We start from the raw sequence: 121896 nt of genomic DNA, 5'->3' as shown, positions 1-121896 counted from the left end.
TGTATTGTGAAGGGATCCTTTGTTTTTGTGTATAACTTAGATGCTGTTTTCACATTCCTAGTTGTAATTTTTAAGCCATTAAAATTTTTAAAAATGCCAGTATTTCTTAAGCTTACACTCTGTAAACTTGTTGCACAGTGTGTACCAACTAGGCAGAGGCAGAATAAGGAGAGATTCCTCATGCTTCTCTTTTCTTACGAATGCGTGCTCACTTAGTCTTTTGTACAGAAGGCAAAAAAGTCTTAAGCTATATTTAATAAATGAATAGTCGCTTTGTCAATAAAAGTTGTATCTTATGGTAGAAATGATCGATTGGTTAATTGAAGTATAACAAAAATATATTTAATACGCCTTAAGAAAGAATAACGTTTGCAGTGTATTTTATTGATTTTGTCTACCATAATTTCAATAACAATTCTAATAAACATAAGTGAAAAAAATCGTGATCCATAGTCGTTCCATCATTGTCAGGCATGTCATTGTAACCAAAGAGTAAATTCTTCTATTGTACCATTAGGTTCTTCAGCATTGTGTAGTAAGAAAATGATGACTGCACAATCTGAAACAAAATTTTGTTAGGTACTGATATTTGAGCTATTAATAAGTTAAGTGTCAGGTGTTTTTTTCCATTAATTAAAAATATTCTGTATGGCTACCCAAATGGATGGAAAACAAAACTAAAATTATTACTTGTGTACACCCCATTGATTGTACAATTGTAATTTATTTATTAAATTAGTAAAGGTTTACATCTGTTGTTGAAATCGAAAAATATTACCTCTAATTTTATTACAGATTTCCATACCACGTTTTGGCCTAATGCGAAGGTAGTATCTGCTGCTTTAACTCCAGTAAAAATGGTCGGGTTCTGTCACCCATACCATAACCAAAAACTTTTTAATGTGTTTTTTGTTACGTCCAGTGTACAGTTACAAAAGATTTTTTTCATTATTTAAAGAATGAAAAGAAAAAATAAAAAATAGAACCTGCAATTTTCTTCTTATTACATGATCTCTAGTAGTAGGATACTTAATATTTGACCATAGCTCCGAAGATGGCTTTGTAAGCCGAAAGCGATCAGCTAGGAATTAAAATATTTTATACATTTCAAAAATACTTCCCTTTTGATTTAGAATATTTAGAGTTTTAATTTGAAGTGATAGTTACTACTACAAAAACGATGGTAATTTTGGATGGCGAAATGGTTTTAAAAAGTATTAGTTAGTTATGTACCTAAGGCCAGTATTGCAGCCAAATGTTTTGAAATATGTAACAACTTGTACAGGTCTAGTGGGTGACTATACGTTTTTGAAATATACTTATTTTTCTACAACTAGTATTTTCCACCTGAAGGTAGTGCCTCTAAGTAATGCAAAATATTTCAAGTTTTCTGCTATAACCTTTTCAGATCAGGTCTTCATAAAACAACTCCGTTGTATAAATGTCTGGCGTATATCCTCTAAGGAAGGGTGTTAGGATTCTGGACTGGCCTCTGCTTATTTCCCGCATTACTTCAGTCCTGTTGTCACATGTCTGTTCAATATACATTTTGCTAATTGCTTAACTAGGTATACTTAATTAGTTTTAGATCCATCTCTATATCCGTTATAACCCTGCAGGACACCAGATTGTGTGTACTATGTCTCAACCTTCTTGTGGGCAGATGTTTACCAATAAGGAAACTATCGACCTGTATCTAAGTACCAGATGGTTAGAAGTTATTCATCCATACCGTACCCCAACTTTCATTTATATTGATACTGTGTACTGTTCTAACCATTACGTTACTCAGGTTTTTTGCAGTCTAAAATATCCCATTCCCGTCTCCCCTTATAACTTTGTATAAAGAAGGTATGTTCAGCAAGAGCATAGCTGCTATTGGTATGCCACACTATTGGAGCCGCTGTAATTTTACGGCAAGTAATTGCGCTTTGCTTATTTAAGGATGACACTTCTTTGCTGCACATTTGGCCACTGTACCATCTATGAACATATTATTCTTTGTTTTACTACTATGTTTTAAATCCAATACAAAATGTATGCTTTAACACCCCACATTTCTTCATAAATGCGCCTTACGCTTATTAAAATAATCGCCTACCTCTTAGTTATTCCTCCTATTTACTGCTTTTAAGTAATTTACGAGTCTAGTATTACCACGGGGTTCAAAGAAGTAGTGATGCCCAATACACGCCGTTGCTTCCTGATAACACCTCCAGCTACTCCTACTTAATTCCTATCATCAGCTGAAATGCCAACCTCAGTGGAAGGCAGGGTCAGGGCCGACGAGGAAGGGAGAAATAACTACTTATCCCTGAACAAAGAATATAGTTATGAAACCAACAGGTAAGCTTCGGAGTTTCGAAAGCTTATCTGTTGGTCGGAGGATAAAGAATTCGAGATAAGATCGTGGAATGTCGGGACTTTGAATAAACCTGTTGCGCAGAGAAACCTACTAAATGAACTATCTAAATACAAAATCAAAATATCTGCAATTTGAAACAAAATGTCTAGGTAATGAGATCAGAGACACAAGAACACACTTTATTTTACAAAGTGGTAAACCAACTGGTAGTAAAGAGCTGGGAGTGGTGTTCATAGTGGACAAAAAAAATAAAATGTAATATACCAGACTTCCAGCACTTAAGTGAAATAATGTGTAAATTACGAATTAAAGCTAAGGTGAGGTCTTTAGTATTACAATTATCAACATTCGCTGCCCTACTGAAGAAATGGACCTAGAAGAAAAAGAAATGTTTTATTAATATCTAGAGACCGCGTACAATCAGTCACCAAAAATGACATACAAATAATAATCGGAGACATGAATGCTAAGATTGGAAAAGAAACCGAATACATAGGAAAAATAGGTAAGCATTGCCTTCATGATACAACTAAAGGAAATCGAAGCCTACTAATAGACTTCGCAGCTAGCAAGGTAATGATCCTAAGCTCAACCTTTTCCCCCGAATCGTTCACATGGCTCTCACCGAATGGGCAAACAACCAATCACATAGATGATATGTTAATAGTCAGAAGAGCGGCATCAAGCGTAATAGATGCGAGAGCTAGGAGGGGAGCGGTATGCGGCTCGGATCACTATCCATTAAAAATAAAGTTTAGATACCGTATAAACAGACAGAAGAAGAACAAACACACAAAGACCGAAAAATTATTCACTACTTGAAAAATTCAGAAAGAGAAAAACGATTTCAAGAAGAATTAAATAGAGAACTCCTAGAATACAGGGCGAAGGAATATAGAAAGAATAGAATAGTAAATGGGAAACAGCTGAAAGAGTAATAGGAATTAAAAAACATCAAAGAAAAGAGCTTTGGCTTGATGAAGAATGTAAACAAACAACAGAGAAAAGAAATAAACTATATGTGCAGTATACTCAAAAAAGATCACGAGAAAGGTGCGTAAAATATAAAAAAGAACGAAGAAAGGCAGACAAAATATGCAAAAGAAAGAAGAGGAGATATTAAAACGACCAAATACTAAAAATGGAATAAGATTTTAATCAGAGTGAGACTAGAGGTGCATATAAATTTCTGAAACAACTTCTTTCTTCAGAGATGGATATAAACCGTGCACTAATCTTTTTTGAGTGCATATTTAGAACAGAGCAATTTCGACATAACATAAAAGAATTAACATACCCTCCCACAAGATACAAAATAATGGATGCCATTAAAGGCCTGACAAATAATAAATCTCCAGGTGTTGACTATATACCAGCTAAAATTCTCAAAATTGAAGGACACACACACCGATAGATTGATTTTATAAACTAATAACGGACGTGCGAAACACAGAAGAAATTACAGGATACTGAAAAAAGCAATTAAATTACCAATTAACATGGAGGGAGACAAACTCAGCTACAAAAACTATAGAGGCATATCCCTATTCTGTGTGAGCTGTTTACGTGGATCATAAACAGGAGATTAAGTCACTTCACAGAGCAAATTATAGGATAATACCAGGCTGGATTCAGACCAGGACGGCCTACTATTGATTTATAGCTATTTAACGTAAAATATATAATATCGGAAGCCTGGCAACACGATATAGAAATCTACCAAATTTTTGTAGATTTTCGTAACTAAATAGAGCCAGTAGTCAACGCAGATAAAACTAACGTCCTAATTCAAGCAAGGTAAAGACAAAACTTGCAAAATTTGACAATGGACGACAAATATCTCCTGGGCGAAAAATATCTCACATACCTGGGCGTATAAATAACTGAGGTCGGCAGTCGAGGAAGAAATACAGAAAAGAAGGATGCTTTGTAATAAAGCATACTTCTCCCTTTCGCAGGTGTCTGGATCCAAAGACATCCATAGGGAAGTTAAGTTCAAGATATATAAAACGGTCATACGACCAATAGCAACACATAATGTAGAAACAAGAATCATGTCAGAACCGACAATAAACCTTATTAAAACTTTTAAAAGAAAGATGTTGAGAAGGGTATTGGGATTCATTAGCGAAAATGGCCACAATGTACTTTATTTTAGTCAACAGCAGCTTTGTACTATTTGGGTTTAGACGACTTCTATTTATTCCTACTGCAAATTTTACAATTTTGGACTACCGGAGGCTTATGTTGGGACATTTATATTTCATTTTGTAACTAATTGTGCCACTAAATTTGCTGTGGGTAAAAATGATTAGATCATCCACATAGCCAAGTATCTGATATCTATCCTTGGCGAGTCTAGCTATCTAGCTAGCAACCCATCCATGACCAGATTCCCTAAAAGAGTATATAAGACTGTCCATAGACTTTAGCTACCTGCGCTCCCACACAGGTTGTGTATCCCGCAGTGGCAGTATAAATGAATGTCACACTACTCTTAGGGCGCTATTAGACAAGGCAACTGGTGCCGCCACCAAGTTGCTCCACTAGTGACTCAGTACGTCATGGGCATTTATTTAAATGTGACCTATTAGACTACGGCAACTGGTTGCGCAACCAGAAATTGTAGAATGGTCATGATCTGGTACCGAGTTGGGGCATTATGTTATATGTTTCCTAAGGCATTGTGTTATATGTCGTTCTGGTGACCGAACCCGGCCACCACAATGGTCATGATCTGGTACCGAGTTGGGGCATTATGTTATATGTTCACATACACACACATTAACATACTAGGTGATCAACCCTACCCCTAGGAACATGTGTATACCAATATAATAATGGGATCCACATGTTCGAAGATCAAACCGGTCACACCTCGCTAATCGAGGTGGTACCTATCTGCCCCTCAGGCTTTTCCTCCACCCCTCCTCACCGTATGACTAACGTGAGGAGGCTAATGATCTTAGAGTTTACTTAAGGTACTTTGGGTAATGAAGTGCCTTCCGTTTTTAGTAGTTGTGGTTATGCCACCTGACTGTAGGGGTAGCCTAAATGTCGGCTTTTCTTCCTATTTACTTTACTGATTCTATTTATTTGTCTTAACGTCGGGACTGAAGTCCCTAAAAAATTTCGTGTGTTCCGAGCGGAGAGTCCCCAGTCGTGACTAGCGGCTCTCCGATCGGAAGTGTTTGTGTGTGCTTGTTCGCTCAGCGGCTCAGCCGACGATTTGACAAAACGGATTTTGTTTTCCTCGTCGGCTGGGCGCTCGAAAGATCATGTTTGCCGCACATGGTCCTGATGCTCAGAGTTCGCGTTTTTTATGCCTGGAGGGCCTTTGCCTTATGGCATTGACTATATTATTATTCTTAACTTGTTTTTATAAATTCGTAACTGTATGTATTCGACATATAGTTTTTTTAACATTTTTCACTCGGTATATTAATTATCTCTGTTCTTTATGGCGATTAGCCACGGAACCAGATGATATATAAGAAAGATGAGTTTTTTTAATTTTGTTAGTGGCGTGGTTTTATTAGCTAGTGAGCATTTTTGTTATTTTTTTCCCTATCTACTTATGCTAACTTAACTATGTTATATGTTCCCTAAGGCATTCAGTTATATATTATGTTCTCTATTAGGCTAAAGCAACTGGTTGAGTTACCAATAGTTCATTTGTATATAATCAAATAATATTTTTCTATTTCCAAGCAAGAAATCAAAAATAATGTATTTTAATTTGTGTCTTGATAATAATTTTCATCTTGGAAATTAAACCTTTAAATACAAGATATTTTAAACTAAAATTGTGGTTTATTGCCATTTAATATAGTAATTAATATAATAATATAAGTAATATAGTTATATCATCAAAGCAATATTATAAAGAGTTTTTCAAAAAATAAATAAAAACGAACTATTAGACTTAATTTTCTATTATGACTTTTGTTCATATCATTTAAATTAATTTATCATTTTCTTACCCCAACTCGTGCGCTTATCCCAGGAACATTATCCCAGGATAAATTTCTTGATAATAAAAAGAATAAAACAAACTTAATAGACCTTCTCAAAACTGCTTTATCAGAATTGGGTTTTAGTGTCGACCAAGCTAAATCTAATATAGATACAGTCATTATCCGTTCTGCGCTTGCTGCATTCCAATTCTATGATTCTGTGACGGTCGAAGCAGAGGAAACTGACATTTTTATCTTGCTAATGACATTAGAAAGGAAGCAATCCAATGTTGTGTACCTAAAGTGTCCAATTTTTTTCAACTTTCAAACGAGTGTAAGTCACATCAATTATACTGTCCTTCAAGTTTTATATATGACGACGAACATCAGCCGCTTACAAGATCGACAAACTTATATTTATTAAAATTTTACAGAAACATTATCAGTTAGCTAGCGAAACAGCTTTATTTCTCAGTAGAGAAAGCAGAGCGATGTTTGCGTATTGTATATGGCAAATGTTTGTTCGTCTCTTTATATGGTGGAAATACAGATGACTCTCTGACAGCATGAGATACAAACGATTCGCCAAGACAGTGACCAAAAATACATTTAGCTTATCATCTGTTTCGCCAATCCAAGATACAGCTCATTTCCACGGTCTTAGAGTTTATCCCTAGGAAACAGTACGATCCTGAAGATGCTGAATTTCCATATTTTGCATGCTGAAAGAAGCATGGAAAAAATTTGTTTACTTTGGTCAAAACTGGTCTCAAAACGAAATTCTTCGTATTGGGTGATTAACGTCTCTACATTGAACATGACCTAACCATCTTAACCTATTCTTTTTCATCTTGGCAATAATTTTGGCCCTAGACTTTTCCTAATCTACTCATTCCTAATGTTATCCTTTTTTGTCACTCCACCCAACATCTAAGCATTCTCATTTCTGTCACATGCATTCGTTGTTCAGCTTTCTTTTTAACTGCCCAACATTCAGTTTCGTACATCACAGCTGGTCTTATGGCTGTTTAATAGAATTTTTCCTTCAACTTTATTGGGATTTTTCTATGACACAACACACCACTTGCTTCCTTCCACTTCGTCCATCCAACCCTAATTATACGGCATGTATTTCTCCATTACTCTGTAACACCGACCCTAGGTACTATTACTTTTCACAATCATTTCACCATCCAAATATATCATTCTATGTGTACTAACTCCATCTTTAAATGAGCATTCCAAATACTCTGTTATCGTCCTACTTAAGTTAAGGAAAAAGTTTTAAACCTTTTTCCTCAACAGCATGTCTCCACTGTTCCAGTTTTTGTTGGAAGTCGCTTGCACTATTTCCTACTAACACTACATCATCAGAGTACATTAAGCACCACGAAATATTACCCTGTAGTTTCACTGTTATTTGATCCAGAACTAATGAGAATAAATAAGGACTAAGCACCGAGCCTTTGTGCAATCCTATTTTCACATAAAATTTATCAGTCTCTCTTCTGCAGATGCAAGGGAAACTATGGAAGTATGTGTGGTTGTCGAAAAGCAGGCCTCAAATGTCCTGCAGTGTGTCTTAATTGTTCTGGTAAAACCTGCAGCAATATCTTGGAAATATCAAAATTAATCGAAAAATTCAAAGAATTCAAAGATAATCCACAATGATGCCAATTCTAACTCCCATTCTTCCGCAAGCATTCACCTTCGATACTCAGTTAGATCCGGAACCACAGCCTCGACACTCAAAGAAAATGAAAAAACAATAGATGGAAAACAACTTTTTAAATATATAATTATGCTCCATATTATCTCGCCTGGAAATTGTCAGTGAATTTGGCCTAATGGGGAAACCACTTAAAAAACACGCCTCAAGACTACCTCATAGGTGGTCGGGAAAAAGGTCGATAATAAATTCATAATAACATAGAATGTTAAAAATATTATAAATTATATGAATAAAAAAATATATAATAGAAAACCAAGCCTAAAAATATATAATAGAAACCACTTAAAAAACACGCCTCAAGACTACCTCATAGGTGGTCGGGAAAAAGGTCGATAATAAATTCATAATAACATAGAATGTTAAAAATATTATAAATTATATGAATAAAAAAATATATAATAGAAAACCAAGCCTAATGGTTCGTTTTTATCGTATTCTTATCAGTATTAAAGAACCCGGTCAACTTCGGATAAGCTGTAAAACCCAGAGAAATTAATGAAATTAAATAAATTTGACCAAAAAAATTTATAAGGCCCAAAAAATTTAATCAAAAATTTTTATTATTTTTGTTTATTATTTATTTTTTGTTTTACGATAAAAAGTAGTAGAAATAAAGTTGTAGACAATTTAATTTGCTACAAATATTGTCTGAAAAAAATTCTGCCGAGTTGATAGTTTATGAGATACATCGTGAAAAACCTTTGCACCTTTTTTCAAGATGGCTGCCTGGAGAGAAGGGTGGCGACCCCACAAACTTCTTACCCCCAACATATTAAACAAATAAAATTGCGTCCTCTCAAAAATGCAACTGTAATGTAACTTTTCAATAAACTATTGGTTTATTATAATATAGAAATCACAGTGTATTAAAAGTTCTATTGGTTTTTTAGAAACCAATCTTTTCCGTTGTATTTAAGTCATGACTTATAACTCATGATTTATTCATTCACTTTGAATTTCCAATTGAAAATTAAAACAGATGCAAAGAAAATAAAACTCTAGTAAAAAACATTGAATATAGAAATATTTACATAAAAATATGTTATACTTCATAAAATTCCAAAACCTAAAACTTGTCGCAAATTTTCTTAATTTTCTTTCATTTATTTATTTATGTTAAATGGTGCGGAGTAACCTCTAGATACGCCACTGGTGCAAAAGTACAAAACTACGCCAATAAAGTTTAATATTATTTACCTTTAAAAAGACTTCCAAGGATAAATTGAAGAATCCAAGAACTTGGAATTGTATTGGAGTTTGAGTTCTGTGAATAAAAAATATTAGATCTCTTTTCAAGCTCTTGGGAGCATCCACCCAAGGATATGAGTAGACTGCCATGGGAATATTCTCACTCTACAAAAATTGAAAGGATTTATTTTTTATTTTTATTTAGAAAAGCATATTTGTCACGATGATAGCTTAGGGATTTCGAGGGAAAATATCGTGATAATGCAATTGCTTTTAACTGTAGATTATATTACGGTTTGATATGGTTAGTTTAAAGTTGTATTTCACTCATTTCCTACGCTTTGTTTGTTATATGTAGACTTCGGCAAATATGCAAATAAAAATGTAGAAAATATGCGCATAAATATGCACGTGTTTACCCGAAAGTATGCAAATATTTTACAAAATATGCATACAAATAAATAAAAAAATCGTAAAATAGTAACAATTTTATTTAAAAAAAAAAGTGTACATAACTAAATATTTTCTACTATTCATTAAGATTTACATTTATTTTAAGTAACTACATCATTTTTAAGTATGAATAAACTTATTTAGAATTATGGTAACAATAAATGACCAAGTGGTGTTCAAAATTTTCTAACAAAAACTTGTGGCTTCTGTCTGAGTACATATATTTATATATGGAAAAACTTCGTTCAACATCAACTGATGTAACGGGAGCATTTTTCAAACTAACCAAAACATTTGGTTCTAAATTAATTGTTTCCGAAATATTTCCAGCTAGAACACTGACTACTTCAGAAAGAATATGGTAACCTTTATTTTTTTCCATAGTAGCTTCAAATTTTTTTAAAATATCTTTTCCAATATTACCTCTAACGTTCCGATAACATGACGCAAATTCTTTTATTAATGCTGTACTTTCGAACAATGACAGTTTTGGTGATTCTAACTGAGTAATTGTTTTTTGAACAAAACTAAAATTTGATTTTATAAATGAAAGTTCTTGTTGAAGCAAGTTACTCTGAAAAGTTTGTTTAGAATCCAAAAGAGATTGGAAACTTTCATCTGTTAACGTATCAATTATGTTCTTTATTTTAACAAAATGATCTGCATAAAAATTAGCTGCTTCTAACCATGTTCCCCATCGCGTTAAAATAGGTTGTGGTGGAAGAGGAATGTTAGGTAGCATTTCTTTATAAAGTTGAATTCTTATAGGAGATTTAAGAAATACTTTTTTGAACACTGGATATCATGGTATTTACAAGAGGAAACTTTTTTCGTATTTCCTCTGCAACTCTGTTTAATCCATGCGCTACACAAGTAACATGTATTAAATCTGGGAAAAATATTTTTAAATTGTGTCCTGCTTTCACCATATAAGGAGCAGCATCCGATAAAATAAGCAGTAATTTATTAGAAGGAATAGTTGTCGGAAGAAAAAAAGTTGCTAATGTTTCTTGTATAAAACGCGAAATTGTTAAACCATTTGTTTTCTCAAGTTGCTGGCATGAAATAAGATGAGATTTTGGTAAGGTATCTTCTTTAAGAACACCAATCAATAAATGAGCAATATACTTTCCTGAGGAATCAGTGGTTTCGTCTACAGATATGTAAAAATAATTATCTGCAATTTCTTCCTTAATATTAATTAACACCGACGAGTATAGCCCGTTCACATTATTTCTTCTTAGAGACCGATCACTTGGAACATTAAGTTTGCAATATTTTTTTAGAAACGAACTAAAATTTACATTTGCTAATTTTGAAAGCGGTATGTTTGCACACACTAATGCGCGACACAAGTCTTCATTAAAAGTTTCTTGCTCATCTAATTTTTTTGAAGTAGATTGGAAACATTTAGCCATTGAAGTTTGATGTTTTCCTCCTATTTTTCCTTTTTTTGCAATGTGAGAAGCAGTTCTCACATGTTGATCTATCTGAAATTTCTTCTCACATGCTATCTATAAATAAAAATAAAAACCTTTATTTTAACCCAACCTTTAAAATATAAAAATATACAAGGTGTTTTTGGTTAATCAAATAACTGGTTTGAAAAAAAAAACACTCGCTAAGTGTTTTAAATGCAGTATTAATCCACAAATTAGTTTTTGTTACTAACCATTAGTACATCATATAACTTATTTTGAAATTCAACAAAAGTAAAAAAAAGTAAAGGTGAAAAATTTTTCTAAATACACACCATTGTATTGTACCATGGACAATTTTTTCTCACTAAAGGAAGATATTTTTCATTTAAAAACAACCTACGAGTACTAAATTTCAAGTAAATACGTTTATTGGTTTTAAAGTTATTAATTTTTTTTAATTTTAACACCCTGTATCTCGAAAAGTAAATAAGTTTGACCCCTCATTAACTATATCGTTTTGTTCAATTTTTCGAGAAGTATCTACAGTCAAACGTTGTAAGTGTCATTTGGAAACACCCTGTATGTATGAAATATTAGATATTTAATAGAAAATATTAGATACTTACAATTTTGCCACAGACTGAACAGTAGATTTTTCCCATATCCATAGACAGCTCTTTATAAGGTTTAATCCAAGTTGAAGCACTGGTTGTTTTAGGCATTATAAAATCACAATCTTCCTTTTTGTTACGCACAACGAGTGTTTACGCTTTGAATATCAAAACAAAAATGATTTACAAATCTGAGCATCAAATTAGAAATGTTTAGGTACCTAATTCAATAAACTGGGAGATTTTGGAAAATCCCTAAATTAGGAACAAAACTATTAGCCGTTTACCTGCTGTTAAGATACAATAAATTGTAGATAGATTTGGGGATTAGATCATAAAATGCAAATGAGCGAACCCTTAGCGATTATCCAATAACTGAATGCCTCAGTGACCGAGACTTTCTAAGAATGTTGAGGGCTACTTAAATTGATCTTCTTTGAAATTGTAAATGTTTTGTACCTGTAGAGATTACGTACTTAGATCATTTCTTGATTAAAATGACTACAAAATTTTATACAAGAATTGAAATAAATTGGTATGTTTAAAAATTTTCAAATACAGTATAAAAATCTGAACTTTTATGCACTTTATGCAAACTTTTATACAAATATGCCAAAATATGAAATATTTGCATAAAATATGCACAATATGCAAAATATGCAATATGCATATTTGCCGAAGTCTAGTTATATGTAATATCTTTTGTACGACCCAATTTATATTATTTACGAAATAAAAAGATTACTCTGCTATGTAGCCTAACCCATAAAACTCAAATTTTTTTGACAAAAAGTTTTAGTGTTAATGACTAGTTAAGCACGTAGTCAGTACCGACAATTTTATAAGTTCGTAGCTATGGTCACCATTATCATGGTGTTCACGGGACATAATATGAAGAAATAAATACATGGCCACATATAAGTCGCGAATTTATGAGACCTGCTTTGGGCCCATATTGATGTGCGCTGTTGACACAAGAATCAAAACAGCAACAAAAAGGATAATGAAAACAACAGACATGAAACTTTTAAGAACAATAAAGGGGACTACAATAACAATAAAATAAGTAACGAGGGCAGTTTAATAGTCTATGACAGGTCAGATATCACAAAAACGCATATGAAATAAATGACAGGACCTCAGGACTATTACAGGAAAGATAAGAAGAAGGAAGAAGAAAAAAGATTACTGAGAGAGCTGCGCAGAATTGAAAAGCCCCAGAGATAAGATCCGAAACAAGGAAGCAAGGATAACCGTAAATACACTGAAGCCTTACCTTACAGAAAAACGACGACTGCGAGAAAATTAGAAGAATAAATCTGTCTGGACATAGAGCATTGAGTTAGATCCTAACTCGATGACATAGAGCGATGTAAAAGTGACGTAAACTTGTAGAAGTTTAGAGAACGGACGAAGATGGACGCTATGAAACTGTTTTATATATATATATATATATATATATATATATATATATATATATATATATATATAAAATATATAAATATATATTTTTGAAAGTCACTACAGATCCCAATATTTTTGTTTATATGACCTGAAAGGAGCAGATTCCAATAGCAGTGTCCAGTTCTGCTTTGGTTTCAGTGTTACTGTTTACATAAGTGATGGATTCGACCTTTACTTGAAGGAAATTCATTTTATATAACAATAAAACACTGAAATCTTTTGTTTTAAACACTTCCACAAAATTTATTTTTTATTTAATTTATACTATCTTATCACTACAGCTGTTTCGGCAGAATGCCTTTATCAAGTAAACAGCTGTAATGATAAGATATAATAAATTTTGTGGAAGTGTTGAAAACAAAAGTTTTCAGCGTTTTATTGTTAAAGTTTACGTTTACTGAATCACACGAGACGTACACTTTAGCACAATGTCCAAAAAATATTTCTCGGAACATTTATATTTAACCCAAAAATAATGATTGTAAAGTAGAATAAAAATTTTTCTCCGAATTATCGCCATGTCGCTTTTATCGTCGATTCCAAACAATCCTTCACGTATAAACTACAAAAAATAAACATCAAAAATTAGGTTTAAATCAAAACCTCTTAAAAATTCTAAACCGTTGACAGAAATAACTTTTTTATTTTAGGGTCAAATAAGTACCTGAGTCTATTCTGTGAGATTTTGAACCTTTTTAAATTTATGACCACCCACTTAAACAAAAAATACGAGTATAATGTGGCAAGCACCATTCGCATTCATTCAGTACAAAACGATGCTATTCAAAGAGATCGTATTTCTTTTAATGTATCTGAAAAAGGAAACTAATTGGTTGGCCCAATAGTCACCTACTATATATACAGGGTGCTCCAAGAAGTTTTCTATAAATAGAGGAAAGCTTATGTTGAATGTAAAAAATATTTAAAAATACTCTGAATGACTGACAAATTCAAAATTGTATCGCTTTCAATTGTATCGATGTTGGACACTAACATGGCTATTTTGACTTTATTGACTGCTGCCCTAAAAAGTTAAGTAGTGGTTAAGTTAAACCATTTTCGTGAGTTATGAAGTCATGATATTCTTCTTCTTCAAGGACATCTTTTTTATACACCTGTCCTTGAAGTATGGTCCAAAATATGTCGTATCATTGTTCATAATATAGGCCAGGTGTTTCAGTTTGCGACGTTTTATGTTTATAACTAGTTCGCACTATCTACGTATTCTGTGCGTAATATCTTTGTTGGTAAATTTTTCTATCCAGTAAATCGTCAACATGCGTGAATAGCACCACATTTTAAATGCTTTGTGCCTGTTCAGTGATGTTCTATTCAAGGTCCATGACTTCACTCCATATAGAAGAACGAATAATATGCAACATTTTATTTACAATTTTATATCGTGACTGTTAAAGATTTTTTTTATGTACGATAATAGGCCTCAAATGTAGGGCTTAACATAACAGAAAATTGGCTTACTTTGGCCACATTATGCGTAATAATAGATACTGATTTCTACAGTTGATTCTACAATGTAAGATTGAGGGTAAGAGAGGCCCTTGACGCAGACGTATATCTGGCCAATATTAATAAAATTTACTAATATTGGCTGGCCAATATTAGTAAATGGACTGGTCTAACGTCAATTGATCTATTTCGAGCTGCTGAGAATAGAATAGACCACAGAAGCGCCAATGGAAAAATGTTAAGTTTAAAACCAGTTATGTTATATTATATTTATAATATATTGGTAAAGTTAACTAACTGTATATGCATCAGTGGTATGGTGGAAAAAAGTTGCAGTTGCAATAACTTGCTTGCAGTGATGGGCATGCCAACGGCAGCTATGGAAGCCTTACTAAACTTATACGTAGGTATAAGAGGAGAGGCGAGAATGGAAATTATAGAATGCGAGAAAATATAAACCACATACCGGTTCCCAAGTACCTTTCCAAGTGAACATTGCCCACAGGAGAGCCAGAGGAAACACTCGAACCAGACTGCAGGTTTATACCTGATACACAGACGGGTACTAAAAGGAATATTTAGTAGTGGTGGAGATTTAAACATTTCTATTCCACTAGAAGAATAGCTGCTAAGAAGAATAACACTGATAAAGGTGATATACCTATTAGCTTAAAAAGAAGAGCCTTTAATCAGTGTGTCCTGCCTGTACTTACATATGGCGCAGAGACACTTACCCTACCAAGGACATCTACACGAAAACTACAAGTGACGCAACGTAGAATGGAAAGATCATTGTTAGGCATAACGTTGCGAGATAGGGTAAGAAACGAAGAAATCCGTAGAAAAAGTGGTGTACAAAACATTATAAAACACATAGCCAAAATTAAATGGAGATGGGCAGGACACGTCGCTAGAATGAAGGATAATAGGTGGACCAAAAAAATCTTGGAATGGAGACCGAGAGCTGATAGACGAAACCCGGAAAGACCACCCACAAGATGGACTGACGACATAAAGAGGATTTGTACCAACTGGATTGCAACAGCGCAAGATAGATCTGAATGGAGGTTTTTCGAGGAGGCCTATGTTCAGCAGTGGACGACTATGGGCTTATGATGATGATGATTCCACTAGAGAAACATGCTCTGTATTTCAGGTAGAGATTTTTGTAATATTGCAGAGTGGAAGAGAAATTAACACAAGAATTTTTAAACTAAAGAGGATTAATATATACAGGGTGTCTAAAAACTCTCCTGACAAACGAAGACCGGAGATTCCTCAGATAAAATTTTAAGCTAATTTAATCCAATTCACCTAGTGTGATAATGCTCCCTAAGGGAGCTAGAGCTATTTGAAGATGGCGCCTTGTAATTAGCTTTTAGTAACTCCAGAACGCATCTGGTTAGAAAAACGAAAACTGGTACGATTATTTATCATTCAGAGTTAAACGGATTCCATTAATTGCGAATTTATAGTACCGGCTTATTTAAAGGGTTTTAAAAACAAACTATTTATTACGATGGAACGAAACTAACACAAAAGAACAAGTATCAAAAGTAGATAGTTACAAAAGATGCTCGATATTGATGACCATTAGTCTCTATGCATAAATTTACTATCTTGCTTATAACAATCTTATAGACAACGCTGAATTCTTGCAAAAATTACAAAGTTATTTAGAAATTCGTTGCAAGCATCTTGTATTCACGGTTTGTTAAGGTGGGTACACATATGCGAGCCGAACGGTATACGTACAGTACGCGTACAGATCCTTGAAAAATATTCTACATCGTACTAATCGCATACTTATCTCGATCCATGGAAAGCGACAAACCAACAACGAACACACATGTGCGAAATGATTCATTTTATTTATAATTTGGGTACTGATTTATGTTCCTGTTTTTGGTTGTTTAACAAAAATAAAATTATCTACAGTAATCATCGACGTATAAATAAAGATTTTATCTTTATTTATACGTCCATGACAATAATCAGTTTACTGTTTTCTCACGTCTCTCTAGGAAGGAACACGTCATTCACACAATGTCGATTTGATGACACAATAAAAATGTTCGCTGCGTCTAGTAAGCGCCGTCCAAACTGAAAGCCGAACTTCCTTTGAAGTCGTGAAATAAACCGCAACAATTTGGTTCGCGACGAGTCACGATGAAACAGTACGCAAGCGGTTTTTACTGCCGTACACATTAACGAATATATATCTGCTCGCAAATGTGTACCCGCCTTGCGAGCAGAACTGTTCGCGAACCGTTTGTGAACGCTATATTCGTTAATGTGTACGGCAGTAAAAACCGCTTGCGTACTGTTTCATCGTGACTCGTCGCGAACCAAATTGTTGCGGTTTATTTCACGACTTCAAAGGAAGCTCGGCTTTCAGTTTGGACGGCGCTTACTAGACGCAGCGAACATTTTTATTGTGTCATCAAATCGACATTGTGTGAATGACGTGTTCCTTCCTAGAGAGACGTGAGAAAACAGTAAACTGATTATTGTCATGGACGTATAAATAAAGATAAAATCTTTATTTATACGTCGATGATTACTGTAGATAATTTTATTTTTGTTAAACAAGCAAAAACAGGAACATAAATCAGTACCCAAATTATAAATAAAATGAATCATTTCGCACATGTGTGTTCGTTGTTGGTTTGTCGCTTTCCATGGATCGAGATAAGTATGCGATTAGTACGATGTAGAATATTTTTCAAGGATCTGTACGCGTACTGTACGTATACCGTTCGGCTCGCATATGTGTACCCACCTTTAGAACAGTGCGCAGCGCACAGCATACATGTACAGCAGAATGTGTTGTACTCGACTCACGGCAGTTTTGGGTGAGTCGGTTTGTTAGATTAATTCGCATAAATATTCTGTCGCTCTGAAAACAAGTTTAGAAATTAGTTTCACGCTTATTCTCTCAAGGCTGTACGTTTATAAAAATGAATCTCGCAAACTTAACGCAATAATTTTATTACTCCAAGAAGAGGAGGAAGAAGAAGAGTTAATAACGTTACATCTAAATAAAAGAAATAAAATGTAAACGAAATTTTTTTGTCTTAATTACCAGTGGCGCACCCAGGAAGGGGGGTTTTGGGGGGTTAAACCCCCCCGGAACCTATTCCGACACTGTTACTCACACATTTTAAGGACTCAAAATGGAGGTAACATCATAAAAAAAATTTTGGTGACCAATCAAAACCCCTCCCCCAGAGGCAAATTCTAGATGCGCTACTGCTTAATACAGAAGGTGCTTTTAAATAATTAACAGACGAAGAAAAATTGTTTCAAAACGAGGAAAAATTTCGAGAATATTTTAGACTTTCCAGGGATTTATTTGGAACTGTCTTACAATTTGTACTAGATCCACTAGTCTTTCATCTTCCTCGGGAGAAACATCACTTAATTATTACAATAATAATAACTACATAAAAATACAATTATAATTTAGGTATAGATGTATACGCTGTGAGCTCAGCTGAACGTTTGCGTCCAAATCAAATCGCGGTTGATTCCAGCTTCCAGCGCACACCGTCGACATAGGTCGACGTACACACGTATTTTTTTTTTTTCTAATGTCTAGAGCCCGACCCACTATTCTGAGCCGCGTAATGTAGGTTGCCTATTATGAATTCGAATCGGGGAAATTACTGACAGACTTACGCATGACGTCCGACATCGGATAACCATTTTTGACTAAAATAGATGTTAATAATTATTTTTCTTCCAAAAGGAATTGTCATTAAGACAGGCAATTTTAGTTTTATCATATAATGATTTAACGACTCCCTTTTTAACATTTATGTTGTGATTTGATTTATAATTTAGATATATGTTCATATGTGTTGGTTTTTTGTATACATGAGTCCCATATCCACTATTTTCCTTTGAGATTAAAACATCCAGAAAAGGCAACGATTTATTTTCTTTCTTTTCCATTGTAAGTTTTATTGACTCCTCCTTTTTACCTTTTATTTATATTAATCAGAAGTGTTTCCAACAGATCATCTACATATTTCCAACGTATTGTGAGCTTTAAATTTTGATTAGGAATATTTGTTTTGAAGTCTTCCATCAATATATTAGCTAATTATGGATTTAAAGCACAGCCCAAAAATTTTGTTTATAAAAATCATTGTTTAGATGAAAATAAGTGTTGTCAGTAGATAATGTCAACAGTTCCGTTATAGCTGACACCTTTAATTTGGTTTCATTTTGCAATTTGGTCCTATTTGTTTTCAAAGTTTCATCTAATGGTACATTTATATATAGACTATTTATTTATATAAAAACTTACTTAGAAAATATTAAATATAAAAATCAATGTACCAAATTATATTAACATTTAAAAAATATAGATAATTTTAATATTTGTGATTTTTTTTTCTATCTAATCGTTGTTTTATTTAAGTCAAGCATAGCCACAGCTATACAGATCCCTGTTTGGGGATCTACAAATCAAAAAGGTGCTACAAATGATTCATTCTTTCCTTGTAATGTGATTTGTTTGGCTTGCTTAAAAACGTTTTAGAGACCTTTTCTTTGTAATATCTATAAATGAATAATTTCCCCGTTTCGAAATACATTATTCAGCACAGTTATATAAAAATTATTTATTAAATGATGGTTAGTTCCTCGAAAAGCTCTGGCTTTTAATATTTTTTGTTGCGCATATGAACATATATCCAAATTATAAATCAAATCATATATCACATCACAATCACATAAATGTTAAAAAAGGAGTTATTAAATCATTATATGATAGAACTAAAATTGCCTGTTCTAATGACAATTCGTTTTTGGAAGAAAAATAATTATTATATCATCTATTTTAGTAAAAAATGATTATCCGATGTCGGACGTCATGCGAGAGTCTATCAGTAATTTCCCCGATTCAAATTCATAATAGACAACCTACATTACGCGGCTCAGAGTAGTGGGTCAGGCTCTAGACCATCGAGCAAAAAGACAAAAGAGGGAATGTAAAGGTAGTGAGGGCAAAAATATTGTTAGACAGGAAGTGCCATCTTGAGAGGCCAAATTAAACAAGGAAAGAGAGTCTTTCCTTGTTTAAGAAATCAAATTTAGTTGTGTTATGTTATTATTTGTCCCAACTGTCACATGAAATCTTATTTATATTGAAGTTTTTTAACAATTGTTTCACATTTTAGACTGTTATCGTTAATATTTAATTAAAATTTTCTCGTCTAAGACACATTCTGAAAACTATTTTATAGCTACTGTTAATGAGTGTCGGAAAATTTAAATTTGGCGCATTCGCATTTCCGGATATGTCCGCCATCAGAGGCCACTTTTTTGGTCGCCTTTTCATAACGATTAGATTCCCTCTTTTGTCTTTTTGCTCGATGCTCTAGACATTAGTGACGTACACGGCTATCGCTCTGCAGTGCGCGTAGCGCGTAGCTCAGCAGAACCTAACAAACCGTTATAGTATAGTTTAAATAGGATCCTATTGTGCTATCCCGTGGGACTTTGTTGCTAAAATGTAAAACCCATTTCTTTTTGTTTCTAATATTTTTGTAAGACAAAATCACTTGGTCGTCCAAAAATCGTAGTGGGAGGGGAGAGGTGGGAAGCCTTACAAAAAAAATTTTTTTTTTTCATCGTTTTTTAAATGTACAATATCCGAAAATTCATTCGTCAAATTTGCATACCCATCAGGACATTAGAAATATTTTTTTTTTATTTTTAAAAATACGTCATACCATTATTGTATATGGAGCGCCTTCATACAAAATCACTTGCCCTGAAAACCCATATTTTTAAAATCGTTTACCTCGCTCTACCTCGAAAAATATTGGGTTTAGCAAAAAATTGCTTTTTATAAACGTTATAGGCCAAAAATCAGAGAACATGCTGGTTTTTTTAGAATTTTGATTGGATAATTAGTTTAAGAAAAAATTAAATAAATCGAACGGCATGTCACAACGGACAGTGCTGAACGCAGAGATGCGAGGAAGGGCGAGATTCCTTTGTCATAGTCAACCGCAAATCGACTCTACTGATGGCGATGTTGTTATGGTCGTTTTTTCATTGTGATGCTGATTTTAAGGAGGATGAATACTCTTCTAGCATAAATAGTGACTTTTTGGCTCGTTTTGTTGTCAGATTATTAACAGTTTTAAAATACTCTATTTGTTAAGTAATAGTAGTATTTATATTATCATAATAGGTATTGTTGTATATCTTTAAGGTTGTATACTTATTATTATTAAATTATTAATATTATCCAGATTTAGCCATACGGCTCGCACTCCCCCAAAGGGGAAAATTCACTCATCTCAGATACTTACGATATTAAAAGGATTGAGCTCTGGTGGGACTCTTTCCGTGTTATCGAGACCTAGGTGACTTGGTATGTAGGAGTATCCCGTATCCCCAAAAATGTTCTTACAGATTATTATTATTATAAAACTTACTAAGGACGTAGTAAAGTGGTTAAATTTCAAAAGCTTGGGATATACATATCTAAAATGGCAAATTCTAATAGAATATCTACCATTTCCAATTATGCATTCCAGTATTTGCCTGTGGCAGTTTGAGCTGCAATGAATTCTGGAAACTCTGTCAAAAGTTCACGAGTTAAAGTTGAGATTTTATCGGAGAGTTGCATAACGTCTTCTTTTCTCCTGAAAGTATCGATGATTTCCGATGTACAAAGATGAATTAAGTTAATATAATGTACAGAAGAAGTGCCACACTCTAAAAGCCACTTCTTATAAAGATTTATTAATAATTTTGACAGAGCTTCGTACGTCAACTTATGGGCTCGTATAGCGTTATTGTATTTTTTGCCAGATAAAATACCATCAATTGTGGACTGAGCATAGAGATCACTGTCCAACCATACATCAGCAAGTCCAGAATCTGTCATGAACTGACCAATTATTTTGAGGAAGTTCATAACCATGTTAAATCCACCTAGACGAATGACTACGTTTTTTGTGTCTTCTGACTGGGACCACTGGAGCTCTTTAGCTTTATAATAGATCGCTTGATCAAACGTCAGTACGGTGTATCTATTATTTAGCTTCTTAGCAATTTCATTGCACTTTATGATAACAGTCCAAACGGTATCATATTCTGACGAGACATGGAGTAGCACAGGTAAGTAGCCATAGGTCGTTACATGTGATTTATCCTCTACAGTCCGTTTATGAAATCCTGAGCACTGTGGATAACGGTTTCATCCCTAACAGAGTCCCTCATTTTGCAAATTCACCATGCCATGTTACGATCTCTTATGTTATTATTAAGATTCTGACCCTTTTCTATGAAGCTCAGTTTATTTTCCTCAGATTGTACTTTTCTTTTTGATTTGTCAAAATAAATTTTGTAAAGGGAATGAAAATCATTCGGTATTACCAGCTTCTGATTATACGGGAAAAATTTAAATTGTCCAGGTATATTTTCATTAAATGGTTCTCTCTGGAAGGCAGCAATTTGGGTTCCGTGAAAAGTAGGTGTTTTGTCCAAAGTCTCTTCCAAAATGTCAATATTGTCAGCAGCAAATTGAACGAATCGATTGGGTACCAATTCTCTCGGTATGGTCACATGATTATTCTACAAGTAAAGTTGAATTTCTTCTTTGGCGATGCTGTTACGGACTCTAAGAGTACCGATGTATGAAATTGAATGACCGCAACCGTGTATTGCTTCAATGAGTTTTTTCGACCCTGTTTCCTGGTGAACTAAAAGTCCTAGCCCAATATGCTTTGGAGTTTTTATTTTTCCATTCGAACAGGCAAAAATAATGTCTTGGAAAATGCTTACAGTTTCAATTTTCTTTTCATTATCGCTTTCATTGCGGACAATAAGATTAACAAGAGCTTATACAAGCTTTCAGGAATAGACTTTTTGTAGTCTCTAACAATCATTCTTTTTTAAATCGGACTCAGTTGACATCTTGTTTATCTCGCTTCGGATAGTTTGGCACATTTTGACTAGAATGTGTTGCTCCGATGCCCCGAAACTAAAATTGTCAGATTCGTCGTGGTTATTTTTTCTTGCATATTATTAGTCATAACTTGGCATAGTTTTTGATTCGGTGAGTGCTTTTGACAAAAGATGCACTTTTGTAAATTAAAGGGCTGTTCAAGGGCCGTTTTTGAAAAATATCGTCTCTAGGAAAATCAAATGGCAGTTTAGTATTTTTTGACTTGTACGAGGCAATGTTCTTTGAGCTCGTATAAGATTTATAACAGTTTTTGTGCAATTTTAAAAAATCTTGATTTTTTAGATCATCAAACTTTGAGAATATATGCCGCATGTATTTATTCCCATGACAATTTTTCATACGTTCGCTCGTGCATTCAATAAAAGTTTTTTTTGATCTTTCTTGAGAGTTAACCAGCCTTCCTCCTTCCAAACAAATAAGACACACATTTTGAATAAAAACGTCTTGTTCGGCATCAGATTTATGGAAAGAAACATGCCTTAATCTGATTTTTGACTCAAGTTCGCTGTCAGAGCTGCTGCTGTTCGTTAAATCCATTTCTAGATGGATACAAAAAAAATACTAACTGTAATAATAAGTAAGTACTAAAATATTGTTAACTTACCAATAAGTTTAATTAATCACTGTTAATAATATAATTAACACATAAGAACTTTATTATGTCTCAAAGCTTATGAAAAAGAATGCACATATGCAAAACAATACTACACTTGTTGCGCTAGAATATATACAACCATATAACACAACAGCGTCTCGAGGTAAAAACGACCGTAACAACATCACCATCAGTAGAGTCGATTTGCGGTTGACTGTGGCTGTGGCATAGGAATAGGAATCTCGCCCTCTCTCGCATCTCTGCGTTCGCCACTGTCCGTCGTGACATGACATTCGATTTATTTAATTTTTTTTTAAACTAATTATCCAATCAACATTTTAAAAAAACCCACATGTTCTCTGATGTTTGGTCTATAACGTTTATAAAAAGCCATTTTTTGCTTTTTTTAGCAAAGCGATTTTAAAAATATGGGTTTTCAGGGCAAGTGATTTTGTATGAAGGCGCTCCGTATACAACAATGGTTTAACGTATTTTTATAAATAAAAAAACAATATTTCTAATGTCCGGATAGGTATGCAAATTTGAGGAATGAATTTTCGGATATTGTTCATCCGAAAAATGATGAAAAAAAATGAATTTTTTTTTTGTAAGGCTCCCCACCACTCTCCTCCCACTACGATTTTTGGACGACCAAGTGATTTTGCATTACAAAAATATTAGAAACCAAAAAAAATGGGTTTTACATTTTAGCAACAAAGTGCCCACGAAAATCTATTCTAGAAGCCTTTTGCCAGTCTATTTACTCTACTATTATCATAGAGAACCATTTCTTTAATTTTGACGAACGTGCGCGGCGTTCGACTGACTGTGAGTTATGCGTCGCTCACTGTTCTAACAAACCATAGCTTTAGCTAGAGTTATGCACGATTTTGTATCAGAATGGAATAAACAAATGGTTATTTTCAAGAAAAAGTGTCGTACATTTCTGCTTAAGTGCGCCGGACAGCCGTCATCTAAAAACCATTAGTTTTGCCGAATATCAAAAAGCACATCATCTAACGAATCAAGTAAAACATTTTGCAGGAAATGTAAGTAATCAGAACCATTTAAACGAGCAGTCACAGGCCCAAGTAGATAATCGTTAACTACTTAACTAACTTTCAATAAAATAACATCTTCATGTGATGCTGTTACATTTTAATTATTGCAGTTACGTCAATGTTCTTCTGGAACGGCGATATAGTAAATAAACTTCTTAACTTTGTGTGCAAGGCAACTGATAACAACAAATTAAGCGAAATCTTACCTATTTAGAGAGTATCAAATAATTTTCGCTACGTATATTATTAACTACCTCTTTTTCTACATACCTTTCGTCTTAGCTCTGAAGAAAACAAGGTTGGAATTAACAATAAATTGAAAATAGCTGCTAGATATATCACCAAGAACAAAAATTCAACTGTATTAGGCTCGACCTAAAAAACTCATTATTATTAATTTTTAAATAACTTCAAATCAAGGTATCTTACCAAGGTTATTAAAAATAGGGTCATACATAATCCAGTTGTTGTTGCAAAGAACTGAAAGAAATATATTCTACTAAAGATTTGTTCCGATTTTTGAGCTAACCTAAAAATTTAAGAATAATGAAGTATTTTAAAATTAAACGTAAACTTAGTTAAATATTATTTATTGTGATATTAATAATGTTGGTGCTCTAATTTTAGTTAACAAATAGATTTAATTCAAAATAAAATTAACAAATATACGCAAATATGCACAACAAATAATTAATATACCCAAATAGGCCAAAACAAAATGGGAATAAGTGAAGTAAGATGTATAAGTAAGAGTGCTATCACCACCGAATTTATTTTACTTCTACTACTATTATGTATGTTAAAGGCTTTCTTCCACTAAGTAAGAGTTATGTTGATTAAACTTAACTATGTATATGCACCAACATCTAAAAATATAGAATATCTTGAAGAATGTTACTCGAATGTTAAAAAAGTCAGAAAGTTTATTGAACACATGAAGTTAAAATTTTCATAGTATAGCTAAAATATTAGAGACCGAAGGCCTATGTAAATCCAGAAACCTCTTGCAATAGAAAACAAGAAAAACCTAATCGAATTGGATTCCGACAAACAAAAGCAAATTAAGAAAAAGTATTTATACCTCGATAAAACGGGAGTAAATCGTCTATCGTCATTCATTGTAATTGAATAATGCACATCAGTTCATTAGCACGACAAGCAGCGACTCTTATAGGCCTAACTTTCATATCAGTGCGCGTGTTAACTTTTTTATGGATCTTCTCGATGTGAGAATTTAGTGACTTGACGTAAGAATAATAAACACACGTTTTGCATGTTCGACTTAATAGCTTTAATTTTACTGTCGCACAAAAATAATCGTAGGGAATTTGCAGGAAATCTTTGTGTGAAGCATTTAATCGTAGAGACAAAATTGACTGGTACATTGAGAAATTGCCCGCCATCATCCAAAACCAAGTCATTAACTGTTTGTTCTACTTTTACTGGTGGTGGAAGAAACCTGTTGTCTACAATAGGACACTTCTTGGACGACAGCATTCTGTTTATAAATTTTAAATTTTGAAGCAAGTATTGGCTTCGACTTGCATGTTCTGAATACCATTTAATGTCTAATAAATCAGTAGATCTTGTTTGCCCGGCCAAACATATTTTGCGGAGCCATTAATTTACATTGAACTCCATAAACACATTTCCTGCATCCTGCATACTCGAAATTGGATCTTTCTAAATATTCACGTTCAAATATAATATATATATATATATATATATATATATATATATATATATACTCAGTGACATTAGAAGTGTTACACCCAGAAGGAATAATTTCTTGAACTAAATTTTTTCGCAACATGGTAGATTTACATCAAGGATGAAACAATAACGTTGTCAAGAATTTTTATTAACAAGTAATTAAAAAAAATTAATAATGTGTTTAACGACCTCGTAGCTGAATACACTTCTGTATACGTCTATGTATTGACAAAATAAGATGATCGATGTTTGCTTGTGGCACCTCTTTCCAAGCAACTAAGTAACTTAAACTTAATGTATTAACTGTGTCAGAGTCTGTGGAGGATGGTGCAAAGTGGACAGTCTCCTTCCCATCATATCTCATCATACATGTTCGATAGGATTTAAATCCTGAGCACGGGGCGGTCATGACAAAACATTAACGCGAGCTTCTTGGAGATAGTTCATAGTTTAACGAGCAATATGGGGACGCACGTTGTCTTGCTGAAAAAGGACGTCTTGACGGCCGTCGAGATAAGGCAGTTAAGTGATTTGTAAGATGTCATCAATATAACGCACAGCTGTCATATTACCACGAATAAACATAAATGGTGATCGGCTACCATAGACAATAGCCCCTTAAACAATTACTCTAACTGCCCTGTGTACATACCTCTCAACAGTAAATCCGATATCTAGTCGCTCTCCACGGCGGCATCTTACCATCCTACGACTATCATGCATTCCATTCAGCGATGAATCCCGATTCATCGCTAAATGGAATGCTACATTATGCGACTCTGCCACCCAATGCTGCCATTCTCTGCACCAATTCAAACGTTGATGACAATGGTCGGCAGTCAAAGGAAGCCCTAGTCGTGGGTGGAATAAAACCAGTCCAAAATCTTGAATGCGACGGTATACTGTACGCATACTAACAAGTCTACCCACTACTCCAAACCATTGGTCAGCAATTTGACGCGTAGTATTAAAACGGTCTTGCAGAGCCAGTAATATAAAGCGCCTATCTTGACGCTCTGTAGTACGCCTCGGTTGACCAGTTGGTCACCTTCGTGTTCCTCTATCTTCGTTTGTCTACACACGACAGACACTCATAACCGTCATTGCTGTACAATTAACACGACCGCCAATTACGCGATACGACAAAAGTAGAAAAGATTAATCCATTGATATTGTTATCATGGCATGTTTTAAATATAGTCATTCTGTTGCCAAAAAATTAAGTTTATGAAATTATTCCTTCTGGGTGTAACACTCCTAATGTCACGCTCTATATATATATATATATATATATATATATATATATATATATATATATATATATATATATATATATATATATATATATATATATATATATGTGAGTGGCCCAAAAGTCTGGAAACGGCCAAGTATCTAGTAAATGGCTAGTCATAATTGTACAAAATTTGAGGTACACTTATTTTAGGATACCCAGATTCCATTATTTGATATTTGCATTGTTGCCAGACTTGCAGTTTCTATTATATTATTAGTAACTTTTGTTTTTCAAATTCATCACCGTGTATATTCAGTCATTATTAGAATCTCCTATTCAATACATGTTCAACCATATGTAAAACTTACGATTTTATGTAGTCTGGAAGGTCTTAAATAGATAAAACAGAAGTCTGGCAACGCCTAATTGTCTCAAAAATTTTTTAATACTAACTATTTTCAACTACATTAAAACGTAACAATTGATAGATTATACATTTTTTAGTAATGGCTACTTTATCAAGTGTTCAAAATGTGCTCCATTTGTGAGTTAACAGTACCCTAATCAATGGTAGAATGCGTTTACCATAGTTCTCCATGATTGTCGAGAAATTATTCGAGATTTTAGACAGTAGACAGACAGTAAACTGAATTTTTCAAGTATCCCAAATAAAAATAATCTTTAGGATTGAAATCTGGTGAACGTGGAGGCCATTCAATTCTACCTCGTCTACCAATCCATCTTCAGGGAAATATCTCATCTAAATAACGCCGAACATTTAAACCAAAATGAGCTGGAGCTCCATCTTGCTGAAACCATACTGAAACCATATCTGATTAAAATTAGCCACAAACAAGTTTCTCAGTGTAGGTACAATTTCATTTCTAAGTAACATTTCGTGTCTATCTGACGTTAAATTTCCTTCGATAAAAAATGGCCCAATTAACTGAGTACCTAGTATACCTGACCATATATTTAATTTTTGTGGTCTTTGAGTATGGTTTTCAAGCATCCAGTGTTTATTTACGTCACTTCAGTACCTTAAATTGTGTCGATTTACACTTCCACATAGTGGTAATAACGTAAATTGCGAACAAATGCTTCAGTGTAAAAACATATTCTGTTAACGAAATTTTCATCATTTTCAATTTTATCCTTCATTACCTCAGTAAACTCTAATCTACGATCGAAGTCATCTTCACTTAATTCTTGCAATAAGTTAATTTTGTATGGTTTTAATTTATTCTTACGTAATACACGTAAGACTAAAGAACGATCTACATCATGTACTTGTGCAACCTTGCGTGAGGATGTATGTGGATCTTCAACAAAACTTTGCATTATATCTAAAGTTTTGTTGTCATTCATAATTCTTTTCGGTCTACCTGATCGGTATCTATCTTTTACTTCTCCAGATTCCTCAAATCGCTTTACAGTTTTTTGTACCGTCGCCTTGTGAATAGGAGAACGGTTTGGGAAAGTATCATTGAACAAGTTGGCTACTTCACAATAAGATATTTTTCGATAAGAGCCATTTTAGAGAAGCAATTTATCTTGCAGAACTTTTCGAAACACAACTACTGTCAGTTTTAGTTAATAATGTAAATGACGAACAAATTTCAAAATCACAGCATTCTAGATTTAAATATATGTATATTTAAATTTATTAAAATATACATATTTTGCACTGTTTTATGTATTTAAGATCTTCCACACTACATAAAATCATAAGTGTTACATATGATTGAACTCGTATTGAATAGGACATTCCAATAATGACTGAATATACAGAGTGATGAACTTGAAAAACCAAAGTTACTAATAATATAAGAGAAACTGCAAATCTGACAACATTGCAAATATCAAATATTGAATCTCCGTATTCCAAAATAGGTGTACCTCAAATGTAAAATTATGACGAGCAATTTACGAGATAATTGGTCGTTTCCAGACTTTTGGGCCTCTCTCTCTCTCTGTCTCTCTCTCTCTCTCTCTATATATATATTTATATATATACATATATATATATATATATATATATATATATATATATATATATATATATATATATATATATATATATTGTTATGATATGTAAAATCGAGAAAAATATTGGGTTGATTAAAATATTTCAAAGTTCAAAAACATTAAAATAATTCAGATAAGTAGGATAATAACCAACAAACATTTCGAAGAAGGAAAGTTTTTAAATTCTTGGATTACCTGTATTAAACAAAATGTAAGCTATGCATAAATTATTTCTTTGTTATACTTGAGTGACCCGCATAATTTTAAGTGAAATCCAAAGACAATTGAACCGGGTTTTCCAAATACATTAATGCAGTGATTAAAGACAATAGAAGAGATTTTAGAAAGAGGTTTTTGTTAGTTTTTAAGAATTATAGAAAAATATTATTTGTAAATAAGTTTTAGGAAATTTTATAATTATAGGTAAAAATTTGTTTGTTATCGAAATAAAAAAATGGGGGAATTGTGACGAGTTTTGATTGGCGGAGATTGAAAAAGGTGGGATAGGTATGTAGGAATGAAAGTTTAGCTAGATTTAGGAGAGAGAAAAGATAATCAGTTGGTTTTCCAAGTCTGTAAGACGAACAGTGATTGTTCTCTGGCGGTTCCCGAAATGTAGCAAGCAGTAGTGTTGAATGTTAGTGAGTTTTTGTGGAGTTAGTGTATCTGACAGAAGCTGAAGCAGCAAAATATTGTAAGTCATATTTCTCTACTTATATTCCAAGAGTCACTGTTCAGGCCAACGAGAGATTCAGTTTATCGTAAAGAGAAGATATTCCAAGAGTCATTTTTCACTCGGGCCAACGAGAGATTCAGTTTATCGAGAGGAGAAAGGCTATCATAATTTGAATGATTTGTGCTTTTGAAGGAGATCATTAAGGACGATATACTTGCAACAATCTGTTGTAAGATTGCTGATTACATAGGGAGCGGTTGAGAGGAGATAATATAGTCTACAAGGAATAAGGATTTGGACCACTCATCATCAGAGAGAGATATTTTTGTTTTCTGCAGTTTTTTTTCTTTTATTGATAACACAATTTTTACACTTAATTTAGAAAGGATATAAATATTTTGATTAGGAGAGTTAGAATAGTTTGGGATTTTGAGATTTCAATTAATATTGTTTGTACCATTAATTTTGATTGTTCACGTACGTAGAACAAAATTTTGAGAATCATTATATGAGACTTGTTTATTGAAAACTTTTGAGTGTGAATTATTTCATTATTTTTATTTCAATATATCGATACCTTTTTGCCATAACATCGTAAGTGACAAAATTAGGGAAAACATTTTTATTGAAGAATCGGATCTATCAAGCCGCCAGGCACCTCCCAGCAAAATTATCGTAAGGTATAATAGCATAGTCTTGGAGAAAAAAACCGAATTTGCTGTAACGTAAGTCACATAAAAATGTGAACAAATCTATTTTGTAGTTGTGAAAACATCGCATGGTCACCAAAACATCGTAAGGTGCAAGTCACGTGGTACAAAAATTGCTACTTACGATGCAGCGAAGTGCGTTACGATCTATTAGTGCACTGTGTATAGCCGCAGAATCAGAACGTAAGTACCACAAAATAATTTTTTCGATAATTATTTATGGTTTTTACTTTTGCTTTAGGCATAAAAGATAATATAACGTCGAAAACAAGAGGCTGAAAGAAGCAGAAGACAATGTTCGTACAAGTATATAATTATGTGGAATGATGTGGAACACGAGGTGTGCCAACAATTTTTATTAAAAACCTCGGATATTTCACAAATGACTTTGAGATATACGAAAGAAAACTCTACGTCAGCCTCATTTTCCAAAATAGATCCGAGAGGTAAGCATGTTCCACATAACAAGACTGGGAAAGAGCAGAAGCAGAATGTTTTAGATTTTATCACGTTGCTACCCGCTGTTCCACCTCATTATTGCAGAAATAAAACATCGAGAAGACACTTACCCACTGAATTTCGTAATGTATCATTCTTATACGAACTTTTTAAGAAGAAACAGTTAGAAAATGGCATAACTAAGAACGATATCGTTTCCCTGTAAGTGTTCTGAAAGATTTTTAAGGCAGAATTTATTATCGGATTTCACTTGCCGAAAAAAGATAAGTGCAAAGTATGTGAAGTGAGAAAAGACAAAGATTTTGAGGAAACAGAAGAAACAAAGCAATTGTATGAAAAACATTTGGAAAACAAATAAAAATGCAAAGACTCATTTCTAGTTGATCAAAAAAAAAACTATCTTAAATTCAAAATTTTTATGTGCTAATTTCGACGTACAGAAGGTGTTAAACACACCACATGGAGACAATTTGCTCTTGTACTACACCAGAAAGTATGCTTATTACAATCTTATAGTTTACGAAAGTGGAACCCAAAATGAGTTTTGTTATTTGTGGGGAGAATGTGACGGAGGACGTGGCAGTAACGAAATATCTACCATAATCTACAAATATTTGCAAGAAGTTGCATCTAATGATCCCGACTTTTCTTAGGGATTCTGTTAATATAACATCAATCAGTGTGCGATACTTACTACCAGGCCATACTTATATGCCTGTCGACTCAGTTCCGCAACAATTGAGCGGTTTATCAAAAAACGCGTAGTATGGGCTCCATCAGAATGGTGTACATTGATATCCAACTTTCGTACCAAACCTAAACCATTTGAAACAATAAAAATTGATTTCTGCGACTTCTTAGAATGGAAAAAAATATCTAATGATGTACTAAAACCGAGTAAATTCAAATGTAAAAACGGAAAACCTATAAAAATCAGTGAAATTAAAAATGTAAAATTTGAGAAAGGTACCCAGATATTATTATAGAGGTTGAATATTTAAATAATGGCCAGAACTGCATCAATTTCACGATGGAATTAAAAGGAAAAAAAAAACCAAAACGGCTTTAGTCTCAAAAATTGTCTATTTCCGTTGCAAAGAAAAAAGACCTAATTGATCTCTGCGACTACAATATAATTCCTCTCAGGTTTCAAAAGAATAAAGAATATAGGCTAATGAAAACGTCAGCTACGCCAGATAAGCTAGCAGAATCCGATGAGGAAGACGAAAGCGATGAAGGGCCCCAAGATTAGATTTCTGCTGACTAGCTATGATTCACATTTATTATATCACATGCAACAACATTAGATATTATGACTATTTGTAAGTTTATGAGTAAAGCGATTTGTTGTTCAGTTAAATGCCTATTGTACTTTTTACTTTTCACAAATAAATTACCTTACATAAATGATTTTTGGTATTTTTTTATATATATTTATGTTACTTTATGAGGCTGTGTCTAAACATACTTTTTATCGTAAGTGCTGAGCTTACGATAACAATCATAATGTGAAATTATTTCTGAATTTACCAAAATTATCGTAAGTGTTGGACTTGTATAAAACTGCAGTAGCAAAATTATTTTTAATGCTTCCAAAGTAACGTAAGTCCAAATACAAAAAAACTGAAACTATTTTGAAGAAAAATCATTACTTTACTTCAAACACTCATCATAATACGTCCGGATGCCAATTTTCACTTCAATTGGACATTTCTAAACACGTTTATTGAAAAAACTGCCGTACTGTAAAATTTACTAAACGAGACTTACGATGTTATGGCAAAAAGGTATCGATATAGTGTTAGATCATATGTGTTTTTTATTATTCCGGTATTCTTTGGACCTTACCTTTCACATGTAATAGCATAGATATGGAAGCACGAATTTAACCCTGAGATAAAAGAATTAAAAATTGTGATAGAGTCATAATCATATCATTTAAATAATTTTAATTAATCAAAAAATTAATTAGCTAATTATTGCTTGGCGCACCAAGACTTTGAATATCACAATAACTGGCTTCCAAAACGTGGGGCTTGAAAATATCGCAGCTTTACATTTGAAGGAAGGGAAAGACATCTGGAATAAGTACAGGTGATCCAGAGATAAAAACATATAACATTGAGGGAATTTGAATTTGAAAGTATTTTGACAATTTTTCCAGGGAATATAAATTTGATTTATTGATTGATCGTAGTTAGTGGATATTTACTGCTATTGAATTATTTGATTTTATTTTCTTTGCCAATCGTACATTTGATATTTATTTTGAATTATTTGAATTTTACTGATTGCATATTTGATATTTGTCGTGAAAATTTAATACATTTGGGGAGAAATATTGTCGTGTTCTGAAACATATAGAGTGTTGTAAAATTTCACATTTGGCGGGGACAAAAACAGTAACGAAAAGAAACAACATGTCGACCACAAGGAGTCAAAGCAAAATGCAAGAAAGGAAGGAGGATAACAGAGAAGAGGAAACAATTGTTGAAGAAGGATCGGATAATGAAGGAAATGTTACAATAGTTGAGGAGAAAAAAGAATTATCAGGAATAGAGAAAATATTACAACTAATGCAATTACAGACACAACAAATACAAGAGAATCAAAGGGAAACAAAACAAACAATGAATGAAACAGCAAAGAAAATTGATAGAAACCAACAAGAAACATCACTAAAAATGGATAGAAATCAACAAGAAACAAAACAAACAATGAGCAATATAGAGCAGCGTTTGGAAAACTATGAACAGGAAATTAAAGGATGTGTTGAGGGGATAAAGAAAGAACTGATACAACAAATAGAAGAGATTAATGAAATTAAAAAGAAAATGGGAGAACAAGAAAAGAAAGTAGAAAATAAGATGAAGGAAATCAAGATTGGCCAGAAAAAGGAATTAGAACAGTTAGAAGAAAAATTTGAAATGGCGCTACAAGACGACAGGAAGGAAGTAGAAAGAAGATTAAAGCAAAATGAAAAACAAATGGCAGAAATTGAACTAAGAGGGGTAGAGAGAAAAGAAGTTATCATCCATGGAACAAGCGAGGCGAAAATACAATTTGGCGGGGATATTCAGAAAACACACCCAGTACCGTTTGTTAAAAATTTGAAAACCAAATTACAACATATTAGATATTTTGACGATTGCAAAGAAACAATTAGAAACCATTTGAAAGAAGGAGCAGCGTTATGGTATGAAAGCAAGGAAGATGAGTTTGAAAATTGGACAGATTTTGAAAATAAATTTCTCAACTATTTCTGGGGGAAAAATAAACAGAGAAAAATCAACCAAGAGCTACAGAATGGAAAATATCACGAAAAAATGGGAATATCTGAAGAAAGATATGCTTTGCAGATATATAACAATTCAAAATATCTAGAATATAAATATTCTACCGAACAGCTGGTAGAAATGATCAGCAGACATTTTGAGGAAACGTTGGAAGATCACGTGATTTTGAGAAACTATCAAGATATTGATAGTTTGTGCCAATTCCTTCAATTAAAAGAAGCGAAAAGAAAAGAAATGAGAAATAGAAGACAACATGACCAATATAATGGACCGGAAAGAAGGTATTCCTCAAATTATGACCAGAGAAACCGACATCCCAGATCAACAAACGAATATAGGCCGAGAAATTACAATAATTACAATAGACAACAAAATTACGATAACCGGAATGATACACAAAATAGAACAAATGAAAATCACAACAGGAATAGAGATGCACAAAATCCTCCGAATAGGAATACAAACGAACAAAGGGACGATAGAAATAACCAGAGCTTCCAACAACAAAATAGAAGGGAGATGAATCATGTAGCAATAGGAAACGAAAGACAAATTTCTAATTCTAATCTAATATTTTTAGATGCATTTATAAAACATAAAGCGATTAAAATTGTGATTGATTCTGGCTCGGAGATATCGCTAATCAATAAAAAACTAGTAAAAGAATTAAATTTGGACAGATTTGTGTATAAGATTCCTAGGGTTGATTTAGTGGGTGCAAACAATAAAAATTTGACGACAGTAAACGAAGGTTTGGGAGTACAGATAAGAGTGGGAAACAAATTCCATATTATGAAATGTGTGGTGATTGAAGATTTAAATCATGATATGATAGCGGGAATTGATGAATTGAGGAAAAAAGATATCACCATAAATTTTTCGGAAAATAAACTGGAAATCAGAGCAGAACCAGACAACACAGGAGAAGAAAAGCAAACAGATAGGAAAACAAATTCTGGAAGGATCAATGCACAGGAAAAACGCAAAGAAATCGATATGACTGTAGAGGATAAACCGAAAGTACAAGAACAAGATCTAACAGAAGAGAAAAAGAGAAGGAAGAAAAAGAAGAAGAGTTCGAAAAGAAAGCAGGAAAATAAGATGGAGACCAGAGAAAAACAGGAAATAGAAGGTACAGAAGAATTGTTGGCAACCGACGATAAAACAGAATGGAAGCAGGAAGAAAAAGAAGGTATCATCAGAGAAATGAAAGGAATAGAAACATGGTGCTCGGAATACCAAAGGGAATTAGAGGATAAAAAGAAAACAGAAGAAAAAATGGCACTGATGGACGAGAATCCAGAATTTTGTGAAGAAGTATTATGGACAGTGAACAGATGTGAACAAAAGGAGGATGAAAGAAAAATAAAGTGTGGAGAAAACATGGGAAAGAAAATAGAGAAGATTTTAGGAAACCATGGAGATCTTGTTAATGAAGTAAACCGAGTGGCTAAAAATTATGAACTTTCTTTTAAGGGAAAATACTTGGAAAAATTTAAAACGAAAATATATCCAATCCCGTATAGAGACAGGAAATATACGGGGTATTTTTAACATTCACGACATCTATCAATATCATGAATAGATTTTAATAACATAGTGAAATAATTTGATCCTGGAAAACTTTTGTCATTTTTAAAATTTAACAAAGAGTTTTCGGCAGATCAAATGGCGGGGATTTGTTATGATATGTAAAATCGAGAAAAATATTGGGTTGATTAAAATATTTCAAAGTTCAAAAACATTAAAATAATTCAGATAAGTAGGATAATAACCAACAAACATTTCGAAGAAGGAAAGTTTTTAAATTCTTGGATTACCTGTATTAAACAAAATGTAAGCTATGCATAAATTATTTCTTTGTTATACTTGAGTGACCCGCATAATTTTAAGTGAAATCCAAAGACAATTGAACCGGGTTTTCCAAATACATTAATGCAGTGATTAAAGACAATAGAAGAGATTTTAGAAAGAGGTTTTTGTTAGTTTTTAAGAATTATAGAAAAATATTATTTGTAAATAAGTTTTAGGAAATTTTATAATTATAGGTAAAAATTTGTTTGTTATCGAAATAAAAAAATGGGGGAATTGTGACGAGTTTTGATTGGCGGAGATTGAAAAAGGTGGGATAGGTATGTAGGAATGAAAGTTTAGCTAGATTTAGGAGAGAGAAAAGATAATCAGTTGGTTTTCCAAGTCTGTAAGACGAACAGTGATTGTTCTCTGGCGGTTCCCGAAATGTAGCAAGCAGTAGTGTTGAATGTTAGTGAGTTTTTGTGGAGTTAGTGTATCTGACAGAAGCTGAAGCAGCAAAATATTGTAAGTCATATTTCTCTACTTATATTCCAAGAGTCACTGTTCAGGCCAACGAGAGATTCAGTTTATCGTAAAGAGAAGATATTCCAAGAGTCATTTTTTACTCGGGCCAACGAGAGATTCAGTTTATCGAGAGGAGAAAGGCTATCATAATTTGAATGATTTGTGCTTTTGAAGGAGATCATTAAGGACGATATACTTGCAACAATCTGTTGTAAGATTGCTGATTACATAGGGAGCGGTTGAGAGGAGATAATATAGTCTACAAGGAACAAGGATTTGGACCACTCATCATCAGAGAGAGATATTTTTGTTTTCTGTAGTTTTTTCTTTTATTGATAACACAATTTTTACACTTAATTTAGAAAGGATATAAATATTTTGATTAGGAGAGTTAGAATAGTTTGGGATTTTGAGATTTCAATTAATATTGTTTGTACCATTAATTTTGATTGTTCACGTACGTAGAACAAAATTTTGAGAATCATTATATGAGATTTGTTTATTGAAAACTTTTGAGTGTGAATTATTTCATTATTTTTATTTCAATATATAGTGTTAGATCATATGTGTTTTTTATTATTCCGGTATTCTTTGGACCTTACCTTTCACATGTAATAGCATAGATATTGAAGCACGAATTTAACCCTGAGATAAAAGAATTAAAAATTGTGATAGAGTCATAATCATATCATTTAAATAATTTTAATTAATCAAAAAAATTAATTAGCGAATTATTGCTTGGCGCACCAAGACTTTAAATATCACAATAATATATATAAATATATGTATATATATATATGTATATATATATATATATATCTATATATATATATATATATATATATATATATATATATATATATATATATATATGTCTTTACAAACAATCTCTTATTATATCTGAATGCCTTCAGTGACTCGAGCGTATACTGACCCGATGAACGTGACTATAATAATACACTTACCTTACAATTTCCTGATGATACTTGATATATTCAACCAAGGAGTCACTTCGACCCTCTATTAGTTCGTAGCAAAGCAAGTCGCATTGAACACCGATAAAAGTACTCAAACCAGCCACCAGCAAATCGCCACTGACGTTGATTAGAGTATCATAGTACACTGCTATTGACTGGTGAAGGTAGACAATTTGGTGTATAGGTGTTGTTGACACATTGAAGGGATACCATGTAGCAAACGGAAGGCCGCCATTTTTAGGATAAAAGATTGGAGTTGTCACTGAAAACGTGCAAGCCACTATCGATATGGCAGTAAGGAACACGTTTGCCTACGAAAATCTTTATTGAGTATTATGACATTAAACTTTCGATAAAATAATCGCTAGGAAAAAATCACAATTTCCCATTTGGTTAACAAATTTTAATTATACAACGTATTATTACATTTGACTTAGAATCTCCATTCTTATTATTTTTTGTTTTATAGGGCAATAAAACTAGTTTCAACTTTCGTTAAAATTTCAAAAATTTATTATTAAGATAGTATGCAAATAAATAACACTTTTACTATACATATTCACTAATTAATGGATTCCGTATGTATTATTTTTAGTTGTTTATTCTAGTAAGGGAGGAGAATTTATCGGCAGTAACTGAGCTTTTTATGTTGTATATTATTAGTGTAATATCACCACCCCGTTTCTTCAGCAAGCTACAAGTCATCCTCAATTTTAAATTTTAAGTTGGATTTCAGCTTAAATTTTTGTTCCTTTTTTTATAGGAAATCGATAAGAATTCATCATTTATTTATTTGTTCTTGTAATTGGGTTTCTAATACTTCTGCATCATCGTCGTATTCTGGTATATATTATTTCCTAAATCCCCTTAAAATGACTTTTTTTGTGGCAACGCAGTTGCTAACTTTCATTCACTTTCGTTAGTTTTGTGAAAGTTCAATCATAGAGGTCGGTGTAAGTCGCGAAACTTTTTATGGATTGTTCTACACGGATAATCTCATGATTATTTACATATACTGCGGATTTCTCGAAGAAGCTGACCTAAACCCGTCTTTGCGGATTTTATCAAAAATTCACTAGAGAATGAGCCCAGTCATACAGGCAGTTACCTGCGTTACCTTAGTGGCATCTTTACGTGGTGGCAGAAATCTTTCATACAGGTAGTTACCTGGGTTATCCTTAGTGGCATCTTTACGTGGAGGTAGAAATCTTCCAAGTGTACAGCAGGTGTGCAGCCAGTGCAGCTACGGTGGGAGATTACGAAATGCGCTCAAGATTCGCCGGGTAATTTAAAGATATTAATAATTTTTAGACCCTCTATTTTACTTGTGATCATATGAACTATATATATATATATATATATATATATATATATATATATATACAGTGATGAGTGCCTTAAGAACCGGCAAAATAACGCAAAAGATAGAAAATATAATACGTTGTGAAAGAAAAAGAGATGAAAGTAGTAGAGGTGGGAAATAATCGGTAGAAACCTATAATTAACATTATAAATCGATAGTCTCACACCTTTAGACGTTAGCTTCGAGCTAAATCACCTCGGTCATAATTATTATGTGTAACGTATGTGTGACGTATTTCCATTTTTTAATTTCACATAAAGTAAAAACGGATTGACCACAATAAAGCAAAAATGTGAATAAAATAATTTAAGTAATAGTAATTATTTAAACTAAAGTTTTAAATTATTAATTAAGAATAATTTCTACTATGATGTGAGGATTTCATATACTCTTGTCACGGAATAATCACTATCCTTCGTGGATTAGTGGTAAGAACTCGACACAGACGTCGCAGACAATTAGAGTTCAAAACCCACATGTAGTTTTTTTTTATGCAGAAATTATGCAGAGATCGTTTTGCTTAAGTAAAACTTCTACAAAATTAAAAAAAAATATTGTAAATAAACGTATTTACAATATGTTCAAATAAGCCTTCATTAGCAGCAGAACAATAACCCAAACTGTCACTAAAGAAATATAAAAGTTTGATGGATCAGAGTTCAAGTCACGATGTTCTCATGCAGGCGCTCAGTGTTCAAATCCCACATGAAGGTTTTACTTTTTTAAAAATTTGAAAAATTATGCAGATATTATATCGTTTTGCTTTAAATCACTAGACATTTATTTCAGTTTTTATTAGAAGTGTTTATAGTAAAACATGAAAAGCTTATTGAAAAAACAATGTCGTACTTTCGAAAATAAAGTAATAATTCTTCAAACATAAAAGAACGTTCTAAATAAATGTACTTCCAAAAATATTTAAATAGGTAGAAATTCTATAAAAATAAAAAAAATTATTCTTATGAAATGTATTTACAGTAAATGTTCGAATAAGCCTCCATTAGCAGCAGAACAATAACCCAATCTATTATAAAAGTTTCGTCTAACATTAGTTAATGTTTCTGGACTAATACCTCTCATTGAATCAGAGATCTTTTCTCTTAATTCTTGGAGAGAATTAGGCCTATCGTCTTCAATTCCATATAGCTTGGACTTGATATATCCCCACATAAAAAAATCACAAGGTGCAAGATCAGGTGATCTTGCAGGCCAAAAAATATCTCCGTGGCCACTAATCAATCGATTAGGAAAAGTCGAACTGAGATATTCACTGACGATGCGAGAATTATGTGCGGGACAACCATCGTGTTGAAACCATATGGAATCGAAAGGTATTGGTAAATTACGAAGGGCTGGGACAATTTGATTTTGCAGAAGTTCCAAGTATTTCCGCCCAGTCAACATACCGTCTATAAAAAATGGACCAATGACATGATTCCCTATTATGCCTCCCCAAACATTTACTTTTCGAGGACGCTGGGTACGAGCGACATAAATCTGACGAGGATTTCCTCGAGACCAACACCGAGCATTCATTGAATTGTGACGGCCCTGCAATGAAAACGTACATTCATCGGTGAACAAAACGTTCTCTAAAAAATGTTCATCTTGATGTGACATTTCCATTGCAGTTTGACAAAATTCTAAACGTCTATATTGATCCCCAGGGAATTGTTCGTTGGATTTATGAAGTTTATAGGGACGGTATCCATGTCTTTTCAAAATTTTACCTACTCTAAATCTTGAAACTCCATATTGTTCTCCGAGACGAGATGTTGATTGGGTAGGATTTTGCTCAATACTTGCACAAATTAAAGTGTCCCTTAGTTCCAAATCTGGATTTACCTCCCTTCGTCTACGAACTCCTCTTGGAGTGAACACGGATCCATAAGTAAAAAAATTACGTATAATAGACTGAATTGTTGATCGTGCTGCAGCCGGCCTATTTGGAAACATATTTACAAATTGTTGTCTAATCATGTTGTCTGATAATCCATTCACATGCCAGACAACAATTTGCACTTTTTCCTCGACCGTTAAAACCATTTTCACGAATTGTTTTTTCAATAAAAAGTTTCTGTTTACCGTGCAAAAACACTTCTCGGTATGTTATTATTTTTGATGGCTTGATGATTTGGTTAGCTGTAAAGCAGGCAGCTGTTTGCGCGCATCCATTACAATGTTGTTAATTGTTTTGAAAATTATTACCTGTACAGAGGAATTTCTATTAACACTGAGAATTTAGTGATGGATTTGGCATTAAACAGTCTTAACCGGATTATTTTGCAATCACAACTGAAGACTGTAAAACTAAAATTGAATTATTTTGTATTTCTATTTTTTAACATTGGAATAAGAATAAATTGTAAATAATGAGTTTTTCGAAAACTTTTTACCTAATATGTATCATATTTTCTATTATTTTTTGATTGAATAAAACAAAAACTTTATCCTTGGTGTGAATTGAACCTCCAATCTTCTTGTTGCTAGACCACGTCTCTAACTATTACGCCAATTCTACACACAATAATTATTTTCGGATTGAACATACCTACCTTTAGTTTAATAAAATATTTCAGTTAAGTTATTTTTATTATTAAATAAACTTAAAGATTTATACTTAATTTAAAATCGTTAATAATTAATGTTTTTTACTATAATATATCTTAATTTATTCAATCATTTATTCTAACATCAGAAATTATTGAAATAAAATATTTTCGAGGTCATCCGTATAATTATGACTGAAGTGAAATAGCCACGTCAAGAACTAGCTTTATCTCATACTATCTCACAACTTAATCTGTCTTCTATCCTTCCCGCTATTTTGCCGGGTGGTAAGGCACTCATCACTGTATATATATATATATATATATATATATATATATATATATATATATATATATATATATATATATATATATATATATATATATATTGTTATGATGTGTTTTTTGTTTGAATGATGAGCAATGAGTATTTTTAATAATATAGGGTTTTTATCGCGGTTCTCAAAGAATTAGCTTGTAAGTACTTTTTTAAATTATCTTTATTATAACTATTATGAAACACACATATATATCTAACCTAGTCAATGTAAATTTAAAATAAACTATCTTTAAACTGATATTCTTATAAAACTAATTAAATTCTATAGACAATCTAAAATTTAAACAAACTATCTTCAAAATTGAAATTGTTATGACACTAACTAAATTATATTAACAAAATTTTGTACCTTTCTTTCACTGAATGCCTAAATGAACTATTTTCCACTAAGTATATAGATTCTAATCACCACTGAATGTCTTCGTACTTCAGTTATCCTTGTTTTTTTGTGAAATTACTTTTTTCAATTATCAGCTTCTACCAATTTAAGATATATTTTTCTTCACCAGCATCTATACACCACCAACCAAACCAGCAAACAGCATTTATATTTATTCTTCTTTTCAATATACCAATATCCAATTATTATAAGTTGATTTATACTAATCTCCAACCATAATATAATTTAATTTCTTCCAATATACCTTTTTTTATCTTCAATAATTATTTGTGTATAATTATAAATGTGCATTAAATTATATGCATAATTTTTAATCTTCATTTAACTCACTATATTAAACTATTGGACTATTTGTACTTGATTCACTGACTCTAACTAACTTTCATAATAAACTGCTTGACTTCTGACTAAAAAACTTAAAAACTGCCATCTTGAATCCAAATCACGGGTATTTATATATTTTTGGATTTCTAGAACCATCTCGTAAGATATCATGTTCCAATTTGTTCTATTTAATACTTGTCTGAATTTTCTGGAACAAACCATTTCGCAAACATGGCCATCTCCGGAGATCCAGAGAATTCCATTCTTTTCTATTAATAATTTTGTTTACATTTAGGCTTTTCAGATCAGAATATATAATTAAATTAGTAACTAACACTCTAATTTAATAAAATACACATTTCAAACAATATATTATATAACCCCACTTTATATTCGTATTTATTTCCTAAAATGTCACTTAGGAATGGAGGGTATAGTGTGTTGCCTAGTCACATGGCTCACTTAAAAATATCTACAAAATCATAACTACTAAAATACAACTTTTTACAATTATTATATGCTAATTTATTAAAAATGCCCTCACATAAATATATTTTTATTAAATTCTCTAGTATATAACTTATAAATTATTTTCTATAAACCCTAATCGTATCAATACCCCAAAATAATATTTAAAATAAATAATTTACTTATTATTTTTTTAAATATTAATTTTCTCATACCTTATTAAATTTAATAATTCAAATTTTTTTTTTTTTTTTAAATGTGTTAAATACATCCCTGTTCGCTGTCTATGTCAAAACAGAGAACAACGGAGCACAGTTCGGCTATTCTATGGTCAAACTGTCATGTCAAATGGAGCAATGGATGCGATATCAGAGAATAAAATATAACCTTAATTAAAAATATAATAGATATGGTGTTCTGTTTATTTATAGACAAAATCTAGGAATTATTTCTATTCAAAATAACTTCATCAATATAAATTGGTAAGTTTTTTTTTTTTACTTTATTATATTAGAAAGACATTTTTATAGCAATTATAGTATCTAACCCCAAATTATGATTTTTAGGGTATCAAACAATTTCCATATGTACAAAATTCAACAAGTATGATGTCAAATTTATTCACAACAAAGAAATCTACCATCTATCTATGAAATGGATCTATCAGTAAGTTATTAGTGTTATTATATTTGTGTTAAAGGTATAGAAATCATTATTCAATCTCTTCATGATATTGAAAAATGTCGTTGATATGAAATATGCCTCTTAGTCTGTTCTCTGCATCTATTAACACATAACTATTTAGTCCATTCTGATTTTCAATTATGTATGGACCTTCAAACATTGGTTGTAATTTCTTACAACGGTTTTCTTTAACATTACTTTTTCTAAGTGAACGAATTAACACTAGGTCTCCTTTTTGAAATGTGATTGGTTTTTTTATATTTCGATTTTGTCTTCTGATATATTTTTCAGCTTTTCTCCTAATTCGGTTATTCACTTTCTGCATTACTTGTTCTAACATATCCTGATTATATTCACTAATCCACTTTCTGTTTCCTATATGGCCAAACATTAAATATTCTGGTACTTCTTCTGTATTCAAATTATGTGTATTATTTAAAAAATACTCTACTTGTGGTATATGTTGCTGCCAAGTTTCGTGTTGATTTTGGCACAGTATCCTTAAATATTTTATAACTTCTTTAATATATCTTTCTGCAGGATTTGCCTGAGGATGTCTGATACTTGTAAAATGAATGTTGATTCCCTTTCTCTCACAAAATGCCCGAAATTTTTGGTTGTTAAAATATGTAGCATTATCTATTATGCAATTTCTAAATGGTCCTATTTCTTCGAAAAATTGATTAATATATAATTTTAATGTTTTAACATTTGTTCTAGAGCAGGGATATAGTTTAATAAATTTTGTATATAAATCGACTATCACTAGTATATGCTTTTTTCCTGTTGGACTGAGAACTAAATTTGAAATAAAATCCATGGAAACTGTATTTAGTTTTTCATATATAACATTAGATTTATATGTGTTCTGGTTTTTGAAATTCTTTTCTTTGTTTAGTTGACATATTGGGCATTGGGTAGTAATTTCTTTTGCTATACTTATGTCATTCTTTGCAAAATAATTGTCCCTAAATAGCATCCATAGCTTTCTTGAACCAATATGCATATAATTGTTATGTAAATTTTTCAATATTTTCTTTGCTAAAGTTCTAGTTATTACATATACTTCTATGCCATTTATTATTTTATAATATACTCCATCTTTCCTAAGGACTTTTTGTTTTTCACTCAAATTGATCTGATCTCTTATAATTTCTTCTTTAGAATATAATCCAGTATTTTCTACTAATTGATTTAATCCAATTTTTATTGTTCGCTGCCCTTTTTGTGGTGTATTTTCTAACCTTGATAAAGCATCTGCCACTATATTGGATTTTCCAGAAGTGTATTTCATTTCAAAGCAGTATTCACTAAGTATTAGACTCCACCGATGTATTCTACTGTTTCCATATTTGTTATTTAATATAGACGTTAAAGCTTGGTGATCTGTTTCTATTGTAAATTCATTACCCAACAAATAAAATCTTAATTTTGTGACACAGTGTATTATACTTGCTAGTTCTAATTCTGAAACTGAGTAACCCTTTTCATGTGGCTTTGTAATTCTTGAAATGAATTGTATTGGGTATTCGACCCCATCATGTATTTGTAATAATACCCCTGATAATCTCTCTATTGATGCATCTGTTCTTAATATGAATGGCTGTGTATAGTCAGGATAGTATATTTTCAAATTTGACAGAAAAATGTTTTTAATTTCTTGGAATGCTAGTTCTCTTCTCTGATCCCATCTCCATTTTACACCTTTTCTCAGTAGTTCAAGTAATGGAATTTCTTTTATACTTAGATCTGGTATCATCCTTTTATAATAATTAATTATTCCAATAAATCCTCTTAAAGTTCTTAAATTGTGTGGTGTTTTATATTCCTGAATGACTTGTGTCCGTTCTGGATCCATTTCGATTCCCTTAGTATTAAGTTTATAACCTAGATATATGACTTCTTTTTGAAAAAATGTACATTTTTCTTGATTTATTTTTAGTCCAACTTTGTCTAATCTATTTATTATAATTTTTAGGTGTTTCTCATGATCTTCAGCCGTTTTAGAAAAAATTAATATATCATCAATGTAGTGAATTACAAAATGTTCATATTGATCCAAAATATCATGAAGACATCTACATAGAGCACTGCAAGATGATTGAAGTCCAAATGGTACTACTTTGAATTGATATACTACTCCATCTATCTGAAATCCTGTATACTGTCTACTTTTTCTTTCTAGAGGTATTAACCAAAAGCTATGCTGTAAATCAATTTTAGTGAAAAATGACATTCCTGTAATTCTTCCTAATATTCCATCTATACTCATTGGTGCTTCAAATTGCTTTTCAGTAATCTTGTTAATATTCCTTGCATCCAAACATAACCTGATTTCACCTGATCTTTTTCGTACTACTACTATGGGGTTAATAAAACGTGTGTCTGCCTTCTCAATGATCCCATCTTCTAACATATTATTAATTGTTTTGTTTACTTCTTCTCTGTATTTATATGGTATTGGGTATGATTTTGTTTTAAAATCTTTTTCTTCTTTAACTTTTATACTATGGATATAATTTTGTGCAATTCTATTTTCTTTATTTACAAGTCCCTTGTGTTGCTGCAATATGGAAATGACTATTGATTTATATTCTTCAGGGCAATTTAAAACTTTCATTATATCTTCTTCTTTACAAATAAAATTATTCTTCATTATGTACTCATTATTCCTTGCTTCCAATTTTACGCACTCCGCCTCGTAGGCATCCATCTGCTTAAAATTTCCATTCCTTAAATATTCACTACAATAATTATTCTTTACATTCTTTTGGGACATTTCCCTATCATCAAAATACATTTCTTCTTCATAAACATCATTATTTTCTTTTAATAATATCCTATCAACTCTTATTCCTTCTTCTACCTCATCTTTCTGCATAAATTTAATTATTTGCCCTTCCAAAGTTACCATTTTTTTTTCAAAATCTATCTTTACTTTCTTCTTTTCCAATTCATCATTTCCCATTAATATATCAACACATAAATCCTTGACAATAAATCCTTGCATATTAATTTCTTTATTAAGAATATTAATTTTAAAATTGGCTAGTTTATCAATTTCACCCAACTTCTTATTATTTGCACCAACAATTTTAATTTTTGGAATCTTTATTATATCTGATAATTTTAATGTATTAAAAATAAAATTCTCCGAGACTAAAGTACTTTCTGAACCAGTATCTATCATAATCTTAATCATTTTATTTTTGGCCAAAGCATTTATATAAATTAAATTAATAGATTCAATAATTTTCTCTTCATCTAAAGAAATAAATTCAGAAGGTTTTTCATAATAGCAATGGCCTAACTTGTAATTCAGAAAGTTTACTGCACAAAATTTTGATTATTAGAATTGTCAGATTGTATCTGACCACTTGGATCTGATGTCCTATGTCTTTCCCTACTATGACTTCTACTCACATTCTCCTGCCTTGTACTACTTCGTTCCCTGCCTTCGCAGCTTCTATTCCTTCGAACACAATTTACCTGTCTGTTATAGTTAGGTCGTTCTGTATTTCTTCTATTGTTAAAATCTTGTCTATTATTATTAGTACTGTTATTAAAATGTTGTCTATTATAATTAGTATTATTATTAAAATTTTGTCTATTATAACTAGTATTATTATTAAAGTTCTGTCTATTTGGATTAGTGTTAGTATTATTAAAATTTTGTAAATTATCACCATACCTAGTATTATTGTTATATGATTGTCTATATTGTTGATTATCATTTTTTTTATATTGAAAGTTATTATTGTTTTTTCTGTTGTTAGTATTACTTGTCATATTGCCTCTTTGTATTCTTTGAATAAAATTAATAAAACTATCTATTGTTTGAATATTTTGTACAGTTACGGTTTGCACAACATCAGCATCAAAATGTCTAGATACATTTAAGACTGTTTCATCCTCTCTAAGTGGTGGTTCTAAATATTTTGCAACTGTTATCAATTTCAATGCATAATCTACCATATTTGATTTTAAATTTTGATTATACTTTCCAAAATATAGAATTTCTCTAAACTTGGCTTGCTCTAATTCACCCCAATAATAATTTAAAAATTTATTTTCAAATGTTTGAAAGTTATCTAAATCATTTTCAATACTAGCAAACCAAGTTGCTGCATTGTCATTTAATGTCACTCTAATATAATCTTTAATATCATTAATATTATTCACAAATCTTAATTTATGTTTTAAACTATTTATGTATACTCTAGGATGCAAATTTTTTATATTACCAGAGAATTTAATCCCAGTCTCATTTGTTAAATTTAAGTAAGGTCTCCCTATGTCTCTCATTTGTGAAATATCATCTATTCTCTGTTCCACATTTCTTATTTGATTACAATTTATTTGGATATTTTGTTGTATATCGTCTAATTTTTCTTCTGTGTTTCTCCTGTCTTCGTTAATTTTTACTTCTAAGTTACATTTCTGTAACTCTATTTTCTGTTCTATATCTATCTTATTATCTTGAATAATCCTCTTTACTTCTGTCCTCTCATTGTCTATCCTTTTCTTGTAGTCATTCCGTATACTTTTTATTTCATTTGCTACTTTTTTCTCTGCAGCTTCAAGTTTTTTATCCATTTGTTTTACAATTTTATTATTATTATCTTCTATTTTCTTTTCTAATTTTCTATAATTCTCTTCCAATTTCTGTTCCATTTTTTTCATGTCTTCTTTGACTTCTTTTGAATTCTATTCCAATTTTTTTATGTCTTCTTTGATTTCTTTTGAATTCTCTTCCATTTTTTTCGTATTCTCTTCCATTTTCTGTTCCATTTTTTTCATGTCTTCTTTGATTTCTTTTGAATTCTCTTCCATTGTCTTGTTCATCTGCATCATTAATGACATCAAAGCTGCCATATTGACATTTTCCTCTCTTTCTGGATTCATTTCTGCAGTATCTTGTGGAACTTGAACTAAACTCTCCTCTTGTATAGGTTGTGTTTCTACTTCCACATCTTCTTCATTCTTTTTGCTTCTTGTACCTTTCTTTCCTTGAGACATTTTGAGACTTTACTTGTTCAAATATAATTAAAAATAAAACCTATAATTTTTCCTTTCTACTGATAATTAATTTAATTATATAAGAGCACTTATCTTTCCAAACTAATTCTTTTAAATAGAGAGCCACCGCGTTGGGTGCCAAATTGTTATGATGTGTTTTTTGTTTGAATGATGAGCAATGAGTATTTTTAATAATATAGGGTTTTTATCGCGGTTCTCAAAGAATTAGCTTGTAAGTACTTTTTTAAATTATCTTTATTATAACTATTATGAAACACACATATATATCTAACCTAGTCAATGTAAATTTAAAATAAACTATCTTTAAACTGATATTCTTATAAAACTAATTAAATTCTATAGACAATCTAAAATTTAAACAAACTATCTTCAAAATTGAAATTGTTATGACACTAACTAAATTATATTAACAAAATTTTGTACCTTTCTTTCACTGAATGCCTAAATGAACTATTTTCCACTAAGTATATAGATTCTAATCACCACTGAATGTCTTCGTACTTCAGTTATCCTTGTTTTTTTGTGAAATTACTTTTTTCAATTATCAGCTTCTACCAATTTAAGATATATTTTTCTTCACCAGCATCTATACACCACCAACCAAACCAGCAAACAGCATTTATATTTATTCTTCTTTTCAATATACCAATATCCAATTATTATAAGTTGATTTATACTAATCTCCAACCATAATATAATTTAATTTCTTCCAATATACCTTTTTTTATCTTCAATAATTATTTGTGTATAATTATAAATGTGCATTAAATTATATGCATAATTTTTAATCTTCATTTAACTCACTATATTAAACTATTGGACTATTTGTACTTGATTCACTGACTCTAACTAACTTTCATAATAAACTGCTTGACTTCTGACTAAAAAACTTAAAAACTGCCATCTTGAATCCAAATCACGGGTATTTATATATTTTTGGATTTCTAGAACCATCTCGTAAGATATCATGTTCCAATTTGTTCTATTTAATACTTGTCTGAATTTTCTGGAACAAACCATTTCGCAAACATGGCCATCTCCGGAGATCCAGAGAATTCCATTCTTTTCTATTAATAATTTTGTTTACATTTAGGCTTTTCAGATCAGAATATATAATTAAATTAGTAACTAACACTCTAATTTAATAAAATACACATTTCAAACAATATATTATATAACCCCACTTTATATTCGTATTTATTTCCTAAAATGTCACTTAGGAATGGAGGGTATAGTGTGTTGCCTAGTCACATGGCTCACTTAAAAATATCTACAAAATCATAACTACTAAAATACAACTTTTTACAATTATTATATGCTAATTTATTAAAAATGCCCTCACATAAATATATTTTTATTAAATTCTCTAGTATATAACTTATTTAAAATAATCAAATACTTTTTTATATCTAATATTATGTAGTATATAACTTATAAATTATTTTCTATAAACCCTAATCGTATCAATATATATATATATATATATATATATATATATATATATATATATATACATATATACAAACAACACAGTTTATTAGGGTTGCAGTCAGAAAATTGGCCGGGTTGTTAATAAAACACTCTTATGACTTTTTGTCTAGCTTTCGGAATGGTTTTATTCCTTTTTCAAGACACTGTAATAAGAAAAAAATTTAAGTATTTATAAAATATTACAATTCTTCAGTGCAACTTACTAGTCGTTGAGATTATTTATAAAAGCATAGATACTCAACATTAATAACACACATATAAAATATAAAATAATGGACAAAATACATTCTAAAATTTTTTAAAATTTAGGTACAGATAGTAAAACTTAGTTTGTCATCTTTTACTGATGTGTTTTAACTCTGACACATAGAGAACAAAAAGAAAAAACCCCATGATTAAAACGTAATTAGGTGTACTTAATATTATATTTCTTTTTAAGAAATACTAGAGGCCCATCTTAGGTGATTTTAATTTTTAAACCTGTCTTAATGGTATGCAACATGTTATGCATATAAGTGTAATTTGTGTGGGTACATTTAAATATTAATTTTATTTTGGATGTTTTTCCAGTAAGTAACAATAAATGTTGCTCAGTTTATCTATGTCTGACTTTTTATTGATGCAAGATGTACTACATTTTATGGAACACATTTCCAAGAAAACACGTTTTGAATGGTTCTTTTCCTTTGCCAAAATACAGGAATCCTCGAAATTAAATTCATGTTTCAACGTTAATGCATGTTCTGTCAATGCACATGCATTTATTTTTTTGGTTTTTATATCGTTACGATGTGAGATCACCCTACTGTGAAAATTACGAGAATTACAATAAATGAGCAACACTTATTGTTATTGTTACTTACTGGAAAAACATCCAAAATAAAATTAATATTTAAATGTACCCACACAAATTACACTTATATGCATAACAAGTTTTACTATCTGTACCTAAATTGTAAAGAATTTTAGAATGTATTTTGTCGATTATTTTATATTTTATATGTGTATTATTAATGTTGAGTGTCTATGCTTTTATAAATAATCTCAACGACTAGTAAGTTGCACTGAAGAATTGTAATATTTTATAAATACTTAAATTTTTTTCTTATTACAGTGTCTTGAAAAAGGAATAAAACCATTCCGAAAGCTAGACAAAAAGTCATAAGAGTGTTTTATTAACATCCCGGCCAATTTTCTGACTGCAACCCTAATAAACTGTGTTGTTTGTTTATATCGACAGTCACTAATATCCAGTATTTCTTGTATATACATATAATATATATATATATATATATATATATATATATATATATATATATATATATATATATATATCGTATACCAGTACCGGACACTTCCCATTACCAGACAGAGTGTGTTTCCTATTCTTCTTCGTTAAGTTCCATCTTCTATCGAAGGTTTGAAATCATCATGGCTATGCGGACCCTGTTGACTGCCGTGCTAATGTTTCCGATAAAGTCCGCTAGTAAGCAGGGGTCTAGCGGTAAAATCTTTATACCACTTAAATTCACTGAGCAGGCAGTGGTCATTTTTACCTAAGTTTTAAGGTTCTAAACTGTGATGCCTAGTAAGTAAATTTTATTTTTGTATTGTTTGTGTTAATACTACTCATATGGCCAATGCATATAAGTAATTGACATTTAATTATAAACATTAGTTTGTAAGCTCCCCACCACGGACTCCCCATTGGATAATCATGAATTGCCCAGTACCAGACACTACATATTGTGTGCTAGCTCACAAATTCTTTTTTTTTTTGTTTCAGCTACATTAAACACGATGCCGAAGGAGAAAAAAAGGGTGTTTGGTTAGAAAACTCGATGAAAATGGCAAGCAACTATTGGAAAATAAAATGACTATTAGTCAAGTATATTTTCATTTTTCTGTATCAAAGAGCACACTGGCAGACAGAATCAAATAGCTAAGATGAGTGGGGACGTGGATACGAAGCCACTTATGGGTCATTTTATAAAGACATTTTCTGAATAGCTAGAAACCAAATTGGTTGAGCATTTAATAGATTTAGTCAAAATGATGCCTATGAACAAAAATGAGTTTTTAACATTTGCTTTTGAGTTAGCTAAACACTTAAAACTTCTGCACTAATTTAATAAAGAAAAAAATATTGTAGTAGAAAGGTTTTATTTTGAATTTTTGGGCCACCATTCCCATTTTTCGTTGTAAAAACCATAGTCCACAAGTATGCAAAGAGCTGTCTGTTTCAACAAACCACAAGTGGACCTTTTCTTCAACAAATATGAAGCACTGCTATACAAAATTTAACTTTATTCTCTCAAAGTTATTTAACTGGAATGAGACGGGAGTTTATGACACGGAAGGGAAAAAGCAGGTTAGTAAAATCACGTCGGGAGAGAGAGACAGAGCGAGAGTTTTTTTTTAGTTTTTTGTGAAATTGATAAAGACATAATTCATTATTTCGTTATAATTTGTAATCATTTAAGCTGGAATAAAACCATATAAGACCATTTTCTATTTAATTTTTATTAATAATGACAAAGGCTAAAATATTGTAACATAACTTATTTTTCAAGATTTTCTGACAGCAGAACATAATTTCTTACAAAAGAAATATAAAAAATAAAGTCACTATTTCTTTCTTGATTTTTTCGTTTCATATAAAGAACAAGGAACTAAAATATATAACCTTTCTAATTAAAATATATTATTATGTTACAACTAAATGCATTTCTTGCAAAAATATGCCCTGCAGTCGCCGCACATGGGTCGGGAACATTTACTGGACGACATTTTTGTTTTTTGTCAGTCTTAGGATCACAGATACCACATCTCTTTCGTTTCTGAATTGTCAATTGTCTTGAAAGAATTTTGTAAAAGACTTTTCTCTCTATATGGCTTGGTTGTTTTTATAACATCCATGCAAAAAGTGTGCATGGACACCTGCAATATTAAATATTGTGAAAAAAATAGTTATTGGTCATCGCCTAGTTCGCCGGTTAGTAAAATATGTGGTAAATTTTTGATCTAGTGCATCCACACCGCCTTTTGTTTGATTATAGAAGCAAATGATTTCGGGTTTACCAGATTCTATGTCCTCATATTCGGTATGGTGTATTGATGATATTAATAGAGCTGCTTTCCCTTTTTTAACGTAGGAAATTATAGTGTAGTCATTTGTAAAACCATAAATAAAAGATCCTTCAGCTCTGTTCCGACTTAGATGGAACTGCATAGTTATATCCTTTTTGTTTCGCTAGAGCGTGCCAATATAGGTCAGTTCTTATTTTTTTAATGCATCCATGACTTCTATGGATGAAAACCAATTGTCTGCTGTGACATGTCGGTGTAAATTGGCAATTGGATGGCACAGTCTCAACACCGCTTGTGTTGGTTTCATGAAATATCTCTCCTCATTTGTTAGAGAAAAACTATTACTATCCTTACCACCGTAAATATTGCCATTATAGAAATAGTGGTACTTGCGTCTGTCAGGGCCATAATTTTCAGTCCATATTTCCGAGGTTTATTAGGTATGTACATGCGTAACCTACATCTACCGCGAAATCCTATCAGCATTTCGTCGATACAACACAATTCTCCCATAGAATAACAGTCTTGGTAATTTTTTACAAAACGCTCAAATAACCAAGACACTGCTGCAGTTTGATCATTAGTTCTTCTTGATTATTTGTATTATCAAACCTAAAACAAAAGCAAGAACATATTTACACTAACTATTCAGTCAACAAATCTTAGACATTCGAGCAACACATATACTCTTTTCAAAGACATAATGGATCTGATGGTCTCGTCCCATTTCATCTGTTGAAAATATTTCTTATAAGTCTTCATTATTTGACTTGAAAACTGTAGAGTAATACAAAATAGTAAGGAACGCTCTAAATTATTCCTTTGTTAGTTTTCTCAGTTCTGTTCAGAATTGCTAAATTTATCTTGAAATAACAATATCCTTTTATTTATCCGTAGAATTAGTTCGATTTATATATCCTCTGTGAAAAAAAGGCTCCGTATTTTCAAGATATCAGAGACATCACCACATTTTGCAGGTTCTTTCAAACCCGGAAGAACTTTTACCAGATTGTGTTTTTTATTCTAATATTCAAATTTGGATTGGCCGGAACACCAAACCACTTGTATCGATTTTTATCAAAATAAAACTTTCCATTTGTTGTTTCTGGTCCTTCTTCTTTTTCACCTATAGCCTGACTTTCTTGTGTTTCACTATTGTTCCCCTAATCTTCCATCTCAGAATTAGAGTTACGGTCACTTTCTGGAGAAAAATCTTTGTCGTTGTAGTCCTCGAATTCAAATTCATCATACCACCATCTTACACTTTCATCAAAATTAGGCTCTCCGAAATACACTCTTTTGGAAGAACCTGCCATTTCAGAAATAAAATACTATTAGCGTCGTGATACCACAGACCCCAAATAAACTTTACCGCTAGCTATTCAGAGCAATACTGAACCACAGTTGACGTGCGTATCGCGTATCACGTATCGGAATTGCTTATGAGTACACCAACTTAAAGGTACATAACGCAGCCAGGCATAAATGGAGGCATACTTTTAAAAATTAAAAATTAAATAATATTTAAAAAATTTAAAATCAGAACAATATTAAATTCAATTAACAATTAGTAAACCTAAAGCTATCGAGTACAAAAACGGACATACCTTATAGTAGAAGTCTAAGCCTTTTTGTGCTAGCTTCTTGGCTTTCTCTGTTGTTGGCTGAAATCTTTGGCAGTTTAGATCATCGAAAATTTTTATAACTTGTTTTCTCTGAGTAAAGATATAGTAAGACTTTACATTGGCCATCGAACAAATGTTTGCCACATATCCAGTACCTAAGAAAACATATTTATTACAATAGAGGTCACAAAATATGATAAGAAAGAATAGCCCGAGGAGATGAAATCATAGTATAAACACGAACGAACATCTACTTTTATACATTATTCTAGGCTATTTGTACAGATATTAGTACAGCATGTTATTTTTATAATCTAATTTGGGGTCTTTCTCTTTGTTTTGTAATTTCATGTTTTTTTTTTGGTAATTGTCAATCTATAATTATTTTATTTCATGGCCAAAAAACTTACATTTAAGATTCGCTATGTGATTGAAAGAAAGTAAAAATAATTGACATATAGGCAAGAAAATGAAGCACTAAAGAACATTAAACCTACCAATTTTCCGCAGCAAACTGAATTGCTTTGTAACTTTTTGCATTCAATTCGGTCTCGAGCTACCTGGTGCCAAAAATGGACCTCGTCTCCTAGAGTATATTAATTTCATTCTAAATCAGTCGAAAGTCATTACTTAGAGGTTTTTGAGGTCAATTAACACGAGTATGATAACGACGATAAGTCTCGAGCTATCTGGTGTCCAGGGTGGACCTCGTTACCTGGAGTTTTATGTCAATAATAATCATAAATAAAAATAACAAAAAACTTTAGGAGATGAGCACCTTCAGCCTTACCGAAAACCCCGAGTAATGACTTTTGACTTATTTAAAAAAAAAATAACATAAAATTCCAGCACATGAGGTCCACTCTGAGCTCTAGGTAGCCGGAGGATCTCGAAAACCCCCCGAGTAATGACTTTTGACTGATTTCGAATGAAAATAACATAAGACTTCAGAAGACGAGGTTCACCCTGGGATCGCCGTCATAATATTCGTATTTAGGAATGTTTGGGTAAGTATGTGGTATTTATTTTCATGTTTTACATTTAATATTTTTCTTTTGCTGTACTAGAATGTGATCTAACTGAATGTTGTATTCTAACGACTTTTTTAAAATATATTGCTTCCTGTTATTTCGTAAAATCGAATTGTTAAACTGGCTATCTCATTTATTATGTTTTAAGTACGGAGAATTTGACTTCTTTTGTTATTACACAAGAGTATTTATTGGTATACCCTCTTGGTATAAGGACCACCACGTAACGGTTAGAGTGTTTTTTCTGACCATCTTAAGTCTCCAGACGACACTTCGACTTCAACACCGGAACAGCGAACAGTAACAAGGGGGGTTTAATTTGTTCACAGTTGTATTTGCTATTTTTCACTAATTTATTTACAGTCAAAATATTGCATTATTTCTTCATTATTATCTCAAAATTCATTAAACCAGCGACCTAAGTTTTATACAAGGAACCTCGAAAACCTTCCAAGCAATGACTTTCGACTGATTTCGAAAAAAAAAATAACATAAAACTCCAAGAGAGCAGGACCATTCTGGGAACTAAGCAACTGACCATCGTCGTTATCATATTTGTATTCAGAGACCTCGAAAACCTCCAAGTAACAACAGTAAACTCATTCCTGTCAATAGTTTCTTAGTTGCAATTTTTTTATTTTCTATGCATTTTAGAAATGCATTTTTCATATGCACAAAATGAAATTTTTATTTTACGACCATGAATTTTGTTCACAAACTTTCCTGGCACTTTGTTGAATCGAATGCAAAAGTTTCACACCGATTCATCGTGCTGCGGAAAATTGGTAAGTTCAGCGCTTCGTTTTCTCGCCTAATCGAATCCAGGCAGGTAGATACCAAGAAGACTATGTTTCGAAAAATTAAGTTTTTATCAAGATAACATATTAAAAAATATCCAGTATAATATACAATAGAATCCAGGCAGGTAGATACAGAGCATGAAACGAAGATGAGCATGAGCAACAGTAATAACTACAGTGATTGCATGTCTTCAAGTGAAAAGGGGTGGATCATTTGTAATTCTTCAAATCGCCAGTTTTCGACTCATCCTATAAATAAAAAAATCAGTATCTAGGAGAATACCATCACCTATTTAAAGAGCTTATGAAACACCACTAAGGCAGATTTTATGCTTATATGAGAATGAGTCTGTATACATTTCACTATATTTCTGACAAAATAGAAACGAAAATTGAAGATTACAATTATAATAACTATCATACAAACCCAAATTTAGCTGAAGAAAAACTGGCAGTAACAGTAAGGCCAGTACCTACATTTTAGTTTATAGTTTAATTTGAATACCTAAATCAATAAATAAAATAATTATACAGTAAAAATTGTTTATTAAAAAAAAACAAAAACGGTTTTATAAACGAATAAAGTCTGCCGATTTATTAGTTGATATGGCGAAGTAGGAAATTGAAAAACCCTATATCATCATCACTAGGGTTTTGCAACAAATTGTTTGCCCTTAAAGCTAGTTTTTCTTTTACGATCTCAACTAGCTGCTTCACAATTTCTATTTGTGGCGGTATTCGACGTTTGTAGCCCGTTCGCTGGTTCAGAATTAGTGCTTATCCCACTTGCTACTAACTTAGAGGTAGATCCTTCATTATCACTATCAGATTATTCTGAATAATTTGGTTCCTCCGAATGACTGTCCATAGAGTCCTGTGTTTCATCAATTCAATTCGTAGATGATTTACGAGGCGTAAACTGATCACGCAGAAAATGTAATTTTTCAAAATAGGGCCACTTCGACAGTTGCAAAAATTATTAAGGAAATATGCGCAGCTAGCTCTATGGGCTACCCATAACGGCCGACTTTTTAAGGATATCTGGAGAACATTATTAATAGACTTTGGGATTTTCCAAACTGCATTGGGGCATTGGATGGAAAACATGTTCGAATAAAGTATCCTTCTCAATTCCCTCTCAATTCTCAATCATCAATTAGGTTCTATGTTTTTTAACTACAAACACTACTTCTCCATAAGTTTTTCAAAGGTTAGTTAATGACCGCTCTAGATTTATTTCTATTTCTATTGTCGGTTACTATGGAAAGCAGACTAACGGAGGAACATTCCAGGCTTCAAAACTTTCTAAATTGATAGAAAATAATAAATTAGAAATTCCAAAAGAGAAAAAAGTACCTAATTTTTATTATAAACTACCTCACGTTTTTATTGCTGATGAAGCTTATCCGCTAAAAGAGAACTTAATGAAGCTTTATTCAGGAAAAACTTTAAACCCATCCCAAGACAATTTTAATAAGCGATTATCTTGAGCTCGGAAAACTGTAAAATGTGCATTTGGAATATTATTTGCAAAATTGAGGATTGTTAGTTGTGATATAAAAACAGGCGAAAAACCTGCGGATATTGTCATTAAGAGGCTACATCAGCGCGTCATCAAGATGGAAAACGCGTTCCAAGATTACAGCTTTAATTTTGAATATTTTGTCGAGATATTTGGCACACATATACGTGATATAGTAAAGAATGGCGGTACGGAGCCCAATTTGAGAAATATGTTAGTTTGTGTAAATTACTCTATAACTAAATAAAATATTACAAAAACGAGTCCGTACCGCCATTAAGAAAAACAAAAAAATACACTTTCTTCAAATAAACTTTTTTATCCCATGCCTAGATTTTGTGTCACATTGGAATTACTAAAATCACCTAAAATCAATGATCTATAACAAGAAATCGAACTTAACTGAGTGAGTTGGCAACATAGAGAATTAGTCAGCGCTATCACATTTGCACACCTGCGTCTGTTTTCTGTGTAAGTGATAGCACGATTCTGCTCTGTTATCTGTATCGATATCTGTTCAGCCAGATATTGGAATATTATTTTGGATCTGCATTATGGATATTATTTTCTAAGATATTGAAATTCGTTATTGTTGATTCATAGTGAAGTAGTGTTTGTTTAAAATGAATTTATTATATTTGTGTAATAGAACTAGGTTGTTGGACTATTTGAAAAAATAGATTATTATTAATTGTGAGATTTATAGTTATATTTTAAGTAAAAATATTTCAAATTCTAATGCGAGTATACAGGGTGTTTCAAAAAGGTATTTCATAAATTAAATCACGCATCCCGGGGACAAAAATAAATTGATTGAATCCAACTTACCTTAGTACAAAAGTGTACACAAAAAAGTTACAGCCCTTTGAAGTTACAAAATAAAAATTGTTTTTTTGCATTATCTCCTAAACTACTTGACATTTTGTAATAAAAATGGACACGTTACTTTCTTGTTCTGAAAGCATTTTTCATAAAAAAGAAACAACAAAATCTAAGTGCACAAAAACATTTTAAGGGGGGTGTGCAGCCATAAATCTCCCCAAACTTTTGAGTACTTTCAAATCATCTGAATTTTGTGGCATCATGTGTTCAAAAAACACATTATTTTTAAAACTTATTTGCCTCTTATCATTTTTTCGAAAAACTAGTTTTTTCCTAGTTGGTCATAACATTACAATTAGTTTCTACGGATACAATAATTACAAACAGTTCCATCAATAATAGTCAATAATTTGATAGTCTTTTTGATAGTCTCACGTACTGCCGACGCACTGTTGCCAAAGGTTCGCAGAACTTTCAAAAGACGGTGCGGCTTCTATTTCTCGAATTAATAGTGATGACGCGCTGATGTATCCTCTTAAAGCAATCTGCATACTACACAACATCATCACTGAGAACTGAATGTTTTATAACTTCCACAAATCACAGAAACATGTAATTTACATAGATCATAATCCTTTAACTAATAAAGAAAAATTAATTCGATAAAAATATACACAGTTTTTGCTGCCAATCCTTTGAATGTTTAACAGTAACATTAACAAAAATTATATTATTGTCGAGTACCGTCAGAATTATTATTATTATTTTTATTTATTACAGTTAGTTGCTCTTCCTCTTAATAACTCACTGGTAAATAACTGAGTAAATTTTAAGTTATGAGGCACAGAAGTACCATTTTTATTTAACCCGTTAAGGCGCAGAACTCATTTGTTCTTTTTAAGACGAATATTTTTTAATATTATGAAATCAAATAGAAGTTACCTGATAGAAAAAAACCGAAATTATTTTCAATTTTTTCTTTTATGGGGTGGTAAATATTGCTACCAGAGATCATTTGGGTATTTGCCATCACCTGCAAATCACTGGTAAATATTGCTACCGCTACATCTATTACACACTAAAACAACAGTTGTAGAAGAGAAAAATATTTATTTTAAATTTCTGATGACATTCATTTCTGATGATATATGGAAAAACATTCTTTACATAATGCTACATCACATTTTTGGCAAATTATATTGGTCCTCTTCTGTTTCTTACTTGAGCTGCAGTTAGCACATCTACGGTAAGTGCCTTTGATTGGTAGATGACAACCAACATCAACAAGATTTGCCCTTTTTGCCTTGCCAACTTGACCAGGATTCGGTCCAGACCGCTTTCTGCATGTGAACAAGCCGATAAGTTGGTCAGCTAACTGGCTTCTATATTGGAGCTGTGTGATATTTGTCTCGCGAGGATGATTTTGATGATGCAGATGCTTGTACAGAATATAGCTGTTTACTATTGATGCATCAAGGAAGTAATAAAAAACTTTAATCCACCATTTTCTTGATTTCCATTGGATTGAATAGGTGGACGTCATTTGATCAAAATGATCAACTCCTCCCATATACATATTGTAATCAGCAATAGCTCTTGGACAAGATACTTCTTCACGTGTTCCATCCTTTGTTGTTCTGAGAACAGTGGTTTTTTCTTTCAAATTGTGCATATTGCTAACAACTGTGACACATTTTGTCCCACGGTCTTTCCATTTGTATACGGAAATGTTCTCACTAGCTACAGAATCAGACTCACTCATTTTAATTTTTTTGTCATCAGCTAAATGTTGCTTTGGGAAGTATTTTCTAGTTGTTCGGAATGTGCCACAAGCAAACAGATTTTTTTCTAACAGAGTACTGAAAATTGGCAGTGTGGAAAAAAAATTGTCAAAATAAATACAATATCCACGATTTTGAAACTGCTAACTTAATTCTAATATAACTCGTTCGCCAAGCGTTTCTTGAACAACTTTGTTAGTTTTGCCTTGATAGATCTTGAAGTCGATGAGATAACCAGATTTTGCACAGGCAATTGACCATATTTTTATTCCTCTCTTCACTGGTTTCATTGGCATATACTGCTTAAAACTAGTTCTGCCTTTGAACGGGATCATACTTTCGTCGATTGACAAATTTCGTGATGGTGTGTAAGCCTCAGAAAATTTTGTTTTGAAATACGTTATGAGAGGTCGAATTTTATATAATTTATCAAACATAGAGTCTCCTTTGAGGGACATTTCTGAATTATTGTTGATATGTAACAGCGTCAACACTTTTAAGAACCTTTTCACAGTAAAGACATCTGCGACTCTTTGTACAAAAAAGTTTCTGTCAGTTGACCAGTAGGATTTTATCGTAGGTAACGTATGAAAGCCCATAATTATCATGATTCCAAAAAAAGCCTTTAGTTCTTCCACAGTGAGATCTAAAGATTTTGCTAGCTGCACTGCATAAATATTTGATTCCTACACAATTTTTTTACATATTTCATCATTGAAAAGAGCACTGAAGAAATCTAAGGGGGTGGCACCTTCTGAAAAGTTAATGTTAAGTTTTGAATTCTCACTAAAATGAAATAGATCATAGTCTAATATTGGATCTATCTTTTTGGACCACTTGTATTCCGAGTATATAAATGTTTTTGTCTTGTTAGTAGACATCTTTTCCGGAGGATAATCTGGATCCAAAACTGAATCGTCAGAATTTTCATCATCGCTATCTGGAAAACCCAAAGTTGAATAAGGTTGTTGATACTCCTCAGGATTGTTTGATATTGAAGCCATATTTGAAATTAAACTGGACGAAATATTTATGTTTGAATTGGATCGAGTGCTGCACTTAGCTGAAGATGGTACAAATGAAATATTGTCTTCTGCATCAAAATTACCTCCATAGTCCGACATGCCATCATCGCTATCATTCGGACCTTTATTTAGAAGCTCTTCCAGTTGTCTTGCAGTAATAGCTGGTTGCCATCGCCTCTTCGTATTTTCGCTCATTGAAAAAAAAAAAGGTTTATCTCAGTATTTACCCAGAACATCTTTTTGCAAAAACTTACAAAAGAAAACTAATTTTCATATGAAAGACTAGCAGGTACACTAACATTCTCACAACATGCAATTCCTCAATTTATTTTTTTATTCATGGAAAATAATTGTCAAGTTTGTAAAAAAATTTGGTTAGGTTTGTTGGCAATGTTAAATGGTTTGTAATAACTTCTAAAAATTAACAATACTTACTATTTATTACGAACAGGCAGGATTCCGAAAAAGTTACGGAACAAATGACCATCTACAAAGTATAAAAACCCTAATAGAGAAAGCAGTGGAATACAATAAACCTATAGTTCTAATATTTATCGATTTTCACAAAGCCTTTGACACAGTTGAGCTAAGCAAAATATTACAGGCGCTTAAAGAATGCAGGCTAGATTATAGATATACTAAATTATTATACAAAATATACCTGCAGGCAACAACCACTGTCAGATTACATACTAACAGTAATCGCATAAAAATAGAACGGGGGGTTAGACAAGGAGACCCAATGTCACCTAAACTTTTTAATACGGTGCTAGAACATGCTTTTAAGAATTTGGATTGGATGACAAAGGGAATAAAAATAGATGGAGAATATCTAAACAACTTACGTTTTGCCGATGATATACTTATAATAGCTGAAGATCTAGGTATGGCGAGAGAGATGGTACAGGAACTCGTTGTGGCTACAGAAAGTGTAGGTTTAAATATAAATATCTCGAAAACAAAAAATCATGACCAATTTGGTACCCAACCAGAACATCAGTATTGGTGGGAAAGAAATAGAACTCGTAGATAGATATAAATACCTGAGACATGAAATTATGATTGGCAGGGACAACCAGAACTTCATGAACTGAAGAGAAGAATCGGCCTTGGGTGGGCAGCATTTGGAAAACTGAGAGAAACTTTTAAAAGTGAGCTGCCCACATGCCTAAAGAGAAAGGTATTTGATCAGTGCGTCCTCCCAGTCTTGACGTACGGAGCAGAAACACTTACCTTAACAAAAGCAGCAGCTACCAAACTGAGAGTCACGCAGAGAAGAATGGAGCGGTCCATGTTAGGAATAACTCTGCGAGACAGAATAACCAACGAAGACATCAGGAGAAGAACCGGAGTGACTGACATCATCGAGAAGATAGCCAGACTAAAATGGAGATGGGCAGGACACGTAGCCAGAATGACAGATGGGCGATGGACATACAGGTTATTGGAATGGAGGCCAAGGGAACACAAGAGAAGCGTCGGTCAACCACCTACAAGATGGACTGACGATTTAAGAAGACTCAATAAAAATTGGATGAGAGCGGCGCAAGATAGACGGGGTTGGAAACATGAGGAAGAGGTCTATGTTCAGCAGTGGACTCTTGAGGCTGGATGATGATGATGTCAACGTTATACAAACAAATTGATAATGCGTTGCATACAAATAATGAATAAATTTATTAATACAAAACACGCGTGAAATAAAATCGGTGTTAACAAAATACAAATATAGAAAACAGTAAATAAAACAAAACAAATGCAAAATGTTCAATTGCCAATGTTCAACCGCGATCGCGACACAGCTGAGATAAAGTTCTAAACAAATATGAAGTCTTCATACCAAGTAAACATACTTAATGTATGCAGCAACAAGATAAGTGGTGTATTGTACCTTACCCAATAAAATGATAGCACCAACCGCTATCGCAAAAGATGTCTTCAGCGACGTACAGGAACCACAAAAATTTGATAATGGACATTCCACCCTAACTGCATTTAACGACTCTCCCGGTCACAGGAATGATGCGAAGTCTCTCAGGTACTCTCAACCCAAACGCATACACACATCCGTGTGGTTTGAGAGATAAAACTCGACTCTTGTCTCAAACTTACGTCTTTGTTATCTCGCAGATGGCTCTTCTTGCAATGTTAAGCCTTTAAAACCGCTGTGCCCTTGTATACGCAATCTCGTTTAAATATACTACAAGCAGAATCAAAACTAACAAAAAGTATGGTAATATTTTATAAATGTTTATATATCGTTGCGAAACAGCAACAATCTTGTGGCGCTGGATTTCTTAAAGCTCGACCCATTTTACTATATAGAAAAAAGTAATACAACACTAGTATACAAGCTTTTCTTTAAAAAAATAATTTTATAGCTTCTATAGATTTTACGTTACTTTACTGTTTAAAAAAAAAACAAAATATACGAAGTAGGCTACCTATTTATTTATATCATGTACATATAAAATATATATACACTTTATTATATAGGAATAACTCTGCTCCATGTTAGGAATAACTCTGCGAGACAGAATAACCAACGAAGACATCAGGAGAAGAACCGGAGTGACTGACATCATCGAGAAGATAGCCAGACTAAAATGGAGATGGGCAGGACACATAGCCAGAATGACAGATGGGCGATGGACAAAGAGGTTATTGGAATGGAGGCCAAGGGAAGACAAGAGAAGCGTCGGTCGACCACCTACAAGATGGACTGACGATTTAAGAAGACTCAATAAAAACTGGATAAGAGCGGCGCAAGATAGACGGGGTTGGAAACATGAGGAAGAGGCCTATGTTCAGCAGTGGACTCTTGAGGCTGGATGATGATGATGATGATGACTATTTATTATGCCAAAACGTTCTTCACACTATATTTTACACTAACACACTTGTTATTATCCAATATTTCAAAGAATAAACTAATGAAAAACGAGAATAAATTACTATGATATTAACACCGGTAAAGTACCCTGCACAAATGATCACTGGTATAAACGATTATAGCTATGTTTACCGCCCAACGACCTTCACGTCGGTGTAGGCTTTACGCTAGTCGGGTTTTGTTTAATTCCACCAAAAATCCTTTAAAACAGTATTGTTTGTGCTTACGGTCTAATACTCATTGCTTATAAGTTTGAAAAATATCATCTAGCAACACTGGTAAATATAGCTACCCACTGATCCTTAAAGGGTTAAAAAATGAAACAATGTTTAATACTTAAAACTTAAATGAAATACTTTGTATACCTAATGTTAAATATACATACCTGTCGCTCTAATTTTTTTCTTCCACTCCCTTTTCAGAACATTCCTATTATGATGTTGTTTATGGAGTTTATTCCATAAAGCGGGAACATTAAACACCAAATCTATCAGCTCATTCTTCATTTTTGTGTATAAAATTACCAAACATTAACAAAACAACTAAAATTCGTCGCAACCTGATTACAACAAGAAATGAATAAAAAGATACATACCATCAGTATCCCCGGCAATTTTCACGTGGTTTGGAAATCACCAATAAACTTTTAATTTACCACGCTATCAACAGCTCCATCGCGAGGTAAAACAAACTACTTGGTTCTGGCATCGACATCGCTGTAAAGCTCGATGATAGGTTGCGAAGGTGAACGGGTGAAACATCGTTGATATGTGCGATCTCATAAGAAAATAAAGGCTTGTTTTGACATCGATATAGCTACCACGACCACGACAGTTACCCCGCACATCCATGTGGTATGTCCGTAGTCCGAAGTATAGAGTATTTAAAAAAATAGCAACACATAAACTACTATCAGGTAGGAGATCTATGGGAAGACCAAGTAACCGATGCAAAACAATTTTATCTGTCAATGAAAGATTATCTTCCATTTTGTTCTTTAGCCGGGTTTAAGAAAACGGTCTTTCCGCGGAACTAGCAGGAATAGACTAAACTTCACAACAGGGATAACTCTGGGTAAACCGACTCATATCGATACCTTTATAAATGACTAAGTTTACTTTTTAAACTATCAGTGCTTAATAAACGCAGAAGGAAGAATTGTGAGGAGGATGGTTTAAGTATGGAATAAAAATCGTAACTTTAAAATTTTTGTGAAATTTTTCTTAGCAATAGTGATAAATAGTGACTTGGTTCATTCCTGACCACGAAATGTCAATATAACAGCCAAAGCAGATATTACATATTCTGTGGAAATAATAGCACATATAAACTGGAACTAAGCAAGATAAGTGGTGAGAATACATGGAATAAATACATGATATAAAGAGGGTTACAACAAACCAATGGAGAGTTCTACAAAGCAATATTCGGGCAAGCTTTTGGCATGCAGGTCTGATCTAAAAACTACACCAAGCCTTAGTGCCAATTTTTTTCCTGAGAATAATCTACTGTTACCTCTCTCCTCGGTCTATCCGTGTCAAAATCACTGATAAATACTTCACACCCTTCACTCCGTAAACTAGAGTCCCACAAGGCTGAATACTAGCGTCTATTCGATATACAGTCTGTAACAGCAACCTCCTCATCCCCAACAACAGATTCGAAAGCACCCTCATCTATGCGATGACACAACCCTACACTCCGCATACGGAAACGGGATAACGCTTTGTATACAAGGTACAAGCATAGCTTGACTCCATAGTGAGGTAGTGCAATAAATAAAGGTAACTCTAAATCCAACAAAAACCAAATTATTTATATTCAGATATCCCAAATATACTGGTTCAAACTTGAACCAGGTCATTTACATTATGCTCAATGGAAAGAAGCGCTATTCAGACCATCAGTATCCTACTTCGGTGTTGAATTTTAAAGACACTTAACTGAAACATTGACATCAAGAACACTCTAAACAGGGTAAGAAATGGAGTCAACCTCATAAAACAATTAAGTGGTAAATTTGTAATCACTAACCATGCAAACTAACATGTAAAAGTATTTGAGTTGCACTGCTATCGTGGAATTCTAAAGCTATCGTGGACAACACACACTGTCAATGAGGGAGTTCTTAGAATGAGGAATACAGCGAAGGAATTACTTAATTAAAAGAAAAAAAAAACAAAATATTTGGTCAGATCATCAGAGGATGGAAATGACAAATATTCCGACTCGTTAGTCAAAGAAAAGTCGAAAGAACACAATGGATTGAACGTAAGAATATGTCCTTATTATTTATCATAAGACTGGTGTGAACTGGTCCTCAGATCGAAGGTCTGTTAGCGGTTGCTGGTAGAGAAAGGTTTCATGATGTTACTCTCCATGAAAAGAGGTAAGAGCTATATTATCTTATTTAATTGTCTGACATGTTAATAATTTTATTAGGTTTTTTACCTATCGTTAATCATGCACGAAAATAACCTAAATAAGTCTTCTATAAGTACGCCCCAGAGTCTATATGAAGTTGTCTATTTTCTAATAGTTCACAGATGTGCTTGAATGAGCCTTATCTTTAAAAGGGAAGAATTACAAAATATGATAAATGAAATAGCGAATCAACAAAAATAGGTCTACAAATGAATTATAATAAATCGAAAATTATGACCAACCAATCAGAAGAATTAATAATTACAATTGCACAAATAACTATAGAACAAGTAAAATAATATGTATATTTGGGACAACTAGTTAAATTAAATAAAGAAAATCAGACCGGAGAAATAAAGAGAAGGATACGGTTGGCTTGGGTATCCTTCGGAAAACTTTCCTATATACTAAAAAATGGAAAATACCCCCAATATTTCACAACAAGAGTCTTTAACCAATGTATACTTTCTGTTCTCATCTACGGTTCTCAAACTTGCACGTTTACAAAGAAAAACATGAAAAAAATAGCAAAGACCCAAAGAGCCATGGAAAGGCAAATGCTTAACATCAGGCTATCTGACAAGTAAAGAAATACTTGGATCCGCTACAAAACAAAAGTGACCGATGTAAACGCAGATAGCAAAACTTAAGTGGAAGTTCGCTGTACATACCATAAGACAGAAAGACGACAGATGGAATAAGATGATTATACACTGGAGACCGTATAAACACGCAGGCCCGAAGTGGATACAAGCTGTCTACAATAGAGAGACGTGGAAGAAAAAAGAGGAGGCCTATGTCCAAAATTGGACAGCAAGGGCTGTATAGATAGAATGAGCCATTTACTAAAGATATTTCTAAAAGTCATCAACAACCGAGTTTATCAAAAGTTGGATTCAGATATTAGTGATACACAGATGGGGTTCAGAAAGAGACTAGGTACTCGAGAAGCTCTCTCCGGTTTAAATGTTTTTACATAAAGTTGCCTAGACGTTAATCAGGAAGTACAAGCATGCTTAATCAATTTTGAAAAAGCGTTTGACAGAGTACGCCATGATAAGCTAAAAGACATTCTTGAAAGAAAGGATATAGATAATAAAGATCTGCGAATAATTCTCAATCTCTATTGGAATCAGAAAGCTAACATCAAAATAGAAAATGAGACATCACAAGCAATAGAAATACGTCGAGGAGTACGACAGTTTATACTGAAAGCATCTGCCAGGAAACCCTTTTGCAAGCAAACGACACTGTACTAGTTGCAAGAACAGTAGAAGAATTACAACGATTACTTACAAATACAGGGTGAATCATAACTATTGGGACATAGACTAAGGACAGGTTATTTGGACCAAAATATGGCTATTGGGCCAAATATGCCTTAGTAAAATGTTGCTGAGAAAAAAGATACAGGGTGTTAAAGTTAATTTTTGTTTTTCGTTTTTTGCTAATAGTTTCCCTGTATATTTATAAATTACTATCAAAATTTGCACAGAGGCAATATCTTAGACAAGAAATAGTATTTTATTTACAATTTTACGTTTTGTCATAGAGGGCGCCACGTGCATCATTCCTAATGATCAAATTGAGTCTAAACTTTTTCTGATGAAACTTTTTAGTAATTTTTATTAGAAAATATGACGTAAACATCATTTTTACGTAAAATTGGTACTCTTGTTTAAACATGATAATTTCAACCGTTTTCGATAAAAACGCAATCGAACTGCTTAGAGTCTTAAAAAAGGATTTCAAATATTATTTCATTTATGAAAAGTATGCTTTGGACTGTCAGATAATTGTTTTTGGTAAATGTCATTTGTTCAGAGTAAATTATTTTTGATGTAACAGTGTAGTATAATGTTGCATTTTTTAAAAGTAATCATTACTTTATGAATGTTATACGCAAACAGAAGGCAACCAAATTACAAAACTTTTGCAAGATTATATCGTAGTTTAGGTGAAACTGGGTTATTTCACACTAAAAATCGGGGTGGTCGACCGAAACAAATCACACCTAATCAAGAAGATGAACTTTTGGTTCAAGTAGATGAAAATCCTGAAATAAGTTCACATCTATTGGCAGCAACAGGAGTAAGTAAGTCGTCTATTGTTAAAATTCTAAAAAAAGAGAACCTCCATCCTTATCACTTCACTCCTGTTCAAAATTTACTTCCAACAGATCTTCCACGACGGTTACAGTTTTGCTGACGTATTCTGAATAAACATCGCAATGACAGACACTTTATTAAGAATATTATGTTCACTGACGAAGCAACTTTTACCAGACGAGGAGTTTTTAATTGGCGAAATAGTCATTATTGGGAAGAAGAAAACCCGCATCCTATTAAAGCTAGACATTTTCAGCATGAGTTTAAATTGAATATTTGGTGTGGCATTATAGGCGACCAACTACTAGGGCCTTATGTTCTTCCTTCTTCTTCTTATGGTGCCGTGCACCTATAGTGCGTTGGCGAATTATCTTAAGGTCAGACGTCTGTCTCTTGCGGCATGCAAAAGTTCGTCAGTGTTAGTTACGCCTGTCCAGTTCTTTATATTTCGCAGCCACGACATTTGTTTGCGACCTACTCCTCTCTTGCCCTCAATCTTTCCTTGGATAATTAGTTGAGGGATTGCGTATTTTTCCCCTCTCAGGATGTGGCCCAGGTATCCAATCTTTCGTGCCTTGATCAAGCTGAGCAATTCTCTCTCAGTATTTGCTCTTCTTAGGACTACCTCGTTTCTCACCCTATCTGTCCATGGTATGCGGAACATTCTTCGCAAGGTCCACATTTCGAAGGCTTCCAACTTGTTAATGGAAGATATTTTCAACGTCCATGTCTTCAACTTTATGTTCTTCCTCCGAATTTAAATGGAGATTCTTATTTATTATTTTTGAAAAATACTCTTAGTGATATTTTAGATGATCTGTCACTGGATGTAAGAAGAAAAATGTGGTTTATGCAGGATGGAGCGCAACCCCATTTTTCATTAGCTGTTAGAAATCATCTTAATAACTCAACGATGGATTGGCAGAGGCAGTGATTTTCAATGGCCACCAAGAAGTCCTGAGTACAACCCGCTAGATTTTTATTTTTGGGGACATATGAAGTCCTTGATTTATGCCAATGAAATTAATACACGAGACGAACTTTGGAGATACATTCAAAATACAGCTAATCTTATAAGGGGACAGAATAATATTTTTTTAACGTCCGAAAATCCTTTATAAAAAGAATTAGAAAAGGCATAGAAATCGAAGGAGACCATGTAGAACATTTAGTTTGAGTTTTTGTGACTTCTTTTTGAGTTAAAGTGTGTTCAGTTTTGATTTATCGTCAAAACGGAAACCTTACATTAGTTGCAACTTTGTTTATTTGTTTGGTATTTGATAGTGGAATTGTAAATAAAATATTATTTCTTGTCTAAGATTATGCCTCTGTGCCAATTTCCTACCAATTTATAAATATACAGGGAAACTATTAGCAAAAAACGAAAAACAAAAATTAACTTTAACACCCTGTATCTTTTTTCTCAGCAACATTTTATTAGGGCATATTTGGCCCAATAGCCATATTTTGGTCCAAATAACCTGTCCTTAGTATATGTCCCAATAGTTATGACTCACCCTGTATAAATATTGCCTGCAACAATTATGGCATAAATATCAATATCAAAAAAATCAAGTATATGCTCTTCAGTAAGGAGATGGCACAACTAGCACACATTAGTATAAACGGCATTCAAATTGAAAAAGTATCAAGTTACAAATACTTGGGGACTTCAATAAATGAAACTGGAGACCAAAACAATGAAATAAAAAGAAGTCTCGAAATTGCCAGGGTCACCTTCATAAAGATGAAGAAATTCTTCTGCAACAGAGATATAAGCATCCCTCTACGATTAAAAATGCTAAGGGGCTACGTATTTAACACGCTATTATACGGTGTAGATGTCTTGACTCTCAAACACAACAACATAAAAAAATATTGAAAGTTTCGAGATGTGGTGCTACCCTCGAATGCTGAAGATAAGTTGGGTTGAAAGAGTCACAAACTTTGAAGTAATCCGAAGGATAGGAAAAGACCCAGAAATTCTGTCAACAAGCAAACGAAGAAAACTCGAATATTTGGGTCACCTGATGAGAGGACATAAATATGAATTATTTCAAAATATAATGCAAGGAAAAATAGAAGGAAAACGAAATCCAGGCCGTAGAAAAATGTCATGGTTGCGTAATTTGAGATAGTGGTTTGGCTGTACCACTAATGAACTCTTTAGGTCAGCTGTAAACAAGGTCAGGATAGCCTTGATGATTTCCAATCTCCGATAGGAGTGGCACAAGAAGAAGAAGAAGAAGTGCTTTAATTCTTTTAATGTATGTATTCTGCTTCCTCATTAGCGATTGGTGTCTTTGTCTAAATGAAACAAGTGTATAAATGACTCTTTCAGGCTTTTGAAATAGCCCTATTAAATTCATTCTATTTAATCCCTTACAAGTAAGTATGGGGTGTGATGAATAATCTTACCTGTGAGATCATATATTACATTTAGTATCTAGGTGTGACGAATGATTTAATATATTAACACCTGTGTCACTTTGTCGTACAAACCAATTTCAGTAAATAATAAACCAATAACCTCTTTAAAAATTTCTCAGGATCATCTAATTACCCGATTTTAATATTTCAAAGTTGGTTTGAAATCTGATTGATTGTCTTTACTCTTGTTTGCACAATAATTATGCAAAAATAACAAAAAGATCACATTTTTATGCTTAAATTTTGTATAACAAATTTTGGGACATTTTTGATAGGAAATTTAATTGCAAAATAATTTTACCTATATCCATTTGTCGTAGATATGATACTTTCCGAGATATTGGGGATAAAATATTGAAAAATAGGGTTTGTCCATTTTTTGCTCTTAAATTTTTCCTAATATTTCAACAACTTTTCCAACTTAAAAGTAATTAAATGTTAGTTATAAACAACTTTCTGGTCTCTACAACCAACTCCAACCCGATCGGAGCTGGTCTAATAAGCTTCTTGTACAATAATACTCGTTCGTATATTTAATGAGTGAAAAAAAAAACGTAAAACAAGTTACAGTAAAAAATGAAGCTTTAATTTTTATCCAGGAGTTTATTTTATTTAAAACACTACTTTTATCTAGTTCCAAGTTTTTAAAATAAAAAAATAAAATTAAAAAAATAATATCTTACCTGCAAAATCGCGAATACTTTGTGCGTTGATAAAAGTGTACAAGTACTGAGCTCCATTAAGTAAACCCATAAAAAAGAAAAATACCATGAAGCAATAAAATGCAAAAAGCTTAGGATATTTACTTTTTTCTACTGGTACATACACGCCAAGATTATTCAGCAATCTCATATCTCTTAAATAAAATTTCTTAAAATCCAACAGCACATTTTTAGTAGCCATTGTGGAAATATTTTTAGGACAGTGAAAATAAAATACTAAATTTTGTTGTTTTATACGCAAAATAATAGTCCAATTTTCTAAATTTAGTGTTATTAGAAGTATTTTTCACCAAATTTTATTATTAAGTCATTACGTGTTATTAGGCTTATTACCAATAACACAAAACTTTACAGAAGTTTTATATTCCAAATAATTGTTAAGGAATAATATAAAATATGTAATTGCACTAAAAAAATTGAAAGAGTAATTTGTGAAATAATTGATTTTTAAACATGGATAACGTGAATTTTGGAGGAGAATATTAGAATAGTAAATATTATACAAAAATACCATTTTGAACTTTATATAACTTCTCACATTTACTCTTTCAAAATAAGTTTCTTCTTAGACTTCCAAAAGATTGACGATGGGTTAGAGTCATTAAATACTAAGTGACAGAAATCCGAACACAAATTATAAATTATTTTTATTAAAATCATGAATATGTTGCCTGTGTTAGTTCATGTCAAATAGGTAAAAAGAAATAAAGACTTACTCACAATCAATTTAATTATACCACCAACGACTGGTTTCGCATACTACAATTTGCTATGCATCTTCAGGTCTAACGGTACCTGGTATATTAAATGCTGAAATTACAAAAAAACCCACATTAGGGTGTTGTCTTATAAAGAGAAAAATTACAGCAATTATGCCAATATTATATGTCAGTGATTATTAATGTGAATAAAAATTGATTAAAGCAGACCAAGTAAAACCAATAAAATGGCATGAGATAATCTAATGAATTGAAATAAAATAGTAAATAACTAAAAATACTACTTACATGCCGGTACAAGAATTATAAATTAGTGATTTGTATAACATAGTTCAAACTATCCTGGATTGATGGTGAAAGTTAGCTACAATGGCTTTTCAAATTTATCTCTTAAAAATATAGTACACAACAAAAAAACTAACTTTTTTGCCAGTTACTCTCCTAACAAGTGATGTAGTAACATTAAGTGCACCCATTTTTAAATAAATGTCTGTTTTGTCTTTTTGATTGTGTTCTGTTTGTCCCTAAGTATCTTTGATTGTCTTTATTTTTTTTATTTTAATATATTTGACATCACAATTTTCTGCAAAAACAGAGACCAAATCAATCTATCGTAATCTGATAATTACAATTTAGAGTTATTGCACACCCACCTTCATTTATTGTCATAAAGCTATCATTTTATTAAACAATTTAATAAATTAACACACATTTCTAAAATATACCTATTGAATAAATGTAAATAACTTTAAATAATATAAAACTCACTTTTTTTATAACAAACAATTACGCAATACCTTCATCCTATTTCACTTATTAATATCTCTCCCCTAAAGAACTTCCCATCTAATTATCAGACAGTTACAATAGAACCGATGATTACCCATCACCATCAATCCAGGATAGTTTGAACTCTGTTATACAAATCACTAATTAATAATTCTTGTACCGGCATGTAAGTAGTATTTTTAGTTATTTACTATTTTATTTCAATTCATTAGATTATCTCATGCCATTTTATTGGTTTTACTTTGTCTGTGTTACGTCCCTCCACATTCTCTCCCTCCATATTCTCAGTTTTTATTAATAATTTTTATTATTTTATTTTTATATTTTAATTCTTTACTTAACGTGTGTGTATGTCTTGTCATCGTAAATCAATACGGACCTGTACAGTCCCCCCCTAGTCTTAAGGGAGCAAGCTACGGGACGACACGCATTTTCAATCTTAGTTTAGATATAGTCCTGTATAAATCGGCGCGCTAAACACTCCAGTATTTTGTGTAACCGTGACCACGCGACCCTTTTGAGAAGATTTCTGTTCCCGAATCAGCCCAGTGCACTGAGGAAGAAGAAGAAGTATACATCAACATCACAGGTACCGTAATTTGATTGCATACACACATAGTATTTATATTAATTGATAAATTTACATATAACTTATTTTCATATTAAAATTAAGCCAGCACCTAAATAAACAATTATGAGTGAGTGTCTCTTATAGAACTTAACACAGTCTGCTTTAATCAATTCTTAGTCATATTAATAATCACAGACATATAATATTGGCATAATTGCTGTAATTGTTCTCTTTATAAGAAAACACCCTAATGTGGGTTTTTTTGTAATTTTACCTATTTTTATTAATTTTTTTTTGTAAATTTGCTAACCACTAAACATTTTTTAATACTGATCAAAACTTGTTTTTATCAAAACTTGTTTTGATCAGTATTACAGAGCGGTGTTTTAAAAGCCGTTTACGGTGCCTAGAGTACGAAGATGCGTAAATTTTCATCAACTCGGCGAGCTAGATACGGGGTGGATAATTGGCCCAAGAGAAGCAGGACTTTCTTTTTAAGAAATTGCGAATACGGTTCACAGAAGTGTAGGTACTGTGTTAATATTATGGAAGTACCGGAATTCCGGAGATTCCAGAGAGAAAAATTTTAATTTAACAAAATTAAATTCATTTTACAAAACAAAAATTTTTTTTAATAAAATGAATATATTTTCTAAAAATAAACGGTAAAATTAAGTAACATTGAAAAAACAAACATAAGGAACAAGAGAATTAAGACTAGTAAGATATATATGTTTATATATCTTAAAAATATATCATAAAAAATATAAAATAAAAACTAAAATTCTTAATTTATTTTATTAGGATTGTTATTAATGAATGAATAAGAACTTTTTTGTATTTTCAGAAGTTAACCTACTCCTATTATCAACACATATCTTATTAATTTCTGAAAATATTCTATCTGAACAAACACTAGTTGATTGAAACCCTAATACTCTGGGGTATTGTAATTTAGGAATAAGAATTTACAAGAAGAAGAATTGAGAGTAAAGTTATTGAATGTACTAATAAAGAATGCCTTAGCTCAGAGGAATCAATTTACAGTGCATTTTTTTACATGTGTGTACATTCAGCTGCCTATATCATAGTGGTGTTAAATATATTTTTTTGTTTTACCAATGAATTTTATTTCTCGACTCCTAACATAACAATATAACATTCCTTTTCCTGATATAACAATATCTTTGAATGTTTGTTTATATTAAATTATTATTTTAACTTCGACCAGAAGAAAGATCAGGCTGATTAAGTTTTGTAGGTAAGTAGGTGGACGGAGTCCACCTAATATATTTATTATTTGTTTATATAGTGTGTCGACCGAATTTATTTAATAATTAACTGTCGATATCTTTCCTTGGATTTGGTCTCAGAACCTAAATATTTTTCCTTACCTCTTTTCTTTTCCAAGGTTTTTTAATTTTCTCCTTGAACCCCAAAAGTTAAGTGGCGCCCTGTTTCTATCTTATCTTATTTTTGGTAATTTTACCCGTCTATCTTTTTGTTTATTTCTATATCTATTCTAATATCTATTATCTTGTTCTACCTTTACTTATTTCGTCCGTTGGACCCATTTCCGGTTCCAAAAGCTAGTTTCGAACCCACGACTCGCTCTCCACCAACTATCTGGCTGCCGTCCGCAGTGTCTCCATTGGTGACCTTTCTAGCAGCATCCAAAAAAGTTTTCCGAGGTTACAATATGTGTCTGAATAGCAATTAAATACCAATTAATATATTACCATATTATAAATACCAATTATTGTATATAGGTCGGATCAGAGACTCCTTATAAAAACCTATTTAAAAAAAACGGCATTAAATCTTCCCCTGCCTTAATGAACAATCTAAATAAACTTTAAAAACCCCTTCCCTATTTATAAAAAAAAAAACTAGTAAGTTTACTTGGTTATATGCATATAAACAGTTTACACTGATTGTAAATCAAACCAAGTATCGATAATTTAGAGATTTAAAACGACTTACAGGGATTTACATGAATGTAAAATTGATAAAAGCTTATCTGTTTCAACAGCTAGTTCCACAGATAATAGATCCACATAGGGTTTGACCCTCTTGGCTCTACAAAAACCCACGACGATGAAAGGCTGATTGGAATAAGACTGATTTCTCCAAATGAGTGGATGGATAAATGTAAATATACTCTGGATGGTTGGCTGGTGACGAATCTACAAAATAACATCAAGAAAATTCCAATTGTTTCTAAGAATGGTTATAACAGTACATATTTCACATAATATCGTACGACAAATGGTCTACGCAACTATGACTTTTTACCGTATTGGAAAAAAACGAATAAAAACCTAATGAGGAATGACGCATGTTACAATACAAATGAAGGCCATAATTATGAAATTATGACATAAAAAATTTGATTCTATTTTGTTTCTTACAAAATGAGTAACGATATATATATATATATATATATATATATATATATATATATATATATATATATATATATATATATATATATATATAAGTAGTCCAAAGTTTTTTGACTAGTTTGGAAAAAATATATGTAAATACTTTTTTCTTTTTGGGTGTGGTAGTCAATAAAAAATAGAGCTTTGCTAAGGCGTACTATTTATTCTGAATCCAAGCTTTCGGTGGTTTTTTGCCACCTTTATCAAGGTCTACAAAGAAAATTACTATGTTGTAACAAACTGAATGGTGCCAAAAAAGGCTGTAAAAAACTATAAAAAACTTACCCGAATGTAAGATTCGTGGCATAAACAACAACGTTAAATAACATGATAAAACTGAGGTTGCAACTAAACTTAAAAATGTTACTGTTAAAAAACACTTTAAAAATTACTAAAAACGTTAAAAGTTAAAAACAAAATGAAGGACGACATGTTGAAACAGTCGTCGTTGCAGGCTTGATTTCAGTCACATTTCACGAGCAGAAAGAGAAAGTGAGTGGATAATTATTGTTTAAATAGTTTGGAGAAAATACAAAAAACAACTTTGAAAATAACGTCTAACAGAATACTGTTAGTGAATTTTTAGTACTGCCAACTGTATTACCAACTTGAAATTAAGCGGGAAATTAAAAATGTAAATTATAACATAAGCAATCGAAAGAAAATAGTATTTAGTAAATAGGTTTAGAAAAAACAACTCAAAACAAAACAAAACTGAATTAGTAATTGCAGTTTGATCGTAAATATTCAATTAATAATGAAATTTCAAAAAAAGGAAAGAACCAAAGAAAACTCTGAGATGCAAAATAGCTCAGTCAAAAGTCAATATAAAATTGTAAATTTTGCTAAGATTCTGGATCTCAGATCTCTTATTAAGATTGTTATTATCACTCTTGCTGATATGTACCATCTCTAAGAAAGTTCTCTTGAATTTATTTTTCTCTCTGGCTAATATTTTTACATTGTTGAAATCTATCTTATGGTCTAGATCGATAGTATGCTCTGCCAAAGCACAAGTAGGTTTGTTTAATCTACAATCACTCTTATGAGAAATAATACGGCTAGACAGATTCCTTCCAGTTTCACGTACATTGAATGCAATAAACAACATCTGTAGTCTCTAGAGTGGTTAGGGGTTGTTTTATTTTGCTATACAGCTGACGTATGGTTTTGATGTTCTTGTTAGCTATTTTGATATTCTTAAAGTCTTTAAAAATCTTAGTGAGTTCAACGGTTAGTTTCGGAATATATGGAAGGGCATAAAAATACACACTTGTTGGAGCAGAAATATTTTGTGCTGAGGGCACTGATTGTGACATAGTAAGTATGTTGTTTCTATTAACAAAGGGGACATTAAAAATTAATTTATTTATCAGTCTTAGAGGATATGAATTTTCAACAAAAATATTGCGTAAGAGGTTGAGATCATGTTGGAGATAATCCGGATGAGACAACCTTTTGACACGTTCTTTCATCGCTAGGACTAAATTAGTTTTCATCCTCGGGGGGTGGTAGGAGTGGTAGCTTATGAATCTATTGCTACATATGGGTTTTCTATACCATTGTGTTTTCACAACATTATCCTCACATCTATGCAAACTCATGTCAAGGAAAGGCAAAGATCCTACCCACACTTGCAATTCACATGCGAGGAGGAGCTTACATTCGGGTAAGTTTTTTATAGTTTCTTACAGCCTTTTTTGGCACCATTCAGTTTGTTACAACATAGTAATTTTCTTTGTAGACCTTGATAAAGGTGGCAAAAAACCACCGAAAGCTTGGATTCAGAATAAATAGTACGCCTTAGCAAAGCTCTATTTTTTATTGACTACCACACCCAAAAAGAAAAAAGTATTTACATATATATATATATATATATATATATATATATATATATATATATATATATATATATGGATACTAAAAGAACCAATTTTATAAAATAAATAATTAAGATTGCTTACCTGAGACGGGGTGCGTAGCGTTAGAACTTTAAAGCGATTGTCATTATGACGTGGTTTGATATATAATTTATTGTTATTTAAGTTTCTTGCTTGTTTCGAATTGCTTTAATATTTAATGATGGTAGTAACTAAAATTTCGAGATATGTAAAAGACCCTCACTTTTCAAATTTATCCCAAATTCGCCACCAGAGATATGGAAAGCTACTACGCACTATAGAGTCTTGATCCCAACTGGCAAGCTGATTTCTCTTGTTACTGAGCCACAGTTGACATCAACAACGACCTCTTACATTTTAATTTAGGGCATGGGCGTATCTAAGTAGGTAACTCCTACATGCTGGGTTTGATATAACTGCTTAACCAAATTATTTAGGGCATCCAATGTTCCAAAGTGTCTGTTCCATCACTCAATTGGGTCTTATTTATTATAATTAATCAGCATTTCAGAGTAAACTTCAAGTATAAGTAAACTCAACTTGAGTATGTTGGCTTTCGAATATTTCATAATGGATGTAGATGTTCAAGGTGTCACAAAGTTTTGTCTACCAGTTAAAGGTATTTCATGCTCATCTTCGCTAATAATAACCACGCTCTTCCTATTATCTACTTGTTTTTTAGATTTAGACTCATGGATTTTTTTCTCAACTTTGATTTTAATAGCTTCATAGCTTCAACTATAGTATTACTTGACAAATAAAAAGGTTTTATGACTGGGATCTAAAATAGTAGATACCGAAAAACAATCCTTGTACTCCTCATCGGAAAACCTTTTATTGATTCCAGCAATGAGAGTTTCTTTCATAGTTCCAACGCCGTATAACTGTTCTATTTTATTGGAAAAAACACGCATTTGTTGCAATCACTTAGAAAATAACTAAATTTGTGCTGCGTATAAGTTTCGTTACTAAGTAATTTAACTCACATATTACAACGGGTCCCATTGATTACTGCTTAAATTATTTATACCGCCAATTTCAGTACAGTCAGTGTTGCAAAACACAACCCATTACTGAAAATAAAAATCGCGAGTAAAATGAAAAACGAAATAGGTCGGAATTCCTTTGTTTACTGCAAGCGAACCAACAGAATGAATTAAAATCGCTGCACTGTCGCTGCCAGTTTGATAAATATTTTGATATAGCTATAGATCTGCAAAATTTGCATACATAATGAAATTAAAAAGCTAAAGTATAAAATTTCAGTATATCTGAAGTTTAAATATATAGCAATTGCAAACAAACATTAAGGTGGGTACACATATGCGAGCCGAACGGTATAAGTACCGTACGCGTACAGATCCTTGAAAAATATTCTACATCGTACTGATCGCATACTTATCTCGATCCATGGAAAGCGACAAACCGACAACGAACACACATGTGCGAAATGATTCATTTTATTTATAATTTGGGTACTGATTTATGTTCCTGTTTTTGCTTGTTTAACAAAAATAAAAATATGTACAATAATCAGTTTACTGTTTTCTCACGTCTCTCTAGGAAGGAACAGGAACACGTCATTCACACAATGTCGATTTGATGACACAATAAAAATGTTCGCTGCCTCTAGTAAGCGCCGTCCAAACTGAAAGACGAGCTTCCTTTGAAGTCGTGAAATAAACCGCAACAATTTGGTTCGCGACGAGTCACGATGAAACAGTACGCAAGCGGTTTTTTCTGCCGGACACATTAACGAATATAGTGTTCGCATACCGTATGCATACCGTTTGGCTCGTATATGTATACCGACCTTTAAGTGTTACAATAATTCTTTATAGGTAGGACTGCCAGGGTCACCAATGAGGAAGTGCTGAGAAGGATTGGTCGAGACAAAAAATTGTTGAGAACGATAAAAGTACGCAAGACTGCATACCTTGGACACATACTAAGAAATAATAAATATAGCCTTCTGCAGGTCATCATGCAGGGTAGAGTCGATGGCAAAAAGGGAATAGGTAGAAAGAGGAAGTCATGGCTGCGAAATATTCGAGACTGGACAAACATGACTGTAGACGAATTATTCCACGTTGCAAAAGACAGAGAAGCTTTTAAAAATGTGGTCGCCAACCTCCGGTAATGGGGACGGCATAGGAAGAAGAAGAAGGTCCTGATCCGGCCGAAATTCTATAGTCCGGCCCGGTTAGCGGTAGGAAGTCTGGTTTCATTTCATTGGCGTAAAGAAAACCAATCACGAAGATAGGGGGCACAGGACGGCGCTGAAGAAAAATAGAGCGTTAAGATCGTCGAAAAAGTTGATGGCTCTAAGAGACCTCTTTTTCACTACCCGTTCTATTGCAAATCAATGGATAAATAGTTTATCGCAAACGGCGATTTTATAGCTGCTATTTGAAAATCGCAGTTAGCAACTGTTATGGAAAAATAAAATAACAGCGATTCTGAATACAGCATTTATAAGAATATGCCAATCGAATAGCAATAGAAATGATGAAGGCGATAGTGCGATACCCCTTCTATAATATTTCATGCGGTGTGCAGGATGTGCGAGATACACCTGTATACGTATAAGCTAAATAATTACCATTATGTAGTGGTTACTGGAAAAAATATATTTATTTATGACTAGTTTAAAGTTTTCGATTTTAATACTTATGATACTTTGAAGTAATTAAATCACTAAAGTAATATACAGATAAATTATTATGCTATTAAGTAGAGCTAAATAGTCATTTTTCTGATAACCTATTCGAAAATAATTGTATCTAGTGAATAAAGCATTAGTTATTAGATATTACTATTTTAAGAGTTGGTATTTGTATATTTTTTAAATACAAAATGTCTTTAACCCTTTAAACGCCGAATCATTAAAAACTGTAAACAAATTTCAACTATCCATAAAAAAGATGTTATTGGGATATCTTTTATAATTTTGTTTTGTGAAAAAAAAAATAAAATGCTGTTTTTGAGAAAAAAACCATGTTCCCAAAATGGGAACGTTGGCATCTATAAGTCACAACATATAACAAAGTAATATCATTGCAGTAAAAACATATTTTATTCCATATATTATAACAAAACTAACAAAATTTAAAATAAAACTATAAATCTAATGTTACAAATAATATGTTAGCAAGGTGAGTGATATTTATCAAAACAAAAATTTTTATGTAGACGCTTTTCACATTTAGTACACTCTAAGCGTGTGTTTCTTTGGCATACAGTACATCTACCTTGTGATGTACTTTTAGAAATATGATTTATTCCATCAAATCGTATATCTCTAAGAACTGGACAAGTTGGACCACCTTTTCTTTTTCTTGAGCTTGCTCCAACTTTGATTAGCGCCATAGCAACATTTCTTCGAAAATCCAAATGAGTTATAGTACTTTCAGGATTTACGTGTTGGTAGAAACGGAATGCTGCTACCACCGCTAAATTTAAGGAGTGAGAAAATAAATTCCACCACCATTTTTTTGATCTTAATCTTGGACGATAACTAGCACACATTCTATCGCAAAGGTCGACACCACCCATTCCAAAATTGTACTTCTTGATCAAATTTGGTTGTGGAACTTCTTTTCTATTTTCAGATTTTACTCTTCTTGTCGCATTTTGGAGCGGACTGATGGAGAAATGATTGCTTGCTATTGTAACTGCAGCGTTGTCATTCCACTTGACGCAAATAACTGTACCATCGGATTTGTAATCAAATGTTCCCCGATCTTGCTTCTTTATTGTTTTTGATGATACCAATGGACATTTATTTATTCTGTTCTCACGCACAGTTCCACATGCCCGAATACCTCTATCACACAAGCTTGACAATAGTGAATAACTGGTGAAGAAATTGTCAAAAAATACATTATGGTTGTTGGGGTTCTCAATTACTTCTAACATTTTATTTACAACGTGGGAACCTAAAGGCATCTTTCAATCTATTGTTTTACCGCAGTATATCTCTAAATTATAGGGGAATCCATCTTGTCCGCATAACATCCATATTTTGAAACCGAATCGTATTTGTTTATTTTTTATGAACATCTTAGCCGAGTGATGCCCATGATACGGAATCATCGATTCATCTATGCTGAGATTTTCATGGAAAACTCCAAATTTTTTGAAGTTTTGTTTCAGCATATCATATAATTCTGCAACTTTTGCAACTTTATTACCAACTGGAAGGTTGGCATTATCACAAATATGAAGATAACGTTTTATAAGTCGGAACCTTTGCCGACTCATTATTTTCGAAAAAATTGGAGCCTGCATGTCATCTGCAGTAGACCAGTAATCATCCTCAGAAGGAACATGGTGATATCCGCTTATCAAAAGTAACCCCAAAAACTGACGAAGTTCTTCCTCAGAAACAGTAAAGTTGTGAATATTTTTATCTCTATGAGCGTAGAGTTCGGTATTATGACGAATAAATTGAAAAAATTTCGAACTCAGATTTGCCCAAGTGTTCATCGCCTACTCTTGGTGGTGTGGAAGCTTGAGCTTGAATTCCAACCTTCTCACTCTTTTTCCATTTACGTTGAACCGATACATTTTCTTCCTTATCTTCGTCGGAAGATTCATAAGCGTGAATTTCTACTTCACCGGGTACTTCGTCTGGTATATCAGGAATATCTAACACCTGATCGTCAATAGTATCCTCGTCGCTTTCAGTACCTTGATCAGCTGAATCAGGTGGAAGAATAACAATATCCACTGGTTCTGCGGACGTTGAAGCTTCCACATCGTCGAGTGCATGTATTAGAAATCTATGCCTTCGTATAGATGATCTAAGTGTATAAAAATATATCTAAGTATTATGCTTTTTTTTGTTGCCACCAACTTACCCATAAAAACTTTTTGGATCCAAAGATATATCCATTTTTTCACTGAAATAAAACTAAAACTCAAAATTATTATAAACACCACGTGTTTTCTTCGTCGTAACGTCGTGACGACTAATCCAAGCCGTTACAATTACGCGCGGTAATTCTCTAGGGAACCTTGAATAACAGTGTTTCGCTGTTGCCAACGTTCCCATTTTGGGAACAATGAATGCTGAACGTGATATCTTTAGAAATAAGTTACGTAAATGTGTTTTTTGTAAATATTTCCTTTATATAAAACATTTACTGTATTTCTATTCAAAAATAAATCACAGTTTGGTACATATCGACTCCCAGTAACAACTTTAGCACAAAAAAGCAAGTGATATGAATTTGGACGTCATTTTGCGCGGTTTCTAGATGAATCCCGTAAGTAAAAAAAACATTTCAGCTAACAGAAAGTAAGAATGGGACATACAGAAAGCATATTTGTTACAATATTTGAAAATATTTCAATATTTTCTGAATCCAACTTATTTTTTACTGTGTTCCCAAAATGGGAACGTTGGCGTTTAAAAGGTTAAAATGGAAAGTGAGTGAAATGTGGAACTTTTTTAAACCCATTGATGAAGTTTGTAAAACTTCTCCCACGAATTTAAAATCACATATTTGAACGTTCTGGAACCGCCCTTCATTCCAATGCAAAAAAGTACGTATATTTCGTTGCTAATTTTTAAAAATTGACATAAACTATGAATTTTCAATTATTTTGATATGAAATAAATAGAAAAATAATCTCGATAGGTGGCGTCATGCGACCGTACTTGTTTCGTTTACTCAATATTCAGTAGAAAACAAAATATTGCTTGCAGTTTCTAATAATGCCCTTATTAAAAATGCAAATAAAATTAATTAAGGAACTTTTTTGTCAAGTCAAGACGATCGTAACTCATTTCCAAAAGAGTTACAAGGCTAATGAGGGGTAATAGTCTTATCAGCGTAACTTGGGAAAAATCACTTTATAGTTGCTTAATGATATTCTAGCTCGTTAAAACTCTACTTTTTATATGTTGAAAAGATTTCTAGAGCTCAAGAAAGCAATAAAAAGTTCACTCGCGCTCATTGATAAAGAACTTCCTATTGTTGTGAATTTATTAATTGTTATGTCTTTAATTTATAATGTCTTTATCAAAAGGTTCTTATCTAAATTTATTAAAAAGCACAATAACTGATATTAATTTATTTATCACTAAAGATACATAATTTATTAAAAAGCGAACGTAACATTTATCGCGGGCGCGAATCTTCTTTATTAACTGACTTCTTCCAAATAAAATGTCCTGTTATATACTCAGTACCGTTAGACTCGAAAAGTCTAAAACCTTCTTGAGTAGACGACGGCGAAACGGTAAAGGCAAACTGGATTTCCCTCACATCGGTTCGACCTTATTCTGGAAGGTCGTTCAGGTACATAGAAGCCTCTCGTAAAATCTAAAACATATTAGAATTAGTCATCATATATTTTACAGTTATTTTTAGGCCAGGATATTTATCGTAACACTATTATGAATGTAGCCTATGTTTAAACATTTATGTTGTATCTAGATTGTAGCTTGTATTCTAAAACCATTTGAAAATGCTAAAAAAGATTTGAAACGTTTTGATTTTTTGAAATAAATTCAGGTGAAAAATGTGAGAATGGCGAACAATGTATTACAGTGGCGGTTTTAGAAAAATATGCAGAAGAACTTCACACAAAAAAATATTTCAGAAACATATTTATGTCCTAAAACAAAATCCGCTATTTCCACTGATAGTGATAAACAGTCAATCTGTGGCTCTTTTGACAAGTCCGTGACAGTATCTCAACCTCCGGTAATTAGCAAATACCTAGCATTCACCTAGAAATGAAAATCCCTTAAACTAGTTGCGAGAATACAAATATCACTATCACTTTTTATCAATAATAGTACCAGAAAAAACTTGTGCTATGGCTTCCTCAGTTCCGTGTGAAATGCTGTGTTCAAAAGCTGGGCAAGTACTAAATGAAATGAAAGAAGAACTAGACTCAATGATAAGAAAACAAAAATGTTATTATTTCTAAATTAATATGAATTACCAATACTGTGATAATATTGAATAATAATTAAACTTTAGTTTATCGTTGCTAACTTTTTTTACAGCGTACTTTTGTGATGGTACACCAAAAGCCATTTTTCACAAAATTTAAAAAGCTGGTTGGATATTTTATAGTAGTGCACCTTGAAAAAATATATTAAGTAATACAATAAACCTGATATCGGGGCAAAAATTAGATTCAAATATATAAAATTGAAACTAATTTGCCCGTGCAACTTTATTTCTAACTCATCAGGTTTTCTTTTAGAAAAATATTTACATAATAATTAAATTAAATTAGAGTAGAATAATTCTGACAATTATTTTAAGTTTGTGTGGTTTTTTAAATTTATATTTAATTATTTTTATTGTTTCAGAAATAAATAGTTAGTATAATTATTTTTATCATAATAATAATTAATAATCCTTCGCCGTTACTGCTAATTTCGTAATTAATATATGTGCATCCATAAAAAGCAAGTTGCCTTTAATAAGACTGCGATCATTTTTTCATCCCTATAATGTTCAGCTTTGATGCTAATATATATCGCAACCACCTGCTATTAACCGTTATGTTATATAATATGCATCAGGTTGTCTACAACAAAACTGCGATCTGTAAGTAAACATAGCAGCGATTTAAAAATAGCAATCGCAAATAGCAGTGCTATTGAAAATAGCAACTTAGCTCATGACTAGTCCAGTCAGAGTCAGAATACGACGTTGTGAAAGACGAAATCCACAATTTTTGTCGAACAGCACGTGCCCGCGCTTTTTGGATCATGGTATGGGGTGTCATCATTTATGGTTCAAACCCATCTTTAATCTTTGTCAGAGAACGTGGAAGTTCAGCGATACGTAGAATAAATTTTGGAACCTCATATTAAACCCTATCTTCAGATGCTCTCATATCCAACTTTTCAGCAGAATAACACAAGACCACATATTGCGAGAGTAACCATATACTTCTTTGAACAGGCTGGAGGGAATTTTTTGTCCTACCCCTTAATATTTCTAGATTTATCCCCAGTTGAACACATGTGAACACAAATTACTTCTTAATTTAGAGCATTTTCTCAAACTTTTGGAGCATTTCGGGAGGAGTTGTAGCTGAGAGCAAGACTCTGCCAGTAGTATGGCGGAAGAACTAAAGTATAGCTAAAGTCATAGCACGTATTAAAGGAAATCTACTTAAATAGTCTACTAACTAAAATCATAGTATTTACTTTATACGATCTAGGATAGGTACCTATTGAATCTAATGAAAACATTAGGAAAGGAAAACGAATATTTTAATGAGATCCCACAATACCAACTAGAGTTAAATTAGTTGGCTTACAAGCGGCACATACTTTACATTTTCGTAAATAGCTACTAACTGAATTTACATTTTGTTCCAATAATATATTTCACATATACCAGAAAGTGTCTTATAAAGAGACATAACTATACTGACAAATAATTTCTATATGATTCTCTTTTAAGACAATAATTTTCCAATTTGAAATATTGGACATAGAATCGGCTTGACCTAAAATATGTTTGTACAAAATACCATTTTCTACTTTAAAATATAAATACCTATCAGGACACTGAATAGCATTATTTACTATGTTTTTATATTAGGCATCAAGTTTTAACACAGAACGATCCAATACATTAACATCATGAATACGAGAAAGAATATCTACAACTACATTGTTCCACTAGTCTTTCTATGAACAAAATAGTACAATATTAAAGTGGGGTAATTTAAGAATACGCCTTGCTAATCGAGATGAAGGCTGTTTCATATTATGTAAATAAACAAAACTATAATAGAATGATTTCATATCACCTCAAAGCTTCTCCCTTTAAAGTAGTAACGAAATTTATCTATTCCAAATATAACAGCAAGAAGTTTCTATGCTGTAGTTGTATAATTTTTTTGACACTAAATAAAATAAAAATTTATATATTAAAGGTTTTAATAATGATGTTGATCGACGTGACGGTTATGTAGGCGTTACTGTTTTAGTTGCAAACAACATTTCCGTTTCAGGCATACAATTCAAAACAAATTATAATCCAAATATAACTGTTTGCTGTGTTTTTCCAGAACAAGTAAAATAATCAATACTATGTGTTTACAAGCCTCCTAAAATATCTCTCTCATCCAAAGATTGGGAAAATTTATTTGGGCAAATTAAAGGCAGAGTTGTAATTAGAGGCGACTTTAATAGTCATCACTGTGGATGGGGTTCCGTACTAGATAGTGCATATGGTAATATTAAAAGTGAAACTGGAACAAACCATGAAGTGGAGATATCCAGTATACCTGTTGAATACAAAGCACGTGGTGTTCGTGTGTATTAAGGTATAAAAAAGTGCTTATTACAAGCTTAAATTTTTATTTTAAGAAGATCTTTTCGGAATTAATCATTCCATCATCAGTTAACTAAAAGAGAGAGTAAAAATACCAATATTAAAAAACACAAGTTAAAATTTAAATATATAGAAATAACACGTTGGTTTTTTACTACTTACATAAAAAGTTGTTAAAAAATATTGTATGGCCACATAAAACCATATGACCAGCTACAGGGGGTCATGTAAGATGCCCCCATTTTCAGTTTTTAATAATCAATAATCTAAGTATATTGCATTTACCTTGATAAATACCATAAGGATTATATTTTAATACGGATGTCCTTCCAAAGTTTTTTATCTGGCCATACAACTTTTTATGTAAGTAGTAAAAAACCAACGTGTTATTTCTATATATTTAAATTTTAACTTGTGTTTTTTCCGAATAATTCCGAAAAGATCTTGTTAAAATAAAAATTTAAGCTTGTAATAAGCACTTTTTTTATACCTTAATACACACGAACACCACGTGCTTTGCATATGGTAATATTCTAGCTGCAGCTTTACACAATACTAATCTAATTTTACTCAATGATGAAAGGACAACCAAAATATCCAGACGAGCGTCCTTCAATGATAGACTTAACATTGTTATCTCCTCATTTAACGGGCTTTACTACCTGGAATCCTCTAATTGCTTCACTAGGCACAATCCACATCCCTATTCAAACCAACATAGATTTGAAATATTCTCCAATAACAATAATTCATATCTCTACAAAATGTAAAGAGTCTTTAACGGCCTGGTCTATATTTGAAAGTTACTTAGAAAAATGCCTTCCCGACACTCATTCTATAGATGGTCCATCTTTGGTAATGTTAAATAACTTAATAAAAACAATTAACGAAGCTGCAGATACTGCTATGATTACTCAAAATTCATTTCAACCAAAATCCGGTCTTCCCGTATGGTGGGACGACGAATGTAAAAATTGAATATCTGGTCGAAAAGAAGATTTCGAGACTATAATATTGTCTTAAATCTTGAAAATTATCTAAAATCCAAGCTAAATTCAAAGTTGTTTTGACGCAAAAACAAAATCAACTTTGCACATACTATCAATATCAATACACCGCTCAATATCATATGGAAATTAGTTAATAAAATGGCTAATAATACTTAACAAAAATTATCACTCAAAAACACAACCAATTCCAGCAGAGCCCCAAGGATCCAAACATCCAAGCAGCTATTAAAATATCAAAATTCACTTATTCTATAATTAACCACCTCCCCGATAAGGCTAAAAATCGTTTAATAAAAATATTAAATGATTGGCTTCCGGAAGGAACAACATTGACAACAAAGAAAAACCCCTCTCATCGTCTTACTGACCCATTTCTCTGTTGTCTTGTATAACAAAAATTTTCCAATCTTAACTGGATGGTCGAATACTATAATCTTTTGCCGAGCACTCAGTATGAATTTACATCTGGTCTTGGTACACTAGATGCAAGAAGTCACTTAACAACAGATATTTAACTAAACTTAAAAAAAAATAAATATTTAGCATTTTTTTAGATCTTAAAGGCGCTTATGACTGAGTTAATTCAACAGTAATGCATTCAAAGTTATGCTAACTATAAGTTGTCCACACATTTATCCGCTAATATAGTAAATAGTTTATATAATATAGTAAATAAATATTAAATTATATATGTATGTTATACGGATCAGCAAACAATACACACTTACTAAAAATAGATCGTATTTAGTTTAAAAGTTTGAGATTAACTCTGGGTTCTATGAAATCAACACCATGCGCTCTGTTACTTGCTGAAAGTAGTGAAATGCCATTAGAAAATTGTAGAAATTTATTGGCAACTCAAATATGTATTCAAATTAAGGGCCACAACAAGTGGCTTACTAAGTATGCTGTATGAATTATCCATACAAAATCTAGTAAACAATTATTGGAAAATTAAAAATTCTCCGCCATTAGCGAATGCCTTTCTGGAAACCAACTATTTACAGGTTACATTATCAACAAGTTTTGTTATACCACTCTATTAATTAGACTTTAATACGATCTTAAAAAAAAATATTATGTTTCCGAAATAGTCAGATTCACATAAAATTAAAAACACGTTGTTGAGCTTCATATTGAGTGAATCCACTAATAAAACTATAATTTGCATAGATGGCTCTAAATTGAAAGATTGGAAGATAGGGTCTCTAGTGTACATTCCTACCAATAAGAAATCATTTAAAATAAAACTTCCTTTACATTGCTATATTTACACTGCAGAAGTCGTAGTCATTAGAAAAGCTCTGAATTGTCTAGAGCATGAAAATTTGCAAGATGCTGTGATCATCTCAGACTCTAAGTCAGTTCTTAGCGGACTTAATAATACTGAGTTATAGAGTTTTAGACATATGAGCAGATATTTGACAAAAAATAATAGGTGAGAAACAAAGATAGATGGAAAATATTGGCGAATAAATCAAATAATCATTATTATAAGATACATCCTACGTTACCATCCCTAAAGAATTACTACAAATATTACATTATAATACACTCGCGATCATAAAATCCGGGTCATCTTGAAAATTTCAAGTTTCTTAAATATTTTTGCCTCTGGCGCAGTAATAACCTTTTTTTGGCTAATGTATTTTTTATTTGTCATTAATGTTTGTTCTAAAAGAAAAAAAAATGGTTTTTTATTGTTTTTATTGAAAAAACAGAAAACAAATCAAATTGTTGCTAAAACAGACATACGAAAAAAAAAAAATGGAAAATACAGAACGTGGTAAAAAATCAGTGAAATTTCAATGACTAATATCGTGTATTGCCTCCTCATGCTCTAATAACCTCTTGCAGACGACGGGGCATACTCTCAATTTTTCTCCGTATTACATGTTGTGGTATGTTATTCCACTCTCTCACTAACAGATCCTTAAGCTCCTGTGTGTTGTTAGGAGAAGGTGTATGGGTTTGAATACGTTTTTTTCAAATCGTCCCAGGGATGTTCAAAGGGATTCAGGTCCGGAGACCTAGCTGGTCAGGGTACCCTCGTAATTCCAACCTCGTCCAAGTATTACATACTGATCCTGGCAACGTGCTGTCGCACGTTGTCCTGCATAAAAACGGCGTTTTATCCAAGTCCTGCCAGGTTGGGCATAACATGTTCTTCCGGAATCTGCATAATGTACCTTCGTGCAGTTAGGGACCGATTTTCGATGAAGGGTAATTCTGTGTGGAAGTCGGAAGATACACCTCCCCAAGCCATGACCGAGCCTCCACCAAATGGCATTCTTGGAGCAATGCAAGCTTGTGAAAATCGTTCACCGGTTCTCCTCCAAACTCTTACACGTCCATCGGATCCAGTTAGACAGAAACGGGATTCATCTGAGAATAACACTTGCTTCAATCGTTAATTCCCCAATGCGCGTATTGTCGAGCAAAAGCTAGTCGGGCAACTCGAGGCACCCGGCGAAGTGGCGGTCCTCTAGCCATTACTCGAGAAGATAGTCAATAAGAACGAAGTCTTCTTCTGACTATTGCAACACTAAAATTGCGATTTCGTATCTCCTCTAGACGATTTTGATGCATAACCGCAGTTGAGGTCCGGTTTCGTAAAGCTTGAAACACAAGGAAACGGTCATCTAGTGGCGTGGTCGTTCTTCTTCGTGCAGAGCCAGGTCGTCTGGTTAGTCAACTTGCCTACTGAACGCGTTGAAGCACTCGTTGAACCGTAGAAAGGCTTACGCCAACAGCTCTTGCGACTTGCTGTTGAGTGTGACCGTCTTCCACAAGTGCAACAATTTGTGCCGTTTCAACAACAGTCAAAGGCATTTCTGGCAAAAAATAAACACTAATAATGGCACTAATAAACACTAATGGTGGCAATAATAAACGTTTGTCCATTGCATTTGAACAGAGAGTCGAAGCACAAATGAGACATTTAAAACAAGCGGCAGTTACAGGTAGCGTTTATTTTGCAAAATGTGCACTTTACCGCGAAATCGGCACTATTGTAATTCTTTGTTACAAAGGAAAACGCAAAAATTATCAGAAACATGCATTAGTTTGTATTTGTGTTATTATTATTTACGATAAAGCTCGTTAAAAATGAAATATCAGTGATTTTCAAGATGACCCGGATTTTATGATCGCGAGTGTATATTCAAACGATCAGGAGCAACTATTACAAGAAAAAAAAACTAGTCACGATACTGTTTCTGCTCACCTGGCTAGATTAAACATTATAGAATCAGGAAAGTGCTCATGCGATAATATTTCCTAGTGTGATATTAATCACATCCTGTTTGGATGTTTTTTTTAATTTTAATTGCCGTATTGCCAGATTACAGTAAGAGCCGTATCCATTGAATTCTGGCAGGCAACAGTGGGGAAATCTTTTTTGGACATCTAACGTCACGGAACAAGACACCCTGGCATCTTTCGGCCCAGTACGATACTATTTCAGAAGACCCCAGGGTAGTGCCGGATTAACCATTCTAAAAACTAAAACCTTAACTACCGTTCCAGAAGGGTGGTTTTGCCATTGAATGAACAACTAAAATAAAAAAATAAAAACTTACAAATAACCATACCCAAAATTTACCATTACCGTAAATTAGAAAAAATTTCAGCCGTTAGGCCATAAACTAATAAATAATAATAACCATAAATTTCAGATCCCTGGTTCAATTTCCTCTTCTGTCCTCCTGCTTTTTTTCTTTATCACACCAGAAATCAGACAGTGTACTTCTCTCCACTCTTTCTCTCCTCTCAACATTATGTTTACAACGTTTCTTTCATCGATCCCGAAACCCATTCGCCTTTCGAAATCTCCCCTCTTATTTGCCCATCTCTGGCAGTTAAAAATGTAGGAGGGAGCGTCCGGTACCCCACAAACAGTACAGTCTGCCGAGGTAGATTTACCTATTCTATTTGTGAAGGTGCCAAAAGTACCATGTCCGGTCAGAAACGGCGTCAGGAAGTAGTCTAGTTTCCTAAACTTACATTCTCACTACGGCCTCAGATCGGGAATAAGCTCCTTCGTCCACCTTGCCTTTCCGCTATCATTTGCCCATTCTCTATGCCACTCTACTATCGTTCTTTCTCTTCTTCACATCTATATTTCCATCCATCCTCCTCGCATACACCCTCGCTCGCTCTTTGTACAACAAAACTATCGGTATCACCGCTCCAATAACATATAGAGCCTCATTTGAAAACATCCTATATACGCTAGATACCCTGAGGAGCATTCGCCTTTGCGAAGTCTTCATCAGCTTACCGTATTTTGCAGTGTTCTATACGCTACACCCAGGTAGCACCTTTTTTTTTACCTGGGCCTCCAATGTTTGTCGTCAGCCGTATTAACGCCTCCATATTTCGGTTCGCCTTCTCTACCGTCTTTTGGATCTGCAGTCCGAACCTTAGTCCTTCCGACAACCAGACTCCCAGATACTTCTATTTAATCGGTGTAACCTACACACCCTCCACTATAAAGCGAAGAAAGGATGTTTCCCGGCTCCCCTTGAGAACTAACACTTCAATTTTCTGAGGCGCTAGCTGTAGATCATTCTCTCTGATCCACCTACTAATACGACGCAGGGCTGTGTTAGCCGCATTAGCCATGTCCGTTTTTTGACTCGCCTTCGCAACCAGTGCGATATCATTGGCATAAGCTACAACAGTGCATCCCCTTGGCATTTGAAGACTCAACACCTCGACGTACATGACATTCCATAGGATAGAACCTAGTACTGAACCCTGCGCAACACCCCGCGACAAACTGATGGCGGTATCTTTTTCTTTTATGGACCTGTCAGTAAAGTGTCTGTCAATTACGTTGACCAGATACTCAATAACGCCCAATTCTCTCAGCCTCGACATGATTTTTTCCCATGATGCCGTGTTAAAGGCATTCTTGACGTTAAGCGGGATGAGAGCCACCCATCTATTTGTATCCTGCGTAACTAAATAGGTTACTTCTGTGACCGCATCTATGGAGGAGCCCACTCATATTGAACCTAACCTAACCTTAACCTTTATTTTAATATAACACACAATGAAATACGATGCCTAATCTAAAACTTCAACTAGAGAAGTATTATCGGAGATAACTGCGTGAGCCCTTCCACTCTGAATACAACACACGTCAAAGGACGCTGGCTAGTACGGTCTTTAAGAAGATTTACCATTTACCACCTCTTATAGAGGTGGTAAGAGTTACCATCATAACAAAAAATTCCTAGGAATAATATTTTTATATCAAAATAAATACTATTCTTTGAATAAGTCATTTAAGCCATAGTTAAAAAATATAATATAAATTAAGAAATGAAAAATGTTTATTTATACTGTTGCTTGCAACTCCCATAATAGGTAGATATATAACAAAACATCTACTTTGAAAATTCTTACAATCAAATACTTAACTGCTTAATAGCTTTGTTTTTTAAAACAGAATTTTATTATCGCATAAGCAACAATTTTATTATTGAGCTATTTTGAGCCTTGGCATGTGATAAATAACAGAGATAATAAAATTGCTGACAACTCACTGCCAATCTTGGGAAGTGTTAATACTGATACGACGGTGCTAATAATATGATTAGAATAAGAAATTGTTCGTTTGATGTTAAGAATATATATTATAAATATAATTGTGTAACATGATCATGATGGGAACATTATTTTGAATATAAATATAAAATACATACATAATATATAAAAACATCTATCTAAAATATTTAAATCAATTGTTGGATCGAAGATCTAAGCTTCCATTATAAATAAAATGACTAAAATTTAGAATATTATCCTTCCTTTAGATATTTTCGAGTAAACAAACTTTTATATCCTCTCTATCGAGTATCAAACCTATGATTTGTATTGATATGTATTTGATATGATATATTTCTGTACCTGCTGTAAGGGGTCGTTCAAGTATTACACATTTTTTGAAGATTTTTGACCCTCCCTCTCCCTCAGTAGGGTCATATAAAATATCCTTGTTATTGTTTTAATCGCATTTTCAGTAATAATAAATAAAAAAAAAAGATTTCTAATTCGTAATAATAAACTTTTACTGCTAATCTTGCAATTTTTTACGTTTTTCTTATTTAGCTCCATTCTCAAATACATTTTTACTTCATCTCTTATTGTTCTTATCATGCATTCTTCTATTTTAACTATTTTTAATATTAAACTTTTAAAAAATAATAACATTTATTTCTACATTTGGCAATACAATTAAAAAGGAAAAAATAATTGAAATTAAACATTTTATTTAAAATAAAATCAATCGTATTCCTAACAGAATGAAAAATAAAATCACGACGTAGGTATCTTCTTTTTTTGGTGCCATATTAGTGTCTCCCTAACGTTCACAATTCGAAATAGTTGTTGGGCACTGCGTGTTTTTATCCAATCGCGAATGTTCTTGAGCAATGACATTTGCTTCTCTCCAATTCCTCAATCATATATCTCAAACGCCTCTAGGCAATTGATTAATTGATCATATCAGCCTTCAGAGTCCAGTTGTCGGTGCTATATAATATCACTGACCAAAAGTATAGTAAAAAGTGTGCCCTATCTATAAGAAAGCAGACAAACTCTAGTACAAAAACTACCATGGAATTTCTCTACTATGTACAACATATAAAGTCCTCACGTATATTATAAACCAGCGGCTCCAACCACTAGCCGAAAATATTATTGGAGGGCATCAGACGGGCTTCCAACGGGGAAGATCGACACTGGATCAAATATTTACAGTCAAACAGATCTTGAGTAAATCATGGGAACATGAAATTGATGTTCACAACGTGTTTGTAAATTTCAAACAGGCATAGGTTCGTTCAAAAGAAACAAACTCTACAATATATTGGCTGAATTGGCAATACCACACAAGCTAATTAGACTCATTAAAGCCACAATGCATGAAACTCAGGCATGTGTAAGAATACAAAACCACCGAACAGACTTTTTCAAAATTTCGCAGGGAGATAGGCTGGCCCCAATTTTGTTTAACATGGCACTGGAATGTGCGGTTAGGCAAATGCAAACTGGACGATGAAACCTAATAAAAAAAAAAGGATTTCTAATTCGTAATAATAAACTTTTACTGCTAATCTTGCAATTTTTTACGTTTTTCTTATTTAGCTCCATTCTTAAATACATTTTTACTTCACCTCTTATTTCTCTTATTGTTCTTATCATGCATTCTTCTATTTTAACTATTTTTAATATTAAACTTTTAAAAATAATAACATTTATTTCTACATTTGGCAATACAATTAAAAAAGGAAAACCTAATTGAAATTAAACATTTTATTTAAAATAAAATCGATCGTATTCCTAACAGAACGAAAAATAAAATCACGACGTAGGTATCTTCTTTTTTTGGTGCCATATTAGTGTCTCCCTAACGTTCACAATTCGAAATAGTTGTTGGGCACTGCGTGTTTTTATCCAATCGCGAATGTTCTTGAGCAATGACATTTGCTTCTCTCCAAATCCTCAATTATATATCTCAAACGCCTCTAGGCAATTGATTAATTGATCATATCAGCCTTCAGAGTCCAGTTGTCGGTGCTATATAATATCACTGACCAAAAGTATAGTAAAAATTATGCCCTATCTATAAGAAAGCAGACAAACTCTAGTACAAAAACTACCATGGAATTTCTCTACTATGTACAACATATAAAGTCCTCACCTATATTATAAACCAGCGGCTCCAACCACTAGCCGAAAGTATTATTGGAGGGCATCAGACGGGCTTCCGACGGGGAAGATCGACACTGGATCAAATATTTACAGCTAAACAGATCTTGAGTAAATCATGGGAACATGAAATTGATCTTCACAACGTGTTTGTAAATTTCAAACAGGCATAGGCTCGTTCAAAAGAAACAAACTCTACAATATATTGGCTGAATTGGCAATACTACACAAGCTAATTAGACTCATTAAAGCCACAATGCATGAAACTCAGGCATGTGTAAGAATACAAAACCACCGAACAGACTTTTCAAAATTTCGCAGGGAGATAGGCTGGCCCCAATTTTGTTTAACATGGCACTGGAATGTGCGGTTAGGCAAATGCAAACTGGACGAGGAAACCTACTGACCAACCGAACGGTTCAACTGGCCGCTTATGCCGATATTATGAGTAGAACATCAACAGGACCAAAGGAAACATATGCAGAAGTAAAATCGCAAACAAAAATGCTAGGTCTGGAAATTAACACAGAAAAAAAAATAATGATATAGACGAGAGTAAATACAGTCCCACATGAAGATGACATTGAAACGGTTGGAAAGTTCACATACCTGGGAGTAGAAATATATGCCGAAGATTCAGAAGATGGAGAAATACGGAAGAGAATAACGCAGGCAAACAGAGCTTATTTTGCCCTCTCCCATATATTTTGGTCTAAAAATGTCTACCGAAATACAAAGATGAGAATCTATAAAACCTTAATTCGACCAATAGCATGCTATGGCAGTGAAGCATGGGTCCTGAAAGAAACATCCAAAAGCAAACTCGATACATTGGAAAGCAAAGTACTGAGGAGAATATTAGGACCTGTGAGGGAAAACGGAGTCTTCAGAAGTCGATACAACAACGAGATTTATCAACTTTATAATTAAGCACCACTGTCAAACTTCATTAGTATACAAAGATTGCAGTAGGCCGGATATCTGTTAAGAACGGAAGAGGATAGGCTAACAAAAAGAGTACTGAATGCTAGAATGCAGGGAAAGACACCGGTTGAAAAGCCAAGAAAGCGCTGGGAAGACACAGTAAAAATTGACGCACAAGCACTTTTAGGAGTCCGTGTATAGCCACAGAAAAGCAAGAGTGTATACAAAAAATAAAGGAGGTCAAGGCTCAATTTGGGCTGTATTGGCATAGAAGAAGAAGATATATAGCATTTTATCAATCTTGACGTAATTCTGGGTTAACAGTGTGATCACAGACAGGCTTCGCGAACGGGAACCCAAAGGCGGATTACGCTATGGACGGTATATATATATACATATATATATATATATATATATATATATATATATATATATATATATATATATATATATATATATATATATATATATACAAAACTCAAATATTTGTTGGGTGTGCAGCGGAAGATAGGACAAAGAAGTACTCTTTTTAGTAAGCCAAGCTTTCGCAAATCTTTATTTGCATCATCAGGGTGCTACAATAAACAAAATTAGTACAAAATACAGAAAAAGAATTATTTTGCATCTTACACTAATTGAGGTTAGTTGTCGTGATGTTTATCAAATAAAAAGAGCAACTCATTTGACCCCTACAAATGATGGCGAAAACTATCCAAAATTGGTTTTAAAAAAAGGTTCTTTAACAAATACATATTTAAAAACACTTTAAAACACATATACATGAACACTTAAACAAAATTATGTTAAAATAATTACAGAACATGTCGTAAAATAAAATTTAGGTTATAAACATTCTTATCAGAAATAAAAGAATTGGTTGTGAATTCGTTACTGCCAACTTAAAACGATAGAACTTTAGATCTTAATGATAACAATGTAAAGGTAATAGTATACCTGATAGACGCTGAACTTCTTGAAACAGAAAAGGTAAAAAGACTTATCTTAGAAGAAGTAGGAGAGGTATTCTATATCTCATATATAATGAAACTTATATTGTTGATGATGAATTGTCTGTATTAATAGATTCGTGTTTATCCAAAGTTAACAATAATGAATATAAGTTGCTTAAATTATTGGTATCTGTCTTTTTGTTAATAGTTTCTTTTTCTTGAAAAATGAAAGCCATCTCGAGAAACAATCTTTTTAAATAATTGCTCTCCGTGGATAGGATTTTTACATTTGGAAAATCGATAGTGTGCCCTGTTGTGTTAGCATGTGTGGCTAGAGAACATCTATCAGGGTGTAACCTAATGTCACTCTTGTGAAGAGTCAAGCGGCTAGAAACATTTTGGGAGGTGTGACCTATATAAGAACCTTCACAGCCCAAACAATTATGTTTGTAGACAACATCACTTTTATCTAAGTTTGGTACTTTATCTTTCAATGACTTGTACAAAGATCCCACAACTAGAGTGCTTTTATAAGCAATTTTTTCATTTGGTAGGTATTGAGCAAAAATTCTGGTCAATTTGGGAGAGACGTCCTTAATAAATGGAAGTGATACAAAAGGTATATTAGGAATATTGTTAGTCAATGAGTGGGAACCAGAGCTAACTTTCATAGCACCTGTATTTTGGGGAGGGTTTACTTGTGTGTTGAGTATAACAGAGGATTATCTAGGAACAACTGTTAAAGGATGTTGAGATTCTTCTTTCTAAAAACAGGGTCAGCTAGTTTACAAACTCGTGTGGTCATTTGTTTGACTAGATTAATTTTCATGCTTGACTTGTGGTAAGAGTGGTAGTTGAGATATCTTCCAGAGTTACACTTTTTTCTATACCAATCAATTGTAATGATGTTATCCAGTTCTCTAATAAACATTGTGTCGAGAAAAGGAACAGATTGGTTTTGATCCTCTTTTTCAAGAGTAAATTGAATGTGGAAGTCGTAGCTATTGAAAATGTCTAAGAGCTCAAATTCTAAACCTTGTGGGCATGACATAATAATAATGTCATCAACATACTTTTTAATAAAAGGAACATTGAAAGGAACAACCTGAAGAATGATATCCAACAGATCATCCATTACATATGTAGCTAGAATTGGAGAGATACTGGCTCCCATAGGAGTGCCAAAGGTTTGTTTATAATATTTGTTTTTGAAAGAGAAGCAAGTGGAGTTAAACAAGAACTCTATCATCTCAATAAACATATCGTAATAGATGCTACATACTTGCGAAATTTTATTCCAGTGTTTATGAATAGATCGGAGAACGGCATTTAAGTAAACATTACTGAAGAGGGAGACCACATCTAGACTAATGAGAACATCCTTCCGGGACTGTGGAATGACCTCGACGTGGTGGAAGGCCGAGTAATTGGTCTTGGTCTCTATTAATGTGAGGGGAGCACGACCAATGAAACCAAGAACAGTCCAAATTAGCGTCCGGCGTCGGTGCACCAGGTGGTCGCCGGACTCCGCCGCCGGACGCTGAAAGGCGCAGCAATCATTCCCAATTGCTGCGCCTTCTCCCCCCACCCAAAATCCTTCATCTGATTGTATCAATCCCTGACAAAAATTTGAAGGCCCTCAGGCCCTCACTGCCACCCTCCATGTCTACGGCATAAATCACAGTCACCAAATGGTCAACGACCAAAATATCCAAAATACATCAGACCTGAACTCCGAGTACAATCAGATAGCATCACCCACTCCTTATCCATCCATTATCCTTTCTCCCCACAGTGTAGGGTAAGCAGCTACACTGAGGAACACCAGGCGGTATACGAGCGTTGCTGCCACTGCTACCGGAGAAAACCGAGGCAAATCAAGAGGAGCGCACCTCGATAAAAAACCCGCAATCCCGGCTCGTGAGCCACCGTGACCAAGGGATGAATGGCTGCGCGGAAAGCAGTCGCAAACGGTGCCCCCGGGATACCTGGCACCCTCCCGGGGCGATAAATGCCTTAGCTGGATAAGGGAGCACTGTCCAGCTGGACCTCTATTCTTCCCGACACGTGGGAACATACATGGATACGAAACGAGAAAAACACAAGGAGAACGATGACGACCGGCACGAGGACACGGAGTGGAAACAGTTTGATGAACAGAGAGAATCGGAGATTTTGGGAAGAAGAGACCCCATAGGTGAATCACCTGCGAGGACTGATAGCTTGGGAGAGAACGGGATAATCGGAAAAAAGGCAGGGACCGAAGAGCAAAAGAGTAAGAATATGGACGACTTAAGAGAAGCTAAGGCCGTAGAAGAGAGGAGAGAAAGTGAAGAACTAAGCGCGATAAGAAAGGCGGTGGAAGAGGTCCTAAAGAAATCGAAGGCACTCCTCAACATGGCAAAGGAGCACGTAAAAACCAAGGTTGAAATTAAGACTGCGATAACGGCCCTACACAGCATGTCTAAGTCGTTACAGACCAAAATGGAAAAATACCAAGAAAAACCTGAGATCCTCATAATGGAAACAATAGAGAAAAGGGACATGAGTGTCCAAGTGGAAATAGAGGACATAGAAAAGGACATGGAAAGGAGGAAAAAAAGAATGGAGGGGGAGATTGCCGCTTGTTTTTAGAGAGAGGTATGAGCGAGGAAGAATACGAGAAATATGTAAATGAAGAATGGCCGGAGGATGGCTTTAAAAGGACAAAAACAGCAGAGAGAAGGGAAATTGTCCCAACAGGAAACAAAGATGTGATAATTGCGTTGGATAAAAGAGAGAAAAACGAATTAGTAGACAACTACATCGCGGAGTGGACACAAAGCCACACGGGATTGGATCAACTAGTAAAAGAACAAGGTAAGGATCATACAAACTATGTCCTAAATTGGTTTACCTCTGAAATGAGGGGAGGAAGGAGCAGAAAAACCATAAATGCCGCTTACACGATCCCGATCGAACAGGGAGGATTAAACAGCTTGACAAGCGCCATGGATTTAGTAGAGGTCATAAAGGAGGTAGGGAACAAGGGAAAGAGCGAGCAACATCTCTATTGCGTAGTAGGAGAGAACATGCCCTGGGTAGAACTAAGAAAGGCGCTGGAATATAGCCTGCAGAATATTGAAGCGGAGATTACACTGGTGGTTCCAAATTGCAGAAGAAGGACAGAAAGAGGAAACATCACCATCAAAGGGGGCGAGAAGTTGTACGCGGATATGGTAAAAGAGGTCAGACAGAAAGTGGATGTAAAACACAGCGGGATAGACATCAAAAAGATGAGAAAGACAGCACAAGGAGACCTACGTCTGGAGCTGATAGGACCCAGGGAAAAAATCACGGAGCTGTCGACTCAGATCGCGTCAAAAACAGGCCTGGATGTTAACTCGAAAGTTCAGGAAAAGCTGGTGCTAATACACGACGTTGACCAAACACTGGAAGATGGGGAAGTCATAAGGGCATTGGGAAACACTGTGGGACCAAGAGAGGGAGGAGCATCAATTGAAATCTGCAATAGGAAAGAGGGACGGTTTGGGGGAGATACGGTAGTAGTCAAAGCTAGTAGAACAGCAGCTGATGCACTGATACGGCAGAGAAAGGTCCTGATAGGACTGGTGAATTGTAAGGTCATGGCACCCAGATACCGACCAATACGCTGCTATTCGTGTCTGCACTTCAGGCATACCAGAGACAAATGTAAAGAAAGGGCTGCAAGGGACAAATGTCTGAACTGTTGGGAGGAAGGGTACAGCGCCAGGGAATGCAACAATGCGCCACATTGTGGAATCTGCAGCGAGGACCACAGGACAGACTCGGAATACTGTCCTGATTAGGCCTTTAAATTCGACTCTACGGGGGATGAATTTAAAGGGTTGATAATAGTGCAGGTGAATTTGGGGAGATGTAGGGCGGCGCATGATTTGCTCAGGATCAGGGGACAGGAATTAAAAGCGGACCTGCTGATAGTGTCCGAGCCAAATAAAAAGATTACAGCCCAAGGAGGCTGGATCACGGACAAAAGGCAAGATGTAGCAGTCTACATTAGAAATAGAGAGCTGGGGGTGAAAACCTGCCAGAGGAAAGCCGAATTTCTGATCCTGGATCTTGGGAACGTCACAATAGTGGCGACATATATCTCCCCTAATATCCCACTAGGAGATTATAAGAATCTGGTAGAGGAAATAGCAGAAACCATAGTAGGAAAAAAAAGACTAATCGTTGCTGGGGATCTGAATGCAAAGTCTATTTCATGGGGGGCGCCAAGGAATGACGAGAGGGGAGAAATGTGGAATGAGATTATCCAGACTCTAAATTTGGTGGTACTCAACAACGGTAAGGCGACCTTCGTCAGAGGAGAAAGTCAGACACATATTGACGTCACAATGGCAACGACGCCGATAAGTAGAAAGGTGGCAGAGTGGGACGTTCTGGATGGAGAAATATTCACTCATCACAAATACATTTTGCTTAAAATTAGAGGAAACGTAACAAAACCAAGGGAGGGAGGCAGGTCGAAATATCTTGACAAAAGAAGAGTTAAAGAGGAAATCCAAGGAATGGAAGGTGAGGCCCGAAACTTCGAAGAGGGATACGAGAAAATAAAAGATATAGCAGAAAGGTGCAGTCCGCGGGGAAGGAGAGCAAACAGTCGTCCCTATTGGTGGACGGAGAGGATTGAAGAAATAAGAAGAGGCTACATCGAGCTAAGAAGAAAAGTCACGAGGGACAGAGGGAGGCATCGAGTGATGGAAGAGGAGGTAGAAAGATTAAAAGCCATGAAGAAAGAGCTGGTGCGAGAAATAAATGGCGAAAAAAGGAGATGTTGGAAAGAACTTTGCGAAAATCTTGAAAATGATATCTGGGGAGACGCCTACCGAATAGTTGTCAAGAGTTTTAAAGGGACAGGAGGCTTCTTTAAGATCGAGGAAAGTCGAAGGAAAGAACTGGCTGAGGCTCTTTTCCCACAGAGGGAAGAAGTAAGATTTATACCACTCCAATTAGAGACACCGGTGACTGAATTCACAAGGGAAGAGGTGACGGAAGCTGGCAAAACGCTCAAAGCAGGAAAAGCGCCTGGACCGGATAGAGTGGTACCCGAGATAATAAAAACCATCATTGAGGATAAAGTGCAATGGGTACAGGATATTATGAACAACCTGCTAAGAAGACAAGAGTTTCCAGGAGACCTGAAAACGGCAAATCTCATACTTATCCCTAAACCAGGAAAGGAATTAGAGGAGCCCGGGGCGTACAGACCTATATGCCTGTTAAATACCTTAGGCAAAGTCTTTGAGATTCTTGTGAAGACAAGGCTAGAGAGGGAAATAATGGAGAGGGGTGGCATATCCGACCGGCAGTATGGGTTCAGGAAAGGGAAATCTGCGGTAGAGGCTATAAGCAGGATCAAGAGGGAGATATCCATATGTAGGAGCAGATGGATGGTGGCTTTCTTCCTTGATATAAGAAATGCTTTTAATAGCGCTAGCTGGGAAATTATCGTCAGACTACTGGACGACTTGGGGATATCTTCCTATTTGCAGAATTTGGTTAGGAACTACTTCACAGATAGATGCATCAACATTGCGAGAGGTAACTCTATGAGAACCACGACAGGAGTGCCGCAAGGCTCCGTACTGGGGCCATTGCTTTGGAATGTTCTTTACAACGAGATTTTGGAGACCGACCTGGGCACCGGCATACAGGCAATAGCATATGCGGATGATCTGGTGGTGCTGGTGGAACACGATGAAAACTGGTCAATCATGCAGAGAGGGAATCGAGCCCTCAACAAAGTGAAGACGTGGATGGGAAGCAGAGATCTCCGGCCGAGAAAACTGAAGCTATGATTCTCAAGGGTCCGAGGGCCAGAGACCATATAGTTTTTGTCCTGGAGGGGGAAAGGATCGTACCTGCCAAAAAAGTGAAGTACTTGGGAGTAGTCCTAGATACGAGGCAAACTTTTGGCGAGCACGTGAAATATGTCGTTAGCAAGGCAGAGGTGAGGACTGCGGCGCTGACAAGGATTATGCCCAATGTAGGGGGTCCGGGGACCGCCAAAAGGAGAATTCTAATGGAAGTGGTCCACTCTACTATACTTTACGCGGCACCGGTATGGCAACAAGTGCTTAACATCAAGAAATATAGACGAATGCTAGAGAACGCCCAAAGGAAAGCACTACTAAGGGTAGCACGTGCATACAGAACAACATCAACGGTGGCCATACAAGTGATCGCGGGTGTGTTACCCATCCACTTGATGGTGAAAGAAAGGGCAGAAACCTACGGGAAGGATGAGCAGGAGAAAATAATAGCCAGGAATAGGAGCATAACGGAATGGCAGGAAGAATGGACAAATGAGCATAGAGCGGCCTGGACGAGGGTATTAATTCCAAATATCGCAGACTGGATGAAGTGCGGAGACAGAGACACCAATTACTTTTTCACCCAGTTCCTAACAGGGCACGGCTCCTTCAGGGCCTATCTAGAAAGGATAGGGAAGGTTGCGGATGGAAATTGCACAGACTGTGGAGTGGCTGACACGGCCGAGTACTGTGTATTCGAGTGCAGAAGATTTGATGAGGACAGAAACGAATTGTACAGAAAGCTAGGTAGGGTAAGTACAAATACCATAATGCAGGTAGCAATGAGAGGAGAGACTGAGTACAAGGCAATATTGGAGGCAGTAACTCAAATTGTCAGAAAGAAGGAGATATTGGAGAGGAATCTACAGCAAAGGTAGGTAAGAGAGTGAGAGAGAGGGCGAAAGAGAGAGAGAGAGAGAGAGGGGATGGGCTATTCATGCGATGCACCGGTCTGAAGAGGACCTACCGCATGAGTAGCCTGTATAAAAGGGGGTGGACTTTAGTTGGCAGGCAGGGAGCTATGGGTGTATCTGTGAGCACGACTCCTCTGGGGGGACTGCGTGCGGATGGATCCTTCCACCCGGAATCCAACTCACGCCAGGTCATCCTTAACGGGGACACGGCCTGGTACGGTCTTTAGAAGATTTACCACCAAAAAAAAAAAAAAAAAGACTAATGAGAACATAATTATATGGTAATACAGTTCTGTTAAATAGCTCAACAACTTGGAAAGAATCTCTGAGAAGTTCGGCGTCTATCAGGTATACTATTACCTCTAACGTTCTAATTAATAATCTAACGTTCTATCGTTTTAAGTTGGCAGTAACGAATTCACAACCAATTCTTTTGTTTCTGATAAGAATGTTTATAGCCTAAATTTTATTTTATGACATGTTCTGTAATTATTTTAACATAATTTTGTTTAAGTGTTCATGTATATGTGTTTTAAAGTGTTTTTAAATATGTATTTGTTAAAGAACCTTTTTTTAAAACCAATTTTGGATAGTTTTCGCCATCATTTGTAGGGGTCAAATGAGTTGCTCATTTCATTTGATAAACATCACGACAACTAACCTCAATTAGTGTAAGTAAAGTGCAAAATAATTCTTTTTCTGTATTTTGTACTAATTTTGTTTATTGTAGCACTTTGATGATGCAAATAAAGATTTGCGAAAGCTTGGTTTACTAAAAAGAGCACTTCTTTGTCCTATCTTCCGCTGCACACCCAAATATTTGAGTTTTGTATTCTATTTGATCAGCGTTAATGACAAGCGTTTATCGCTTTTTCTATATATATATATATATATATATATATGTATGTTATATGAGAAAATATTAACCTTGAACTAGCTTAAGTTCGCCGACTTCAGATTTTATCATCCCATTCCCATAGAAACCGCTGAGCACTGATCTTGCACTCTGATCTAGGAACATTGATTGACATTTATTGACAGATACTGCTGATACGCTGACAGTATCGTCAATGTATCTAAGATTATTAATCAGTTGCATCAGTATTATCTTGCAAAGCTTGTTTAAAAATTATACCCAAGTAGATATTAAATAACAGCGGTGATAGAATGCATCCTGGTCTGACGCCTCTTTAAATGTAACATTCATCATTTCAGCAATCGATGAAAGCCACATAAATATCTATACGTTACGTTAGCGTATTCCTAAATCCACACTGGGTTTTATCTAGGTCTCTTTCGCAATAACTTCGGTATTGCTAGAAAAGCAGACTTCAGCCATCTCTCAGGTATTTCACCAGTAATATATACATCATTAAATGCTTAACTACACCAATGATGTGATCTTCTTGTATCATTTTTAAGACTTTAGCTGGGATGTTGTTTGATCCCGTTGCTTTCTTGGTTTTGACTAATTTTATTGTATGAAGAATTTCAGATTTTAAAATTTCAGGTCCTTCTTGATTTATATTGCTCTGTGCGTTTGATCGGGGTTGATGGAAAAATTCAGTTACATATTTACTCCATGTTTCAGGTACTTCTCGTCTATTAATGATAAGTTCTCCTGCATTATCTACTAGACTATTGGTGTTTTTCTTAAAATAAAGGCCAGAAACTTCACAAACATTCTTGTGCATATTGAACATCATGCTTATTTTCTAATTTTTTCATTTCTAAACATCTATTCATCATCCACTTTTTTTAACCACTAGTTCTTAATTTTCTTTTGTAGTCGTCTGACTTGTCCCTGTATTACTTTCTTTATCCCATAACGTCTAGTATTGCTTCCGTCATCAATTGTTGTTTCTTGAATATAGTAGTTACACCATTTTTTTTATTATCTTGACCATATTGTGTTAACGAAATAATTTAGACGCTTGTTGTTCTACATTATTTTCAATTTTATTTTTGTTGTCATCTGAAATAGTAAATTTCCCTTGCTCATGTTTTTTTCTCTATTCTTTTTTATCTGACCATTGCACAGCTGACTAAAGGGTTGTACTCAGATACAATAACTTATACAGGGTATGCACTATTGATGAAGTTCCTACATCTTTTGTTTGGGAGGACTGTAAAAAAGAGGTAGGTGTGTAAAAAACAGACTCTTTTATTACTGGAATCCAGAGAGTAGACGAAGAGGATTTCTGAATTGTTACCACTTGCATGAACTTCGTCTTCATCGAGTTAATTGACATCTTTCCTTGGATAATAAATCTTTCCATGTTTTCTGTATCTGCTCTCATAACATACAAGTTATTTAAGTGTCGAAGATATACTTTGCTGGAGAGCCGTTTGCTGACCCTTAGTTTATTTAAAATTGAATCATTTATCCTGTGGTCAATTCACGGAATTCGTAACATTTTTCTCCAACAGAACATTTCAGTGGCGTTGATCTTTCTTCTTTTCGCTTGTCGTAGCGTTTAACAACCAATACTGATAATATTGAAAGAGACTGGCTTAAGGGACGCTATATGCAACGGTGCGAAAGAAGTCATTGGTGACTAAGAGCGGAAGAAGAAGAACGAATGGATGATACATGAAATACTACACCGTATGGACAGAAGGAGGGAAAATAAGAATAATCCCGAACAATATAAAGAACTGGATAGAATTGTCAGCAGAAAGATAAAAGAATCCAAAGAGAAATGGTTACAAGAAAAATGTCAAGAGATAGAAGAGCTAGAACGAAGATGTAGAATGTAGATAAAGAAGAACAGTTACAGACTACAGGCAAATTACATAAAAGATTTGTTTGCGGATTATGGTCATATTTCTACGAACACTCTTGATCTGAATGGACTAAAAATATTAAAAAGTGAGGTGAAAAAAGTTATGGATCAAACGAAAGATGGGAAAGCCACAGGATGCGATATAATACCAGTTGAATTTTTAAAAGTTTTTAACGAGAACAACCTGAATGTAGTATTGGAACTGTTTAATAAGATATAAGATACTAATATACAAGTAACGTACAATAAAAAACAATGGAAAGGAAGACTTGAAGAGGCTTATGTTCAGATGTGGACGTGAATGGCTAGACGAAGAAGATACAATATCAAATTGCATCGGACTGGTTGAAATCTACATTTGGGCCCCTTCCCAAGGAATCGAATTCTAAGACGTGTAGTGAATATCGCCTTATAAGTTTAATGAGTCACACCCTTAAAGTATTCTTGCGTATTATCCATTCCAGAATACGAGCAAAATTAGAACAAAGCATAAGTAAAACACAGTTCGGTTTTATATGCGGTTTTGGAACTCGAGAGCCGCTCTTTGCAGTACAAGTCTTGATTCAAAAATATCTGGATCAACAGAAAGATGTTTACGCCTGTTTTATCGACTATGAGAAAGCATTCGATACTATCAAACATGACAAAAAAAATAATGACAAAATTATTAAAATATTAAAAGATCAATTAACTCTTCTTGACTATTTGCAAGAAGTACTCTATCATCTGCAAACGTAGGTTGTTTTTTCGGCCACTTATTGAAATGCCCTTTTTCCCATTCTTCAAGCGCTCTTTTTATAATATGCTCTCCATATATATTAAATAATTGTGGAAACAGTATACATCCTTGTCTGAGACTGTGTTCTGAATGGAATTCGTTTGATAGTGTGGCAACTGTTCCAGTAGTGTGTTCATCTAGTTCAGTTATAATCGAAATTAACTTTTGTGCTTCGCATAATTCTTTTAATATACGCCATAATTATTGCCCTTTGACCTTGTCGAACGCTTTGCGATAATCTATAAAACAAATGTATAGTGTGATATTTTTCATAGATTTTCTATTATTTGTCTTACGTTCAGAAGGTGTTTTCGAGTTCCTATACCGTTGGTAAATCCAATTTGCTCTTGGGGTATTTCTTTTGGAGTAGGAAAGTTTTCAGTCTCTTATTGATTATGTGTAGCTTTATTTTGCTGGCATATGAGATAAGGGAGATCGTTCTATAATTGTTGCAATTATTGAAGCTGCCTTTTATTATGTATTGTCGTTATTGTAGATTTCGTCCAGTCGTTAGGCATTGTTTGGGATGCCATATATTTTGTTACAGAGCAAGTGAAGCAATTGTATTCGGGTTGCTTCTGCTGTTCAGAATGGAGTATATTGAGTATTTCTGCTATATTATGAATATCATAATAAAAATAAATGTGAATTTTAAAAATATACAAGGTAGACTGGTAATAGCATACGAATACATATTAAACTGTATAAGCATCCGTGTTGAAGATGTAAACTTTCTTATAATTAATTTTTTATCTAAGGTTTATTATTGTATAGCGGGTTTTATGCACAAATAACTCCTTTTGAGGTAGGAGAATTTTACCTCAAAATTGGTTTAAATGTACACAATTCCAGCACAAGCAGGACAATATGGGTACGATTTCATATTTTTTAATAAAATGAAAGATACAGAAGTTGAAATTAAACCAGTAAAAATATATCCAAGGGCTGACTATAAATATTTTATTTAATAGCACGAGTTCACATCAATTTAAAATGAAGTATAAAATAACTAAAATTAATATTGAACATTCATAGAAACTATAAGTATAACGATTATACTTCGCATCGCTACGACAAAATAAACAATAACTTTCAAGCCAGATCGTAATTTCAGCACCTTCAGCACCACATAAGTTATTATTCTTGGAATTTTTAATTATCTGATGTCACATAAATTAGATTAATTTTATGTTATAAACAAATTTGATCAGTCTGAAAGCTTTCTTGTGTTTATTAATTTATTTATGATAGCATCTATCAAATGAGGCAAACTAAATTGTTATGATGAGAATGTGTATAAAATAGTAATTCTTATTTATTTGGGTAAATTTGCCAAGTATGAAAAATAATCGATTACTGTTTAAATTTTTTTTAATTGCGCAGAAAAGAATTAAGTTTTTGACCTCACCGATTCGCTTGATGTTGTTTATGTGCTATCAGAAAATAGAAGCCCAAAGCCCAAAAGTCTTCACTAACCTTTCAGTGCTAACGTGAATTATTTAAACATAAGTGCTAACGTCCGTCTCTTGGACCGTGTATTTATAAATGCCCTAGTACTATCAATTTAATTTTTTTTTATTTAATTACTTTAAGGGCCTTAATAAATCATCATCATCATTGGTGCTACAGCCCTACAAAAGAGCCTCGACCTTCCCAAGTCTATTACGCCAGTCAGTTCTATCCATTGCCAACTGTTGCCAGTTTGCTCTGAGCCTATTTGTCTACCATCCTCATCTATACCATCCCTCCATCTGAGTTTTGGTCTACCCCTACTTCTACTTCCCACAGGTTGTGACATAAGGATTCTTCTAGGAGGGTTGTTCTGCTGTGATCTTGCCAGATGCCCTGCCCATATTAGTCTTCCTATTTTTATAAAGGATACTACGTCTTTACCACCAAATATATGTTTATATCTGTGATATATCTCGTAGTTGTACCTCCTTCTCCAAACACCATTTTCACAGATGCCACCAAATATTCTTCTCAGGATTCTTCGTTCAAATATAAGCAGAAGATTTTCATCTGCCTTGGAAATGGTCCATGTCTCCGACCCATATGTCAACACTGGTTGTATAAGGGTTTTGTATACGGTTATTTTTGTTTTTGGCTTAAGTTTCTGCTTCTTATATGTCTACTCAGGCCAAAATAGCATTTGTTTGCTAGGATTATTCTTCGCTTGATTTCTTCCGTCATGACGTTCTCCTTGGTGATCAGGGAGCCTAAGTATATGAATTTGTCCACCACTTCAAAGTTAGAATTATCAACCGTGAATTGGTGGCCAATGTTTCTGGCTCTATTGTTGGGTGTTGATGCCATTATCTTAGTTTTATATTCATTAACTTGCAGGCCCATATTTTTGGAGGTGTTTGACAAGGTGGTATACATTTCTTCTAGCTTGCGTGTTCTGCGGGCAACTAGATCAACATCATCTGCATATGCCAAAATTTGGGATAATTTATTAAAAATGTTTCCTCTGCTGTCTATTTGGGCATCCCTGACCGCCTTTTTCAAAGGTATGTTGAAAAGGAGACACGCCAGCACATCTCCCTGTCGCAGCCCAACATACGTTTCAAATGCCTGTGATTGTTCGCCCTGTATTTCGACTTTGAAAACAACTTTACGTATTGTAGCCTTAACCAATCTTATCAGTTTATCGGGGATGTGGAATTCATCCATGGCTTCATACAATTTATTTCTTAGGACACTATCATAGCCCGATTTAAAATCTACGAAAAGATGGTATGTGTCGATATTGAATTCATTGGGTTTTTCCAGTATTTGCCTTAGCACAAAGATCTGTTCTGTTATTGATAGACCAGGCCTAAAACCACTTTAATATTCGCCAAGAAGCTCCTCTGAATATTCACTCAGGTGACCATATAAAATACTCGAAAATATTTTGTATGCTGTATTAAGGAGGGTTATTCCCCTATAGTTTCTACATTCTAATTCATCGCCCTTTTTGTGTAGCGGGCAAACGATCCCAATAAACCACTCTTCTGGGATTTGTTCCTCATTCCAGGCTATCAGTATGATTTTATATATTATATGATTAGTCAGAGTAGCACCTCCACATTTAATAAGTTCCGCGGGTATACCATCACTTCCTGGAGATTTATTATTTTTAGGTGTTTTATTGCATCCCATACTTCCTAAATTGATGGAGGCTCCAATGGTGTATTGTTGCTTGCTCCTGGGGGTGGTTGATTTGGATCTTCTACTTCGATAGTAACTAGTTCTTTATAGTGTTCCACCCACCTTTTCAATACTTCTTCTTTTGTATTGAGTATATGCCCCTCCTTATCCTTACATAGTCCGATCCTTGGTTTAAATTCTTTTCTTGCTTTATTTAGATTTTTATAGAATTTTCTTCTTTGATTTTCCTTTTTTAATGCCTCAAGTTCTTCCAATATTCTATTTTCATAAGTTCGCTTTTTTCTCCGATGGATGTACTTCTCTTCTCTTCTGAGATCTTTATATTTTTGTTCTTTTTCTCGGGTTCTTCTTTGCTGCATCAGTTTATATGCATTGTTCTTTCTTCTTGTAATATCCTCGCACTCAGCATCGAACCACTCATTGCGTGATGGTGGTCTTTGCGGCCCTAGAATGTTGTTTGCTGCGTCATTAATGTAATTTTTACATATTTCCCATTGTCACTAATTGTTAGATCCTCTTTAGTTATGTATTTAGTTTCGATATAGTTTTGAAACCTTTCTACCGTTTGCGGGTTTTTGAGGAGTTCAATATTAAGGCGCCTTATTTTGGTACTTCTCTCCTTCTTCGCGTTTGAGAATAAATATAGTTTTAATTAAAATAAATACAGTTTTATTTAAAAATTATATTTACTAACATTTATTTTTACAAAAATAATTCCTTACAAAAACAAGCAGCTTTTGTAAAAGGTGAGAAAAGAAACCTTAAAATCTTACTATCAACAAAAAATTGCCTTAATTAGTTGTAAACTAAAGATGAATTTATCCACTTATAATAACCACATTTAAACAATTCTAATAATACGACGTAACTTTAAAATTAAATTCCATTCCACACATATACCCTTTATAATATGTTCTAAACGTTGAGAATTCCATGGATACAAAGAGTAACTAATGTTGAGGTACTTCGTCGCATGTGTAAACAAAAAGAATTACTAAGAATAATCAAAGAGAGGAGAATGCAATACTTGGGTCATGTGTTGAGAGGCGAAAGATATGAATTACTTCAACAAGTTATACTGGAAGGAAAAGTACAGGGCAAAAGATCAGTACTAAGACGCCAGAACTTGAGGTTGAAAGACCTGATGAGATGGTTCGACAGCTCATCCGCAGAAATCTTTCGCGCAGCTGTTTCCAAAACTACAATTGCCATTTGGATCGCCAACCTTCGAAAGGAGACGGCGCCATGAGAAGAAGAAGATGTTCTAAACACATAAATTTATTACACAAGTAACAACTGTACTTTGTTTTTAGACTTTTCTGGCTTCCACAGTAAAAACAACGACCAAGAGGTTTTCCAATATTTTGCACATTCAACGTGATATCAAACATTTCTCTGAGTCGCATACTTATCATCCTTGGCATGTTTGTTGCAATTACTCTACGTCTTGCATGTGGTTCAAGCAATTGCATACCCATTGTCTCTAAAAATTTTCTTATGTTATGCGTTAGGCCGTCCGAGCAGAATTACACTTGTGTATTGTAAATGAATTTATGCCAGCGATATTCAATATTGCATAAAAAATCACCACGTGCCAACGATTCGTCGATGTTGAACAATTGTAGCTTTCACACATCTTATCAATAGTGTCCACTCCTTTGGTTGCGTTGTAATCAATTATTATGTTAGGCTTACCAGTCTGTGGGTCCAACGTATCATCTTCATAATGCATAATTGACATCAGGAGCACAACTTTTTTCGGTTTTGGAAAATACGAAACAGTAGTGCATTTATCTTGAAATGCAAACATACTTGTAGGAGTAGGCTTATTGACAGGTGCCGTAAACTTCAAAGATAGTTCTGGCCTATTTCTTCGAAGAGTTCCAATTTTAGTTAGCTGATGATTGGCCAATAATGTATCAGCTAGCTGCTTAGTGGTAAAAGAATTATCAAGAGTAACATTTCTATTTGACCCCAGATAGGTCTGAACAAACGTACTACTAAATCCAACGTTTTTGTGGTTTTCTGGTAGGGTCCCTGTGGTTGCTGACTAACATAAATTTCTAAATTTGAGGTATAAGCTAATTTGGCATCAGTCAAGGCATATATTTTTATACCGTACCTATTTGGTTTTTTGGCATATAAACCTTGAACCCACAGCTCCTAGTGTTTCGGCAAACTGGTGTTGCAGTCTTCAAAAAAGTTTCGGATAGGAGCTAATTTATCTGTTTTTTGTCTCTCTACATTTGAATTTGTTTATTATCAAAGCGAATAAATGCCAATAAAAATTTGAATCGCTCGTTTGACATTGTATGGCGAAATATTTCTAAGAAAGTACCGTTTTTTCTAAACAAATCGCGAGCATTGAGATGGTTATTTTTGAACTTTTCTGCTATGTACAAAAGGTTTATACGTGCTTTTATTTCTAGTATACCCGTCTTTCTGTAGGTTCTATATAGAGGATGAGCATTTAGTTTAATATTTATGTTTGTTTGTATTTATTACAATAAGTTCCAACATCTGCTCTGTTATAAAACAGCCCCAAATATCACTAAAGATTAATTTCTCCCTAGCACCCCCCTTTACACTTGGTAAATGCGTAACCAAATTTTCAGCTCGTGTACGAATTCGCTTATTACCCAGATGTTCTGAAGCTATTTTCCTGTGGCATTTTAAAGTAATCACTATTTAAATGGGAATAAGCCACACCCAAAGGTTAAAGTACGTTTATTGACGTTTCAATTTCCACTTCGGAAATTGTTCTCAAAATACAAACTTATAGAACTTAGAGAAATAGGCAGCGCAATAACACAAGGGGATTCATTGAGCCCCACGCTCTTCAATTTGATCATGGATGAAATCATCAAAACCGTTAAGATAAGGAAGAGGATTCAGAATGGGAAACAAAGAAATCCAAATGCTCTGTTACACAGACGACGCAATAATGATGGCCCAAGATGAAGGTAGTCTGCAAAGACTGGTCCACAGATTTAACATAAGAACCAAAGAATTTAATACGAATTAATAATTTAATTTCATCTCAGAAAACTAAAACAATAGTTTTCAGTCAAAAACCAACCAGATGTAAAATAGAAATTGATGGCATCTGTATTGAACAAGTATTGGAAATAAAATACCTGAGAATTATACTGTCTATCTATGCAGACTTGGACAAAGAAGTAAGAGATCAAGTACAAAAAGCAAATAGACTGGCAGGATGCCAGAAATAACACTTTATGGCGAAACAGACACATTAAAACTGAGATGAAGTCAAGAATTTATAAAGCCAGTGTAAGACCAATAATGACATATGCCTCAGAAACAAGACCCGACACAGCCACAACGCAAAGGCTACTGGAAACCGCAGAGATGAGAGTACTGAGAAGAATTACAGGAAATACGCTAAGAGATCAAAAGAGAAGTGAAGACATTAGAAGCAAATGTAACGTACATTGTATACATGAATGGACACAAAATAGAAAAAAAGAATGTAATGACCACATAAGCAGAATGGAGGAGAGCCGTGTCATCAAAATAGTAGGAGAGAAGTCACCAATTATCGCCAGAAGAAGTATCGGACCACCGTGCAAAAGATGGAGTGACAACCTTCCATAGAAGTATTAATCCGCCAATAAACAAGCAGATTTGCTTATAAAGAGAAAGAAAAAGAGACCAACGACCGGTTTCGCATACTATAATTTGCTATGTATCTTCACGTCAACGGTACATGGTAAACTAAATACTGAAAATATAATAACTCGTATTAGGGTGCTGCCCGGTGCAGAATATACAGCAATTATGCTAATATTACATGTGTGTGATTATTAAATATGACTTTAAAATTGATTAAATTGAAACAAAATAAAACTTAAGTGAAAAAATAATCTAGTAATATTTAAATTAAATAAATAAATATTACTTACATGTAATACAAGGATTATTATAAAATGTTTAAGAAAACATATATAGTTCAAAAACTGTTATGGTAAACTACTGGTGACAGGTAATCATCGGTGCTACTGCAACTATTAACGAATCAAGGAATGTAGGTATTGTGTAAATTGTTTGTTGAAAATTAAATGTAATGTGTTATATTATTTAAAAGTTATTTATATTTATTCAAGAGGTATATTTTGGAAATGTGTGTTAATTTATTAAAATTATTTATTTAAAACAGTTTGGGTGTTTTTTTTCTTCTTTTTCCTTTTTGTACATCTTAGGCTATCAATATTGCGTAGTCTGCGTAGCAGAGTATTTTTATTTCTTTGTTTCCCATTCTGTATCATCTTCCTTTGTTAACGCTTTGGATGATTTCGGGATTGTAGTTGTGAAATGTATTCGGATGAGATCTGTTGCAAATAATTGACGTCGTAGTTAGATCAGCTGATATTTGTTGAGGCGGCACTCACTAACATCTAGCTAATTATTGTAGTTTCTATAGAGAAAAGTGATTCTCCATTCTCCTATCAAAAGGCGCGCGGCAGTTGTCAGAGGACTAGGATCGTTGAGGTCATCAGATAGGAGAGAAATTGGTCGGCAATTTAAACAAGACTCAATCCGACTTAACACTGGCTTTCCAAATTCCAAAGTGCGGAGAATTAGGCGGAATAAACCGCCAATCAATGCTTTCCTGACTGAGCTTAGTTTGTATCGTTTGTACAGTTTAAATTGATTTCAAAAAATTGTTATATTAGTTTATTTTTTCACCTTTAAAAATTGAATCCGTGACCTGAACATATTTTTTTACAAATGCCACGTCGCGCTAGAAAGCGACGAAGTGAGGCTATAAAATATTTTGTAGTAAGGTCACTGACCAGTTCTACCTACAGCTTTTATACTAAAGCAAACAAATAGGTAAATATAACATTTTAACACCTTATAATTTAGGATACATTTTCCAATAATACATACCTACCCACAATATGTTTGGACATAGAAGGTGCTTATAATAACGTTTGTCTGGACATCCTTATGGAAAAAATGATTAGAAATTTTCATATACCAGCTACATTAGTGAAAACCATACTCAACTTTTACACTTGCAGAAAAATTTATTTGAGATCAAATAACAATAAACTTATAGGTCCTCGATATAAGAACCTAGGACTTCCCCAAGGGTCAGTTTTGAGCCCTTTATTATTTAATCTATATACATCTGATTTGCACAATGTCTCCCTAGTAAATAACAGTCTTAATATAATACAATATGCTGATGATTTTCTTATATATTCATCGTCCAAAACATACGAAAAGTGCATACAAATTTTGGAAAAAATGGAGGACTACTACGATAGCTGGTTTAAAGAAAATGGGTTCGAAATAGCACCAAGTAAATCTAGTATATGTATTTTCACGAGGCATAATCTTCCAAAAATAGACAAGTTAACAGTGAACAATCGGGAATATAATTTCTGTTCTTCAATTAAATACTTAGGGATGATTCTTGACCGTAAATTAACTTGGAAGTTACACATTAACTTCATGTTAAATAGATGTAATAAGGGATTAAATTTCCTTAAAGCAATTTCTAAAACTTGATCGGTGGGGAGCCGATGTAGAAACTGCGTTACTTTTTTATCGATCGTACATAAGATCAATCATAGATTATAGATGTGTTTTGTATGGTTCAGCAGCTAAGTATATCTTGGGGAAAATAGACGTATTTCAAAATACAATATTACGTATTTGCCTGAAATCAACTCCAACCAATTCGTTATATGTTGAAGCACTAGAATTTCCACTCAAATATAGTAGAGAATATCTTAGTCAAAAATTTCTGATTAATATTCGTCATAGAAACCACTCTCTTTACTGCAGTATTAGCACACTTAATAATGCAGATTTAACAAATAAATATTGGATATTGGATCCACAAAAATTCTCCTCCACTTTGTGACGCTTTTAGAAATCTCTCAAATTGCAATAACACCAACTCATACACATATGATAATTCAAACTTTGAAGAATTTTATGCTTTTTTGCAAACTGTTACGGTAATTAAAACAAGGTACCATGTAAATACTGCAATCAGCTACAATATTTTAAGGAATTTATTAGAAAACTGGCCAGCATCAACAGTTATTTATACAGACGCATCAAAGTCTTCTCTTGGCACTGGATGCGCTTTTTATATTCCTTCAAAAAGTATAGAACACATGTTTACTCTGGATCATAATTTTTCAATTTTTACTGCTGAAGCTGTAGCAATTTATGAAGCATTAAAGTATTTTAAGAATTCCAATGACAACTCCGCAATAATTGCATCTGATTCTTTGTCGGTTCTTATAGCCATTGAGACTATCTTTTTCTAACAAAAACACAAATATTTACATCCTTCTAATCAAAAAAATTATTTTTGAATTACATCAGGAACAAACAACAGTTTGATTTTTGTGGATTAAAGCTCACATAAGGCTTGAGCATAATGAGTATGTAGATATATTAGCTAAAAAAGCCATTGATTCTGGTGCGAAAACAGATTATAAGCTCTGCATCCCAGATTTATTTGTAACAATCAAGAATATTGTAAACAATCAGTGGAAACAAGAATATCATGAATACAGTCAACACTCTAAATCACAATATGCACTCATACAACCCTCAATCCTGGGTGAATTTTGGTTTAAAAGTTACTCTGTTCCACGTAGATACATTACATCTATTATCAGAATGAAATCAGGACACGCATGTTATCCGGCTCATCTGGCAAAACTTAAAATTGTAAATTCCAATTTACGCGAAGTTTGTCAAAAAGAAGCAGATTTAAACCATATTTTCTTTGAATGTACAAAATATATACAACAAACTGACGACTTAATAAAAAATTTAATCAAACATAAAATCCTTCCACCCTATAACATTTGTTACCTTTTGTCATTAAATAACAAAAATGTATATAACTACTTAACAGAATTTATTTCGAAAAGTAACCTCAATTTGTAAGTTCAGTCAAAAAAAAAAATAGTAACCTCTGTTTTATCCCATTTGTTTTAAACCTACTATCCGTGACCCTGTCTAGTTTGTGTTTTAATTTAATGTATTGATGGGTCCCTAGACGAGAAGCAAGTAACCATGTTTGTTCCATTGGTAATGTTCCATAAATTTGTTCCATTGATAATGTTCCATATTGTTATAATTATTTTCTTTTCTTTCCTTTGGGAAGAACTTAAAAAGTTGTGACTGGCTGAATGGCAAATGCGTATGCCATAAAAAAACACCTTATAATTGCGAGTTTTTATATCGCGTAACTTAAATTGTTCTGCATATCTGCCACATATCGAAAAGGGACGAGAATGTTGCGATCGATCCATAGGTAAATCTGACATCACGTGATTAAAAGGTTTAGCGGTAAAACGAAAACATCGAATACAATTTATTATGAACGATTTGTTTGACTAAATTTCGACCATTTATAGGCCAGAGCTATTCACGAATTATTGCTGATAATGTCAGTTGAGGTGGAGCATGAAAGAGCAATATGTTTAGAATATGAATGTATGAAAGAGTAATATGTTTTAGATTCGGCATAGAGTTTAGTGAGATGAAGGTTTTTAGAAAGAATAGCTGGAAGAATACTCAAGCATCCTCCAACTCTTTAAGATACTTAAATCATCTATATAAGGGTTTAAAGAAAACAAGCCATTATAAAGATTCAATTGGTTTTCTTTTAATATTTTAATTTCTACCAGAATGTATTCCTATTGACAAATGCGCGTTAATTGTTTTAAGGAGTTTTTAAATTTTTGGCATGTCAAGGGACATTAAGTCCTCATTGGAAGAACTGGGACGACAAAAGCAAAAAAAAAAAAGAAAATACCCCTCCCCTCATTAAAAAGTTGAAACTATTTTGGCAAAAATGACAGGTTAAAATTTTTTTTTTAAATAAATGCTATATAAATCCTGATTCAGAATTCCACCAAATAAAATTAAATAAACAATATCCTATAATACTATATTTATAGCAAAGATAATGATACAAATGGCTGATGAGTAAGTAATATACGCCAGCCAATAAAAATCGTGAAATATAAGTTATCAACTGGTATACCGTTTGATTGGCGATCGCTAAATTAAACCATCCTACTTCGCGGCTCGTGCTTACCCATTCTACTTTTTACTGACATGGGTTCATGGGTAATTTAGTTTAAATTTACATATTCTGATTGTTTCTGCTTTAACAATTCAGTTTAGTGACAAGTGACAATTAATTGTATTGTGATTATATAGGATTTTCACAGAATGAATAATAGCGATTGTTATAATTTTTGGAACTTCTACTTGGGCCCTAAAAAAATGTATAGAATTATAACAGAAAGTTTTGAAAGTGCTTTTATACTGTGTAATACCGAAATGCGACCGTTTGGCCAGTTAGAGGTAATGTTTGTTTTTATCATAATTTTAATTTTAAGTTATCGAAATTTACAGTTTTTAACACGCATGTTTATTTTTTATTTATATTTTCTAAAATTATTTTCTTGTAGCAAATTATTTTTTGTGAATTACTATTTTATTTATCAATAAGACATTTATTTTGTTATTGCAGTAATTTTTATGAGTATGTATGTTATGAGTTACTTATTGTTATCTTAAACGTTTTTTGTACCACAAATAGTTTTTAGATATAGTCCCTTTGGTTTTCCGGTAGTTTCTATCCAGTGCTATTATTTATCTTATTCCAGGATAGTTAAAACTGCCGATTCATTTCATCAGAGGTCTTTCGACTTCCTCTCTTAAATTTCCACTCTTTTCATTTGCAAATAGTTATGTTCTGGCTCTGGCTGACTTCATATATCAACTTTTATAATTTGATATAACGACTCTGGATTTTGATTTATGAAACTACCTTCTACCTGTCCCTGGGTAGGTACTTGTCGGGGAGCTTATTACTAGAGCTTTGTAGTATAGGATAGGTAGATTTATTGACAATAAAAATTAATCGGGCCTACCTCAAGATACTTCACAGATCAAAGATCAGGAAAATTGATTATCGATGGTAAAATTAATGACAAACGATCGCGAGGAGGGGTCTCCCATCTACAGGATGGATCAGAAGAATTATGAGCCGTACTCCATATAAAACTCCCCTAGCAGACCAAGGCAAATATGGATGGAGAATCTTCTTATAGTGCCTATCCGTTTCGGATATTGGCGATCATCATGGTAATCTGTATTTTACACACTGCTGCTCTGAAAAGATTTGTGGTTGATGTGTTAACCACGTACGTAGATTTTTCAGCCAGGAAATCTTTCGCCTTTCTGGTCCTCGTTTTTCTTTTACTTTTCCTTGTAGAATTCTATTATCATTCTATCTATCTATTATATTCTATCATTCTTAATAAAACGTCCTGATTAGTAATCTGGTCGGTACAGGATATCTTCAGGATTCGACGATAAAG

The 121896-nt window shown here is 33.3% G+C and overlaps 2 protein-coding genes across 3 annotated transcripts; both read right to left on the bottom strand.

Moving 5' to 3' along the window:
• Positions 1-363: 363 nt before the first annotated feature.
• LOC140450752 (odorant receptor 10-like) lies at positions 364-72835 on the bottom strand. 2 transcript variants are annotated; one of them, XM_072544426.1, is made up of 7 exons: positions 72618-72835; positions 55081-55253; positions 37713-38035; positions 24739-24838; positions 24580-24684; positions 9251-9406; positions 364-559 (listed from the first exon to the last, which is right to left on the bottom strand). In XM_072544426.1, exons 1-7 carry the CDS (start codon positions 72784-72786, stop codon positions 503-505), a joined length of 1083 nt encoding a protein of 360 aa, XP_072400527.1. In that variant the 5' UTR covers positions 72787-72835; the 3' UTR covers positions 364-502. The 2 variants fall into 2 exon arrangements, with proteins under 2 accessions (XP_072400527.1, XP_072400532.1); XM_072544431.1 differs by lacking the exon at positions 72618-72835 and adding an exon at positions 64931-65031.
• Positions 72836-83515: 10680 nt separating this feature from the next.
• LOC140432342 (uncharacterized) lies at positions 83516-84071 on the bottom strand. Its single transcript, XM_072520181.1, has 2 exons — positions 83943-84071; positions 83516-83885 (listed from the first exon to the last, which is right to left on the bottom strand). Exons 1-2 carry the CDS (start codon positions 83975-83977, stop codon positions 83516-83518), a joined length of 405 nt encoding a protein of 134 aa, XP_072376282.1. The 5' UTR covers positions 83978-84071.
• Between the last annotated feature and the right edge of the window lie 37825 nt (positions 84072-121896).

This window comes from Diabrotica undecimpunctata, chromosome 1 (genome assembly GCF_040954645.1).
Source record: "Diabrotica undecimpunctata isolate CICGRU chromosome 1, icDiaUnde3, whole genome shotgun sequence".
NCBI classification, from domain to species: domain Eukaryota; kingdom Metazoa; phylum Arthropoda; class Insecta; order Coleoptera; family Chrysomelidae; genus Diabrotica; species Diabrotica undecimpunctata.
This window is presented reverse-complemented; position numbering and strand designations above follow the sequence as displayed.

Bases quoted from the DNA above. Each gene is read 5' to 3' on its own strand.
- LOC140432342 (XM_072520181.1), bottom strand. From the start codon at position 83,977: ATGGATATATCTTTGGATCCAAAAAGTTTTTATGG. The intron at 83,886-83,942 runs GTAAGTTGGTGG...TTATACACTTAG, and splicing joins GATCCAAAAAGTTTTTATGG to ATCATCTATACGAAGGCATA.
- LOC140450752 (XM_072544426.1), bottom strand. From the start codon at position 72,786: ATGAGATTGCTGAATAATCTTGGCGTGTATGTACCAGTAGAAAAAAGT. The intron at 24,685-24,738 runs GTAAGATACCTT...TGAGTTTTTTAG, and splicing joins CCCTATTTTTAATAACCTTG to GTCGAGCCTAATACAGTTGA. The intron at 560-9,250 runs GTAAATAATATT...ATTTTGTTTCAG, and splicing joins CCTTGGAAGTCTTTTTAAAG to ATTGTGCAGTCATCATTTTC.